Genomic DNA, 144,179 nt, shown 5'->3' with positions numbered 1-144,179 from the left:
ACATTTTCAAAATGACAGGTTGCTGTTGACAGGCTTCAATTGCTGTAATTATCAGGTGGCATTGGTTACTTTGGTTACTTTGTAATTATTTTCAGCCCACAATTATTTGCCGCATGAATGGCCATCACTGGAATTGTACCTTATACCCTTTTTCCATAAAATAAGCGTGTTTATGCAGGTTTTTTAAACACAGGAAAAGAAAAAAAAGTACACACTACATAAATATTCCCATAAATATTTAATTAAATTACGACCAAGATGACGTTTTTATCATATGGATGTGCGTGCTTTTGTAAAGGTTTTTTAAAAAAAAAAACTATTAAAAATAGGCGACAGACTGCTGTTGCCAGTAGACCATGTGGTGTGGTGTGTGTGTGTGTATGTGTGTGTGTGTGTGTGTGTGTGTGTTTCATGTCACAGACAGGGAGAATAGAGGTGGTAAATGGCAGAAAGCAGCATGGAGGCTGGTGAAAATGTTCCTTTAGTTACTTCTTTTGTACATGTCTTACTTATTCAGTGTCTCCCTCCAGTCACTGCAGGCCAAATTTTTAAGTGTTTGAATGCTGTTTGGATGGAAACTGATGGAATTTTGTGGCGGCTGGTCATTGCGTCGCTCCAGCAAAGGAGCTAAAATTATCACATCAGTGCTACTGATCGGAGCTAATCAGGGCGGGAAAAACCTATCATCACTGCCAAATCATTTGACCTTGGAGTGAATGTCGATTGCAACCTTTCCCATTAACCCTCACAAATCAATGGATGGATATCAATGGATCAATATCAGTTTTGTTTTCCTGCTTTCAGATGCCTTTTTAAAAGCATTTTAACCTTTGAAACCCTAAAAAATTTAGTTTGATTTGTTTTGACAACACGGGAAAAGGCAATGAGCAACTTTGCAAGACCTGTCCAGAAAACTGTTTTTTAAAGTTCTTATAATTATATATTTAAAGCCATGTTACAGAAAAAATCCATCATTATGTCCACAACTATTGGATGGATTGCCAATGACATGTGATACACACGTTCATGTTCCCCTCAGGATGACTTGTAGCAGCTGTTGTGATCCTCAATAATTCGGTTCATGACCTGATGCATGGAAAATTAAAGACATTCCTATCAGCCTCAGCTGTACTTTGTGTTCAGGGCTAATTAGAAAATGCTGGCTGGCTTAAAGGACAGCAGCAACTGTCTTCACCAGGCTGACTTTCATTAGAAATTCACTGGACAAAAACCGTTTTCAAGCAGGCTGCATGGTGGTCAGTGTTGTTTTTATTCATTGATTCACTGATTTTGTTGGACAACAGAAATGTCTTTATGTGGACTGGCCTTTAGTCTTGTTTTTCAACTTTGTAAACTTTCTATGGTATATTGATTCAACAGAATGACCAAGGTGATATTTGCCTCACCATAAAGCTCATGTGTTATCAGGCTATTGTACAAGTTGAGAATGGCATACCTTTTCATTGTACAATGTGTTATTGTTTTCCTCTGTCGTTGTCCTGGCCCTCCCATTCTAATGTATTTATTCTATTCCGTCTTTCTGCTCTTTTCACGTGCAGTTTGAACTATTTAAAAAAAAAAAAAAACTGACTGCAGTTATCCATGTGGCAAAAAAATCAATGTTGCCTTTGCACCAACAACACAGTAGGATGAACAATGGCAAAGAGAAATTGAGATGAATTTTACTGACTGACGAGGTGCAAAAGTATTTCTCAAAATTTTAGGCAGTTTGATCACTGGAAAGTCTGGACGTGACACATCTTACAAATGCACTTCAGTTACCACCAATTCTGTGAAGACACTTATCATTTTCCTTGTATTTGTGACTATTTTCACTAATCTTGAATCGTTAATTGGATTGTTTTTATGCGAATTTGTGCAAAAAGTGTGCAATTTTGTGCCCAATGTATGCATATTACCTGATTCGCTATAGGTGCGAAAAGTATGGGAGCATCGAGATACAATTTGCTTTGCACAGTAGGGGGTGCACTGAAAATTACATGTTCTTTTTGTCACATTTGTGCAGGTTCAGCAACCACAAAAGTCACAAAATCCTTTTGTTTATTCACCTCTCAGTGGACAGTTACACAAACAAGCAATGTTGTAGTCAAGACCAGCTGAACCAAAACCAAATCATGACCAAATTCAGTCCAGTACGAGTCCTACACTGCATGTCACACTAAGGATAGAATATGGTTAATCACACAAATATAGTCACTTATAGCTCCAAAAAACAAAGATGGTTTTGGCCAAAATGCCAAATTCAAGACTTTAAAACAAATAGGTGATTTCACTGTGGCTACATCCATTATTTTTACAATATATAGTGGGAATTTAATCTTGCTTCTATGAGCTTTTTTATTTTTAAAACATTCCTTTGCACAAGCAGTTTAGTTATATCTCAAGACTAAAATCTCAAATCTCAAGTGCTACCACACTACAAATGCAGATACAAGGACTTACTGCTAAAGAAAAAGCCTTTCAAATCAGCCACTGATAAGTCTTGCTACTTCAGTGTGACCATGTTTAAGTGTCCTTCAGCTGAGCGTTTCATCACTGTTCCTGATTAGCTGCTGACACAAAAGAAACATGTGAAAGTATGAACATAATGTCCAAAGAGCCCCTTTCCCCCCACCACACAAGTATGTTCAAATTTGCCCCGATGGATGACAGACGGATGGACAGATTTAACAGAATCACTGTCTCACTCTTACAGTATATTCTCAACATAATCTTTTCTTGTCCAGGGTAAGAACTGACATGTTGCAGCGTATTCCATCTGACAACATAAGTGCACTAGCCTTGTCAGTGATGCTTCCCCGGCGGTGCAGATGGTGGAACAGTATAAATTGTGAGAGCTTGTCAGGAATCCTGCCACAAACAGCAGCACGGTTAGTGTGGAGGGATATAAATTTTGATGGTGTGTGCCGACTGTGAGCTGCAAGTGCTTATTACCTTTGGCTAAGAGTGCTCACACCTAACTGTCCGTAAAGCTCGACCGCAGTAATGCACATCCTAAAAAACTATCTCAATTATTAACAATTCATCATGAAACATTTGTCCGATAGATTAAAGGGTGATGTATTTATTATTTAGCTCCATTTAATGGCTGAAAATGAGAGACAGAATTGATTAAGAGAGAAAGGAGGTTGGTATGATACAATGCAATGCTGCTTTTATGTTGCACGCCTCAGTGAGCCACAGGGATGCCCATTCCAATCTCTGTTCTAATGATCAAGTGAAGACGGTGGTTTGGTCTTTTGCTTTCTCCTTTATTATCCCTTGCTGACCGCAAGAAAGCTATCATTGCTTTCATCTCTTCTGGTCCAGATTAGTCGATGGTATCCTCAACTCCGCTCACCGACAGAATTCACTGCACCTCCTGCAATTAGTGCAACATGCAGCCGCTGTACTTTTAACCAGTCGAGAGATCATATCAAGCTCATGTAAGCCTCGCTGTAGTTTCAAGATTGCTTAAGAAAGTACATTTCAGACCTTTTAAATCCTTATGAGCCTGCGTGCAACCTTAGATCTACTAGATGCAGACTCCAGGGTGTGAAGTCCCCTGCAGCTAGTGCATTCTTGCAACTTTGTGTGCCTATGTACTATGCATGTAGAAAATTAACACTTTTAATATCAGATTCTCTTATCAATAACTGCAGCATAATGAGCAATATTTCTCACACCATAGGGACTGTAAGGTGCATTTTACGCAATTTTTATTCTTAATCTTTTGACAGTTTTGGCTGTGTTCATGCATATGGCATACCATTTTGGTAAGATCTTGGAATTTCTAGTTCAGCTCCAACAATGGCTGTAAAATACACAGTGTTAGCAAAATTGATACATTCATATTGTTAAGTGCAATAAATGTACCGTTGAAACCCATTCAAACTGCAAGTTTTGATCCCACACCCGTCAGAGAATAAAAATATGTACTGTATTATTTCTGGTTGTTATTTTGCCTTGGAAACTGTAATTTGTTCCTATTTCCCATGTAATTACATAATGTTTACTCTATTTGGCATCATGGAGAAAATACATGCTATTTCCACAATCACAATCAATGTTGCTGCTAATCATTGATACACCCCGGGCCGAGATCATAAAAGAAGACAATCTACTTTGCATGTAGTATATTGAAAATAAATGTTATTTTGTGTGTTTTTTATCAGAAAACCTAGTGGCATCATGACACAAACCTGGCATTTAAAGGATTAAAATTCTGAAAGTCAATGAACATTTGATATTTATGATTAGGACGGAGTTGGCTTAAAAAAATAAACTCAATGAGAGTAGAAAATTATGTTCAGGTATAATATATTTGTTGCCTGATTTTGAAAAGCGCATTTTGTGTGCAGAGTGATATCAGTGTGTGTGTAATATTAAAGCGGGCCCTATGAGTTAACTATTAATAATTGGATAAAGTGTTTGTTTACTTTTTCCAAATAATGAGAATATACAAAACGTTCTTATCCCAAGTCATCGCATATCGCCGCTTTGTCAGTGGACTTTCACGTCTGAATATTATGCTCTAGGGATCTTTCTGCATCTGCTGTTGATGTTCCCCGATGCTGCAGCCAGCGGGGATATCAACAAAAGCACATTGTTAGTTTTAAAAAAATGCATCATGTTTTGGTTTGTCTGAAGTAATCCAACTGTCCTAAAGCCCCGACGTGCCGAGTTGTTTCGAAAAATGTCACTGGAGTTATAATTTTTGACAAAAGAACCATGGCGAGACTAACTTGGTCGTTCTATAGAAAAACGTCGTCTGTGGGTCACTCTTATTGGTCAGAGATTTTAGTGTTACACGAGTATTGGCAGACGTTGCCTTGAGCTGCTAGTCTCAAGCAGAGATGAGAAGGAGGCTATAGATGGTCTGGCTTCCTTTTGACTCAACATTTGCAGATTTTTTTCTGTTTAGTAGCCTGAGCTGACTCAAGTGACTTGAGGCAAGTTTTCAGACCTCACACAGCTCTCTCTGGAGCCACACAAGGCTTTATACTGCTTTTTGTGGAGTGGTACTCTCAGAGACCTGTTAACAGACTTAAATGTGTAAAGTCGTGGAGGTATCCTATTAGACTCGAAAACATCTCATTTAAGCTCAGGAAAGTCTGTTATCAGTGAAAATGTGACAGCTGATTACCAGAGAGACAGGAAACACAGACGAACAAAGTTTTCGAGACACACTGATAAGCTGAGGTATGAACTCTTTACGCTGAAATATTTACTTCTACTTTTCCGTAAGTGCTGTGGAGCTGTCGAGCATTGACTCGCTCATCTGGAGTCCCACCACGGTCTGGTGTTTTCTCAGGAACAGCGAGCACAGCTTGAAAAGGCAGGAACAGGCTGCTCAGAACCACATTCTGACACCACACCTTGTATCTGCAACACGATCACGTAAAAAAAATAAAATACAAAAATCATTCATCAGAAAAAAAACGCAAACCTCCCATAGTTTACATCACAAGACTGGATGAGGCCCAGCTGTGCATGCACAACTCTCCCAGCAGCCTCACTGAAGCAACTGCCAAATGTTTTATCACAGCTGATTGTAAGAATACGTGTTGGGCATGTCTTTTATCTAACTGGAACAACCCCTCAGCTTGCCAACAGATGAACTCAGTAGAGGGGGCTTGTTTTTGCTGAAAATAAACAGCGATGTTGTGAAGAAATTCCATCAGATTATTTAAAACAACAAATCTACATGATCAAAATTGATCATTTTCAATTAGGGATTTATTTCGCTTTGCACAAGTGTGATGACAGGAAAATACAAGGCCCAGTGTGAGAGCACGGTACTAAATAATACATTTCTATGTAATAATAATGTGGTTTGTTGGTCTCTAGAGCAATGTGGTCTCACAGATGTATGTTAATTGAACCAGCATTACAACACTGCATTACATGACATTAAAATTACATGCCAAAGCCACTAAAACCATGTTAATTAGGATACTGTTATCATGGTGGACAAAGAGAGGAGGTTGGGGTGTTGGATGGGCCAAACAAACACTGGACTTTCACACGGGAAACTGTTATTGGTGTCCCATGTGAAACAATAAGTCACTCTTACTTATTTTAACTTAATGTTCTTAAACCTTACAAGATTTCTCTGTATCTGGTTTCACCTGATAAGTAAAAAATACTCCAGTGGTTACTACTATGATTAGCTGTAAAACGTCACCTAGTGTTTCTTTTTGTAATATAGCGGGCAGTTTTGTATGAATTTTCTCTACATGTGCTGTACCTCACAGGTGATTTTCTGCCCTCATTTTTGTGTGTTTTGCTTTTTTGCTCTTCTAAGTTACCCCATTTACTTCTTTTTGTTTAATTTCAAAGCATTTTTGTTACATTTTTTAATGAAAGGCTATGTGTTAAATACTGTTTGAGCTGTAAAGCTTTTTCCAGGTTTTTGTCAGCCACCAAAACATGAATATTCAGCCTTACGTGCTTAAAGAATTAATTTCAGGAGATTCGTTTAAGCTCAAGATTTTACCATGTTTAAAGATTTACAGGTCTGTAGATGTAAGAAACACAGAGTGAGGAAGGTTAAATCGGGAAAATAATATTATTTTTATGACTTAATGGCATTCTTGGTTACGCAATTACTCCAGCACTTCCTAATCGTATGCTGAGCTGTAATGTTAGGGATTAGCCTTGGCCTATTTTTCCTTCTCACACTACAGTACAGAAGCTCTTCTGCTTCTTCAACCGTCTCCTTTTTCCTTCCTCATCCTGTTTCTTTTTGCCCCTTATTATTGTATCACAACCTTTGAATGATCTTGCAGGAGCCCAACACACATGATAATTTAATCGTGGTGCTGGTGCAGCTTTAATACTAAGCTGTGACGGGGAGCGCTGCACAGCAGTAAAGCTGAAGGTATTTTAGTGTGTGTGTGTGTGTGTGTGTGTGTGTGTGTGTGTGTGTGTGTGTGTGTGTGTGTGTGTAAAAATTTTATACTTAAGTAGTTCTTCTACTACTTTTCTAGGCCTTTATTACGATGATTTTATGTGCATGTGACCCAGTGTCATTTTGCTTTTAAAGCTGGGGTAGGCACTTTTCTGGAAAAGGCAAAAAAAAAAAGAAGGCCAAATTTACGCACTTTGGCAGCTCTCCTGTCTCTGTCCAATGTCCCATTTAACAAACAGACATATGGTCTTGCTTCATACAGTTATGCAGCAATTATAGATGTGTTATTTTAAATATTGTTTTCTGGATTTTTTTTACTGTTTCTTTTTTTTATGTAAATCTAATAATCCCTTCCTAGCTAACTGTTAGGGCATTTTCTTGTCACTTTTTATCTTTTTTTTAAAAAAATATTTTCTTGCCATTTTTCATCATATATTCAAAAAAAATAAAAACAAACAATTTTTTCAGGTTTCAATGCTGCTGTATGCAGCACAGGATAACTGATATTATAATGATATATTCAAAAATATATTTAGCAAAAAATGTATACATATATAGTTATTTTTTTCAATTTTTAGCTCTTTTGTATCATTTTCTTGTTTCTTTTTTATTTTTCTTTCCTTATTTTTCTTTCTGTTTTTCTGATAATATTCAGGTAATTTTCTTGGAACATTTGTACTCATTTTGTGCATGTTTTTGGGCCATGTCTTGTTACATTGCATATGCCTTCAAGCCTTTTCTTTAAAGAAAACGAAAACAACTATAGTAAAATGGTAAAATGGTAAAGGTTATTATGGAAAATTTTGCTAAGATTATGCCAAAATAAAACTGCCTATCCCAGCTTTAACACAGTACATAACTGAAAGATAAGTTTTTGCTGTCACTCAACATAATACCGTCACTGTGTCCACTCTGGTTGGCCTGACCTGTTCCCTCGGGGACTTTTTCCCCGGCTCACTTTAATCTGTGCCGGTATTCTGTGTCTGTTGCCTTGTTATTTGAGCTCTTGTAGCAGCAGAGCACTTGGTGGAATCGCTGCCTATAGCTACAGTAATTGTTTTCGCTATCAGCACCTAACATCCAAAATGAATTAGGGAAACAGCTTTTGTGTCGTCTGCTCCCTCTCTGTTTTATAGACAGCTGGTGTGACAGCAACTTTTTGTCTTTCTGTCTCTCTCCCAGCTTTCAGACAGCAGTATGATGGATATTCCTGTGCTCTGTGCAGTCTTATGATACATTTACCTTGTGAAATGTATTTATTGCATCTGCTGGTATTCATTGCATCATTTCTCTCATTGTAAACTGAAGATCTTTGGGCTTTGGACAAAACAAGACAATATACCTCCTTTACCGCAGAGTCATGCTGAATTATACTCATTTTTAAAGAGCTTTTCATGTAGTTTAGAAATGAATACAAAGAGAAAAGAAATCCTTAACAATAAGCTTGCATCATATTCAAAAAGAAAGAATGGCAGAAAGCCTTCACAGGGTCAAAAGACCTGTGAAGGCTTTCTGCCATGGGCCACTGGGCTGAATTTCAACAGCAGTCTTATGAGGACAATTCATTTTTGAGACATATTCCTTTAATAATACGCTGTCACATCTATTAAAATCATTGTCCGTAGATCTGCCCTTTGAATGATTAAGCAACCCAGAGAAAAAATGTTAAAAAGAAACAAGGAAATGACCTAACATATGCTCATGCACATGCTTTTTTCAGAGCTTTTTAGAAATTATTTTCTAAATTTTGAGTGTGTGATTAGGATTCAAAAATTTAAATACTTGGGTGTCAGAAGACAGTTAAAGAAAAGTGCTGTTGATCAGTTTCAAAGGATTAACCACAACACTGCTTTAATGTGCCCACTGTCTAATAACATACAAATGTAGCATATCTGCAGTTTGCAGACGAGTAAAATAACACTTATACTGGTGTTTGGGTTGGATTAAGTGAGATCAATATTGATCTCAGCTACCAAGCACTGACTGAACTAACCATCATTTATATATATATGTATGTGTGTGTGTGTGTGTATATATATGTATGTTTTACCTCACTGATGATGTCATTGGTTCGACCGGGCTTCCTTTTATGGAACATTGTAGACCTCCCCCCACACCTTCAGAGATCTTGATTCACCATCCAGAGTTTCCCCCTCTGGCAAAGCAGCGGTTTGCATGCAATGAAGGACCTGGAGAAAGCTGTGCTCAACTCGTTTTGTCGCTCTCCTGCCCCCGCACTCACTGTGGGGTGCAGGACCCCCGCTGGATTCTATCTTTGTAGCTGCTCACACCACATTTCACATCACCTTTTGTCTCTGGGAATTCCGAGTTTTCCGCTAATCTCCGGGATTCCATGAACGGAACGATTAATGGATTAATTGAGGAAATGATAAGCAGATTAATGAAATTAATTAGTTAGTTGCAGCCACATTTGTTGTGCTTGTGGACCACCTGCAGACCTGCAGCAGAGCTGAGATGCTGTGGCTTGTTTCTTGCTCATCAGTCAGGTTCGGGATGGTCTGCTCGGACAAACAAAATCGACTGACAGTGTTCTCACCGCCACTATAATTCCAACAGGTTGCTGTGGTCTCTTGGTTCTCATTACTCGCTCCACAACCCACAAATTATGAACAATATTTTCCTCTTTTTATCATTGGTGCCAACAGTTCTTACTGATTGTTTCTATGGAAACATGGCAGTTCAGACTTAACCAGGAGGTAGTGAGTTTACTTTTTTGACTTAAAACCTGGGCTGTCAAACGATTAATTTGTAAAATCACGATTAATTGCAGAATTTCTATATTTATTTGTGATTAGTTGCATTTTTTAAATGCATGGTTTCATTTTAATTACTCAGCATTACAAAACAGTTGTGGACTTTGGTTTTGAAGTCCATATTGACAACTCTTACCAGATTGTCTTCATTAGGAATCAAATTAGAGCAAAACCCTGCATAAAGATGAGCATAAAGTGGAAATATCTGTAAAGGGAACACTCATGGGTGCCCAGATAACCCATTTTCATTTAGATGTCTTGAGGTCAGAAGTCAAGGGACCCCTGTGAAATGACCCTGCGCTTTTTCCATCGCCCAAACTTAGCCTAAATTTAAAGAATTATTTTCCACCATAACTGAGAAGCTTTAACTGTCTGCTGTGTTCTGGTTGGACGCGGAAGGTCGCTTTTGGAGTCACACTCGTACACTGAAAGCACTGACAGAGCGCTGCCATGCGATGAGTTTGCAGTGAGAACGAGTTGTGTTTACATGTTTTTTTCCGTTTTGAGATACGTGAGATTATCAAGTTGGTATTGGACCAGACATGATGTGATTTTGGAAGGACTTTGCCTGCTTTGTTTTTGTTTTGTAGTCTAGAATAAACCTTGTTAAAGTTATTTCTTCTTCATTTTAGTACTTTAACATAATGAAGGTAGAGGATGAGTCAAAAGCAAGATACCTTGCAGACTAAGTGGCAGAGGAACTTGAATATGCAGAAATGGCCGCTATACTCGGAGGTCTGCATCTTAGTATGCCAAATATAATGTAATCACGTACAATGCCAGTATTTTCTTCTGGCGACTGGGCCGAAGAGACAACATGATGCTTCTTTTCCTCTTTTGGGACAAAGGGCAAAATAGAAGAGAGTCCTTAATGTTAACTGCCAGTGCTGGACAGACAATTTGTCGGACTCGGGCGCAAAGTGACCTTGGCATGTCTGGAATGGTGATACAGGAGGGGAGAAGTGACAGTGAATGTAAATCACGTCCTCCTTTAGCTGATTGGAGTGCCTTATGCAGTCTACCAGGACAAAATATGGAGGACTACCTAAGTCCGTGGGTACAAAAAGTGCCACAAATAATGCATCCGCCTACCAAGAACAGGCCTCGAGAGAGACTGACAGGTTTATGCGCTGATTTAAATGGTGTGTGTCCTTCGTAAAGAGAGCGAATGCAGAGTGCACTCTGAGTGACTTGCCATCATAACCAATATGACAAACTGAGGCTGCAGCTGGGAATACCAAATGGTGGAAAAGGACAAGCTTTTATCTCAGACATGCTGCAGGAATGTGAGGAAGTAAACGGCGGCGGCACAAGTGTTTGGATGGGTGTTCTGTCTGTGTGCTTGTACCCATCTCTAAAAACTTCCTCATACATAAAGGCCCCAGGGAAATTAGAGTGATGAGAGGAGCCACGAGGTGGCTTTTTGCAGTGTAAGCTGTGGGAGATGTCGTGTGAATAGTTGCATTCTCCGAGATGAGGGGGCTCTCGTGAATCTGGCTGCATTGAAGCAGTTATTTAGTCTAGTTCTTCACCATGAAATGTAATTCTGGGAGCAGTAATGAGGCAGCTTTTCTTTGCATTCATGATCAATTGTGCAGACAGTAAGCTAGAGACAAGCACCAATATGTGTGATACTGCCGGTCCTCTTTGAGTATCAACCACAGTTTAAATAAGACAGTGCTAAAATGTGGCCCAACTGCAAAAGGCTCTTTAACCATGACCCAGGAGGTCTCTGCAAAATGAAGAATAGTCCACAACAGTGAACTCATATTTATTTCCCCTGAAGCCAGCTCAGTAAAGCTATGAATCACAATCACTATTCAGATCAGAGCTCTCATTGTCTGAATTGTTCTGTCCACAGTCACGACACAAAATAAGTTTCTGGAGTAAATCACATCTTACACAAAGGGTTTGCTCAGATTTATCACCCTGAGGGGAACATTCTCTAACTGCTCAGCGGAGGTTTATTGTCCTCTGTATCATTTCTGTACAGTTACGTCTTTGGTGTTGATGATGTTGCACATCACTTATTTGGATTTAGGTTTGTGAAGTAACGCCATGTTCTCATCCCAAGTCGTCACATATTTCTGCTTTGCAGTGGACTGCCGCGTCTACATAACACGCTCTCCTTCTACATCTGCTCTTTGCCTTTCAGGATGGCGCTACCGTGATGTCAACACAAGCGCAAGGTGGGATTAAGCTGCACGTGGTTAAGTTTCAAGGGAGGTTAAGGGAGGCACATATGAAGATGTACAAGAAAACATCACATTTAAACGGAAAGCGACCACAAGACGTGATGACGCTGCATTTAAATATGTTTGAGGCCCGAGAAAGGAACATTATCCTTATAAAACTGTTTATCAAGTAAATCGAGCACATGACAACCTAACCTTTACAAAACGCACGAGACAATGTATGAGTAACAATCGAATAATGTATAATGTTGCACTGGGGATATTTTCTGCAGAAGTAGTATGTTTACTTTTGAAACCAGACGTTTTTTGTGCTGATAATACCTCTTTACTTCAACTTAAATAGGATGTGGGACTTTTACTTGTAATGGAGTATTTTTACATTGATGTAATCATCTTAGACAAACTGTGCAAATGAACTCAATTGGCAAATCTAATTTGATTCTTTCTCTTTGATGTGTCGTCATGATGTGGCCTTTAGCGTGGGACAGGAGGGTTGTTTTTTCTCTGTTTTCTAAGAACAGGATCAAAGTTTGTTTTTAGCCTCAACCTTCTTTTTTTTTTAAAATTATTTTTAGGGTTTTGTGTGCCCAGTGTTACTAGGAAGGCCAAGCAATGCTAATTTTATCTTTCTGAAAATAAAGATGAAACAGATCAGGTTGTTCAAAGAGCAGCCTCTGTCTCTGATAGCATGAAGGAATAGGGCAAAACCTCGACACACAGATGATCACAACATGCGTCTAATGGGTTATTAGGTTGGCAAAAGGGGACGTCTAACTTTGTGTAATGTAATAATAACAGCTGTGCTCTATAATTACACTGCTCTTTACCTCTCACACTCTTTTATTTAAATACTTTCAGACATCACCCACAAATGAAGGGAGTGACACAAGTGACATCTTTTTAACATGTTTTCAACTTCAGTCTGTAGCAGTTCACTCCAAGTCACTCAAACTTTATTTTTTGGGGATTTTTTTTTAAAAAGTGGGGTTTTTCTTTCTTTTTTTGAGATTTATTGCATGGCTGTTTTTGTGCTCCTATGGTCTCACTAGAACTGAGCAAAGAAGGCTATGAATATACTATGGGCCGATGTGACAGGTAAAGATTATGATACAGCAGTGTTATTTTGACTGGTTCTAAGAGTTTTTGCAGTATGGTCGTTTTTTGCTTATATTTTTCCTGCTGTTTGTCAGTAGTTAGCTTGGAGGTTAAATGCTGCCCACCATAAGTTTGGAGAGTGTGGCCAGGTATGACATATTGCACCTTTAAAGCAAAGTATTTCTGTAGAACATGAAATATTTCTAATTAAATATGCAAAATTTTGTGTTTATGTCTAGAAAAATTATATTCATTGCTTTTTTTAAATGACAGTGAAAACTAAAAAAAAAACAAATTTTATTTGTTATTTCCTTAAAATTGATTATTTGCTCAGCAAATCTGCCTCTTAAGAAATAAAGATGTATAACATTTTTTTGCCTCTGTGCCGGTGATAGCCGTGGCCTGAGGCAAAATGTTTTCGGGTTGTCCGTCCATCCATCAGTGTGACCACAATATCTCAAGAGCGCCTTGAGGGAATTTCTTCAGATTTGGCACAAAATCCCGTGGGACTAAAGGATCAAATGATTAGACTTTTGTGGTCATAGGTCAAAGGTCAGTTTCACTGTGACCTTTTCTGTCTCTTTTTTTGTGAGTGCGATATCTCAAGAACGCCTTAAGGGAACTTTCCACAATTTGCACAAATGTTTACTCAGCAATAAGCTGAACTGATTTTGATGGCCAAAGGTCAAGTTTACTGTGACCTTTTATTTGTCTAATTCTTGTGATTGCGATTTTCACTAACAACTTGAGGGAATTTCTTTAAATTTAATACAGATGTCCACTAAGTTAACAACATTGATGTAAACTGTAAGTGCAGCTTGACTGGTGCAGAGACATACAACCACGTAGCGGTAATTCTAGTTTGTGTTTACATGTTTGTTTGTTTGTGACCACGTCCAGTAGGCTATTAATAATGTGCAACATGCAAAACTGATCTGTCAGTGAATATTTGCACCTGCTATTAGCCAAATTAGCTTTTTGTTTTGCTGTGTTTTGAACACCTATTGGCTACCTTCCAGAAATAAGCATTTGATTCAGTGCAGTTCTTTATTTTCTGTGATGTGTCGCTGTCCATGGTGCTTAAATCTGCCCAAGAGTAGATACAATGAAAGGCTTTTTACTGCTCCTTTTTACTTGTTTATTACATGCAAACATTCGGCATTGTGAATGTCAGAGGGATTTATGTCTCTCGCAACAATTTTCAATAGCATAATAGGTCAACATACCATACCCTGGCACGTGCTGAAACAATGTCCCCACCCACTTCAAAACTGAGAAAAGCACAGATGATAACAAGAGCAGAAATTTCTCATGTAGAACAACCAAAGCAATTATCAAAAAAATAAAATAAAATAAAATAAAAAATGCTGTGTTCATGTGGGACCACATCACTCATAGTAAGAAGCTGCTGGAGAAAGCTGTTGTTCCCGGGAGGAATCATTAAATTTGCACAGTGAAGTCTCAATAAGTGCCTTCATTCTTCTGTCTTTAAAACAGAATCATTGATGTGGTTTCAAGTTATTTAAAAAAACACACTTTTTCTTTCAGTTTTGCATTAAAAAATCATTGCGACAGTTCTAGTATCTGCCTGAATCAGTTAGCGTAACAACATCAAACTGTGTGTGTCATCCTTGGGGAAAAAAAGGCTGTTATCATCCTTCTCTCAGAGAGGTCAAAGGTCAGGGTCTGTTAAATAAGTGGCATCTCCTCAGCTGGTTCTCTCAGAATACAGTGTGAAATAGAGAACTGGATGAGTGAAAATGCTTAAATAAAAATAACAATATTGTTTCATAAACAAAATCCTTAGAACTAAACAGGAAAGCCTTAGCTTTTTAAGAATAAGCTTTTTTTGGCATGCTTTAAATCTGAAACCTGGGAAAATTGGCTTGATTTCTTCCAGAAACAAGGTACAAGTTCTGAGTTACAGGGGGACAAAAAGGAAAGAAATGCTCAAAAAAGGTAAAATAAATAAATATATTTAAAAAAGAAAGAAAATGAAACATAGAATATAGAGAGAAATAGATTTAATATTACCAGGAATCAGAAATAAAATAATAATAATATAGTTTTATGGCCATTTTCTGAAAATCAATAATTAATAATTATTAGGTAATAATTATTACCTTCTATTTCTCTCTCTCTTTCTCTCCCCTTTTTAAATCTAAGGTTCAGGTCTTTTCTTTTCCTTTTATCTTGAAGTTTGCAGAACAAAATCAAGTTTCTCATTGTCTTTTTAGCCATGTTTTCAAAAGAAACCAAACCAACTTGCTCAGGTTGCAAAGGTCTTTAATACACGTGAAATCCATCGTTCTGCAGCACAAGAAAACTGATGTCGTTCTACCTTTCAAAACATTGTCTTTTTACAACAAATTAAAACAAACACAATTCACATTAATAAGAAAGATACACCACATGTTTTTTTCTTATTATGTGGCTTCTATTTGTGTCTCCAACAGAACAAACCTGCTCAGCAGCTTTAATCAGAGCTGTGGGTGGAGGTGAGATAATAACAGGGGCCCCGCGAGGGCCAACACAATCCCTCATGGAGGAGTTGATCCATATGTAGCAGGCAGTAATAGTTTGAGGAGGAGCAATGCCAATAATGAAGCAGAAAAGTATCATAATTTTCCTTTTTGGTTAACTGTGTGCGGGCTAGAAAAATCCCCCAGACCATCAGTGAGGAGGGAGGACACAGGTTTGAGACACCATCCAGAGGATCAGAGCGGTATTACAGGTAGAGCGCAGGAGTTTCTCTTCATTCATTCATCTGTGAGAAGGCTTCCTGAATCACAGCAGTGGTCACCAGATGGTGCTGCACCGGCAGGTTTGATCCATGTGTTGCTCCTGCCGGCAGCAGGATGAAGGAATGAGGAAGTGGAAGGTTCACTCGCATGATGATAATCATTATAACTCTGGTGTCTGGCATGCGGACAAGTGAATGATGGTGGCTATAAATCCGGCACAGGAGGAAAGAGGCTGCTCTATATGCTGTGGAGGAGAGTGATGCTTTGCACTTTAGAAATTAGAGAGGTCCAGAGGGGCAATGTTCCTTGCTTGTTAATGGAAAAGCTGTACCATCACTACAGACAATTCCTGTACGTGGAAGTTCTTGCGTGGCAGCAGATGGATGGACTGTTGCTGGGATTGCAGCTAAAATGGAAAATGTTTATCAGGATATGCATTTATTTTTTCAAGTGTCATAAAAGTTTTTAATGAGGCTTTTACTGTGCTGCTAAGGACATTTTACAAGGTAGTAAGCCAAGAGGAAAAAACGCACCCAAATTATAAAAAATAAAATAATTTAAATGAGTTTAAAAATATTAAAAATAAATAAAAGTTTTTAAAATAATAATAATACTAATAATTAAAATAATCACAGTTAAAAATAATATTTAAATTTAAGGTAATTTCCTTTAATGCCACAATTTAAAATAATATATTAAAATGTCAAGACTCAGACTGTGAATAATACAACCCACAGTAAAAGAATCCTGAATGTTTGTGTCTTAAATTATCAGTGAAAAAAACAGCACACAGGAGCAGGTGTTGTGCTAACGGCCTAGCCCCAAAATGCCGAACAGCATCAGAAAAACACTGATTTGTAAAATGAAACTCTCTTATTGTGTGTTTTTACAGGTTTCAACCACTGGGTGCTTTTGTTTTGGAGGAAAAAAAAGACCTCTGTGGATAAATCTGCTCCCAGTAAAAACCTCCTGAGTATCTGGATCAAAAATAAGGTGAGCGCACAAAAACAGGCAAACAGTGCATCTGCAACATGCCAAACAGCATAGGGGAGACACTGATTTCTAACATGAAAACGTGCTTTTTTCTGTGTTTTTACCATTTTTTATGCCATGGTCCACTTGTTTTGGAGAGGAAGAGATTTCTTTGGATAACTTGGCTCCTGAATTTAACCTCCTGAACAATGAACAATGAACACTAAACGATTTCTAGCCAGGAGAAGTTTCAGATAGTTGTAATCTGAAATCTTCACCAATAGATGGCACTAAATTCCCCTAAATCTTACACTTTGCTTCTTTAAGGATCAAAAGTTTAAGTGCTCATCCTGAAAACAAAACAAACCCAAAAACTTTCCACTGTTGAATTATTAATGTGCTGAGATAAATGCAAAGACTTAATGTTGTTGGTTGTCCAGGTGTAGCTGCATCATATTGTTGGACATTTTAAAGTCACAGCAATGCACCATAAGTTGAGCTCAACCTAGTAAGTTTTCTTATGAAAAAAAAAACAGGCTGCAAAGTGCACTAAGCATGTAAAGTAGCTGAGTAAAAAAGTCCAAAGTATAAAAATGTAGAAATGTAAAGTGCAAAATTTCTCGAACTAAAAAAGGGTCAAGTAAGTTATATATTGAGTGCAATGCTTTACAGAATGCACTGTCTGCTGCTGATCACTTGCCACTTGATTTCATGCACTAGAAGTTGTGGTGTCAAAAGTTCAGGGCTTTGTGGATACTGGAGTAAATAATGTTATGAGATGATGGATGCCAAACAGCAGGGGAGCTCAGGACATTTTCCAGAAGCCCAGAGGTTGGCACTGGGATGGGCGGTGGGCAGGGAAACAGGAGCAGCAGATGGGGTGTCCCATTAGCAGTTGTCCTGTTAGCTCGGGCCAGCTGCCACTCTCTGGGTCTCTCTCTCTGGGCCCGTTTTCTCCCCTGAGTCGACAGAATCAACCCATTTTGACTTTTGTCGTTTTGACGGCTCACTAGCGAACAGGGAACATGAATACATGAAGCTGCTTGTACGAAGCAGACAAGGTAGTCTATGAATCCAGAGAGTCTCCTCTGCCGTCATTAAGAGGTCATCTCACGGTTTATGTTCCATTTGAGTAACTTATACGAGGAAACCAGCTCTGATGCACCCGTAAACCCACGCAGCAGTAATGTCACAGGTCACCTGTACAGCAGGTGAGAAGGTGAAATCATGAGAACTTAGCATAAATTTATTTTTCAGGGTGTTACGTCACTCTTTGAAGGTTTACTTTGCAGAAATAGAGACAGAACATACTGTATATGACTCCTGCAGCCACCGGGAGGATAAAAAAAAGATCACTCCCCACTGACTGTGTGAAGGTGCATCCTTGACATTTATGTCTTATAGCAAATAACAGAAAAATGTCTAAAAGCTCTTGTGTGATGGGATGCACTACCAACAGTGTAAATAACCCAGAACTAAGTTTCAAGCAGAAAAACTGAGCTTTTAAGAAGAGAAAAGCGGAAACAGAAGTGAGCGATCAGCAGAGAGAATAGAAGGAAACTGTGGGATCCTAAAACTTAGAGTACCATGTGCAGAATATTTTACTAATATGACCAGACAAACTGTAAAGGTTGTTGCAAATTATCATTTGACTTGCTAATATCTAATGTTTTTAGTGAGCTACAGGCTTTTTGTTAGCGTTTTAGCGCTTGTTTGCATACATTTGGGATATTATCAGACTATAGTGCGTCGTCTCTATCTCTATAGTGGACTATTGCTTGTAACACCAGCAAAAGTGAGCGTGAAGTGAGCACCTGTACTTGAAGTTCCTCCTCACTATATTTGTGTTTTTCAGCACCATGTGCAAAGTTTTCACAGCTTCCCTTTTGATGCCTTCTGCTTGCAGTCCAACACCTTGTCGCTAAAGTTCCATTCTCACCTGTGCACTACATATATATATATATATATATATATAGTACATACATACATACATATATACATATGTATAATTTTTATTTTATTTTTCAGCTGAGAGCAGCTTCTTGGTTTCCTTTCTACATTGAATAGTTTCATTAAAACTGCAATCCAAAATTGAGCAAATGTAGTCTGCACACTGTCTGCTTTGAGTATGCTTCATTTTGTCACTTTCACTCGTGAACACGCTGCATAATCAAAACCTGCTAAAAATCTGTTAGTACTGTAGAAAAGGAACACAGCAGTAGGCTTGAGCAATTTGTTTCCAATATAATACAAATTAAAGTAAATTAAAAACAAAATTACAGTAGCTCCAGCTGTAAAAATCTAAATAAATAAATGAATATATATATGAATATATATATATATATATATATATATATATATATATATTTATATGTTGTTGTGCTTTTTTGGGAAAATTTATCAATCTGTGAAGAAGCTAAAGCCTTCAGATGAATGTGGTGAAGTAAAAAGTACAATATTTCCACCTGAAATGTAGTGCGGTAAAAAAGGAGTTTGGCATTAAAAGAACAAGTAAAGTACAAGTACATCAAATTTGTAATGAAGTAAATGTACTTAGTTTCATTTCACCACTGAGCAGTAATAGAAGTAGTTCTATATAAAAAACAAAGAAACAATGAAAAATTATGCCATATAAATGCTGTATTATTGTGCATGTGGTCACTGTAAAGACAAAGCCACTTTGTTCCTCTGTTGCTTTAATAGTGACAAAGGGTAAAGGTGGGATATTAGCAGAGGAAAAACCCAGATATAAATGCTGTATTATTGTGCATGTGGTCACTGTAAAGACAAAGCCACTTTGTTCCTCTGTTGCTTTAATAGTGACAAATGGTAATGATGGGATTTCCTCTCCTCAGACAAGCAGGCTCTGTCTATCACTCACTCTGCTCCACCATTTGACAGTGAGGCATGTTTGCATGCTTCTGTCACACCATTTCGTTCACGGATCAAACACACACATGCAGACACACACACTTCCATACACGTGTCCCAATTTTTCCACAACCTTTCTTCTTCACTCATTTTGTTTCTCCTTTTTTCCCTTTTTTTTTTTAATAGCTCTTTGTTCTCTGCCCATGTCTATTTTTATCCCGGCGTTTCACGGGAGGAGTCAGAGAAATGACGAGGCTTGGGAGACTTGCTCATCTCCATGGCAACTATATTGCAAGCCTTCATTGTCTAATGTCTCCTTTTCTTCCGTTTTGGATACCTTTTGTGGCTCTTATCTTATAATCAGATTTGCTCAGGTCTGTATTTTTACGGCTTTTCCTCTCTACATGGAGGTCTTTTTTCCGCGCGTGCATGCTTCCTTCCTCTCCCGGATCCTCAGATCTCCACGCTGTCCCCCCTCAGCAGCCCCCTCCCCCCCTAGAGCGGATTGAGCTGTCTTTTCCTCTCTGAACCAATGGGCGTGCTGTTGTAGAGTAATTCTGTACTAACCCACGCCTCACTCATGAGACACGGTTTGGATGCCATTCATTTTGCCACCACTGTGAGGCCCACTTTCATGAGAGCTAAAATCTCTGTGGGCTTTGTTCGGTTCAAGGGGGTTTCCCCATTTTTTCCCCCCTTTACTGAATCCTGCTGAGAAATGCAAATTCACTGGCATCTTCCCCAGTCAATAACTGCAGCATGGCACCCTCTTTTGAAGCACATGCCGTACTACTGGCCTTGTTTCTGATTTGATTACAAATGGACATTTATCTTTAAGTTCATGATGTGTTTTTGTATATATATCGCAGCATAAAACATCATTGAATAGCAGATCCTTTGATAGTAGATGCATCAGTATTTTTACCATTAGAGCTGTTTTTTCTGAAAAATTTACAAGAACATTTCCTCAAAATTAGCACAAAAAGAATAAGGAAAATACAGCTGTTAAATAAAATAGCAATTAATAAAACAACAATAATAATTTGCAGCATAATTTTCAATATAGAATTATAATAATTGTATATTTAACTGTTTAATATAGTTTTACATAATGAATCATATTGTAATTAATTAATTAATTAGGATTTATCATGATTACTCAATTAATTAATATACTTTTCCTGATATTCTTCCCATAATTTGAATTAATAAATTAATACATTTCTCTCTCCTTTTTTTCTTTTTTGTTGTTGCTGTTTATTTCCTCATCACCTTTTACTCATTTCTTGCTATTTGCAGTTTATTTCTTGTCAAGATTCTTTTTGCCTTTTTTCTCACGTCAGATCAGCTTGCTTAGGTTTCAGATGTTTTACTGTTTGTGAAAGGTGTCTGAGCGCCGCACAAGAAAACAGATGTTGATCCAGATTAAAAAGGGTTAAGCCAAACTCAAACAGATTCATGACGCCGTTTGAAATGTAGTCACTATCTGCCATTCTAAACCCAACAAACCAGCATCCGCATTATTCCATCACGAATTTCCCAGCCATTAGTCATCACTTCATCAAAATACTTCCAACCATTGTGGCTGTCTGTCTGTTTGAGAAACAGGACATGCACTCAGTTCCACATGCGGGATTCCTCCTCGTCACGTGGCCGGGCAGCACAAACATATGCTGTCAGTGAGAGCTTCTGTGTTCAGTGGCATATAGATGCACAAAAACACATAGAGAGGGAAGTACAGTCATAGGAGCTATAATGGTACCAACATGAAAGGGGGTGGGGGCTTCTGAGGAGGCGCTCCAATGAAACACAAGCAGGAGACAGAAATATACCACAGCAGGCTGATGCACAGCCTCATATTTCATACAGCCTGCGCTCCGTTAAAGGATAAAAGAAAATGCTTGCACACGCCCTAACAATGCCAGGTGAGATAATGAAGTTAATTGCGTGTTGCCTTTTGTGCCAGTTCACAAGCACCGACAGATGCCAGTCGCCCCGAGGAACTAAGTGCTCACCCATGGTCCTCCAGACTGCCCCAAAACAAAAAATCCTTTCACCGGTCCGCCCGTTCCCTATGGCAACAGTCGGCCCCCTGTGTGTCACCTGCCAGCAAGGAAGCAGGTGGACCCAGCGGGGCCAGGTGGAGGCTTCACCTGTCACACTTCCAGAGCCGTCCCACGCATGCCAACACAAACACAAACGGAGGCACAAATAGTCCGAGCCTGTGATATTTCATGCAGGTTTCATTATGCAAAACACATGGAACCTGCTGCTCGCACACCAACACATGTAAACACACAGGCATTTATAAATAGGCATATTAACATGTGATTAGAGCGCATACAGAGTGCTATATGTGACACAGACTATAGGTGCTGATTTAAAGGAGCTCTGTTTCCATGAGGATGAGATCTGTTTGGATTTCACAGCTAATTGCATTTGTTAGAATAGTTTAGTTGTATTGCAGTAAAATATGTCCTTATGCTCTAACTTTCATCATAACAGAAGATATTTTTAAACTGTAATGGGTTGACTGAATGCAAGATGATAAAGTATGTTCATAGTGCATGTTACAATGTCGCAGTCAAAGGAATGAATGCAAATTCAACCAGTCATTTGAAATTCTGTGCAATGCTCCGATTTTTTTCCCAGTTACCATATCTTTTCAACAAATTTGACCAATAATCATAGTTTCACCAATCATAGCAGTCCCCTGCATAATGCAACCAAACTCACTTGCTTTTTTTTGGTTGTAAAGATGCAGACATTTGCAATACAAACACCTCATTTAAAAACCACTAATAAAGATTACTGACCGTGCAAGCAATTCCCTGCAACGTTTTGGTGGAACACAATGAATGTCATTGATTGACAAGTATTTTTCTGTCACAAAACACACCCGAAAAATAGCTAAAACATGAACGACATACAAGTCAAATCACTGTGACAAAGGCTGTTGTATCCAGATCTTTAGTATGTGCTGAAAGAATCGGGGTGTGTTAGATTAAATATGTATGGTTAGTTACAATAATGTAGTATGAATCACAAACTCTGTGCAGTTTAATTGTCAGTGGAACAAGGTGCCTTAGAATTTAAAATCAAACTCACACCAATACAGAAACAGCTATTCTGTTCTGTTAATAACATTAGGAAACGTTAGCCATGACATGCTTACAGTTAACCCTGTCACTCTGTGTGCAGGTGGACTCTAACCAACTGTTCCAGTTGCAGAGTTCATGACATCAGCCCATTCTCATTCTGAAGTCTTAAAACACTGATTTTGGCGTAAGATGCCAACGCCAAAACCCACCTTTTGTAGCTGTATGATACTCAGTTTTTAACACCCGGACAAAACCTTTCGTGGTGTTACGATATGCTGTCAGTTGACTGGATGGCCCTGGCATGGCCGTATGTTTCGCAGATGGGCAGCGTCAGTTGATTATGTGGCCAGATGGACCCTGCATGGCCGTATGATACGCCACCAGACGGCGTCAGGTTGAAACACTGCTGGTAACAACATAATTTAAGGAGCACGTGGATCCCTATAGAGCAAGCAGGTGGGGCTGTGGATGTGTTCAACAAGCATCAGGCTTGCACCCAAGACCCCGTGTGTTTGCCTCCTACATAAATGTGTAACCAAACAATGTTTTTTTTTCCCCCAAACCTAACCACCAGGGTCTTTGTGGCCTTATCGTAACCATGTGCTTTTGTTAACGTTCCGGCGTTGGTTGCAGTCAACAGCAGATACAGAAGGATTCGTAGATTGTAATATGTAGACACAAAAGTCCAACAAAAAAGCAGCGATATATGACTACTTTGGATGAAAACGTGTTAATTGCAAGTGAGGCGCTGAATGCAGCGCAACAGTGAAATAATATTTTAACCATTTGAAATAGTAAAAATATATAAAAGTGATCGTGACATGTGGGAGGTGTGGCTGTGATTACTCTGTACTTTCAAGGAATATTAACTTCCAAACCAGAACTAATTCCTCAAGAGTCTACAGTTGATAATCAGACAGAGTGTTGTACAGAAACGGCAGAAGGAGTGATCTCGTGCGGGGTATATAATGGGTTGTGCGAGGGCTGCGTGTGACCCTTGACGTGAAGTGAGTGACAGTCAGGCAATCCACAACAGTATCTAAGGTCACAGCCCCCCACCCTGAAATACAGCGCAATCAATACTGGCAATGAAATGCGGTGTGACGAGTGGTCTATCAATAGCTTGAGGCAGAAGGAGGTAGATTCATAAATCAATCCCGTCTTTCGGATTCGAATTGTACAAGAGCACTTACAATGGCAGGACAAGAGGGCACGTCAGCAGTTTACTGTTTTATCCACACAAAAAAACACATCCTCTAAGGAGAAATTATTGTAAAAGTTTATGAAATTGCTACATTTATTATGCAGCAGGGATCTGTTTTAAACAGATTGTGTAATTTGCACATGCAGTATTTCGGGAATGAAACCAAAATGCTGAACGAAGAAATTTCAGCATCACAGTGCGAGCCTTTTACGCAACTTGACAAACAGATTGATGATTTTGAACAGAGGAATGACAATGATTGAATACGCCATGATATTAAACTACTGGTCCAATGAACAGTACTTGATGTTTTGGCATTGACAACTGAAATCAATTCCAAATGCCATTAAAATTATATGTTTTCTTCTTTTTCATTCCTTGGCCTTGTTCGCTATCCCTGAGCGGTAATGGCATGATAAATGTGCAGCGAGAGAGTCGCACGCCACTTCTGGGCTGACAGTGTGGGACGAATGATGTAGTGGCTCTTAATGCTCTTTACTGGAAAAGAAGCAATGGCTTTACCGGACTACTAGACTAACCAGAGGATGTCAAGGGTTACTGATTGGAATCACATTTATCTCGGGAATCTGGTTCCAAAGTTTCCTCATCATTTTCTCATCGAAAACTCGTTCATTTTGTTCATTCACAGACACAGGACGCCAGGAGACACGAGTGGTGACATGTGTGGACAATGTGATATTACACTTTGTCGCCTGCTCACTGGTTACATCCCATTCCCCTAAAAGGGTGAATATCTGTGCAAGGGCACTGGGGTCTGACCTCTGGTTCCACTGTTACCCTCAGTTGGGAAATCAATGAAGCGCGTGTGCAAAAGGGCTCCCTCAGGACAGTCCACATCTGCACAAATCAGCACTGTTTTGTCACCACCATTTTTTCTCAGCTCTGTCAGATGAGATCAGAAGGCACAAATGTGCCACATTTTACACACCTACACTGGATCTTCACACACAAATAACCATAGGATACCCAAGGGACAGGTATTGCTCGCCATACTTCACACGTCTCAATAAATATTAAAAAAAAAAAAAAAAAGAAAGAAGAAGGCCACAAGTGTTGTTATTATTATATCATGACTAATACGACGCAATACAGAAAGGATGCAGTAAAATATACATTTATTTTATGCACTGGCATTGACTACTTTAACATGCAAATTTATCTTCCACTTTTTTTTACAGAATTTGATATATTCTGATTTTGATATGGGTTAAGTAAGCAGCATATTCTTTTTGGTTGTTCTGAATTAGGACTTTTTTCCAAATGTAGCATTTTTTGATGAAGACATGTGGGATATGAAAATATTCAGGTTTTAGGAGCATTTTTCAGACATGTACATAGTGCGTTTGAAGTATGCATCTCTGACAGAAAGGGTGGCTTTTGGCATTGCGCTCTTATGCTGAAATCACTGCAAAAGTGGCGGTACTAAATAACTTTGGAATGAGAATAGCCCGGACAATCTTAAACCAACTTTGAAACAACTTGACTCTGTTGTTAGTAACCATTAGATAATGGTAGCCATGTGTTTCCGGCTGTTAGCCCTGTCACTGTGTATCTCCCCCTGGACACTATTTTGTAAGGGCGGTGTTTTCTTGGGCTTCGTGATGCCCAGGATGATTGTGATTGGTTTAAAGAAACACAAACAAGCAGAATGGAAATATGGTGATTTGAGACTTTTCTCAAATGCTGTCACAGCGCTGTGGGGATATGTCTGGCCTCTGTTGATCTATTTTGTGCATGTAAACATACTTGATGTTGTCAAATCAAAATGTCTAATGTGGTTGACCAAAAAAAAAATCAAAATCTTTACCCAAAACAACAACGTGCGCTTTGCAGTTTCCTCCAAATCTCTGTTTCTCTATCCTCTCTCATGCTGCACGATCCATTTGCTTTCCAGGCCCTTTAGTCAGCTGCGGTCCTGTCTTTGCTTGATGTTGTACAGTATATGAGTTTCCCCCCTCGGGTCTCTTAGACATGCAGAATACTGAGCTGTGCACATTTAGGTTGACAGATTAGTTTACATTTGGTTTGACACCACAAGAGAAGGCCTCGGCTCGCCTGCAGTAATGACCGCTGCTTTCTGGGTTGGTTTAGTGTGAAAGCACGGCCTGCCAGGAGAAATATGGAGGTCCAAACCCTGACCCAGTAGGACCTGCCCACGAGTTCACAGCCCCCCGTGCCTTTAAAGGACGAGGTGAATCATCTATATGGGAATCCATATATACCAAGTAAAGCAGAAAGAAGCCCTGGGGAAGATTCTGTTTCTAAATTAGTGGCCACTGAAGGCTGCATTACGGAAGAATGCATAATCAGGCTTCAAGTGCGCTTAATTCAACACTGACCATCTCAGAGAAAGAGAGAGAGAGAGAAAACAAGTCAGTCATGAGCTTACTTGTAAGATTGACTGTAATTATACCATAAGCATTGTAAACTTAACCCTTTGAAACCTGAGCAAATTGGCTTTATTTCTCTCAAAGACATAGGAAGGACGCAATTACCAATGAACGAAGAATTGGCCAAAAAAATATCAAGGACTTAATGAAAAATATAAGAAAATAAAATGAAAATTACTTAAAAGTAAGAAAAAAAAGAAAAGAAAAAAGACGGTAAAATAAATTTTAACAAAGTTCTTTAAAATGACCTGGAAGAAGTGATTAAAAATTAATTGTAATTATAATACTTGTAATATTTTTTCCTTTTTCTGCAGACATTTTCTCTAGCTTTTTAAAGATATTTTTCAGAATCTACAGATTTCTTGCAATTTGTCTAACAGATATATTACCATGTTGCTTGTTGCCTTGTTTTCCATGTTTTTGACAGAAATTGCTCCAATTTGCTTAAGATTTAAAGGTTTAAACAAAGAAAAAACGAAAAGTGATGTCACTCCAGGATTCTTAATTATAGAATAAAACAGTGTTTTTCACTTGTCATTTTCTTGAAATATAAGTTAAGACAACACAATTTCATTAATTGTATTCATTTAGATCTAGTTTTGAATAATGTCATCATGATTTTCAGACGATGATGAACAGAAATATCAAACTAATACAGTGTGTTATTCTCATACCTGATTGCTCTGTTCCCATCTATGAGAGGCCACCTATCTGGAAGTGTAGCGCAGCTGCTTTGAGATGGCTCAGGTCCCCTGGCTGAACTCCACCACACAAACAGACACATGCACACAGACATAAAGACACACACAAACAGAAACAGACACACACACCTCCTTTCCCCTAGAGTGAGCTCCGCAGCTGTTCCTGTTGGGAGTCTGCCTGATGTGAATCACTAGGGCCAGAACAAAGTCTACACGACTGTAGGAAAAAAAAAAATAGGTGCCTCGAGGAAGATGAGCATGAATGAAAACAAATGTCAGATATTTAACAAAATATGTTCCAGATATAGAAGAACATACTTGAGCATGTGCACTTCTGTAATAATGTTTTTGGAAATGTCTTACAAATCACCCAAAGAGGTGCCCTTAAGCTCCGCATTTGCCCCCGAGTTGCTCCAGTGGGGATCCCTGGCAGCCAATGAATTTGATTCTGGCTGTGCTTGGGTGCTTCCTGCTGTGTGTGGCTCAGACAATATATCTTTAAATTTATTACAAGAAATATTTTGAAGAAATATTGATTGTAATTGTGTCAGGAAACTCAATAATACAGTACAATGTAGTGCAGACCAAACCAAAAATGTTGCAAATACAATGAATACTATTAATGAAATACATGCTAGCACCCTAGTTTTAAATGTACCCTTGTCTAACTGCAGACTCTGGGAAGTAATATTCTCGCAACTATTTTCCTTATTAAACAGAAAAGTGCAACTGCAACTTAAAAAACAGAGACTGATGGTGCATGCTGTGCACTACATACAATGAGTTTAACAGAAACAGGGGCACCTACATTTATGACCGCATTGAAAAACATGGGTTTCTAAATACCCTGGTATACCATAAAACTGTGATACTGCCCAAGCATACTTATTCACTGTAAAAAGGTGACAAAATGAGATGTACTTGTAACCAGATAATGCATTTTTTTGTGTATTGCTAATGGACACTTCCCTCACAATGCAATGCACAAACGAAATGAAGGTGCTGTTGTGAATGCTGATGAGCTAGCTCCATGTATAGTGACTATAGTGACAGTATAATGACTATGGAATACATACTTTATTGAATTAGTATTTACATGGGACACGCCAATAGTTTTATATGAATTACATTGTTGTATACACTGGCCAGAAAGGCAACACACACATTATGGTATTGATTTATTTATTTATTATTGTCATTACTGTCATCAAATGATGCAGTTTTTAAGGAAAAGAAAGGACATGTTTATAATCCAGCTTCTTCCTCACCAAGTGTATCCATCTATTGATCTCATCACAATCAGTGAGGCCAATGAGGCGTGAACAGTACAGAGGTCTCTGATTGCCTGTGACTAAAATGACATTGACCGCAGGTCATTTCATACTTTTGTTACATATTTTAAAGAACATATAATATTTCAGAGTCCTCATTTTAAAATGAATTTTTTAAAAGACATATGAAGTAAACAATAAACACATATATTTTTGTCACGCGCAGTGCCTTTCTCAGCTTAGTCTAACAAAAAGCTTCTTGCAAAAGTTGGCAATTTCAAAGTAATAACTTAATTCTATTAGTAAGAACATTCGCTGCAAAGTGACAACATCCCATTCATTATCTATGCAGACAAACACAGAGGGAAGACAGCGAGAAATCTATAGAAAAGTGTCAACAGCTGAATTGAAAGTGGCAATATGCCACTACGACTATGCATATGTTGGTGTCAAACATGCGAGCTCTTGGCATAGTTAGCATGGTGTCAAATAGGCAGATAATGCTGGCCTCAGTTGTTTCACTGAAATTTCTATCATTCAATTATGCCAGGACAGATTAAGTGGTGGATCTGGACAATTGTGATTTCATGAGCCAGATGATGTGCTTTAGTGGTTTGGCTCATATATAGTGATCTGAATTGTATGGATGCCATTCAGTCATTACATGCGTAGTGTAAAATAAATGATAAGGAAGGGGCACTGTAGTGAGTATTCAGCCATGCAAGTGGCATCAGTTTCCTCGCTGCTTGCAGGATCTGAGTTGGAGAGGGCACCTTATTGTAAATTCAGCCCTACTGGGACATGAGGGGCCATCACTGAGTCAATAGCTTGTGTGATGGGGAGAAAAAAAATGTGTCCTTGCATGTTTGTTAATTTTCGCTCTGCTGCATGCATTGCCTGTACATGACCAGATGTGTTGGCCAGGTAACAGAGCTCTCCCTGGGAAGATGTGTAAAGCAAGAGAGATGCTTCCAAATAATTCATTTGCAGTACACTGTGGTCCACTGAGCAAGGCCATCCACCGGCTGACTTACAGGCACGGAGCTACGGTGTGTGAAGGAGGCATCTGCTGACAACACTACATCTCATGTCAAAAGATTTAAGTTTCTCTGTGTTTTTGTATTGAATATAAAGACTCACAAATCCAGTCAAAAATGGGTCAAACTCCCCAAACCACCCTAAAATCCTTCAAAACCTCCAAAAATCCTAGAAATGTCCTAAAATCCAAACAATGTAAAATCCCCAAAGCATCTTAAAATCATAGAAAAGTCCTGAAGTCTTTGAAACATTCTAAAACACTAAAAATGGTACTGAAAAACAAGGTCAGCCAACTAAATTTCAATAGTGATTAATTTCATGGTCAATCTGGATGTGAGGTCCACAGGTCGTCATATTTGTTCTGGTCTTTGTCCATGGCTTGAATGAATAATACTCTTGACTCCACTGCACTCCACAAGACATGATGCTGGTTATTGTCTCATTATGCATAAGCCATCTGCAACAGTGGCCCACCACTGTCTCTGCTACTCCCTCAGCCATTAAAAAAATATTATATTAAACAGGATCTGGAACACAATGGCCATCCAGGGCTCGGTGTCCCTCTCCTGTGACCCACCTTTGGTACAGGTCAGCCGGTAACAATGTACAGTAGCAAGTCTGGAGTGCAGCGGCTAAGCTCATTGTTCTGGCTCTGAGTGTGTGGGCACAGTAATTTATCCGTCCAGCTGAGTGGCTGAGGATCTACAAAGGCCCTCCACAGAAGCGTGGGTTTGCCTGCTGCCAGACGGTTGGCCTTGAGGGGCCAAACAGTTAGCCTGCATGGTTTCTGTAGGAGGCTCCAGAGTCTTTGTCTCATCAAAATCTCAGCCAAGGAAGGCTTAACTGCATTCTTGGGAGTACCCGAGGATGGGTTTAACTCGCTTGCAAAAGCCAGGAAAAACTGGAATAATTGTAAATGACAAGGGAAAATGTTGGCTTCCTTGAGCCATCTGTGGAGGTGCCCCATGGAGCAGCCAGCCAGGCCACACGAGAGCACGTGACAGCAGAGATTGTACTACAGACTGAGATGAGACTGATCGCTGCAGCCCTGATAAAACTGCTAAGCCTCTAATGGGACTGAGGCAACACGAACTGTTAGACTCCTTAGATGAAATTTTAGAATCTGATGGACTTTTTATAATGGACATGAAGTTTGCTGGACATTTTGGCAGAAACTTGCAGGTGTGTCAACAGAAGTGGACACGTTTACAGAAAATGGGCATGTTGGCAGATTGGATGTTTGGGTTTAAGCAAAAGTTTGAAGGTGGGCAAGCAGCTGTGTCTGCAGAAATGCTCTGAATCATTACATGTGCTGTACTTCACTGCTCCATAAAAATGCAAAATTAAGGTCTTTGCACAGTGTTTTTTTTTCGTGTGAGATTGTTTTACGTCTAAAAATAGATATGCCTTCATGTTGTACGCCCAACGGAAACACGTTAATAAAAAAAAAAATAAACAACTCCCATTTATATGCTTTTGTTGGCTTATCCTAACCCCATGCTTTTGGTGACGTACAAGCGTTGGTTGCAGCTTCCCGGAAAGTCAACAGCAGACACGAAAGTCCTCTGACAAAGCTGCGATATGTGACAACTTGGGGTGAGAACGTGTCCTCTTTCAAATTAAAAGCCCTCCCTTCAAAATAAATCCGTGTACGTGTCCAGTCCAGCTGTATACTAGGTTTTGGCCTAGCCTTGTTTTTGGATATTATGAATCATCAAGAGGTGTGTGCAGTGTGAGGTGTAAGAAGTGATTTGAGTATTTCAAAAATACAAAATGATTTCTCTCTAAAGTATCTTGTTTCAAATTACATTTGAATGTTTTACCAATTACAATATGCTGAAAGTATCTGAAATACAAGTAACAGAAAAACTGCCCATCTCTGATCAACATTTTACAATGAGCCTACACATACAAACTGCATTTTTATTTTATCGATAATAAGTATAGGTACAGTTAAAGTTAGATTTGCATAGAGAATGATTCATAGAGATAATTCAGCAACTTCTCTGTCATAGTGGTATTCTCATGTTAACATGAGAGGTAAAATAATGCATATGTACTTTATACTGTATGTACTGTACATAAAGTATTTTTTGCTACCAGTCAGAAATCATTAGGTATGATACGATACAGGACATTTCTGAATGATTTAGGTTCAGGTCATGGGACACATCGTGTCATCAGAACATTTAACCTGTATTATTATCTTAATTAAATTTAGTTTACCGTGAAAGCTGAACTCAAAGGCCCAACAAATGAAGAAATAAAGAACATGGAAGAAAATAATTCATTTTTAAGATTCACATACAGTGTGCTGTGAGTGTGCAGTGCTCCGTTCACTGAGTGATTTCTCATTTAGCACCTAATAGTGTAGATATAAATTCACAAAATAATGTTGGCACACGCATATTTAAAAGACGTATCCTTTACATATAATAAATGAACTGACTGCTTCAGTGAAGCAAAAAATACTGCAGAGACAGCACTTTTTTTTTTCTTTCAGATGCCACAGACCAGCTACATAAAAAGAGGCAGATAGCTTTTACACCAACTGAAATATGAGCCATCAATTTCACTGACATTTCATTTCAGTTGAATATTGTCACCATTTTATTTGAATTCTTCAGCTTTATTAATTTGGTTGAAATGCATTTTCGTTGAAAAGTAAATTTATGTTAATTTCAGGAATGCCTCTCATACGTCCAGATTTTCATAAGGAAAGGCTCAAGGTCAGCACACAACCACAGCTGATTCAAAAGTGAATATCAGGCTAAATAATGCCGGCAATAAATAACAGCTCCACATTACTGTAAAGGGGTAATAAGTAAGATTTTACTGCCCCATCGCGCAAAATGACCATAATATATCTGCAGTGGGTTGATAGGATTATTGATCAATACAAGTGAATCAACACAACTCACCAGGTGCTGAGATTTCCTCCCCGTTTTTGGACGTGAAGCTTCTTGTTCGTTAAAATGTCAAGATATTTCCTTCCTCTTGCTTACTTATGTTTTCACCTGCTTCAAGCTGCATGGTGGCGTTTTTAGGAACTGGCATCACAAGACATTTGCAGTGACGGGTCACTTTAACTGGTTAACAAACTGCAGGAAATAGAGTGATAAGTTGCTTATCAACAGCATGTTTGGTGGTTAAAAGGGGCACATAATGCAGCGACAGGTTGATTGAAAACATACACATTGGAAAAAGCTGCGGGAAACACAGCAATGGATTGCTAAAAATCATCCACATTTTGAGTCTAAAAGCCACTGGAAACACAGTGATGACGTTTTTTGTTTGTTTTTTGACAGAAAACCTTAAAGTTCTGCACACTGTCGGCACTGAGTTGATTAAAAAGGCATCATTTTGGTCATGGACCTTCAAATTTTATTGTGTCAAGAATCTTTGTTGATCATTACAAACATAAAGACTTTAGATTGAAAAAAAAATGGAAATAGACTTTTAATATCGTACCTGCACGTCACTGTGAAGCCTGGCATGTAACGCCTAGCTATAAAAAATGATAGTGTCCATCCATGGCTCATTTAGCAAATAAGATAATATCTCTTCACGTACCTGCCTGACAAAGTCACAGAGCCTCCCACTAATTTGCTTTATGACTTACTTCTCTGTGCCTGTGTGATAAGCTATGATAGTCACCTAATCTTGTAACTTCTTGGCAGCTGTGAGCTATCTCATCAATTAAAAACTCCCAGTGGAGGATTGGATCCCGAAAGGAATTACTAAAAAAAAAAATTATCCAATTATGATCTGCTTACAGCTGTGTAATTATACTTGACCACAGTTCGTCCTGCTGCGTGACGAGGGGATTGCTGAAGTCCATCTCTTTTTAATTAACCTGCACGAATGTGGCTCAAAAACGTAACACATTAACATCAGTGTGAGCTCACGTTATGAACTGACTGATCCCTTGTGAGCCCAACGTGTGACAATTCCTGACTAATTATAGCTAATGTTTGTTGATTTCTGAAAATGATTAATATTTGTCGACTGAATGTGAACACTTTATGTGACTGCGGTAATATGTGCTTGTTTGAAGTCATTTTTCACATTTTATTTTGGTTTAATTCTAACCGGAAACAAATGGAAACCAACACAACAGACTTTTAAAGTGGCACAATTATTATAAAAAGTGGTATTGTAGATTTCTGCAAACCAATACATTACATTTGTGGGGACTGACCATTGCTCCCATGGCCCAGAATTCCTTTTAGTCTGAAATATGTCCCATTGGACTTAAAGCCTTTTTTCCAGCAGTCCAATCCTCAAAAACAAACAGCCATTACTCTAAATTCCCCTTTTCTCCAGAACTACACACTTGATACACAACTGAATCACTGGGCCAAGAAAAAACTTTCACATTTCTCATTTCTCATTCTCTATTTGACAACAACGCTGTGAGAATGTGTAGTTAAGTTTATGCATAAAAACCTCTTTGTTATGGTAAAAAAAAAGGTCACGATTTGGCTTAAAACACCCAGGGTTGGTGTTGGATGGTTGGACAGGTTAGAGAAAAAACACCTGAGTTTGATGGCTTAAATGCCACCAGGAGATGCAGCATGTGGGTTTGAAAGGCATGTTTTCTTTAAAAACTAAAGAAGAAGAAAAAAATTGCCAATCATTTTTTTCTTTTTAAAGAAATTTAAAGAAAAAAGGTAAAAATCACAAAAATAAACATTTAAAAACTAAAAAAAAATCCTGTTCAATTTTTTCACGAAAATCAGCAATTAAATAAATCCAAAATACAGCCATTTAAAGTGTTTTTTTGTTTTTTTTTTAAGGTTGCTCCTCTCCTAAAGCCAAAATAAAAAAACAAAAGTTCCTCTCCAGTGCCCAGTAACGGAAATTTATTGGTAAACGTGTGTATGAACCCTGTGCAGTACATGACTGTACGTATAGCTTTTAACCTAAAGCATAAAGAATGTTGTTGTTGCCATATAATGTAGTGAATGTACCTGAAAAATTGGAGCATACAACACACTCTACATCCAGCTTAATGGACAGGACACATGCTGATGGAATGTGGTTCAGTTCCTGGGAGAATTCCCTGCTCTTGTTTCTGATTGGAGGAGGAGGAAAAAACAACCTCAAGTGAATGAGAACCTTTTAGTTAGAAGTGGACAGAGAGCCACGTCGATTTCTGCAAGTCACAAAAAAAACGGCTCATCTGTGTTTTAATGTTTCTGCTTGTCCCTGTTTATTAATCTTTCCTATTTGTTTGTTTACTGAACACTTTGTGCTCGCTGCACCTACAGCTCCTTGCATCACTATGCTAACTCCTCTCTATGGACTTAAAAGCTTTTCAATGCACCTCAAAATATTTATGAATCTAAATACAGTTATTTTGCTTCTGAGTGCTGGCAGTGAATGCTGCGGAAACCAACCTATAGAGTCATTTTTTTGCAGATTCAAGCATAAAAGTCCATTTGGGCAGTGCGAGAGACTATTGACTCGCTATTGGGAGGATGGCTAATGGCACTAAAAGAACATGTTTTTGTGCGGAAATGGATTATCCCACCAGCTCACAGTGTACTGTGCCACCTATTCTGAAAACACAGGCAGGATTGTATAATCTTAAGGGACAAATAATTATTGCATGTGCACAGTGTGTGTGCAGCCATGCGTGGTTTTGTGTATTTGTACATTTTTCTGTATGTGTAAGAGGCATCACGGCCCTCAATCTATTCCTTCTTTTTCAGCTCAACCACGAGGCACATTGCCTTAGGTCTGTTTCATATTGTGAATTAATTATTCTCTGCTGGAATTGTGTTAGAGAGCACACATATGTGTGTGCACGCATGTGTGTGTTTTAGTGCCTGTGCGTGCACTTTGTTATTGCAAAGGAAATGACAGAGCAGAGTATTATTTCCCATCTACCACATCCAGACCTCATATTTTTGAATGCATTAACTCCGTGGCTATTGCAAATGCATCTCCAATGCCAATCACATTCCTCTGAATTTCAAAGATGGAGAGAGAGAGAGAGAGAGAGAGAGAGAGAGAAGGGGAAGGAGGAGGACGGGGGTGAGGGTGCAAGGTGGCCACTGCTCCCTCTTTGTGGCTCGGTCTTTGTTAAAAAAAAAAAAAAATCTTAAATGCAGTTATGTGCACTGGAAAGCCTCTGCTTGCTGAATTTTAAAATACCTTTGGCACCATTGTTTTTTTTCCCTCCTGTGTGTATACAAGCTGCAAGCAGTCACGCAGCTGTTTCCATGGCAATATCTATCTGTGTGAGGAATTCATTAACCCTTTCTCGCAGGAGTTCCGTGTAGAAATCCCACGTAGAATACAGATAGGGAAAGAGGAAGGGATGCTACCGTGCTATTTTTGAGAAAATGCTACTATTTATGAAATGTTTTTCAGCGCATAGTGGTGAATCCGTGTCTGCTCTGGTGTTGACATTCATTGTTTCTGTGTTGTGGAGACAACTGAAGGCTGTTGCATTTGACATTTGGATTTTAGAGAATGCAATTTACATGCAGGGGAATAAGAGAATGACCAAATGAAGCCTCACACGGAGAAATAGTGAGACAGTGTTTGATAAAGGGTAAATCATGCTGAAATCCACCTAGCAGAAAGACAGTGGAATATAAAAGCTACATGGAGGATAAAGTCAGGGAGGAATCTCTGACACTCACAAATGCATGTAGCTACTCACACATGCAAAGACAAACACTTACATTACACTCACTCTCAAGAGGGACAGCGAGGTGATGCTGTTACTGACTAAAGACTCTGCTGGACCACGTCCGCGTCAGAGACGTGCCATTTTGATATTGATAAACCATTGAGAAGATTAACCTCGTGCCAGACCTTTACGAAGACTTAATTAATTATTTTGATTGTATCAATAAAAAGGCCACGGGGGTCTGGTTAAATATGCACCACCCCAAATGTTCCGCAAATGAAATGCACTCAGAGTTGCAGAGGGACATGCGTGAGGTACGGGACAGAATTACAGATTCGTGTTAGTGTTCCTCCTCCATCAATACCTATTTAGCATCAAGTATTGCGCCTCGCCCATGCTAATTTTGGAGCCGGCATGCCGTGTGACTGTTTGAGATGTGCACTCCTCTGGTGTAGAGGACAGATGAGTGTTTCAGGTCGGTTGCAGTGTTGCAGTAAGCTGATGGCTGGACGTTTGTGTAATTATTTTACAGAGAGTGGCCTGATAAATCTAATCTTTGCTTAGTTTGTTTAGTATAATGGGAATAAATCAGTCAAAATTTTTTTGACGATTTTTTACCAAAATTGCAAAGTCAGCAATAATATGATTTTAATTTCATTCAATTCGGGGGCCTGTAATTCATATGAGAGGATATCACATGCCAGTTTTACACACTGGTTACTGAAGAAGCTGCTACCTCTTTCCTTTTTGCTTTTGGCCATAAAAGAAAAAAAAAACATACATAATTGTGAATAATTCTAACCAGTTATGTTCAGTAACGTTTATTTTAAATTGACTCCACAAACACACATAAAACAGCAGATGGGAGAAGTTTCCTGGCAAAAATCCCTTCATGAAAGAAATCTTTTCATATTTACCCAAACCGTGATCTTTTTCCTTAAGCTTCAGGGCTCTCTGGATAAAACCCCTGAAGACAAACTTCTCCCAGCAGTCATAAACAAGCCTTTTTAACAACAAGGTAATTTAACAAAAAACAGAAGTTTAGCTCAATAAGAATTGTCAAGGTTCATAGACAGAATTTAAAACTTTTAATTTTAAACTTTGCACATTTACAGTGCATAGATTAGCCTAGTGGCTAGTGGACTTGTCCTCTATTCATAGCTAAAAATGTTCCTTAAGTACCGTGGGTGTAAATCACTGTACCTCCCAGCAGAACAGCAAACATGTTCTCATCCCAAGTTGCCACTTTGTCAGTAGACTTTATGGATATTATGTCTTTACCGGCAGCATTTCAACCTGATACTGTCCAGTGGCGTATTATATGGCCGCAACAGGTTCCTCCCTACAACGTTATTAACTGACACCACCTGTCAGCATATCATACTGCCACACCAGGTGCCATCTGGCCAACCGGCAGCATATCATGACACAGCAAAATGTTCTGTTGGGCCATGTTAGAAACTGACACCGTCCAGCGGTGTATCATACTGCCGCAAAAGGTGGCTTTTGGCATTGTGTGTGATGCTGAAATTGCTGAAAAAGTGGCAGTATTTGAAGAGTTTGGAATGAGAACGGACTGGAAGAATTTTAGCCTTGAGGCAGCGGATTACTCTGAGATGCCAGCAAAACCATTGTTTCCCTGTGGTACAGCGCGCTTGTTGAGTGCTCCTCTCTTGATGCTGCATGCAGGCATTTGGTAGACACACATAAACGTTGAAATATTTTTAACTCGCTCAAATCGTGGAATCACACCCCTCTTAATGTCACTTTTGGTCACGTGCATGCACTGTGCGCACACACCCCCGCCCCAAGTACTTCCAGTTTTTCCAGATGCGCTTCCGGAGTGTTTTTGGAGCAGTCTTTGGAGCTCAATGCGTCTCAGTGTGATCACCCTGTTGAAACAGAGCAGCTAATTTTAGTATAGGGAGAAGTTAGTGCAGTGAGATGTCCGGCCAGGCAGGTGCATCCTGAGTAATTTATCTCATAGCAGCATTGGTTACATCTGGCATTTGCTTTGTCTATTGACAAAATCCAAAATATTTCCACACTTATAATTGATCCCCGAGTACATAATTTTATCCTCATCGCCTTTTTCTTTACTTATTGTCATCAGCTGCATGCCGCTGTTTAGCGGTGACACAGAATTTCAAAATAAAGGCATATCCTTAAGATGATGATATGGATCGATGTTTATCCACCTTGCATTGATAATATTGGATTGTTGATCACTGAATCAATACACCGATCATAACCTATGGATTGTCACACCCCTTATTATTACTATTGAGACCCCTTGAGGGAAAGCACATAATGCCATCAATATTGATCCTTTTATTTTATTATATTTCCGCTGCCTTTCCTCAAGATCCGCAACTTTGTTGTTTATCAGTCAGGTCATGTTCATTATTTTCCAATTATGCTGGAGCATTGTGAGAATTAAACAACAATTCAGCATGAAACCAAGCACTGAAGGTGAATGTCTTTCATTTTTATCCTCATATTTAGTAATCATTAATGGATGACATTCAGTCTGAGGTTGTAAATCATATACAGGATTTCTATCTGCCATCTTGCAGTGCATACACTGCACCACATAATGATCAATAGGATATTATTCATGTGATGAATCATTCTGGCTCGATTGTTATTTTTCCTGAGGTGGACAAAGCAGAAGCATTAATGTGCATTTTCCTTCTCTCTTGTATGCTATCTATGGTTCAAGTGTAAACAGCGCTCCTCACAAGTATTTGGAACATTGTGGTGCAGTTCAGCCTCAACGAGCAACACGCTGCACTTTGATTGGGCGCTCTACAGTAGCATAGCAACAATTGCCTGGTAGCCTGCTTCGAGGTAGTGCTTCAGAGACGTGTGTTTTCAAAGCCTCCAATCTCATCACTGTGGTCAATGAATGGCGTGATGTACATTGAAGTTGAACCTTCATTTTCTCAAAGCTTGTCAGGTGCACTGTTACGCGGGGGGGGGGGGGGGTCGGGCAGGGCTGCCTTGCCCTGCCCGTGGAGGGCTGCCTTGACCTGCCAGTGAGATCACAGTGTTAAGAGACCGTGGTGAACAGTGGATAATCATGAGCTACATACATACACTACCACATACACAGATTAAAGCTGATTCACCTGCTGCCAAACTCCCTATTTATAAAACCCGGCACAATGCTCGCATAGATTTTTAGTTTGATTTTAAATTCAGTTAAGTGAGTCAGGACGTCAACTCAACTCCCAATTTGAGTGGGGTTTAGCTTGTATGTGTGGTTGGGGAAATTGACAGAACTGAAAACACCTGTGGATATCAGAACACAGTTTGCAGATTACATTAGAGCTCTTAATCTCAATTCCAGTTGATCCCAAAAAAAGCCCAGCAGGTTGAGCCGGGGTTACGGCAAAAAAATGCACTTATTGGACAGGTCGGGTAGGGCTCTGACTGTGGAAAAAATATTTAGATCTTTTTAAAAATAAATAAAAAATATAAAAAAGTAAGCACTCTCCCATTAATCCTTAAAAAACAAAGCACATTGCCTTGATTTTGTTCAAAAACGTGGAAGGAAGGCAATGAACAATTTAAAAAGAAATGACCCAAATATTAACAAGAAATTAGTAAAAGTACAGAAAGCTTAAAATTAGCACAAAAAAAGAAAAATTAAACAAAACAAGGAAATAACCTTAAATATGCCCCAAACATTATGATGATTATTTGGCATTATTTTAATATATGTAACTATGATAATTATAAATAAAATTTTTCCCAAGAGTTGTTTTTTTTCCCTAGCTTTTTAAAAGTAATTTTCTAAATTTCTCACAATTTGACAAACATTTCTTACCAAGTCGCTCATTATCTTTTTTTCCCCCACATTTCTGATAGAAATAAAACCATTGTGTTCAGGTTAAACCAGATCAAGAAAAGTGCTGTCGATCCCGGTTTCAAGGGGTTAATTTTATTTAATTCTTATTTATTTTAAATACAAATTAAATATATATTATCAACATATGTTATAGATATATTTTGATTGATTGATATTATCTCCCGTTTCTGGGGCAAACTGAGCCATCAATGACAACATGATCTGCCACACCCACGCAGGTTGGGAAATGCTGTTATCCTCAAAATGAGCTGTTTTGAACTCAGTTTTATTTATTTTCCCTTAAATTTTTGTAGATACTTAATGAGGCACTTAACTTTAATATGATATGTGCATTCTTATTTTCTCAAGCTATGTTTCCGGAGGCTTTAAAGTAGAAATAAGTGAGGCACCCCAGTCAAAAAAGCCTGGACACGCCACTGTCCATCAGTTCGGTCAAGTCTTGGTAGCACAACACAGTAAAGACAGGTCATCAAGTTCAGACTTGACTCAGGCCAGTATCTCAGTCTCCAGGGAGGTCTCGTGCTCTGCTCCTCCATACCAAGGTGAGACAGCGCAGATAGCGACTTGATTCGACCAGTAGTGGCGCGGCCTCTCACAGTGAGGTTTACCAAACATGATCTTGAGCTGTCATCTCACCTCACGGCTGCTTTAAATCAAACTTAATGTCACAAGAAGCCTTGATTGTGTTCTCTAATCAAAGGGAGTGAACTCCCACAACACATTAACTCTCATTATGTCAGCCCCTGTGATAAAACACATATATTCACTCATGTCGCACGTTGACGGTGATGTTGCGTGAAGAACGGACAAAAACATGTTGGAACATCTCTAAACACATCTGTTAAATTTATCATCTGTTACTTAGAGTCGATTGGGGTGTTTGACAGATATGAACAGCAAGAGGAACAGGGAGTGACTGGAAGGCACCATGCATTAACCATGTGATACTATTTATATCATAGGAGCAAGGGTGACCCAGTAACTCACATGTGTTATGCAACATATGAATGGAGCAAAAACAAGCATGGTAGATGCACATCTCAGGGGCTTGGATCTCCTTGTCATAGATGCCAATTTAAAGTTAATTGCGATAATCAGGAAATAATGTGAATGTGAGCGCTATTGTGAGCAAGACTGAAAATAAGGACTGAGCATGCCCAGAGGTTGAGGGGAACCATCTAGCATGGCGCCACAGGTCATATGTCATTCTACCTTCAAAACATTACTGTCTTTGTACAAATAATTAAAACAAACACAATTCACATTAAAAAGAAAGATTCACCACATGGTGAATCTCACGTTGTTCAGGTTTAAAAGGGTTAATATTTGCTGTGGATCCTCCCCTTAACTCAGAAAAGATACAACATCTCCTCCCATAACCCAAGTCGAACCTCCTTTTTAAGGTTAATGTGTTAACAAACATTTATACATTACCAAAATCCCACATAAGTAGATCTTTTACCACAGGCCAAAATTATGGTAAACATACCAAAGTATGACGTGTTAAATGGTATATTTTTCAACTAGAATCTTTTTTTCCCATGTTTTTGTGTCTGAGTGACTAATAGTAACTAACTCTGAAAGCTTGAAGGCAAATCTGTTCACTCCTGTGATGCGAAGTCCGAGCCGTGAAATCCAGTCTGTGTCTCGCAGATCAAGTAATGTTAATTGCTCACCCTTGGGTGCCAGGTCATGGTCAGTCATGCTGTTCTGCCTTCATGTAAAACTATGTAATTGCAGTGCCATTTCTTTTCACACTGTAACAAATGACTGGAAAAATACAGCCAAATTCTATCAGTAATGTGCAGTCAATAGTAATAATAATAATAATAATAATAAATAATAATAATAAAAAGTAAATCAAAAACTAAAACATTGTAAATCTTGTTGCTATTAATTTAGGGGACATATTAATTTAAAGTAATTTACATAGTGACAAAGGATGGGGGATTTTATTATATTGTTGAATTAGTTTGACAGCAGAAATCTTAACAGTAATGTAAAGGTTTTGGGGTTTTTTTTTCAAAATACAGTGAAATTTAGTAAATCTGTATGCTTTTTGGAGCAAATATTACACTGTAAACCTCATATTCTACATTACGCTGTAATAACTTTAAGGGCAATATAAATTTAAAGTAATTTACATATTGACAAAGGATGGGGGAAAATCAATACAGCATAATGTTGTGATATTTCTGTGTGACAATATCATATCGTTACACAGACGCCAAGACTCAGTTTTTAAAAAAAAATTATTTAAACTATTACTATTATAAATACAAATTAAACTTTTGGTAGCCTACTAAAATATTATAATAAATTTACTTTTTCAGTATAGATACATTTTACTCCCATAAAAATTACCAAAGTGAAATAATTAGATAATACAGATGTTTTCCCTCTGGGACATAATGTGCAGTCTAAAATAAGGTAATAAATCACAATATACTGCAATACTCAGCAAATCCAAACATGTTTATAATTGCGATAATATTGTATTGTGACTTAAGTATCGTCATAATATTGCATTGTGGGTCCTCTAGTATTGACATTGTTTCTCAAATACAGTAAAACACTGTAAATGTTTTTGTTTTTGGAGCCAGTATTACACTATCAATGTCATATTCTACTGAAATACTGTAAGAAATGTAGCACTAGGGTAATAATGACAGAATTTTTGGTATTGACACTATACAATAATGTTTGATACAAGCAACTACAGCTGTCAGTAGTGTAAGTTTAAAGGAAAAATGTCTTACAGTGTGTCCACATAATGTCAGTCTCATGATCGGGGCATTGAAAACAGTCCAGCTAGAATGCAAAAAAGTGCTTGTTCTACTTTTTTTTGTTTCATTACTGTCGAAATCAGAAACCATCATCAGAAAAACGTGATTGCAAACATTCCTCCTTTGCAGAATCATTTCCTTTTTTGTTAACTGCTGTGACATCACCTATGGGAGGGACAAACTTTTTTTTTTCTTTTCTTCCTCTCATTTCTGGGTGTGTAGAAGAGCAGAAAATATCCCAAAGCAACAAATACCTGTTGAGTATTAACATGCTTAAAAAAAAAGAAAGTGGCTATAGAGTGACTATTTATCACAGTGGCCCTGACAGTGATGGTGATGATGATGAAGACAATGATGATGAAGCAAACGCAGAGTGTGATATCCCTGACACGCCACATTTCTTTTATTGTAAATGGCGTTTTTTTTCTTTTCTCCCCTCCGACTCCTTATCATAACAGAAATGGCTCCACGGTACATCAGTTGCTGTCTGCTTTTGTCCCACTGACACCACAGCGGTGACAGCATTGGGTCTGCTCCTTTAAATGAGCCTTTGCGCATAGCCTTCATCACCACAACTGCATCAGTGCTGGCTGGGGTTGCTTAGCAACTGGACAGCACAGAGATCCCTGAAGAAAACCTCCTCCTCTGTTTTAAACACAGGCTCGTGCGATTCTTGAATTGTGATGTTTGCATTTTTTTCCAGTGTGTTGTTTTGTTTTGTTAATGTTTAAAATACAAAACTTCTGGTTTGTAATTGAAATAAATAAATAAATAATTGTAAAAGGTTGCGCGTGTTCGTGTGCGCGCGCGGCATCGCGCGTGCCTATCTCTGTGTGTGTGTTTTCCAAATTGTGGCAAAGTGGAAGAAATGCATGAAAACGCACCGGCACACACTCCCAGCATCCTAATGGGTTTCAGAGAGAATAGACAGCGCATGAACAGGCTGTCGCTAAGGAATTCACCTTAGGTGTCCCCCCCCTTTCTCCCCCACAGTAGGACATCATTTTAATTTAAGGGGGGAAAAAATCGACAGGAGACAAGATCCCCTCATCATGTCTCTCCGGACTGTTGCATGTCTGTCATTTGTTCAGTGTTTGGAGGAGAAGACGCGCGGAGCGCATTAAACGCCATTTAACGTTGGACATCGGAGGCAAGTGCGCTTTTCAAAGCTTCTTTGATATGATATCCGACGTTGTGATACATGCATTGGCGTATAAGGGGCCATCCATATTTCTCGGCATCTAATTTTTTTTTTTTTCACCAGAGGAGTGATATAGCCTGCTCTGACGTCTGCATCAGATATTACCCAGTGCTTTTTCAATGTGCATTTTCCCCTCAGTGACTTTGCGCTGATCTACATCATCATCAGCAGCAGCAACGGGGGGGCAAAAAAAGGGGAATGAAGATTTCATTTTTCTTTTTTTTAAACCTCCCCTTCTTCAGCCGGCGACCAGCGTTTCAAACAAATATCTTTTAACAACATCACGTTGTGGAATAGTCTGGGCTGCCGGAGCATCGCTGCTGGAACCATGCCTCTTCTGCAGATTTGGACTGGGAAATTTCATCCGCCGATTTGATCATCAAGGCTGCTGCTCAGTCATTCATGCCAGTGTTTGTTTTTTTAAGGGGAAGAGGACTTGTCATCACTTTTAAAAGTATTGTGTATGCTGTTTTTTGAGCAAGATGTCTGATCTTCTGGTGTTGGTCGAGGGGCTCTGTGACCTGCACGGATTTCCATAGCTGGGGAAAAAACAGCGGGGGCCAATTACCAGAATTTTGTTTTTCTACAAAAATCAAGATTTTAATGAAGACATCGCATGCGTAGATGTAGGCTAGTTTATTCGACATTTTTTAAAAGGCAATTATTTTTAATTGCCTGCTTTTACTTTGTGCGTTTTACTGGAGGACCACTGGACTGGTTGGATTATAGAAACTATATCTAAGGATTTGTGGAGATGTTGGGTCGTCAAGAAGATAAATTATGTGGAATTTTCTCTGCTCTGGCGGCTTTGTCCTTCTTCTGCTTTGTTCAAAGGTAAGAAAACGTCGCTTGGGGAGAGAAACCAACAAAAAAATCCACCTTCACACCAATAGACGTGATTACCAGTCAATAAAAGGCTGAGATGTGGCAAATCGCATTAACGGGGTACCCAGGCCTACTTATTAGGGGCATTGCTGCCGATATATGCTCTATTAGACGGTGCTGTGGCGCGCGCGAGCGTAAAAACATGCGCGTGCATGGTATCAAGCCTATTGTGAAACCTACTCCCGATATCAAAATGGGGATATGTGTGCAAAGGGCGACTCTCAGTATGCCTAAAATGACAGCACAAGCTGATGATTAGCTGATAAGATCAATCAGGAGGATCGATTGATTACTCCAGGGTAAGCAGCCAGATGTATGAGTCTACACTGCTGTGGCCACTCTGTCTGGAAGCCTACTTATATCACTCATCCCTATAAAGTAATATTTTTATTCATATAATCATTTTAATTGCACATTTTATTGAAAAATCCATCAAAATTGAGGAAAAAATTCCAGTAGGTCATCATCTGCATTTAAGATTTAAATAAATTAGCTCCTATCTAATCCCTGAAACATTGTGAATTACTGCACAAGCCTTCAAGATCACCATCCCAGCCCCAATCTCCAGATCAATCCCTTTATTGTTTTGTTGTTAAAGGCACTGATAGGCTGCAGATCCCTCGTGGCCTACTCCTTTTCCTTGGCTGCAGTAACCCACAGCCTCAGTTCTCAGAACTGGGTCGCACTTTCCTGACATCCTGATTCCACTATAATAACCCAGAATAACAGATGAAAGGGGCGTAATCTCGTATGTGTTTCAGGTGATATTTCCGCCTTGTGATGATGATGCTCTCGGGTGTCAAACCCACAAGTCCCGTGTAAGCGGCCAGCTTGATGAACAGCTGCACTACCTATGAGCTAATTGAACAGCGCTTCCCTGACTGAGCCGAGGGCTAGTGCTCCTATCAGGGGAGCAATTTTAACCCACTTCCTCCCCTCGTTTCCCCCCCTCACCCACCCCTTACGCTCATTCCATCCACACCCTCCTCCTCCTCCTCCAGGAAGCTCAGCTGGAGAGCCGGGCTCAGTCAGGTGATGCAGGTCATGGCACCAATGTTATAAGTGTCAGTCAGACTAGTGCGGACTATACGTTCCTCTTGGGGATAGTCTGTCTCCGAGCTCAGACCGGCCGAGCCTGTGCCTCTGACAGCACGATGGGAGGGTGTGTGGAGATTATTTAAACACATGCATGAATAAGACTGGGCTTCTACCTCATACATGAGCCAAAAAAACAGTGATTGTGACTTTTAGATCACTTTTTCTGAAAGGATTGACATCAATAAAATGCTTGGGAGGTGTATCACCCTCACAAACCTTTAACTGATTTGATGGAAACATGTAGGTGGGGTTACACGGGGAAAAATGCACACACAAGGCTGATTTTTGAACCTTCGCCTTGACAACACAAGAGTCAGCATAATTTTAATATGTTTGTCTGACAACTGACAGCAACATACAAAAAATATCCTCTGCGCAGTGTGAAAACTATAACTGAAATTAAGAAAGAAATATGACAAATGAATGCTTCCTTTAGAGCAGTGGATCCCAGATGGTCCAGCCACAGGGTCCAGATTTCTCCTAAATCACTAGTTTAAGGTCCACACTTTAGATAAATTACCACACATTCAGTTTTATTTCACAAAATGTAAACAGCACGTTGGATTAGAGGACAAAGAAATAAAACTGATTGCAAGAATTAACCAAAACAGCACCTCAAAATAGAAGCTCTGTGCTGGAAAGTCACTGTACTTCGAAATAATCTCTGTTTTTTCACAAATATGGCAAATTCACCTGTGGTCCATTTAGAATGGGCCCCTGACCCACCTTTGGACTGCAACCTAACAGTTGGGAAGCATTTCTTGAAAACGCTCAGCTTGCTCTGTGGGGGCCACTTTTCAAAATGATCAGAGTTTGGGGCCCAGTTAAAGAACAAACATTTATTGTATTTATCAGTATATATAATAATCAAATTACCTGTTTTGAACCGTTTTATGTTTGCCAGGGATTCGTTGTTCATTAAATGCCTGGATAAGTCATGGAATTTTACAATCACATGTTCCAGGGCTGAAGAAGTCAAGGAATTAGTAAAGAATCATTGAAAGTTTTGGAAAAGTCATGGAATTTTGTTGTGTGTAGTTAAATTGTTTGCAGTGATGGTCAATGAATCATCCCAAAAAGATGCAGAACAACCACAAAGAATTCAAAACAACTCCAAATAGATGCAAAATGACCCCCAAGAGACACAAAAAAGCAACCTTACAAAGAGACGCAAGAAACAACCACCGAGAGTCATGCAAAACAACCTCTAAAATGACGCAAAAAGCACCCCAAAGAGATGCAAATACACTCAAAAAGCTTTTGAGTCGATGCATTTCCTCTCTCCCTTTATGTTTGAACAGAGTTTGAATCTGATATCTTTGAAAAATATAAGTAGGACAAGAAGAAAACATTTTTATTATGGGTCCTGGAAAAGTCATGGAAATGTTTTGAAATTTTGTCCATGAAAATGTGTGGAAACCCTGGTTTTATGTCTAAACTCATTGTTGGCAAGTTGTAAATGAAACTGAAGCAATGCAGAACAGGTCAGGTGTATGCAGGAGCGCTTCAAGGATTTGAAGATATACAGACCTCTGTCGTTTTTTTAAAATTTTGTGTATGTACACAGAAAACAACTTTAAATATCAGATGTTGGCAATTTGTACATATCGTTTTAATCCAATTTTTCCCATCCACCCACTATCTGCGTCCCTTCCCACCTGTACTCATACTTCCCTCCAAAATCCCATCCAGTCAAACTGCCCCCGAAACCCCACCCAGCCACCAGAGAGTGGAGTACGTGCAAACATTTACATGCACAACAGTTCTCATCCCAAGTCGTCACATATTGTTGCTTTGTCTGTGGACTTTCATGTCTACATATTACACTCCAGGTGTCCTCCTGCATCTGCTGTTGATGTTCCTAGATACAGCCAGTGCCAGGATGTCAAAAAAAGCACGTGGTTTGGTTGAGAAAAAACATCATGATCTGGCTCTACATTCATAAAGAAAGCAAAGAATCTGCTCCTAGGTGAAAGTTCAGGGTTTGTTGGACCCATCCACCTCCCCTCCCATCGGCCCTAACAGGACCGTCACGCTCCTTATATTATGTCCTTACCAGCAGCGTTTATACATGATGCCATCCAGTAAGTGTATCATACAGCCATGTTACCAAGTGATGCCGTCAGTCCATGTATCACGATGCCGTGCCAGGTGCCATCCAGCTGATTGGCAGCATATCTTAACAACTCAGAAGGTTCTTTCCAGCTACATTAGAAATTCCACCTTCTGGCAGTATATCATACCGTTACAAAAAGTGGCGTTTGGCGTCAGTATCTCACGCTGAAATCACTCACAAAGCAGCGGTATTTGACAACTTCGGAATGAGAACAGGTTGACATACAAGCAATAACTTCAAATAAAGACATGAAATTAAATGAACAAATGACGAAAAAATGCACAACTTGTTATGTTTTCATGCACTCTGGCATCTTATTGACATTCATAGTATTAGAAAATGATCAGCGGACCATCCAGCACACAAATGTGGGCCAGATTTGGCCTGTTGGCCTTAAGTTGAGCATGACTGCTTTAGAAGAACATATGATGTATACATGTGTTAAATGCTGTTTCACCATGTAAGGGCTTCCCTTTCAAACATTCATGTCATTAACCCACTTGAAACCTGAGAAAATTGCCTTGTTTTGTTTTTGGGTTTTTTTCCAAGTGAAAATAAGGCAAAGAGCAACAAAGGAAGAAATGACCTGAAAATTAGCAAAAAAAAAATAGTAAAAAGTAAAAGAAATTACTGGAAAATTTGTGAAAAATTAAAATGCCCTGGGAAAAGTGCATAACAATATATGCAACTATGATAATTATAAATATAGTTTTCCTTGTTTTGCTTGTGATAGGCGTCTGAAAGCGTCACAAGAGAAGTGTTGTCGCTCCATGTTTCAAAGGGTTAATGTCCGTGCAGTAATCATTTATTGTGCCATATGTGTGTTCTGTAGAGAAACAAAATGTATCTGTTTTTGCTGCTTTTTTTTCCCCTCTCCACTACTTAAAATGGCTCTAAACACTCGTGCTTTCTGCCCGCAGCTCCTCCACTGGAAGCTCTGGAATGTCTGTGGCCAAGACCACCGTGGACAAGTTGCTGAAGGGATATGACATCCGTTTAAGGCCTGATTTTGGAGGTACGTGTTGAATCCATTTTGGGCTCTGTTATCAGGGGTATTTACAAGCCGAGGTGCGTGCACCGTGAGCCATTCCTGCTGAAATCTGTCGAAGAGTCGGCCCTTGGCAAAATATAGGGGGGACAGCTTTGATGTGACTGCTACCATGTCATTACTATGCATCTATTCACATATCGAAGATGGCTGCTCCTCGAGAAGTAGGGCACACGCGGAGAAGAGCAGTCAAACACTATGCTTTTTAAAAGCAGGGATAGTGGATGTATTGATTTTTTTTGTTCTGATTGGAGATGTTTTATGGCCTTGTTGTGTTACATGGCGGCTTTTCTGCGGCATTTGATTTGCAGATCAGGGAAAACACTTTTGGCCCATTAACTTTTATTGGAAATTGTGCATCTTTTATATCCGCTCTTTAGAATAATGGTTATTTTGATAATTGCAGAAAATAGAAGGCGTGGGGGACAAGTCATTAGTGTGTGTCATTTGGGTTGATTGTTTGACTGAAACTATTTAACCACAATAGATGTTGAGCAGTATGAAAATAGTTGGAATTTTGAGCAGCATACTAGCTTTTTAATGATTTTGTTAATGGTAGGGCTATTTTAAAGGGATAGTTCAGAATTTTGAAGTAGGGTTTTATGGGGATCTTAACCATAGACTGTATATTTCATACAGTAGATGTCAGTTGGTATACTCCCAGGTTGGAGAAGCAAGCTATTTGAGTCTTTGAAACTTGAGCAAAATGGTTTGATTTCCTTAAAAAAACATGGGGAAAAAGGTCAATGACCAACTTGGCTAGAAATGTCCCACAAATTGCAAGAAATTACTAAAAGGAGACAAAAAAGTACCTAAAAATTTGCTTTAAAAAAATAGCTTTAAAAAAAATTAAAAATATGTTCTATTGTCGGCTTTTACTAATTTCTTGCAATTTGCGGGACATTTTTTTTTCCAAGCTGGTCGTTGCCCTTTTCCATTTTTTTAAAACAAAGTAAACCAATTTGCTTGAGTTTCAAAGATTTAAATGCTTGAGAAAGATGTCCGAACACAACACTGATGAAGAAAACTGATGTCAGTCCACATTTCAAAGGGTTAATGAATGGTAGGCAGAGACAATGTGGCACCTATAAAATATCTGAATATGCTGTACAGCCAGGTTATGTCTACAAAAGCTCAACTACATTAAGAGAAATCATTTAATGATTACATGATACATGATGATGTTTATCGCCTTAAGAACTTTACATATTTAATTCACTGTGGCAGTTTGGCTTTTGTCTGTTTACTAAATAACGTGTTTAGAGTATTCACTATGTGTCTAATGTAGGAATATATAGATGTACAACTTGTAGACTGAATTTGGCTGATTATTTTTATCATATTTAACAGATGCAGTCTAATATATGAGTATTAGGTGTATACTATTCAGCAGTATCTTGTTAAAATAGGCCGCAGGCAGCAGCTTGTCAGTCATGCGACGACATCACACTTGATGAGAATGAGAGCAAGCAGTGAAAAACATATAGCAGGTGCGCCTCCTCATATAACCTTCCTCTGGTTGGGTGCTCTGCCAAAAACAGATGCTCTGATGAAGGCTTATGTGCCAAAATGCGTTAGCCTGATGTTAGCCATTGTAAAAAATATGTTATAGTTGAGGTTACGTCTCCGTTCTGTCTTTTGGAGTGCTGCCATTCCAGAGTTGTTTTCAGAGATTCAGAGGAAGGAAATGAGAGCAAGCAGCAAAGAAATGTCTCATTCACACCAGTTTCAGACATTTGAATGAACCAGAAGTTGTTATGAGCATTTTGTTTAAGAATTTTCAATTTGCAGTCTGTTTCAGTCAAGGAATTATCAGCTTTATTAACACCCTACTGCCCCACACCAAAGGCATTTCAAGTGGTGTCTTTGTGATAGCTGGCAGCAATTTTAACCAATCTGAATGACTTTAAAGACTATTGTCTTCTTCTCTAGCAACTCAAGTCAATGCAGACAAACCAGCTAAGGAGCCGATTACATTGCAACAGTTGTTGCATGAAACGTTAAACTTTTTTTTGTGGTTTGGCCTTTTGTTAACACGACAACAGCATTTTAGGGGCCTGAAAACACAAACTTTTAAAACCGGTTTTTGAAAACGCCACCCTTTCTGTCGCCATATAAAGTGACAATACGCAGATCCTGTGAAAACAGTGACGTCATGGCTGCACTTTGTACGTGCACATTACATTTCAAACAAAAAGCCATGTGAGAGTGGAGGGACAACAATAACAACAGTAGCAGACTACCCAGCCGTATTTGTACTGCTAACTCTATTGAGTTTATTAACGCTGTCAGTTCTCGTCGCGTGCGTTCGCCATCATATTCTTGTTTGTCTATACTCAAATTTTGTGCCATATTTTTGTTGACCCAATTTTAACTAAACTAATAAGTACATTTTACATCAAACTAATTGACTGACATCAGTCATGCAACAGCACCATTTTGTATCACATTTTATATGAAACATAAGCAAGAATGTGAGGACATGAAAGAGAAATACTTCGTTTTTGGCAGATTTCAACATTTTTTGAGCTACCTTGACTTAAGATGATGTCAATATACATCTGTTTCGCTATTGGTTGCTTAAATTATAAATTTGTTTGTTATAGCCCACTTTTGTCTAGCAGGCTGTGAATGCACTGGAGTGGGCAGAGCAAGTTTTACAGAGTGAGTATCCCAGGCAGAGAGTAGCTGTGCTTTACCCTCAGGCCAGGGAGCTGTAGTCCATCATGTCTTGATATTTCCAACATCAGTCAGCTACTTCTGTCGTGACACAACTGCTGACGACCTTCAGCTCTTGAGATTCAACAAAGAGGGCTTTAATTTGGCACAATGCTGGGCACTAACTGAGGCTCCTAACAGCCTGGCCAACACCCGCATTTGAAATAAAAACTAAAAGGTGTACATCAGTGGGAAAAAGACAATGGTTTGAATGGTGCCATATGATTTTATTGATGTGTTGTGGCCTTGCCAAGAGTATATCCAGATGAGAAGTCCACTCTGCAATCACGCTATTCAGACCCTCTTCTCCCAACTGATCTGCGAGCAAAACAGGAATTCACTCAGACCCCAACAGTAGGTACTCTGGCATTCAGGATCTTGCAGGGAAGTGAATTGTTTGTTTGTTTTTTCGCAATAATAGGCATTTTTATTATCTAATTTGTAGAAAAACTAGGCTTTGTTTTCCTGACTAATGCATCAGTTGCATATTGTATATGTATGTCCTCTCTTTCATGATCTGCTTGTTTGGATTATAGCCTTCGGATGTAACTCCCTAACAAACTGCCCATGGTCATGGAGATGAATCATAGACCACAACACCCATGTAACCTGAATGATGCATTACGTAGATTTAGATTCAGCAAGGCAACCAGAGCATTGCAGAATAAGAAAGCTAAGCTAAGAAAGTATTTTTTTGAGGATAGCACCAGTGTTTTTTTTGTTTATTTGTTTTGTTTTCCCATATTTGTAATATGAGAGTATAAATTTTGAACTGATTCATACTATTACTACCTAAAATGAAAGTATGTTTGTCATGATGCAGATTTCTTTTACAGATTTGCTCACAAATTAAGCAATATTTTCGATATTTTCAAGAATATTTTGAAGCAGCTTGTGAGAGTTCTGCAAATCTGGCATTACCTTGTAGAAATGACCGTTAAATAGAGCTCTTTTCTACTATGTGTTTCTTTTGTGCGAGATTTGGCTCTGATTTACTGCATACTGAAGCCCTCCAGAGTTTCAAAGTTAAGTCATTTCAGTGAGTAAGATCAGATTAATGCCTATGTTGCAAGGTAGTTGTGCCAGATGTTTGAGCACTGTGCATTTTGCCTTGTGTTTGATGACGTGACCTAAGACTGCTCTGTAGGGTTAATGATAATAGCATACAGTATTGTGCCTTCTGTTGGGAGAGTTTTCCTTCCCTGACTTTCAAGAAAGCACTCAAAATTTCTCAGGGACCCAGAGATGGCTGGAAACCTAATATCATCGTCATGGTCAGATTGGCCATGACTGGCAAAGAGAGATCTGACTGAATTGACAAGAAAAATCAATTACAGCACTATATCCAAAGCTACTGGGTAGTGTTTAAGAAGGAGCTGGGCACCCTCAAGGAATTTAAAGTTGGGAAGCACATCAGTCAAGAGACCACCTCAGCTTGTACTTCATGCCATGAAGGCAAAAGCATAGGAAGAGTTGGAGCATTTGCACAGATGATGGATCATCAGGCCAGTGCTTGTTTTGAAGAGGGTGGCACCCATCAAATCATTCCTGAAATTAAAAAAATGATATGAGCCGAATATTGAAAGGCACAAAGATTTGTTTGTGTACAACTCCCAAGTACAGACATGGGCCAACCATGTGCCGTACAGAACCTGCAGGTTTTCCAGCTGACCAAAGAATCTTCTTAGTACTCTTCACAAGTAGAAGGTACAAAGTCATTGGTAAAATCACCTGCTGAGGTTATAAGACTGTTTGCCCTCCACAGCACATGGTTGGCCACCCTTGGACGAGTGTTATTGGCATCTATCCCAACCATTTCCCGGTACAAGTTTAGACAATGGATAGAGGAGGACGTTATGTCGGCACCAACAGTGTCTCGACAATGCTTTTGGGGGACCAGAATGGTTGTACCTAACATACATAAAGATCATTTGGGTGCCTCTTTGTTGAAAGGCCATGCTCAGCTGTATGTTTGGTGGCCTAAAATAGACAAGGAGGTTGAGACTAAGCCAATCAAGAATGGTTCCACCAACTCCTAACATGCTCAAGGAAGTCCATCCAAAAAGCAGATGTTCCTCATCTGTCCCTGGAATCGTGGATGCTCACTCAGAGTATATTGACGGCCCCATTGCGATAGGGTGTTTGCAGTCCATGGCCTGCTCAATTTTTTGAGTTCTAGAAAAATAGCATTCATTACAGCTTGTTTTTAACCTGCACCTTATGGTTTAGAAGAGCAAGCGAGCACACAATATAGGAAGGCTTTTAAATATCACCAGGAAAGGTTTGGCTTGTATTCTGCACCAGCTCACCTTGACATATACAAACCCTCTGCAATGCATGGCACGGTCTGTCTGACACATGGCCTTAACACATACAGTACAGTACATGTTGGCCTGGCAGGATATTATGCTGTATGATGAAGTGGTTTTCATGAAAGTGATGACCCATAAAATGTATCTGAATAAATTTATTAAATAGAGTAATGAAATACATGACCTAGCTAAATCAGTTTCATAAGAGGCCCATATAATTATCAACCAGTCTCTCAGTAACTTTACAGATATGGTATTACCTTGTAGTAGATGATTATTTGAATAAATTCTACGACAATAATAAAAGTTTTAGATTGTAAAGAAAAGCATGCTGCTTTGGCGTGTGATTTAACCTCAGGACAGTTCAAGTGCGTCTTTGTGTATTTATTTTACCTACTGTACCACTGACTTCTCTGCTCTTTACTGCAATGTGCATGAAAAGACTCCTGGCTTGTTCAATCCAGTGAATCTACGCAATCAGCCTTGTTGTCAGATTTTTTTTTTAATACCACCTATGGCCATGACAAAGATGCCAATCAATGGACAGTTTGTTTGATTGTTTTTTACTTACTTATGTGTAACGTGGTTCCCACTGATCCTTAAAAAGTCTTAAAATATATTGAATTAATTGAGCTAAAAATAAGGTCTTTCAAAAGTCTTCAAAATGCTTTGGAAAGTAAGATTTTATGAATTTTTTTTTTCTTATGTGCATTGTAAAATCTCAAAATAATTGGTTATTTAAAAAAAGAGGAAAAATAAAAAATGAGAAAAAACAAGTCATGTCATTGCTTTTACTTTAAATATTTGGGGAAAAAAATCCCCTAACTTTAAGTAATTGATGTCCTTTTATGTTTTTTGTTTTTTTCTCCCATTCGGATTATTGTAATATTGATCTTAAACTTAAATTAAGTTGCTTTGAAAAAGTCTTAAAAGTCTTACATCCCACTTGCCTTAACCTGTGTGAACACTGTGGGCTACAGGGTGTGTGGTCACTTTTAAGTCTTTATCTGCTCCTGCATGCGATCTTGTAATAGATTATTTCTTTGTATGCGCACTCCTGTTATCAGGGGGTCACGGACAGTGCGGGGTGGGGTGTGTACCGTCGGTCAAGAAAAAAAGGGCGGGGTGTTGTGACATTGCTTCTGTCGCCATGTATTGATTTGCACATGGGAACTGGAATCATGTAGAGTAATGGATCACCCATGTGCAGACTTGCTCGAGATTCTATAGAGAGATAAATTCACAGTATCAAGCTCAATATTGAAGAAAAATCCAAAAATCCAAATGCGTCAACCAGTCAGTCAGCTGGGAGAGATAACAGGACCCAGCTCAGCTCTCACCTTGGTCACACATTCGTCCTTCTGGAGGACATATTTCATATCAAGCTGTCATCATCACGGGAATGGGTTTTATGAGCCCAGCTCCCATCATTAACAAAGCATGAAGGGTGACATATCACAAATGCTGTGAACATGCCATTCTCGCTGCTGAGCTTTTAATCGAGGAGAGCATGACATTGCTGGACTACAAAGAAACAAACTTGTTAAAATTCCCATTCATCAGCCCTTAGCACTACAGTATTTTATGGATACAACCACACAGACTCAAATGTGCTGTTGTGGGACCTTTTTTTCTGGACAAGAAGATAGCTGGAACAAGGCATGGCAAAATATGTGTTCAAATGCAAGTGATGATTATGAAGAGCATAGTGAACTTGAAAGCCTCCCCCACCCCACCCCCACTAAATATAGTTGACAAATGTCCAGCGGCTGTTCTGAGGCAAGCACTTTTGAAATGGTGACTTTGGGATGAGCTTGTAGTCATAGAGACAATATATTCTTATATGATCAACCCTGTGTAGGCTGCGCTGTATAATACAACTCTGTTTCCTTTATTATATCTGTGTGATACTATATTGCATTTAAAATAATGTTGTGGTAACAATAGGTGGATTTCTATTACAGCATTGTGCAAAATGTCAACAGTATTTTGGAAATGTTTATAAAACACGATTGTGAGATGACTATGATTCCTTTGAGTCATGTTCTGTAACTTCTCCTCTGGTGATAACTTTCCAAGAAGCATGGTGATGGATGTTCAAAACATTAGCAGGTTTATTTCTATTGCAGCCACCACACTAGCTGTCATTATTTCCAATCCAAGGCAACGTAGGAATCTTATGCAAGCAATAATGAAAAAGGCAAGCCCCTTATATGTGGGTGCGGCTACATATGAGGCATTTCTAGGAGGTCATAGTCCACAATTTCATAGAGGAAGTCTTTTGAAAAGTTATAGCACTTGCTACACCATGGCCAAGGGAGCCAGTTTCTACCTACAAGTGCAGAGCGTCATGTGACCTATAAAAGCAGGAAAAAAAGTGTTTCAATTGCAGTTTTGCAAATTACAGCTTTTTCAAATCACCTGACTCTGATTACTGTAAAGTTGAAGCTTCGACTGCGTAGACTAGGAAGATGCAGTGCGCTAATAATTCCATTTTCACTTAAGGCTTAAGTGCAGTAGATGATGACAGCATCAAATACAGTTATGAATCGACTGTATAGTGGTCATGATTGCTCCAGAAGTTGTATTTGTATTGCATGTAATGCACTGGGCTGTTTCATACTATTCAGCTTATTTGCAGTGGTTGTTGATTATGTCAGCATTTACATTGTCTTCTTCTGCCTCCGATACTGAACATGGAAAATAATTTAGATTATCAGCACAAATACAGTGCTCTGATGCTTTCCTAAGCTACTCTCCTTCCTTACTTTGTCCTTGTCTGGTGTAATAAACAGCAATACTGGCTTAGTGTGTATTTAAATGGTATTCTGTCAGTTGTGCAGCAGAGAGAAAATGAATTTCACTGAGCATACTGTAGATGTGCATAAACAGGATGACAAAGAAACTGGAGAGCCTGTAAATGTCTAACAGAAGGTGCTGTACTGGGGTAATTTATGAAGTGTTGTCAATTGTTGTAGACAGCCCTGCAGATTTTAGAAATCCACGTGACTGCTCAAAATTGCAAGCAGTAATCTGTGCTGTGATTATTTTGGATGACTTCAAATAAGGGCTTCAGAGGTGCATGTGGAGATGCAAAATGTGTCTGTACAGGATGTATTAATGAAAGTTCACTTGTGTTCAAAAAGGACAGAAAGGAAGGCGTCCTGTCCTCAGACTGTAGTATCACAGCAATGTATAGCTCCGCTGAGAATAATACAGAAAACAGGTGACTGTGAGAGTCCTCGGGGGGTCTCTGGGGTACTGAGAGCATTTTCAGTTTCACAGCAGTTATCAGATCCATGAAATAAAATTATTTTTGTTAAGAGGAGACTCATATAAACATTTAAAGGGGTAGTTCAACCAAAAATGAAAATTCAGTCGTCATCAATGATAATTTGCATAATAATAATGACAACTCTTGATAGTTTATCCGTCACACCCACCCCCAACAGCCATAGTGTTAATTCCTCTAATGCAGTGAACATTGAAAGTCATGTTGCTTCTATAGCTGCTCATAAAGCCATGCTTCTCCACTGCAGACAACTGTCTGTCAGGGCTCCATTACAACATACATTTATCACAATGTACTCTAAAGGAATTTGACACCAGCCTTTAATGGTTCCAACTGAAGAAGCATTAGCGTATATTTTGCAGTTTAACGATCTCGAACATTAAAAGGCATCAATAGGTGCCAGGAGCGCAGGGACGTGAGAGCCTGACTCGATCTGTGAGGCAGCTTGTGGCCATAAACGTGAGCACCTGATCCCCGGCTATAAGCAGCATTCATTTTACCACTCTGATGCAGCCCGGTGCCGGTTCATCCTGTCATCAAAGTACGGTCACCTGTCCCTGCCTGCCGTACGCAGCCTCGGTTTTACTGATCTCATTTCCCATTGACCCAAATGAGCCTCAGCTGCAGCTTGATCTTGTTTGTAATGGAAAAGCAGTAAATGTAGCCATGAAACTGCAGATCAGTTGCAGTGAGACTGGTGAGTAGAATAGACACTTAATTGACCGAATATGAAAGAAGAGCCCGGATATATGAGTAAAAGCAGGAGCTGTAGCACTTTATATTCAGGTTCTAATGTACTTTACTGTATGTTCTGTTAGTGTTATTGATGTTAAACTTTGTGTCCTGCAAGAGTACAGCAGGGATACTCAGTTTGCTTTGCTTGGGGGCCACTGCAAAATGACAGGAGGCCAGGGGCCCGTAGCAGCAGCCCCATACATTTTTCTAGGATGTTTCTAGTATATTAGGACATTCCTAGGATTTTAGGACATTTCTGGGATTTTAAGACTTTTCAAAGATTTTGGGACATTATTTTGGATTTTAGGAAGTTTCTAGGAATTTAGGACATTTCTAGGATTTTGGGACTTTTCTCAGATTTTAGGTCATTTTCAGGATTTCAGGACATTTTATGGATTTTGGGACGTTTCTAGGATTTTATGACAAATCTAGGATTTTTATGATGTTCCTGGGTTTTCAGGACGTTTCTAGGAATTCAGGACATTTGTAGGATTGTAGGACTTGTTCTCCTTTCAGCATTTCCCCTTCTTTTAGGGGACGCTACGGCAAATCAACCTCCTCCTTTATAGAATTCTAGGACATTTCTAGGATTTCATTGCATTACTAGGATTTGAGTCCTTTATATGATTTGAGGACATTTATAGGATTTTAGGACATCTGTTAGATTTTAGGGCATTAATAGGATTTCAGGACAGTAGGGGCTAGGACAGCTAGGACCTGTGCTCTGTCAGGGAGTGCAGGGGATCCTCCACTGACACTTTTTTTTTATAAACAAGCTCTATTTAATGCTGTTTTGTGCACTCTGGCACCTTATGGATACTAAAAGTACAAAAACAATTTACAGTGTGAATCACTTTATTTTTGGTGTGAATTAGAAAATGGTTGGGGGGCCACGTGTCACCCTATTGGGAGCCAGATTTAGCCCGTGGGCCATAAATTGAGTATCACTTCCGTATGTAATTTAATGTCATTGATCTTAGGCTTTGATTCCTGTGAGATTAGACTAAATGCTCTTTACATACTGTATGCATGCAGAAATACTTCCCACACAATAGTTTTCCCCTCTGAGATCGTGACTGATTGATGTGTGCAGGACATCAGCTGCAACCTGCATTCTGCCGGCTGCAGCCAGGAAGTGATATACAGCTGCAGTTCTTTCAAGAGTGGACACTTTTGCAATACTGAGGACAATCTCTTAGTCTGTGTGCAGCCACATGTCAAATGGTGGGCCGCTTTGCATACGGCCTGATAGCACAGGCCGTCGTAACTCAGTCTCAAAGTAATGCCTATTCAGCGAAAAAACAGGAGTGTGTTGTCAGTATCCCAGGATGGATGTTGGGGCATGAACAAGTGGTATCTATCCTGATGAAGAGAGAACACACAGTGATTTATTTCAGAGGAAACACGGGAAAAATGCTCAAGCTGGGCGCTTTTCCCTCTTCCCTTCACTTAGATTTTCTATTTGAATTAAATGAGGTGTGTATGTAGGCAGGCAGAGGGGGGCAAGGGTGCTGAGAGATAGCATGCAGGAGAAAGGACATACTTCATCTTCCCATTCAAAGTGTTGTTTTCAGCAACTTTGAAATGAAGGAGAAAAATGCTGATAGAATTGCACCAGAATGTATCGCAGTGGACTGCAAAGTACAAAAACCTTAGGTCAGGCATTGGTGAGGCATCCTGCATGCTGGGCTTTTTTTTTCTCCTTTTCCACTCTTCTCCTAAGGTCCCCAGTGACTCACTTTTTGAACCTGCAGAGATTGATGGGAGGTGTGCCCTTGTGGCCAAGGGCAAGATGCAGCTATCCAATTGTTTCACATAGATAAACAAGGAAAGAAATGTCATTTACAGCATCTGGAGATAGAGGCTGCCGTCCTCACTACCAGGAAGCACGCTTAAAAGCCCATCTCATTATTAAACTCCAACAGCCGGCTGTGTAAAACGGGTTTCCACATAAAAATGATGTGTGCATCATGCAGAGCTGGAGGAAACAACAGGATGGGAGAGTGTCGATGTTGAAGTCAACAATATGAGAGAAACATTAATAATATAAAAGCTAGACTTTATGGTCTGCAAGCTGTACTAATATGCTTACGGTCAGAGATCTTCATAATAATTGGCCTTTGTAGCTGCATCCTGTTTGATGTTTGGCCAACTATGTCTACTACTGAGCCATTATCTAAACAGTTCCTGCAGGATTTTGAGGGCTTTGTGGGGATCTTGCATCCCAAAATGCCTGATTTCACTGCAACTTTTCTGAAAAATTGTAATGCATGTTGCAATGCTTTAGGCACACAAATCGCGAGAGCAAGTGAAAATAGTAAAAAAATAGTTAGGATTCACCAAATGATTCAAATAATATCATTTGTTTCGCTGGCTCTTGGGACTGTTGCTTGAACTATAGGTTGTACTTCCACATTTTTGTATTGCCCACCAATGCAGACACAAGGAGTATAGAGCTGGATCAGGAGACAGACCCACCCATAGCTGTCTGTCTCAAACTCCAACCAAAATTCAATTAAAACATTACAACTAGGCAGTGCTGATTGAATAGAAATCAAGCTTATGTAACGCACTGCCTATTTCTTGCTTAAAATATTTTCAGAAACATATTTTAATGCCCTATTTAGCTGTAAAAGCGAGAATTTGTGAACAGGAAGTGGGTGCCATACTGCTTTCTACACAGTGAAAATGGAGATCAACAGTAAAACTTGGCAGCGGTTGGTTATCAAATATAAACCAAGATTCTGTTACTAAGATGTATATTTCTTGCCACATTTTCAGAACCATGTTTTGACTCAGCCTTTATCTTTAAAATGAGATCTAGATGGCAAAATTTGAGTCAAACGGACAAGGATGCATTATGTCACCTATCAGCAGGTGCATTTATTAGTACGATGCATTCTAGTTGTAGGTTTTCTACCTTTTCAGCAAAAGCAAATGTCACAGTCCTTTTTCTCTGTTTTCTCTAGTCATGTAGTTTTATGTTAGGATCGTAAAATACTTCTTTAAATTACGTAACAACTGACTTATTTTAACCCAAGCCATGATCTTATTCTCTAACCCTTTTACTTTTGTTACCTACACCTTTTTTTTTTAACATTGAAAACCTACTTGTTAAACAATTGGAATTAGATATTCAAATAAGTGCATGTGTCTGTCGCTGGTTCTCCCTAAAGGTTTTTTTTTATATTATTTTAGGAGACACTGGCAACTGACTTATTCTCTCATTTTGGTGTGAGGATGTGTTGTTAACAACCCAGACACCATTTTGCAACGACATGTTCATTTTCCCATAACTCCTCTGCAGCAACAGCTGTGTTACAATCAAGCATGTTAACTTCGAACAAGGCCGAAGCTCACAACATTGAGCTTTGTCATCGTAAGAAGTAAAGAACTCAAGTAGCTGGCTGTTTGTTGGCACTGTTTTTTAAGTGCATGCTTTCAAAAGATGATCCATTATTCAAGATTTTTTTTTTGTCGGGTAGGTACATCGACGTCGCGGGTACACTGTGTCTGCTCTTATTGAGTCATCAATTTCAATCAAAGTCTGCTATGCAAACATTTGAAAATTACTTAAACATGTTAATGTGTCATATAGACGTATGTTTTTCTGCTGATGTGGATCATAATCAGATAATCTCCAAATAGTCAGATATTCTGTCTTTTACATAACTGCTGTGTATGTTAGACATATATTTATTTCTGAAGTCAAATGCCTACTGGATTATCATCATTTACTACCTGCAAAGTGCTCATTTAGTTTATAATTTATGCTGTCGGCTCTCCATTAAAAGCATCTGGAATAGATCCGTCCATTTTGCCCGTAAGGTCGCATGCCTCTACAGTTCAAGTAATAGACATACGTATTAACTGACTGATGAACTAAACTCCTCCTTTAGTAGCACAACGCACCTTTGTCTTTTCGTCTCCTTATTTCTTCCTTTGAGTCTTTGAACACACACCAGCACACACTGTCACCTTTCCTTTAGATTCCACTTTCTTCATTGGGTGTAGTTTATTTTGTTGTCCTGACTTTACATTTATGTGGTTTTGTTTTTGATACACTATTTTTTCCGTTTTTGAGTCTGTCATTTACAGTCTGTTATCCAGCTCTGTTGACGTTTGTTTGTCACGTTGTTGTTTTTTCCTTTGTTTTGTTTGAGGAGAGATGTTTTTTTCCCTCTGAGTTTCTTTTTTTTTATTTCACCTGCACAATGTGACTTTCTCTGTTCCTTTGGTCTATCATCATTTCATGTGCAAATAAATGAACTCTAAACTCTAGGTGGCAGTGCAGGAGAGGCAAAAGGTATTAATAAGTCAGATTTATTCAGACAAAAAATATCATTCAATACATGGGGCACATGATTTTTCTTAGTTGAAGCTTTTTCATAACTCATATATTCTACTGCATCTCTCTTACATCCTGCACTGGTCAACAGACAGTTGCACATTCAGTTTGTTGTTTTCAGCTGTTTCATTTTAGCCGTTTCTCAGATGAGTCGCCAGAAGAAAATCTTGGCTTTAAACATTTCTGCAAATGTAACATTTGCACGTATCATATCAACATTTCTACAATGACGTAGGGATCTTCTTAAGTCATGAATGCTTCCTTGGTAGGATAGGTGCTTCAAAGAAAGACTAGGCAAGACTCCTTCCGAGCATTTGGTGAACAGTCTTTAGAACATGCTATCAAAAGCCCAGGTGTGCATTATGCCGCCCCCACCTCCGTCCATCCATCCATTTTCATCCGCTTATCTGGGACCTGGTCAAGGGGACAGCAGACTGAGCAAAATGCCAACACATTCTCATCCCAACTCATTGCATGGTGCTGCTTTGTCAGTGACAGCCCGTTCCAGTTGGACCCAGAAGGTGGCTGTTGTCGTCACACTCGTACGCTGCAAGCACTGACGGAGCGGACATATTTGATGATTTCGGAGTGAGAACGGGTTGAAAATACTCCAGAATTCCCTCTCCCTGACGACAATTACCAACTCTTCCAGGGGAACCCGAAGCAGATAGGACATGCAATACCTCCAGCATGTTCTGGGTCTGTCCCGGGACCTCCTACCAGTTGGACGTGCCCAGAACACCTCTAATGGGAGGCAGCCATTCTGCTCAGATGCCCGAACCACTTCAGTGGCCCCTTTTGAGCTCCTCAACTTATCTCTAAGGCTGAGCCAAGCCACCCTATGGAGAAAACTCATTTTGGCCACTTGTAACCGTGATCAGTTCTTTCGTCACTACTCAAAGCTCATGACCAGAGGTGGTCGTTGGGATGTAGATGGACCAGTAAATCGAACGCTTTGCCTTTTGGCTCAACTCCCTTTCCACCACAACACTCCGACACAGCTCCCACATCACCTCAGATACCATGCCAAGCCACCTGTCCATCTCACAAGACATTTTACCCTTACTCGTGAACAGGACCTTGAGTACTTTAACTCTTTGAATCTCCGCCTTCATTTATGGCAAATTATGCACAAAGAATTGTGGGTGCTTCATTCACACTGAGGATACATACATGCATCCTTGAAAATTCTCTGAAGAAAGGACCTCGGTAGAATTTGAAGCGTCCTTGACATTGGAACAGTCCTTCGGCAGGATTCGATGACGTAGCATACTTGAAATTTAGCAGTTTAAGAAGCCTGCCAAGCTACAGACCACTATTCGAGTACAACAGACAAAACTGGCTGTTTTATGATGCATTTTGCAGTTCATAGGGTATATTTTATATTAAACCAACTCTGAGAGTCCAGTTTTATTATGCCTACTGTCTTGTCATTGGAGAGATGACAGGAAATAAGGGGAAGTATATAGGGGATGACATGAAAAGGTCCCTGGCCAGATGTGAGCCAAGGACGCTGTGGTTTATCGTCATTTCCTTAACCCCCTAAGCTTCCAGGGCAGCACAATATTTCATACTTTGCCAGCTTGAAAAAAAGAAAAAGAATCCAGGGTAAAAAACAAAACAAAAACATATTTTGTCAATGAACAACATGATCCCTTATTTGCTTGCATGTACACCAGACTTAGTGTAATGGTCACAAATTAATATATTAATGAAGAATTAATTTGTGAATCCAGCTCTCTTGAGACACATTAGCCATGATCGTTGAGGAGGATCTACACATAATTACCACAGGTTAATGTAATTATGCAGGCAGCTTCGGCAGGACTTACCGTTACATGGCATGCCACTGAAGTAACCGGGATTTACTGCATATGTAGGGTTACTCCTGAGATTAACTTTGACTGAGTCGGAGGCAGTTGTCTCTAACTAAAAGTCCTTTTCCTCTTGGTTATACTTTATTATTATTATTATGAAAGGACATGGGAAAGATGGCATTGATCAAAACTGTCAATGTGTGACTTGCTGAATAAATTAGGTCTTTAAGTAAATAAATTATAAGTTGGATCATAAAGGACTATTAAATAAATAATGCACTTATTTGGCCAATAAGTTTCCTAATGGCTTCAGGATAAATCCTGCAGCGAGCAGACATTGTCCTCAAGTACCCACTCTGTACATGAACATGCTGCCTTTTCTTAACTATGAGATTAAACTTCAAGTCTTCGTTTCATTTCTTTTTGAATTTTTGTTTAAAACAGAATCGTGACTCATACCATCTTGCACATACCGTCCTCTGTTTGTGCAGTGCTTGGCCATCAAATCCAGCTCTGCACATCTGTCTGCAGCATGAAGCATCATTTTGTGTTATTGTACTGTTATGTCCAATTTATTTTTCTCTGTTGTAATCATTTTTTTAACATATGCTTATTACCTTTATGCAGTTACGCACTGAAACATACAGCACGCTGTACAAACATCTGAACTTTCCCCCAGAGGAAACATGGCAGTTTCAAAACAGCAAAAAATAATTTTAATAATAAAAAGAGGAAGTTAAACATAAATTTGATGTGCAAAGGACCATAAATAAATAATAATTACAGTAAATAAAATGAATAACATGAAAAAGCATATAAATACAGCATCTATCAGGGTACATTTCCCATTTTTCACAGTGAATTGACATTTCCAGTGTTACCTCCCTCCTCTAATGCCTCTTTAATATCACTGTTTTTGAGAAATACCCAAAATTTCCTCCAAATTTTATTACGCCTTAATCATTTTACTGTCTTCAGAAAAGTGATGAACCTTAACTTATGAGAGAATTGGCATACATTTTTGACATGCTTTCATTCCCATGAGATGGACTCATTGTTTAACATCCAAATGTGCACATTTATTTCATACTTTAAAGCAATGTTTTATTTACCTGACTAATCTAAAATTAAACCATATCCTGTAATTCACCCTTCGTCCCTTCGGAGTACTTTAATAATGCGCCTCATGGGATTGTAATATATGAATTTGGAAATGCAGCCACTAATGTGTGCAGTGTTTCATAATTCACTGACAAAATCTGTGTATGTAAGTAGGAAGCATTGTTCATATGCAGCTTCTTCCGGTGGAATCTAAGTAGGTTTCATATATCAGGTTGGAGGTTTGTGACAGGATAGGACGATAAGATGAGGCCACCTTTACTTATCCCCTGTCTCTCTGGCTTCCTGTGATGTACTGCCTCTGCTCTCCTGTTTTACCTCATCATTTACTTTTCCCTTCTCCTCCTTCTTTTTTCACTTGTCGTGCACGAGCTGCTTTAATGCTTTCCCTTTTATTCGCCAGCTATCACCAATCTTACCTTGCTATTTCTCTAGTTGCTGTAACTGCACTGTATATTCAGACAGAAATTTTACAGGTGGATTATCGGCCATTAGATAATGGCAGTGTTGGGAGGGTTACTCTCAAAACATATCCCACTACAGATAACTGAATATATGCCCTTAAATGTAATTTGTAATGTATTCCATCAAATTACTCAAAGTAAGTTGCATATTCTAAATATTTTGTATTACTTTTGAAATACTTCAAAATTGTATTGTTGAGCTCATTTGTCAGGATCTTATATTTTCACGCCTGTTACTTGTATTTGGTTACTCTCCAACCCAAGATAATGGCAGTGCAAGCTGTAGAGATGCCATGCAACTTTTATTTGATGAGAAAAGTCCAGTTGAGATTGAGATCTCATTTTCAGGACACTACATGTAAAAAAATAAATAAATAAAATTTAAAAAAGGTTCCTGAAAATCCCCTAACCCACAGTCTCGATTAGAAATAGTCAATGGTCAAGTAATAATGAAAGTAAATAAATATTATAATAAAAAAAATGTTGTGGAAGGAGCAAAGTGTCTGTAAGAAACTAGAGTTTATGCGCGGAGTGTGAATAACCTATTTTATTTTTAATATTAATAGAAATGATTAAAAAAGAATTGATGGATATGGGACAGTCATAGAGGGAATGCAGGTTAAATGACTGAAGTTAAAGATATATGACACAACTAATTAGGCATTGAGAAAAATGTTGAGCAGAACTGCAAAATAAATTGCAGTGTCAAGTCCGTAGGTCTCCTGGTGGCCTGTTTGGGCAATAAAACTGAACAGCGTGGCTTAGATCAAATCACACTGGGGACGTTACTGCTTTTATGCTGAAATATCGAGTACAACATTTCCAACATCTTTTTACTGCAGAGGTAATTATTAAACAATGAAAGTTTTTCCCCTTTTCTTCATAGACTGAGGAGTGTCTGTCTTCCTTTTTTATACTGACCACCTTCAAAGAAGTCATATTTCCTCACCACCTTTGTGTAATCCTCTCATCAGTCATACAAAAACCTAAATGTGGTGTAATGCTGCACTGCACACAATTAAAGGTTAATTCAACACACATTTGAAATAAAACACACCTTATTTAGATTAGTAATAAAACAGTCTAAACTATGCAACTTCTCAGTTTTTGTACTCTACAAAAGACACATCATACAACATATTAATGAAGTTAAAAGCACAAATCGTCTAGCCTGATTTGTATGGTTTTATCATACACTGTATGAAAGAATGGACATAGCCACCATGACGTCATCTATTGGTTTTTGGACTCAGTTTTGAAGCCTTGACTTTGGCATTTTGGCCAGCACCATTTTGGATTTTTAGATCCAGCAGAAACCATATTTGGAACTGAGATAACCATAACATTAAACTGCTAGTTTTGTTAACCATAGCTGCAAATGCACCATGTTAACTGTGAATGTAATTTTTGCACACACAAAAACTTAAAAACATTCAAACAGAATTACCAGGAAAATTGATCATCGAATTCCTAATTTTTTTTATTTATTTTTTTTATCATTTTTCAGCCGCGGAGGTTGCTGCTTGGGTTGTTCATCTTTTTTCTGAATGTTTTCTGTGCTTGAAAGACTTACTCTGTGTTGGAGTGGGCAACGTTGATTTTGTGAGGAAAAAAAAGGTTCCTAAATGTGTACATAAGAAATACACAAACTATGTTGCATATTTCAAAGAAATGACAGTGGAGAGCTTTTCCAGTGTTTCACTTGCCACAGAAAACAAGCATGTTATTGTGAAATGGTTACCGGGGAGCCCTGAACAGCAGGGACAACTACAAGGCTTTTAAATGTTTCTGAATATGTATTAGGACCACATGGAGGCTCAGTGGTCAGCCCTGTCGCCTCACAGCAAGAAGGTCGTGGGTTCCAATCTGTTCAAGACTGTGATCTTTCTGTGTGAAGTTCACATGCTCGCTCCATGTCTGAGTGCGTCTCCTCCGGCTGCTCCAGTTTCCTCCCACAGTCCAACAGAGATGCAGCTTAGGTCAACTGGAAACTCCAAATTGCCTGTAGGTGTGAATGTGTTTGTCAGTCTATATGCATGTTAGCTCTGTGATAGACTGGTGACCTGTCCAGTGTGTATTCTAGTGTCTGGTGCATGCTGGGATACAGGCCCTTGCAACCTAATAGAGTAACATGGAGAAAATGGAATTTAAAATGATCAGTTTACAGTATAAGAGCTTTGTGTTGATTTCTGACTTGTGGATTAAAACTCAAGTGCTCTCATTTTGTGAACGTTTTGGGATATTTAAGGTCTTGAGGATGCAGTATGAATAAATTCAGGCAGTACAGGCACATACAGGGGTTCCCTGTGGTGACCTATATAGCTTCATTCATAAAGACTATCTGCATTCACAACCTTGTGGACGAACGTGTCTAAACTGTAGAACTACCTCCCTCTCAATGAATGCAATACACCAGTCTTGACACATATCTGCTACCGCCTGACGATGATAGTATTTCAGGCTGATCATGTGTAGTCAGCAGACGGGGCAATACTTCCTCTTCCATTTCTGCTCATTTCTACAAACAGAATTCCACATATAAATGCACATAAATGATAAAAACAGCTAATGTAAAGGTAACTTGTTGTGGAGATTGCTTTTCAGCAGATGCATGTCACCTCTTCAGCGCATTCTCATTCTGAAGTCATCAAATGCCGCTTTGTCAGTGATTTTGATTTTGTCAGACGCCGATGCCGAAAGCCACGTTTCGTGGTGGTATGATACGCCGCCAGGTAGCGTCAGTTTATAACGCAGTCAGACGGAACACTGTGTAATGATAAATGGCCAGATGGTACCATGTGTGGCAGTATAATACATGGATATGAGGTACAAGGTAGATTTATTAGTCATTTTGAAGAGCCACTGGCTGCTCCATGTGCCACCATTGTCATAACCATAACAGTTGATAACACAGCCAGGTGGAACCTATTGCAGCTATATGATACGCCACTGGACAACGTCGAGTCCAGCAAACCCTGGACTTACATCTGGGAGCCTGTTGTTCACTTCCTGTATAATTGTAGAGAAAAAACATGATGTTTTTTCTAAACCTAACCACGTGCTTTTGTGGCATTTGCCGTGTGTTTTTTTTTTTTTGTGGGATACTTTTATAATAACATACCTTTTAATGTTTAGGTTTGAGAAAAGGTATCAAGTATTTTCAAAACAAAATGATAAAGTCACGAGCTGTTGAAGTAAAATTAGTGACTGGAGTCTGACTTGAGTCCAAGTCATGTGACCACAGTCCACACCCTGCTTTTTTACATTCACACAGAGCTGGAAAAGAATATTTTAGGCGTCTACATTTTATGACAAATTCCTCACAACTAGGCGTGGTAGTGTTTTCCTGAGTGATCATGTTTGCTTACCAATGTAAAGGGTGGGCATAAAAGCTGAGAACTGGTACAATAATGGGTTTGATAGACCAAACACTGTTGAATAACAGTTAAAGGCACCATTTTTACCTTTTTGATCTTGTGTATTTGGTCACAGTCGATGCTTGTCAAAGATTTGGTTTTGTAAACCTTTTTTTCATCCTCTGCAATTGTGTTGGTCGCATGATGGAAATAATTGATGAGGCTGCCGTATTAAATGCAGGAAGGGAAGAATTCGGTGCGACATAACATGTTGTTCTGTTTTTTAATTTCTTGAGAAAAAGGGCTCCATGAGGGCAGCGGCCATTGAAAACAAAAGCAAACACAGACTCGACTGGATAAATCATCATGCTTCTCTTGCAACACTGGAGGGAAAATGCTGCCCAGTTGCTATGGAACCCTCTGTTGCTAGGCAATGGGTTGATTATCAGAGTTTTTTTATATAAGAGGCAGAGCGGTGTTTTCTTTGCCGTCCACCAAATTTGCTTTCAGAACTGACAGGTTTTACAACTGACAGGATCTGTGGAATAACATGACAACACTATCCACCATTCGAATGCAGTTAATCCAGTTGGAAATATTCATACTCTGGACTGGTATTTGTGGCATACTGAATATTCAAATATTTAAATGAAATGTAAACATCATGAAAGGTTTCGCTAGGAAACACTGATGCTGGGGGGAAAAGCTTCTTTTTTCTATGCATACCATATAAAACTATACATTTGAGTGTGTAGCTTCCTTAAGGAGCCTCTTAAATCAGATTTCATCACGTACTGATCCTGTATGGGCTGCAACGAGATGCCCTCTCATCTGCTGAAAACTCATTTTTCTTGGCACAAGTACAGAATCAACCCAAATCTGCCAAAAGATTTAACTCGGCCCCTAATCTCCGCACCTGTTTGCTGGTAATTTATGCTGCTCCATTTATTAAAATGTCCAATTTATTAGCTGTGGAGATAGTGAGGTATCTCATAATGATGCCCTCTTGTGGTCGACTTCAGATATCTGACTGATTAAGTCCTTTATTAGTGGAATAAAATCAACTTTTTTTAAATAGTTGTTTTTTTTCTGTAAGTGTGTCCCTTTCTTTTTTTTTGCAGTCATAAGATTAAAGAGTGTGCTGAAAATTGCTGGATGTCTTAAGTGGACATTTTTAATGTTTGTAGTCCAAGAAAATGCTAATATACAGGGATCCCATGGTCATAAATATCTTGAAAAGTCACAGAATTTTACAATCTCATGTTCCAGCGTGGATTTTGCTCCTAAAACTGGATATTTTAAGCCATAACCGAGTGGTTTCTGTCTCTAAACCCAACAATAGTGCTGTTAAAACACAAGTTTTGACATATTTATTGAATGATAATGTACAAATGTAACATTTCCGTGGTTTGCAGGAACGTACATTTTTTCTGGCGATGAAGTTGAACGATAAATGTACATTAGGAGGTCCGGCTGACATCGATGAGCCATAATGGAAACATTTAGTGATTTTTGCTTATTTGTCAAGCACCCAGCTCTGGTTACTCTCCGATGGGCTAAGGGGAAACACATTAAGTAAAACTACATGCTATTACAGACTTCTTTACAGTTAAAGGTAAAGCCAGCAGACTGACGATTTAAATGTGATTTTATGCGCAACCAAGAAAGATATAAGATTTCTAAACCAGACAGGTCCAGTCTATTAGAAAAACAAATTTAACCAGTTGCGTGTCCTGCTCCCAAAGGGACACCTCTGTGCTGTCCTCAGATGAAGTTTGGATGTGTCTTTTAATCTTACGACCACTCCCTGACACTGAACTTATATTGTTTTGATATGAGCTGCCATTACCAAGGAAAACATTAAATAGGGCAGCCTCACCGCCCACTACATCAGTTTAGCTTGTCTGCCTGGAGGCTAGATAAGACTGTCAGACTGGAAGCTGAATGTGGCGGCACATTGTTGGGAGTTGAGAGGACAGCATACATACATAATAGGCAAAGGAGAGGACAGCTTGGCTAAATAAAAAAAGCAACTTGTCAACAAGGAGTGAAAACATGTTAAGCGCAGCGATGACTGGCTGCTTTTTGAACCGTCTAGGGAATCTACTCAACACAGCAGCTATTGACAAAGTTCCCAAATCCTTAAAACGTGATCCACGTCAATCGTGATGCAGAAATGTAGATGTTGTGAGGATGATGTGCTAGTTATAACCGTCACTGTGGGGATCATCAGGCAGGTAGCACCACTCAGTAAGCACATCATATAAATGTTCCAGCATTTACTTTCAAAATGCAGTTATGTTGGCATTATTAAGGAGGCATTTCCCATTAAAGATAAGAAGAATTAGGCCCATGACAGCCCAGAACGCTACGCAGTACTTATTTTTTTGCTTACAAATATGAACAGGATCCATTTTAACTGTCTCAAGCCTGATTACTTTTGTGAACAGTGCATGCCGTTTTATTATGCAATAAAAATACAATTTACCTTTGTTATATTGTTTAATTTATCACCTATAGTTCTGGCTTGTAGCACACAATCATCTTGTAATTCCCTGAAAATGTAGTTATGCCTTAGAATGTAATAAAACTTGCAGTAAACCCTTTGAAATCTCTACATTCAATAACAAAATAAGAATTACAAAAGAAAGAAGAAATTACACAAAAAATTGCAGTTACAAAAATGTAAAAATTACCTTAAAGTATTTTTAATTTTTAATTTTAATTTTAATTATGTAGTAACTTGACAATAGCTAACAATAGCTTTTTATAGATAATGACATGAAATGAGAATGAACCAACAAAACAAATAAAATAAGACAAATACGTGTTAAAATAGTTGAACCAAACTAAGTTCAGAGGGGCTGCTAACTCAAAAACCGTAAATGGTCCTATCTGGAGCTATTGTTTGGTTTGTCCTTCCTAGGCCACTGTAGAAACATAGCAGTACAACATGGTGATCTCCATAGATGAGGACCCACTCCCTATATATATATATGTATATATATATATATATATATATATATATATATATATATATATATATATAAACTGCTCATTCTAAGGTAACAAAAACACGACAATTCTTATTTTCAGCTGATTATACACTAAAGAAAATATACCTATTATATTATATTTCAATTTTGCCAATATACCATCCTAAATCCTACACACTGGGCGTTAAAATGTCCTCCAAGTAAAAACAACAGCCTGTTTGATAAAAGTGGGAGTGTAAACCAGAAACCAGATGACTTTTGTTAAAATACTAACAAGCTTAGCTGAGAACAGATGGCATGACAAGAGGCCTAATTCACCACTCTGGCAAGAAATTTGGAAAATATCCCTCTTTTAAGAAAGCTATATGGCAGCCTCTCAATTATTTAGCACTTTGTGATCGATACCTCATTGGCACGAAAACAACAGTGTGGTGGCTGATTTCTTCATGTTTACTGTCAATACATCTGTTGTTTCCTTGTTTCTCACCTTCGTAGATATTGAGTGTCCTTCTTGTTGCGTACAGAGTTAATTCTCACATTTTATTTCATAATAATCTCCTCTGTTGCCATAGAGAAAAGCTGGAGGATAAATTGCAAACCTTGACTTGATGCCCACCTCCAGAAGCCCCAGTGCTGGAGTAAACTCTGCCATTTGGAAGAGGGTTGGAATATTTTAATATGCCCCGAGCAAATTTTAAATGAAATCTAGAAAGTCTTTGTCATACAAAGCTTAATGCATTAGAACAATCCAAAAATACCATATGGAGAGTCCCGTGTTTGCTCATGGGCTGAAAGAAATTTCCTTTTTGATACCTGTCCGACACAGAAATTGGATAGTGAATGAAATGGGCTGTTAGATGCCACAGTAATACTCTGTATTAGTAATAATATTGCAACTTTATTGTCGTGTATATTTAATAGTTTAATCAAATGATATTACAACTTTATTCACATGAATTTGCACTTTTTTTTTCTAGTTATATTAAGACTTTTTCTCAAAATTGCAACTTTATACTTGTAAAAGGCCACGTTTAAAAGAGAACAACCCTATTTAATAGTCTTTACATTGCATTTTTTTTTAAAAATCCACCTTCATATGATAATATTGTTAAAACAATTTTCATGGACACGTATCCACAAAAACACCCAAAAACGTTGTAGTAATGACACACCATAGAAGACCGGACGGTACTCATGCATTCTGTGACCAAAAGCCCAAACCACAACAAAAGTTTAACTTCTTACGCATGAACCATTGCTGTGTAAACGGCCCTTTAAACTTTTTTAAGCTGTTCAGAGTTCGCGGTGCTATCCATGGTGCTGAAACAACAGCTAAGTGGAAAAGCTATTTGTCTTTGTCGAAGGTGGGCGGTTTGTGTGTGAACGAAAAGTTCTACCACGGACATTTCCACCATGTTTTATTGTGGACATTTATAGTTTGTTAAATGACAAGAGTTTTTTTTTTTTTTTACGTTGCATTTGCCTAAACTTTAAATGCCCTTTGTTTAGTGCACAAAGTGCTTCATTCTGCATGATGTATTCACTCTAAAAATGGCCTAATTATATTTAAGTGAATATCTCCTGTGTAAGAGATACAACTAGGAGATATACTCGCACATATTGCCGGCAATCTTACGGCTCTGTAACATTCTTGAGTGCATGCTGGTAGAACATGTAATTAATACTGTGCCAGACTTCAACTGCTCAAAATCCCTACAAATTTGTTTTTGTTTTTTTTTGTAAAATATCAGTAAATCAGTTTTCTCCTCCGAGTGCCGTCGTCCACAGTTCTGCAGGAGGTTCAGTAACTGGATGTTAGGTTCAGTGCATATTGTTTCTTTATCTATTTTTTAATGCACTCAGATGTATATAACCAGGCCATCTTTGGACAACTTTTGAAAGCTGTTTGTATGGTGATATTGGCTGATATCAATGTAAGATCAGGAGCATTTCAACGCTTAGTGGATTCTTGGGAAAGCAGTGGAAACTGTTCACACAATGATGTGGTAATTGTTCGGAAACAATATGGTTTGCTCTGGGACAGCATGTTCTTTTTCACTTCCTCCTTCATTTTACATAACATCCAGAAAATAAATAGTCTAAAAGGTGATTGCAGTCAGATCTTTGTTCATATTGTGGAAGAATTTCTGTGGAGAGAAAAAAAAATCATGTATTTTCTAGACAATGTTTGAAATGTTGGTCGATGGAGGAATGCTTATTTAAAGAATTAAAGAGGTTTTTTTTCTGAGGGAGTGTTGTTGCTCTCCCAACTTGTGAAGTGCAAGTGCAGGTTGCGGTTTTATTTTGAGAAAGCTGTGGTGACAAAGTGAGTGCCTCTGTTTCACTAAAGCAGGGTCACATATGCAGAGAGAGAGAGAGAGAGAGAGCGAGATTTGGTGCTTTCTGTTTTCATCTCGCGAATGAATGTACTTTGACATCTCTCGGGAAAACTGTTACTGGTTGCCTTCACAAAGTGCGATGGAAAATGGCCCTACTTTTTCCCTTCTTTTTTTTTGAAAGAGTTGGGTCAGGGAATATGACAAAGCTTCAGGGCATTTAGCGTAGTGGGAGGAGTGGAGGGGAGGAAATAGGATTGTAGAATGTAAAAGAGAGGATAGATGGGCCTTTTACGGTCAAGTGGTTTGCTGGTTAATATTATATATCATAATTAACCGATATCTGCAGGAGGGCCCAACAGGAAGAAACAATCTTTAAGTCTGTAGGTGAATAATTTTAACAGACAGTGGTTTCATGCCATCATAGTTGTGATCTAGATGCTGCTATCAGTATCGCTAAACCTTTTGAAATATGAGCAAATTGGCTTGATTTTTTTTCAATGAAACACGGAAAAAGGCAACGAGCAACAAAAAAAGACCCAAAATTGGCAAGAAATTTGAAAAAAGTACAAGAAAATTACCTGAAAATTAGTAAATAGGTAAATGAATAAGTATATGAACAAATTAATAAAATAAACAGAGAAATAAATAATGAAAAAATTTAAATGACAAGGAAATGACATGAAAAAGGTGCTTAAAATTCCATTAATTGTGTAAGACACAATAAGTAAAAATAAGCAACGACAGAAGACATTACCCAAATATTAGCAAGAAAATAAAAGTTAAAAGAAAATCAATTGAAAATTTGAAACAAAAGAAAATGGCCCGTGGATTTTGTATTTTGTAACATAATTTTAGATATATGATTATTGTATATATAGTTTTACCCTCGCTATTTTCTTTTTTTTCCCTAGAAATTCTTCCATCAGTTTTTTAGAATATCAGTGACTCAGTGACTTTTTCCCATGTTCAAAGGTTTAAATATTGTGAGAGGCGTCTGAAAGCAGCAGGAAAATGATGTCCAAGTTTCGAAGGGTTAAATCAAACAGACGCAGTTTTACATTCAAAGTTCTGTATGTCTTGCGACTCTGTGATGTCATAGATGGGTACAGTCACGACTGTCTCCCCTCAGGCTTCGGTGGAGTATTTCCTGACCCTAATACCTCAGATTTGGAGGATAGTACAGGATAGTACATTTTCTGCCGTTTCCAGCAGAGCTCAGAAACAAAGACCCAATTCATCCGTCATATTTTTCTAATCTAGATGTTTATCAAAGCTTTAACTAAATGGTCCGGTTGAGATGATTAATAACAAATTGTGTAATCCATTTCATTCATTTAGTAAATTTTTTTGTCTGCACACACAATTCCATGAAGCTGCATTGGTTGGTTCTGACGTTTCTTTCAATAGTGAACTTCAGAACAAGCGAACCAACTTGTTATTGACCGAGGCCGCCGGTGAACGCCAATAACTTGTTGACTTGTTAACGTAAACATAAATTGCCCACCACAGCTGCCACATGGTTTTCCAAGCAATTAGAAATGTTTTAGACATGTGGCGCTCAGCACATGCATTCCAATCCAATTACATTTGCAAGCTGCACCGCAATAGCTTCAGGTGGATTTATGCATTGAAGCGCCTTAAAGGTACAGTTCAACCTACAAACAAAAATGTGTATGTGTGTATTTCCTCTCATCTGTAGTGCTGTTTATCAGTCTGGAGTGTTTAGGCAGGAGTTGCTGAGTGTTGGAAATGTTGGCCACAGAGATGTCTATAGGGGTTTGCATTTATCAGATTTTGTTTTCGGTCATCGGCTACAATTATGAAAACAAGATAATTGAGATAAAACAATGATTGTGCCACATTCGCTTCCCTACTAATGCTCTAGTTTTGTCATGTGTTATAAATCAAGTGCACCACTTTTCTTTACAGTGATGCAGTCAGTATGCTTGGGCAGTATCATGGTATTAAGGTATACAAGGGTATACAGAAATCCTAAAGGCATGTTTTTTCAATACTTCCATAAATACAGGCGCTTCTTTTTCTATTGACCCTTCTTGAATGTAGTGCACAGCACGCACCTCCAGAGCTCAGTCTGAGTTCTCTACTTGTGGAACAGGCAGCTGAGCTGAAAGACACAGAGACACGTAGTGGTGGAGGGAGAAGTTATAGGACAGTAAACAGCCGGTGGCCAGCAACGGCAGAGTGAGACTTATTTTTTTACAGCTAACTTGGTTAATTCAGGTTTTTTTTAGATCAAAGCATATCATTACACTGAGGGAAGTGTGCATGTACTGCTAGCTAGCCTAGCACCACTGAGGTAGCTAACGTAACAGTTAAGCTGAGGAGGACGCCATAAATGTTTATATTTCATGCTGTCACGAGCACGAGCCTCTCATCCATGAGTAAAGGCATGTTTTCTTCTTTACTGTGATACGGTTAGTGAATGTACCTCAGTAGAAAGAAAAAAGTTCCTGCATGCTTACAACAAGGTCTGTGGATTATCTTGAGTAGCCTGGTCATGATTTCTGGAGAGACAAATTGTCATTGAGTTTTCAAAACATATTTTTTTTGGCAATTTGAGCACCACAAGCCATCTAGTCCCATTATATTGAAGAGAAGTCATACATATCTACGGTCAATATCTCCAATACTTAGAAACTTACACCAAAACAATCAAGACTGATAAATAGTGCTACAGGTAAGAGGAAACATATGTATTTTTTATTTTGAGGTGAATTGTCCCTTTAAGTAGGTTTAGTCAGGGATGTGCATTCATAGGATTTTCACCTCCTAGGTATTGAGCGACACGTCATCACTCGTGAATGATTCATTTGGAATAGTTCTGGTGCAGACACAGACTCAACAGTCCCTGCGGTCCAAAGTTGGATCAGGTTCTGGCAGTGTGCCCTGCAGGAGGGCGTCTGAGCCGCCCAGGCATGCAAACAAAAGAGTGTTAAACCACCTGTTTAAGTCTTATTCAGTGTTGTTCTTGGCTTTGCCATCGCTTCAGGTCAGCAAGAGTTTTGTCTGACTTTGCGTGGGGTGCTTCTGCTTTCATGCAAGTCTAGTTTGTGTTTGTTTTGACTGTGGGGATGAACTGAAATGTTCTGATGCAACATGCAATGAAATATTGAATAATCTAAGTGTGCTTTGTGGAGTTTCTCTATTAAAAAAATCACAAATAATTTTAGTTTGTTTTATTAGAGCAAATTGCCATTAAACTGCTACTGAAATCCTTCATTTTAGATGATGGATATCCCATGAATTTAAAAAAAAGGTATTGATGTAATCTGGAATCAGTATCAGTGTAAATGTACGGATGTTATGCGATAAAACAACATTTCCACATCCAAAAACAAATGAACAAGACGATCTAAGGTCCCAGGGTGACGGGAGGAGAGGACTACTAACATGCCGACTGTCTGGCTATTTAGTGGCTTTTCGGACCCTCTCAGCTGCGTTGTTTTGAAAAAATGCAACAGAAGAAACATTTAGCTACTTATTTAGATCATCAGTGAACAAGGAGGAAATATACTGTCCAGGGCGGCCGGGAACGCAGTATCTACGTTTCTTGTAAACAGTCTCTGGAACATTAGCATCATGCTACAATAACACCTGCATGAATTGAGAAGTAGAGTTGCAGAGGGCTGGAGTCTTTTCAAGAGTTTTTTTCTTCCTTTTATCTGTTCTTTACTTCATACCTTTTTTCATTAAGCAGCAAAATAAAGAAAACCAACAGCGGCCACTGAGAAGCTGTTACTGCAGGCAGTGGATTTTGCGAGTGAACTGATGTGTTGACACTGATTCTCAGTGTTTCATCATTAAGAAGTGTTTCTCGCTCCATGCATTCTCGGTCCTAACGTTGTCCTAAACAGCTAAACATGCTCCCCTCCTCCGTCCCTCGCTCCTCCAGCCTCGCATTGCTTCAGTGAGAATGATCAGGCCGCAAAATATGAAGTGCTGACACAGGGAACAGAAACAGCAGAAACATTTCAGTGATTGGTTTATGAGGCGGTGCTGAATCAGTATATTCAGATAATGTTTCATGGTATTCTAGTGGAAATGGCATTAGCATAAGGATCATAAACAACACAGAGAACAGCTGTACTACAATATGTGCTTTTTGCATGTATCATCACATTCAAGCGTCTCTTCTACTCCCCGATGTGGCATCACATTACTGTTTATGTATATTTGTTTTCTTTTTCATAGAATGTTAAAATAACAGGTGTAGGTAGTGTGATGTAACATGCTTGTTTGTGGACTCTCTTCTTTTGAAGCCTTGAGTTCAGCATTTTGGCCATCGCAATGTTGACTGGAGCTGTGGAGGAGCGAGAGTTGGATCTGCAACAGGTTCTCATCCCAACTCGTCACATGGTGCCACTGTGTCAGTGGACTTCTGAGTTTGCCGTTTTAGGTATCCTTCTGTGTCAGCTGTTTATGCTTTGATGATTAGGATTAGGCAATAACGTCATAAATGGTTAAGTTTTGGCAAAAGAGGCACATTGTAAGGTGTAAGAAAAAAAATCAACTCTGGACTTGCACATTAAAAGTCAGCTGTGCGTGGGACCCATTCACCACCCCTCCCTCACACTCTATGCACGAACTTGTGCTCTTTATATTACGTCGTCACCAGCAGCGTTATTATCTGACGCTGTCCACCAGTGTTGCATGCGCACACAACCAGTTCTCTTCAGCCGTGTTGTAAATTGACACCGCCCGTGCACGTTGCATGTAAATGTGCCCGGGGGTGTCCGACCATCTGCCGGCGTTATCATAATAATGACAGTTGTTCTGTCCAGGCGCATTCTCATCGAACGCCGTCCAGCCGCTGGATGCGGAGGCTGGCTTCGGGCATCACGCTTGTATGCCGAAAGCACTGACAGAGTGGACATATTTAATGAGTTCAGCATGAAAACAGGCTTGGATCTGGCTAAGAGGCTGAGGACACTATTTACAGTTACGTAACTTTAAGTCTAATAAAATGTAAACAGTGCAGTTATATAAAATATTCACCCCTTATACAGTTGTCATGAAAATTAGTAGCTTGAGGCACCAAAACAGTTTTTTGTACCAAGCTGTAAACATGCTGACTGGCTTCTGGAGTCAGCCTCAAGTGGCCCTTCAAAGAACTGCAGTTTTTGGCATTTCCTTGTTGGCTTCGTTTCTCCTGGAGGCTGCCACTTGATTTCCTCCTTTTCCTTCCTTGTAGACCCCTTTTCTCTCTCTCTCTGCCAGTCTTTTTGTCTATGTCCTTTTCTCTGACTCACTGTGCAAACGAAGAACATAAAAGACGACCCTAATGACAGGAAACTGTTTTCATGCCATCATGATCAGAAGCGGTCAGAAGTTAGCTGTCTGCTCTTTGCTGTGTTTGTCCTTGCACGTCTGTTTAGATCACTTGTTTTCACATTTCCTCTTTCTTTAAACTGTGCAAGGTCTCACTCCCCACACAATCCTATCTGCACAGAGTGACAACAACAACTGAAGTGTCATCAAGAGTCATCAGTATGCTTTTTATATATATATATATATTCCATGTTTTAAGTTAAAACATCATATGGTATTGACAGTTATGGGTCATGTGACTCACAGAGGACGGGTTGATTTATTTTGATGCTCTTTTGATGGATGTGCTGCACAAAATAGACTTTTTGCAAAGAGTGCATAGTGTCTGTTTGACCAGAACAGATCTTCCCTTTCTTCTAATCCTCTCAAAATACAACACTTTGAAATGCAAAAAGACAGAAAAAAAAGATCTTGACAGTTACTGTAGACAGCCTGTGTCACAGTGTTGTTTATGGGTTGCGGACTTGCAGAGTTCAGATGCCATAAATATTTTTGACAATGTATAAAAATTGCAAATATAACCCTAATCTGTCCAAATAGCCTTCACAACCCTGAAATAAAGCACAAAAGTGCACAAAAAGGCCACTCAACTTTACTTTTTTATGGGTTACAGCTAAAAATACACTCCAATCAAAGCTGTCAGTCTGCACTTTACCCTCACTAACTATAGTGTTTGTTACTGTAATAACAGCACAGAAACACAAACTGTGTGTCTGGCTTCTCTTACGTGCATGAAACTCATTGTACTTATTGTAGTACTACTGTTCTCTGTACTCTTGTATAAAATAAAAGAGGAGTTCAATATTTTGTTTGAACATAAATAATTTAGTTTGGTACCCAATTAGCAAAAGAAACTCTTGCGTTGATGGATAAAACTTCATCAAGTATATTTTTACATGAATACATTGTTTTAAGTCTTTAAATTATTTAAATAATTATCAAATAACTGTACAGAAAGCGTTATCACATACACTTGACTTAACACTTTTGGACTTATCACGCGATACCTTAATGGTACTGTTTACTGTTACACAGTCCTATGTATTTTTGAAATGCTATTTGTTTCTGGAGCTTTGGAGCTTTCTTGTTTCTTGTTTGTTTTCTGCTTCTTCTTTTTTTGTTTTCAGTTAATTGTCATAATTTTTCAAATAATTTTTCAAAACTTTCTGTTTTGTTTGACATTTGACATTTTTTGTTAAGTTCATTGTTGCCTTCTTCCCATGATTTTAAAAGATATCAAGGCAATTTGCACTGGTTTTAAAGGGTTAAATATGTCCGAAAATGTCCCTAAAATGTTGTACGTAGGCATATTTCTGTGATCAAACATAATCACACAGTATGAAGTCACTTTCCCTTGGCCACAGTGACTGTGGGTACATGAATGGATAGTCCTTGTAAACCTTAGGTTGTGTAAATATTAAAGTGGGCTAAGTGTTATCTGTACATGTAAGGGAGATGATGTGCATAGCTGTTTACATGTCTACAGCATGTACTGTAATCATGTAAATGAGGCACAGTCTGCTCTTCCTGTTCCCTTACATGCGTTGCTAAGCTTAGAAATTAGGATGGATGAGTGCGCTTTCCCAGCGATGTTTCATAAGCATAAGATGAGAGTAACTGATCTTTACTTTCTGTTCTACGTACAGTCTCCGAGCAGCAAAAAGATTTAAATTTTTCATCAGTGTCGTGCAACATATGCAACTAATGCATAATGCAAAAAATCTTCTATCTGATGTTGCACTTTTAACTTGGAATATTGAAATCCGATGTGTGGGGTGAAACCTCTTCTGAGTTGTAAAAGTTTACCACTATGATTGTGAAGAATCTGATGTGACTTGAGTGTGCAGCTAAAGTTATCATACAGAGTTGAGAAAGTCTTGAAAGGAAAAAAAAAATAATAATAATATAACAAAATAAAATAAATTGTTATCCTTGAGTACTTTTTCACTGACTTTGGTTTTTCCTTGTTCCCTCAGGTCCTCCAGTCATCGTAGGAATGAGCATCAACATAGCGAGCATCGACTCCATCTCAGAAGTAAACATGGTAAGTGACAAATACCTTTGACTTTATTTATGCCAAAATGTATCCAGTTCATCCTCAGTTTCCACACACCTCCATGCAAACAACCAGCCAGAGAGAGTTATCAGTGTATCATCAAATACATGATCCCTATCTGGCTTCCCACCCACAAACGATGCCAGTTGTAATTGTTGGACAGATTGACCAAACCAGATCAGGGATACCACTACAGAAAGTCTGTGGTTCTGGGAAATGATTTAACACATCCTTCCACTACGGAAGGACTGTGCCAGGGCAAATCTAGGTTAAATTTTTTTAAATTATTCATAAATAAAATAAATAAATAGATAATAATAATAATTACTAAACAGCAACTAGCAATAACAATAACAATAGAATAATAAATAAATAAATAAATATTATTCAAATTCATAATAAAAACAACTGTGAAGCCGGAGGTTGGGGGATAATATATCAAGAAAAAAACATAGAATTTCTGTCTTCCTTCCTGAGTGCTCAAGCACCATCTTTATAATATTAACATGAAAAGGTCTATTTAGCTATTCTGCTAAACTTTATGTGCATTCAGGTGCTTTATGCATCCTAAAAACTCAAAATAATAAGTCAGCTGAGTCTAGAAAATATTAAGCCAAACTTGACCTACATGGGACACAAACCCCAGTTTTCTGGGGGAAAGTCCTTTGACTGACACATTTGTCAACCGCTATACTATTCTTAATACATAACCTGACTTTTTGGCAAGAAGTTGGGGTTTTTTGTTTTGTTTGGGGGGGGGTTTGCCACAGATTTAAGGCTACAGTCTGACTGTTTGGTTGTTTGTTTATTTGACCTATGACACCATGCTTACATGTGAAACATTAAAATGGAGTAGGTGGGTTTTTTTTGTCGATGTTTTCTCGATTATTGATAATTGAGTTGAAGTGTAATTCTTCCACTAACAGACAGCACACTGTTTGGTTCTGGCACAGACTTGAGAGCAGTTATGAATGCAGGCTGAGTTGTGAAGACGGCCATGTGGCCGGCGTCTAAGTGACATCATTCTGTCTTCTCACGCTCTCTTTATTTCATTCAGCGTGACTCCTGATGGTGAGGCAGCTTTTCCGTTGTTTTGTTGTTTTCTTTCACCCTCGCGGCCTTTCTTTTGTTTGTTTATTTGGCTCACTTGCCTGTGACAACACATAGTGTGCGTGTGGAATTTAACAAAAGACGAGACGGAAACTTTAATGGATTTGAGAAAAAGCACACAAAATGGGGAAAATATGTAACTTATGATAATGCTGAATATCACAATACTATGTCTCACGAAAAATAAACATTAGAGTGTACTCACTTCTTCCAATCAGCTGTCTTTCTGCTTGTTGAATTAAAAAAAGAAATTATTTCCAGTATTTATATAAAAAGATTAGTTAAATTCTACAGTGCAGTTTTACTACTGATACTCTTTTTCAAAAGAAAATCTTAAAATTGTGCAATATTGCTGCTTGCTTTTTTTATGGACAGTCACATGTCCAATTAAAGTTTGTTGTCCGTGTTTTCTGTTAAACCAATTTGGTTGCTTTGCTAAGGTTGCTTTTTTCCTCAAGTCTGCATTCGAAATTGCTTATTTTTAATGACAGGTGTAATTGAAAAGGCAGTGGTGGAATAAGTATACAGTTCCTTTATTGAAGTAAAAGTACTAATACTGAACAATGAAAATAATCTGTTACAAGTCCTGCTTTAAAAATGTCACTTAAGTAGAAGTAAGTCAGTATAGTCAGGAAGATGTCCTTAAAGTATTAAACATAATGCAGAATTATACAAAAAGAAATTAGAGAAAGTCTTAAATGTTATCAAAATATTTATTTTTATTTTCAGTTTTTTTTCAGTTGGCTAATTGATTAATTAACAAATTAATTCAGCTGCACTTGTATAAACTGTTTGATAATTTAATTTATAACCAAACATCATATTTATAAACCCTTCTTATGTTTTTTACGGAAAAAAAACTTAATTTGTAAAGTAACCAAAGCTCTCAGATAAATATAGAGGAGTAAAAAGTGCAATATTTCCCTGTGAAAAGTAGTAAAAGTATAAAGTTGCATGAAAATGAAATACTAGAGTTAAGTGTAAGTACCTCAGATTTGTTCCTAAGTACAGAATTTGAGTAAATGTACTTTTTTTTATTCCACCACCGTGAGAGGGTTGATTCTTTTTTCAGTAGTATGGCTGAGTGCTCGTATAGACTTATGTGTTTATTCTCTTAATAATAAAGGTTACTTTTCAATACTTTGCATCATTAATTACAAACAGGATGTAAGGGACACCAGCTGTGTTAACATGACGTGTGCCGTTTCAACAGTTAAAAATGATCGGGGATAAATGGCACACAATATTTAAAGTCACTCGACTGTGTAGGTTGAAAATAGAGCCAGTGTGTATCTATCATACATCTGACTGTAGACTACATTACTCCGACCAGAGAGGTAATGATGCATTAGCAGGCAGACATTATATCTCCGCTCAAGCACTTTCCCAGTTTGATACAGCACCGAAAAGCAGTACTAGCACGGCTGTATTTATTGGTTTGCTGCTTATGTTCTGTTTTACAAATGCTGAGCAGTTAAGTATTTCTGATTGTGTGAAACAGTGAAGCATGATTTGAGAGCATAAATATGAAGTGGCCTAATGGCAGATTTGTTTTTTAATTGATGTAGCTTTATCAAAAGTTTCTAACAAAAGTTTCTACATTTTGTTCAGCAAGATGATCTTCACAGTTGAACGCCACTTTTTGGATTTTTGAGGTCTAAATGCAATTACCACAAATAAAAAGCAAATATTAGGCTGTTACCAAACTACACTGTGGTCGCATGATTTATCATCGCCACCACAATGAGGCTATAAAGCCGTGTTTGGTGCGGCTCGCTGTGATGACGTTCTGTATTCTCATTTAGCCACTTGTTAGCGACCACCTTTTTAAGACACATTCAAGCTTCAAAGTTCACAGCGGGGTGTTTACAGACATATTTTATGTCGTAGAACAAAATGTGAAAATCTCCTAGGCTTGTGTTAAGTGCAGATCTTATTACAGGCTTCTAACCAAATGCACGTTGAAAAAAAAATTGACTTCAAGATGAGGGAGCTGAAGGTGCTAAAAAGTCTTTGGATTTCTGGGTTTTAGGACTCATTACTGTGGTTGTCTTTTGCAGCAGAGGTCACTCCAACAATAAAAAAAAATAAACAGAAAAGACTTTTTTGATAAGTTGTTCCTAATGACCATGTGTGCAACAGATTTTTTATCTGTGACTTGAAATACGTTTTTCTTCCTCCGCAGGACTACACCATCACAATGTATTTCCAGCAGAGCTGGCGAGATAAGCGTTTGGCCTACGGAGAGCTGAAGCTTAACCTTACTCTGGACAACCGTGTAGCAGACCAGCTGTGGCTCCCTGACACCTACTTCCTTAATGACAAGAAGTCCTTTCTTCATGGTGTGACGGTGAAGAACCGGATGATCCGACTGCACCCAGACGGCACTGTCCTATACGGGCTGAGGTAAGAACGCTGGAGACTGTCTCTAGGTACATCAGAATTTTAAAATAACCTGAACCTGAACTTCTGGTAAAAGTTGCATTTTTCAAAAATACCACGGAAAAAAAAAGAATGATATGACAACAATTTCTGAAATTAATTGAGTATTGAGTGAGAGCACTTTAGCTGGCAGCAGCAAAACAGGCTGCAAAACCAGGTTTATTCTCTCCCTTTTCATACTGGAAGTTACCAGAGATGTAAGGTGGTGCGCTATAGAAGGGCTGGATTGTTTTTCTTTTTTTGTTGTTTGTTTTTTTGGAAAGATTTAATAATGTAATTTAATAATTTAAAAAATATGTATATACAGGAAAAATATATATTCGTGCTGGGACAGGCTTTACCCCTCCATGACCTTTAACAGCAGCAGCGCGTACAGAAAATGGACAGATGGCACAGCATTTAGAAATCTAGAGCATGATGAAAACACTTCATTAAATGTTAGACCGGAAAAAACAGCAGCACTTAATTGACAGATGAGAAGCATTTTAAGACTTTTAATTAGATAACTGCAGCCTTTATCATTTCTCTCTGTCATGTGACAGTAATACAGCGAGTGAACATTTTGATAAACTCACATGTGGCACCAGAAAAACAAGATCACCGCCGCTAGTATTTGGTCCTGTGGCAGAATCATGACAGATTTATTTTTGGCGAGAAAAACAGACTTTAAAGCTTTATTTATAAGTAAGCAGTCTACAAAGTTCTGAGTGTGACTCAGGACAAACAATAACAATGTTTGGGAAGGAGAAGGGTACATTAAATCCAAGATTCATTGTTCCAGAAAGGCTAAAAAAAGGTTCAAAATACTCGCCACCTAAATGTCCCAGATCACTGTGACAAACCAGACAATTCAGTCAACAGTAAATGTGCACACAGGGACCCATCCTAAACCCCTTGGGGACGGCTAAAAGTACGAAAGCTTCCAGAGGTTTGCTCGAGCTCAGAACGGATTGCTGCTTTTCTTAACACAAGTCATTAAAATAAAGCAGTTTGACGGAAGCGAAGACGCCGGGAACGTGTTTTGTTCCATGAATAAAAGAAAATGGCAGTGACAAGGTGTAGATCATATGAAGTAATGAATTATTAATGCAATAATCAGTATTCAGAAACTCTGAATTACTGAATTGGTGCTGACACAAAAGGAGATTTGATGGAAAAAGTTTTTTTTTTCTTTTTCCTTTTATGACTCTTCACAAGGTATCAGCTTTGTAAAAAATGCAATCTCACTGCTGCTGAAGACCACGTAGCAAATGCCTGCCGACTAGATGAATCTTTTAAGGTTTATTCTTTACCCTCTGTGACAATTGCACGTGAGCCTGGAAACGTCAGCTCAGTCACTGGAAGAAAATGTTGCCATTGTACGCTTTTGCAAACCGCAGTTATGTTATATTTGTTTGTTTCATACTTTTCTGACATCGTTTGTGAGCTGTCTCAGTCATCAGGAAGTGGAGGAAATGAGAAATGGAGTGACACCTGGGCGACACACCTGCCAAGCTATAAACTACTGTTCAAGACTCACACAGCAAAAACAGCTGTTTTTTACTTGGTTGTTGGTTGGCTGTTTTTACAGCAGCTTTTTAGCTCTAGAACATGGGTGTTTTTTCACGACTCATGGCTGTTATTCCAGCAACTTTTATGGGTGTTTCTATATTCTATACAACTCATCTCCGTTTTTTCTAGCTGTTTTGTAGTTTGCAAATGTGGACTTTTTTGAGACTCTTGGCTGTTTTTCCAGTGGCTTTTTAGCTCATGAACATGGGTGTTCGTCAGCGACCCATCCCTTTTTTTCCAGCAAAATTTTTCCTCCAAAAGGTATATTTCTTTTGTGGCCTATGGCTGTTTTTCTAGCAGCTTCATAGCTCCAGAATCTGGGTGTTTATTCACAACGTATGACATTCATTCCAGTGGTGTCTTTTTGCGTCCCACTTTTTTTTCAGCTGCTTTTTAGCTCCTACACGTAAAGATTGTTTTAGAGTCTCTGCAGTTATTCCAGTGGCTTTTAAGCTCCTGAACATGGGTGTTTTTTAGCGACCTATGACTGTAATTACAGCAGCTTTTTTGCCCTCGCCTGTTTATCTTGTGGCTTTTTAGCTCCTGAATGTGAGTGGGTTTATAGCAACCCATTGCTGATATTCCAGTGGTCTTTTTATCTTCTTAACATGGCTGTTAAACTGCCACCCATTGCTGCTTTTACAGCTGCTTTTTAGGTCCCAAATGTGGAGTTTTTTTTTTTTTTTTTTGAGACTCAGGTTGTTTTTCCAGCAGCTTTTAAGCTTGTGATCATGGTAGCTTTTGCAGAGACTCGTGGCTGTTTTTCCAGCAGCTTTTTGGCTACCAAACATGTTTTTTTCAGCAACGCATAACTGCTATTCCTGCAACTTTATTGCCCCCAAACGTGGGAGGTTTTTTTTAGACCTGTCACTGTTTTTTCCCCTGTCTTTTGTGAAGTTTTTCTAGAGACTTGTCTGTTTTTCTAGCAGCTCTTTAACTCACAAATATGGGTGGGTTTTTTTGCAACCCGTCACTTTTTTTCCAGGAGCTTTTGAGTGTCTGAATGCGGGTGTTTTTTAGTGTCCTATGGCTGTTACTCCAGCAGCTTTTATGCCCCCAAACATGGGGATCTTCTTGTTTTTTAAGTTGCTTTTTAGCTCTGAATCATGGAGTTGTTATTATTATTATTATTATTTAAATTTTTTTATAGAGAGAGACCAATGTTTTTTCAGTGGCTATTTAGCAACTGATGTTCCAGTGGCTTTTTTGTCCTCAAAAGGTGAATGTTCTTTTACGACCCATCACTGTTTTCCAGCTGTTTTTTAATTCCCAAACGTGGAGTTTTTTTGGAGACTCAGCTGTTTTTTGAAGTAAGGTATCTTTGGTTTGCAGAAATTTACAATGCCAACATTTTTTTTCTTCTGGCAGATGGGTTGGGCAATGTACAGGTGCAATTCTGGAGCAGCATGGTGCCACCTGAAGGGTCTGGAGCAGCATAAATCATTTGTTAGAAAAAAATACGTCAGCAGGTCCCATTGCGGCGTGCTTCAATATAAGCCAATCAAATCACCTTCTGTCTTCTCCCTTCTCCTGCTGTTTAATGGCTACAGAGATTGACTGCACTGAAACAGACGGACCTCATACGTCCTACAAGCAGTCGTAGATAATCAATGAGTAAGAGTGACCCATTTGTGTAAATGCTAATTTGGCATTAATCAATTAATCTAACATATCTTTGATTGTTTTAAAAGTGCACTAGATGGAAGAACTTAACATACGTGTGCCTCCACCAAATAAAAGCAGGTGGAAACAGGATCAATTTCATGCCGTTTGGTGCCAAAATGACACTGCGCCACCTGATCTGAATAAACATTCCCAGCTGCTCTGCTCGGCGCACGTACCTTAGCACATCCAGGTTCCTTTGGAGCCACTAAAGTACCAAGCAGGCACAAGCATAGTAGCATGGACCTGTGCCAGAAGAAAATAGCATTACACCTGCATTTGCACCTCTGCTGGCTTTGTGCCTGCATTAAACAGAAAGTGAAGACTGTTGCTGGGGACAGTAGCATCCTCTAACATCTCATCTTCAAGCATACTGCACAGGGGTTTACTGTTACCGTCACCCACTGCAGTAATGGTAAAAAGCAGATGGCATCAAGCCCTTGAATGTGTCCTCCAGACCTTTTTTTTTTTTAATCCATGTACAGTAATTAGAAGCAGTGCATAATCTACATGCCATGGTGATTTAAGGACCTTTACGAGCTTCCTGTAAGCATGCAATTAAATCACTTTGTGAAAATGTTTGACTTTGCCCAAGGGTTGTGTGGACATTTCTTCCGAGAACAATAGATGTAACTTCAACAATAGATGTTCTCATTTCAAGTCATTTGAATGCCTCTCAAGTCTGACCACTTTGGGTTTTTGTTGTCTTAAATGTATTTTCTTGTAAAGAACGCCTGTTTGAATCCATGCCCCTCCTTGCTACTCTTAAGTAGAATGCAAACTGTGGACAATCACATTACACACACTACTGCACCCAGGACTGCGCTCTCACCTATCCACTCACTGTGAAATGTGCTGATACTGCTGTTTGTCTTTTATTTTGAAAGCATTATTTACCTCCATTCCTTGTGATTTTAATCCCTGCTCTGCTCATTTGTGTTGATCACCTCCCTCTATTTATTGTATTTATTTCAAGTACACAACTGTGTCCACTTTGTTTTACCAGTGATCTCATGTTAAGCATTGAAAGGTGCATTTTCTGTACTTTCAATTAAATATAACAGATTACATTCATTTTTTTAGATTGCACCAGGACATACATATATTTATATTCAAATATGGATAAATGATGGTGAGCCTGTAGGTCCAAAATTCATATAAAATCTTCCCCAGTCTTGTCCTTTTGCTTTTGAAATCCTTGCTTAAATTGTTGTATATTTGAGATATACTGTAGCAAGACTTTAACTGTGTGCTTTATTTTTATGTGAAGAGGAGGGAGGAGGCCGGGTCTGAGGACTGCTGAGTGGTGCAGGAGAGCATTTTTGGTGTTGCAAACAAACAAAGTCATTCGAAACATCAATAAAAGAAGTCGGTGTCAGTAGAAAGTGTCCAGCCCTGTGTGCATGATAGAGCAGCTTTTTTTTCTAAACTTGCCAGTGAGTTGAGAGGCTGAATCATCGTTAGCCGACTGACGATCCTGTTTGATAGTGCACTGGGTCCTCAGAGCACTGAGGGCTTCGTTGAGCGATCGCCAGATGGTGATTTCTCTCTTCCCATTCCTGTGAATCTGCTCTCTCGTGTTCGTCTGTTTATGAAACCACGGTGTAGTACTATGATCTTCTTTGGTAAGCAAGCCGCCTCACAGAGAGGGATGCAGGAGTAGACTGTGTAGGTGTCAAAACTATTGCTCATATATTTAAAAGCCTCCCTGTCTGTAGTGCTGAGCCTCTGGGATCCACCTCCAGACTGCTTTTAGTCGTCACGTACTGCTGGCACAAAATGTGGTCTGAAAAGCCAAGAATGGCCTGTAGAAACAAGTGGAATACACCTTTTATTGTGAATTGAAAGTTTTTACGGCCTCGAATGCTACAACCACAAGTAAGATCTTAGTTTGTTTTGCATTTGCAGTTACATTTTAGTTGTTACATTTGCAACATTGGACCTCATGCATCAGTATTATCTTAAATCTCTCTTATATTTTATGCTAGGGAAGATATAAGAGAAGTCAACTCCAGATGCACCAAACAGTCTTAACCATCCAGCACAACAACAACAATTCCAGCACTGGTCAGCAGGAGTACACACAGTAGCTGACATCATTGAATACATCATTTAATTTGATAATGATACATTTTTTTTTAAAGTTTCTCAAATGTTAAACTTTTTTTTCCTTGTGTTGGACAACAATTTGTGGCTTGTGAAAACAAGCTGATCAGTCATAAAATAGTTCTCCAACGTAAGATAATAATAAAAATAGACAAACTGGTGACTCCCAAAAATCAGTGGTTAGTAACTAAATAAGAATTAAATTGTGGATACAAACAAAATTAAGAGTAAATTTGTTCGTATATGGTTTCTTGCATGAGGCTAAATGGTTCTCAAACTCTATAATTTTTTGGTCTGTGCAGTCATCTCACACTTTTTTGTGAAAAAAAAAAAACACAATACGACTAATCTTGCATATCATGTTGAAATCTACAAAGTAAACAGACTGCTGAGTGTGGGACTGCAGTGCCTGCTCAGGTCTGAGGCTGCTGCTGCTGACCGTCTCTGGTGGGACTGTAAGTTGCTGACCTACATCTGCTGACATTTCCAAATCCCAGGCCCTCGCTGTGAGCCGTCCCAACTTGTGCCTACTCAATGATGATTCTCTCCTGACTTGTTAACTGTCACATATAAAGTCAATTTTATTCGTTTTTTTTTCACTCCGCCGAGGGGTAAAGAATTCATTTCTGTCCATTACTCGGAGCTGCTGCTGCTGCTGCTGCCAGGGTTTCACTGCCTCGCTGTGCTACCAGGGGTATTGTCTTTTAAGAACAATAACTCTGTCTTGACAGGATATGTCTTCCTGTTTATGATCATGGAGGACACAAGGCCTCGCTGCCGCTTTGGGTTTCGAGCAGCACATTTTAGTTTCACCATATTTTAGAGTTTTTTTCATTTTCATACAGTAAGACGTAACTTTTGATTTTTTTTTTCCATTATCTTTTCTTTTCTTTTCTTTCATTTATTCATTTATTTGGTGATGTATTAAAGAGTGCAGCTATGCACAATCATTTGCCTGACTTGCAAGTACACTGCTACTTGTAGCTACATGTTAATGTTCCAAAAACATGTCATCTTGGTTGACAATGTTGTTAATATTTCTCCAGTTTTGGATCACATTCCTGCTAGATTATATCCTCTCATGATAAAAAGTGTTAATTGGTGTTTTTAATAGGAGAAAGTGCCACTTTATGCAGTCATTCCCCAGCTAAAAGTACAGTTCATTATGTAGCTGCATGCGAACGTCAGGGAAGGATTGCATGACTTCCCTGATGTTAGCATCCGGTTGTGTTTAGAAGCTTTTATTGGTGAATTTTAAAGGGTGAAAGTGCCGCTATATGCAATAATTTCCAGGCTGCAAGTGCACTGCATGTAGTTACATGCTAACATTGGGTAATAATCTTGGTTGTTAGTGTTGTTAGTGTTGTGAATTTTCCTCATTTTCGGATCATATTCGTGCTGGAATATGTCTAGTGGTAAAAATTTTGGTTAAGGAGGTTTTTTTTTTGGTGATTTTTAAGAGTGCTATGCCCTGTCACATGCATTACCCGGCTGACATTACGGTGCAAAGACACTGAGAGCGCGGATATGGGAAACCGAACTGTTGAGCAGACTGGGTATTTCCAGGAGGAGGCCTAAAAAACATAAGCTTTAAAATGGAGCTTTTTAGACAGAGGGTAAATTCAGGTGTCCCTTCAAAGTTTTATCAGGAAAATTAAGGGATTTTTGATCCTTAACCCTTTGAAACCTGGAGCGATATCACTTTTCTTTAATTGGTATTTAAACCTTTGAATTCTGTGTGAATTTTGGTGTGATTTCTTTCAAAAGCATGAGGGCAAAAAGATCATGAGTAACTTATTCAGAAATGGTTCACAAATTGCAAGAAATAAGTAGATTTAGAAAATAGCTAATACAAAATTAAATAAATTTTTAAAAAGTCTCGGAAAAACTATATTTGTAATCATCATAATTACATATTTAAATTATGTTACAGAATTATTATAACACTTTTAGCACTTTTTAAGTTCATTTCCTGTTCTTTTTTTTTTTTTTTTTACTATATTATGTAATTTTCCTGTTCTTTTTGGGGGGTTAAAACATGTATACATGTTGAAGCAGAAACCTTATAAACCTGAAAATGGGTTTCCTTTATAGGCCTTTAAAACAAATTTTTTTCAAGCAGCTTCTTCCTGAACAAATGGATCGATTGATAGCTGAACACTTTTGGTTATTTTACTTAAGAGATTTCATTTTTCCTTTGTTCCCTGTGTATGGTAGCTCATAATTTATTTGTATTAAAATGATGTCCACCGCTCTGAGGAGATACATTATGGAAAAGCCTCCTCTTTTAACTTTATTCACATAAAATCATGATAGCCAAGTGACCTTTCCTATCTCTGTAATTAGGCATGATGTTATCTCCTCGCAGTGTGTGTCAGTAGTATCCGTGCTGTACACTCGGAGCACTGTGAGGCAGCGGGGAGGTGCAGCAGCGCAGTCGGGAGGAACAGAATGCAGTTTGAGCAGCCTAATGCTTGTGCAGCAGAATGACGCTCAGTGTCATTGTGAATAATAAATATATACCTGTCACACATTTTGTTTATGTATTATTTTCTTTACCCTTCTGCTGCCTCCTGCTAGCACCGACCCAGAGGCCTCACATGCGTTAATCTGCCCCAATCAGCTTTAGCAGAACATATTTTGTTTTCCAATTACCTGCCGACAGCACTCTGTTCACCCCACCATGACCAATTTACAAACTCTGTGTTCAAGCAGTATATTTACAATGCAAACAGCTTATTATCTGCTATATTACTAATTCCAGGTACTGTACATGGTTGTGTACATTTTCTTTCTGCATCAGTGTAAAACCACCCAAATGTGCTTTAAAGGATAAAACTTCACATTACTCGCATCATGTCTGAAGCCACCAGCACGTTCACACAAGGACGCGCTGGTGGCGTCTGACACCAAGATGATGAGCTGAAAATTAATTTTTTCTATTTCATTTACGCAGGAGGGCAGTAAGCGAATGAAAGCTAGCATGATGAACACATAGCGGCCGGTATGAGAAGCAGAAATGTAATTACTAAAATGTGCTGCACCGGTAAATATCTCAGTTAAATGCCAAAGCCCCCTACATGTGTAATTTGTAGCCAAAGCTGTTTTTTCCGGGGCTGCTGGATTTATTGATATTAATAAACTGCAATGCATACATATTTTCCAGAGCTACCTGGCAGAAATGCATACCTTGGAAGGAGCAATAAATAATGTGCATTGACAAAATTGCAGATGCCGGGCAGTTAGTGATCCATATAAAAGGACATCCCTCTGCAGACTACTCGCAGAAACATAAAGAATAAATCATATTTAAGAGTCACTGGAAAAGGCGGGAAAAATACAGTGGAAAATTCTCTGCAAATCAAACTATCCCTTTTAATATACAGCAAGAGAGCAATGGTTTTCCCCACGTGCACCGGCAGAGTGAACATGTTCACGGTTACATACATTAAAACCACGAAGATATTGGCAAAATATTTTCCCAATGGAATAAGTTTCAAAGCTAGCTGTGAATTATTGAACTGCTAGGGCACTTTTAACAAACAGCCACAAAATAATTACTCTGAAAGTGCAACTTGAGTAATTGGTGGAAATTCTGGTGGTTCATCATATTGTGCAACATTAATCTGACACACTCCATGACCCCCGTTTTAACCTTTTACCTCCATTTGTAGGAAATCATTGTGTACAGCTGCTTGTGTTTCCACGTCTTTATAATGTGTTCTGTTTCTGTGTGTCTTTCTCTTAGAATAACCACCACTGCTGCTTGCATGATGGACTTGAGGAGGTACCCTCTTGACGAACAGAACTGCACCCTGGAAATTGAAAGCTGTGAGTATTACAATCCACAAAGACCTTTACACCCAGTACACACCGCATGCAGGAGCAGTGCGTGACAGCAACTTTGCCAAATTGCTGCGTCTTGCACGCTTGCGGTGTTCACACTGGCAGCATTGTTGCTGCAACACTTCTGCTATTATTTCACAGAATATTTATTTTGGTTTGAATACACAAGGAACTCTACTGGAAAGCTGCGAAATTATATTAAACCTAAAAAATAAGAGTAATTATGGGGCCTTCCTCCCTTTTTTTTTGGTAAACATTTTTGTGTGAGATAATTGAACAGAGTCACGAGTGAAATATCTGTGCCATTTATCAGATTTTTGACCTCTGCAGCTGATGAGTGCTCAGAGAAATAGTGAAGAAATCACAGTGCTTGTTGATGTGCATTGATTACTGCTCCCTCAGTGTGACAGATGGACAGGGCCACCACTGGATCTGTGGAGCGGTGACGGCCAAATGATGACATTAATATCAGGGACCTTACTTTAACCTCAGTGTCGCTCTTTAACCCCTAAATTCAATTAGTCACGCAGTGTCTGAATAAACACCCCCCAGCATCCAAAATTATCACTGTGAAAAATAATTTGCACACGAGACACGTAAGAGACACACATGTAAGAACAAGGACATAATAATTAGGTATTGGTTAAGTGTCAATTAGCAGCAGATTAATGAGGAATGATTTATTTAGGATGTGGTCAGTATGTAAATATCCAGATGTTTGGTTCAATGAGACAGTATCGAAGTGTTTGTTCTGAAATCCAGTAATTTATCATTATCTACCATTGTCCTTACAGGAATAGTTTTGAGACATTTTTGGAAATAAGCTTATTTGGTTTCTTGTAGAGAACTAGGGGAGAGCAACAAGAAATACATTTAACTCTTTAAAACTAGGAGATACATAATTTTTTAGACACCTGTGATGAGTGTTAAAACCTTTCAACATTGAGCAAATTGGTGCAATTTGTTTGTTTGTTTTTCAAAAACATGGGGAAAAAGAGCAATTAGCAGTTTGGTGGGAAATGTTCCATGAAGTGCAAGAAATGAGTAAATTTAGAAAATTATTTTTTTTAAAAGTTTAAAAAATAAAAGCTCGAGAAAAAATATATTTATAATTATCATATTTACATATTTAAGATTATGTGACAAAATTATTATGATTTTTTAAACATTTTTCCCAGCTCATTATCCTTTTTTCAAATGGTTAAATTTTTGTCCGAAAGACAGCTTGGCATTTTTTTTTCTTTTATATTTTGTTATTATCAATTTTCAGGTAATTTTCCTGCACATTTTAGTCATTCCTTGCAAATTTTGAGGTCATTTCTTCCTTTATTGCTCATTGCCCTTTACCCTTGTTTTTAAAAGATATTAAGCAAATTTGCTTATTATTTAAAGGATGAACACCTTCATGACAAGAAAGCAATGGATACCTTTGGTCCGTCACTTCCATGTGATAAGTGTCGTCACTCTTGCTTTAAAAGATTTGCTCGTCTGCCAAGCTCTCTACATTTGCCACGTTCTGCTTCACCTGTCAAACCTGATGTTTCTTCACACCTTTTTGGGCCAGAAATTTGGCCATGGCCTCTCCACCCCTGATTTTTGGCATTTTCTTTGCTCATTAGTCTGCAGTTTGCTTCACATTAGCAGCACATCTCACCGTCCCCGCTGAACGCACCATTTGGGGATGGGGTATCAGATAGGGATGGGGTATCAGATGACAAGGTGCGTTTATTTTTTAGAATGTATTAATCATGTTTATACGTATAATGTACAACAAGCTTGCACTGGAGTTATGATCCAGCTCTTTTTCCAGGTTAAGCAGTCCTCTTTATCACCTGTAAACTGGTCTTTACACCATTAACCACCCTTGAATATCTTGATTTGATGAAAATGATGTGGAAAATGGGATTGTACAGCTTAACTATTTAAAGGAGTGCAGTCATTTGCACCTGTGAAATTATCAAGTATTTGTACATATATGGGAGGAAATGCATCCTTTACATGATATCATTTAATTGACGTTCCATGTATTTTTTTTCTGTTTCAAATTCTTTAATTTAGATAAGTCAATATCCAGGAGAAAAATGTGCCTGTGGTGTAATTAAAAATTGTATTTGCTCGATCATTTTCATCGACCACTCCATCAATCTTTTGTTCAATACGGCAGATATTTGCGGTTCTCGTTGTTCAAGATAAAAGTGCAGAGTGTTTACCCGCAGGGACATCAATAGGCAATGAAATATGGATATGCAACAAATTAAAAAGTTGCAAGAATATCTGCTGTTTGTGCTCGTGGAAAGCTGAGCATTATAGTGGGAGTCATGCACGTTAACCATCAGTTTGATTGATTAGGCAGGCAGTTGTTTCAATTTCATGGACAATGTCACATTTCCTTACCCTATAACCTCAGAGGGAGATTTAATGGTAATGAATCCTGGTCCCTTAGTGAGTTTAATGCCATCCAGGTCTGGACGTGGGGTAGTAGAATGTGAAATGTAGTAACACTTCCCGGACTGAGAAATTGCTCCGCAGTGAATGCATTCTGGCCTATTGACATAAATCTACTGCTGTGGTCACTTTCAATTGCGCTGCCAGTTAAGAATGTGTGGGAGCGCCATAGCAAGTGACACATGTTAATAAATATTCATGCAGCAGGTAATGCATGCAGTGATATAGCTCCATAGGAGTCTGGACAGTGGATTGCAGGGCGAGGGGACAAAAAGATTAAAGTCTTAGGTAGAAATGTTATTCACTTTAGTTTTAGTGCGGTCTTTGGTGCTGCGTGGTCTCTACTGGAGAAAACATTTCCTTAAAACCCTTTTACTTTCACCATTTGACTCCAATGCATCTTTAAGATATATCTGATTAAGCTGTGATGAAATAAATTTCACCTAAAATTACCTAAAAATGTGTGAAAATTAGTATAAAAAGAACAAGAGAATTGCCTGACAATTAGTGAAAACCAAAAAACAAACAAAATATAAAAAAAACAATAATTAGGAAACAACCTGAAAAAATAATGATCCAGTATTATTATTATTATTATTATTATTATTATTATTATTGTTGTTGTTGTTGTAATGTAGTAGCAGTAGTAATGTAATTTTTCCCCATCTTATTTCATTTTTCACTAGACCTTTTTTCCCCTATCTCTTGAAAAGTATAAAAATAAATGTTTGATTTGTCAAAGTGACACAACACTCATTATCCATATTTTTGGAAACATGGTCATCTTTAACGGTTGTTTCTTCACCACACTAACACTCCATGTGTTTTATTTTGCCCTTTCTCCTTTCCTCCTAAATTTGCCCTGACCTTGATGCAGATGGATATACCACAGATGACATCAAATTCTTCTGGCAAGGAGGGGACAGCGCTGTGACGGGCGTTGACAAGTTAGAGTTACCTCAGTTCTCCATCGTAGACATCCGCTTGGTGTCCAGAGAGGTCAGGTTTACTACAGGTAAGACTGCTTCTAATTAGGCTGAATGTTTCCACTGCATACACAAAATGAAGCTCCACAAACACCTCTGGATCTGTGTCGCAACTGTGAGTTCACTGAGTGGGGGCATCGGTAAATACATCAGTCACTGCGGGGAATGTGATTATATTTGGGTTGTGCTGGTAGACAATTTCCTTTTCGGTGCAGCCGATTATAGGTGGTCATGTCCACATCTTTATAAAATGTGCACTGACTTGCAAAAAAAAAAAGGGCAACTAAAGTACAAACATTGACTCATGATAAGTACAGCATTTGTTCTCTGAGATATTTCAGCTTCAGTTTTCCTATTAACATCAGAACTTCAATTAAATGCAATTAATTAAGTTTGTGGTGCTTTCCAGAGCATTTCTGTTTTGTGCAACTTGAAATATGCAGATTCTTTTTTTCAACTACTTCTACACAACAAAGAGCTTTAGGCCATGTTAAGATAAGAACGTCCCCACTAAAAATGGAAAATTCTTTCCTTTGTGTTTTAAAAAAAATCTTCTCCTCTCACCCATCGATTAGATTTGATCGTCTCTGAACAGATCAACAAATCAATTATCCACTGAGTCACAAACAGCTGCTGAGAAAAAAAAGAATTCATTGAGAGCTCCACCTGCGCTGCATTCACAGACCAGCAAAAATCACCGAATTTAGAGAGGGGACACAGAATCACACAAAGACAGACAATCAAGAAAATAAAAGTTTGTTCTGTCATCGTTATGACTCAAGTTTGGCTGTTTCAACGTCAGGAAGGGTTGGTAAAAACAGCAAGGATCAGCGACTCGAATGCTGCAGGGAAATTACTGCAGGCAGTGTGTATTTTCGGACAAATAAGACAGACATCAATGGGCATTTGATTTGGGGATCTTGCGCTGTCAGAAAAATTGGGCCTTCAGTCCATTGGGACATTTTTCAGACTAATGGGGCCTCAAAATTTTGGGGCCATTGGAACAATGGCATTGAAGAGAAATGGCAACTTCTTTACTTGATACTTTTTAGTTTGTTCATAAGATAGCAGTGGACTTTGACTGCCTCAGAGTTTCAGCTGTTTGGTCGAATTTTGATTGCTCAGTGATGAAATGCTGCCCCCTATGAGTTTAAAGCATGGGGGCAGGTACTACACATTGCACCTGTAATGAAACTCGTGAACATTTGTAGCCACCATTAATCCAGGATGGACTTGGGTGATCTAAGGCATTTGTCTGCAGCTTGATGAAGTATGTATGCTAAGGTATTGATTCATTAAAAGATTTACAGGAACCTGGAGATGATGAGGTCATTCGTCATTGTGTGTTCCCCCAATAGCAAATAGCCTTTTAGATTAAAATCATCACGTTTATCTGAGGCATTTTTTCTTTGGTGACAGATTGGAAATAAAACTGTAGATAGAACACATCGGATGGAATTTAACTATATTTAGAGAAATCTGTTTTGTTTCCAACCTCATAAATATCTAGTTATAGCTGAAGCAGATAGAGCCTGCCGAGATGTATATATAGCTGTTTGCATCAGCATTGTATTGTTGTGGTTGTTTAAATTAAAGTGCAGTCAAAAGACCAATTAATGTCTTGGCACAAGCAGCTGATATTTTTTCTACAGAATGTACAATGAATTGAGTTACTGCCATGCAGCCACACATATATAAATATATATTTTCCTTCCTCTTTTTAGTGTAAAGGCATGCGTTGCAATTATGCACCTCTAAAATGCCCTTTTGGTAATGTTTAGAGGACAGAGAAAGTGTTAAAGGAAAGCAGAGCAGCTCTCTGTGACAATTCTCAGAGGGATGCTGGAGCTGCCTGCTGAGATAGGGGGTTGCAGAAAAATCTGCCGTGTTTGCGACTTTCTGCCATGTTTAATTGGAATCGAACTTGTCCCTGGAAAGGAATCCATCGCTTTGGGGAAATTAAGTGCTCCATCTGAACAAATGGAGAAATGACTACCCTGCGCGTTGTCAAAGTGCAGACTTTGGAACTCTTAAGTTGTGCCAACGTTTCCCCCCTTTACTCTCCTTTTTTTTCACTGATTTGTTTTCACTCTGCCCCTGCTCTTTTTCCAAACTATCACTCCATCTTTTCTCCATGCAGGTTCATATCCAAGGCTTTCGCTGAGTTTCAGGATTAAGAGGAACATTGGATATTTCATCCTGCAGACATATATGCCCTCCATCTTGATCACCATCCTCTCCTGGGTCTCCTTCTGGATCAACTATGATGCCTCTGCAGCTCGGGTGGCCCTGGGTAAGAAGCAGCCACCGCTGCATTATTAAGCTCCCAACTGTCCCTGTTAAAGTCCGGTGATTATCACTGGCACGAATAGCATGTGGTTGTCACATGTTTATTGTTGTGTGTACATTGTCTACATTTACAGGCACGCAAAACTATCAGCTAAGGCCAAGCAGTGGTGTGAACACTGATGGGGAAATTCACAAAATGCAGCCTCTAAATGTGCACTCATTATTCTAGGCTTGGGCGGTATCACATTTTTAGGGTAAACCAGAGTATTTAGAAATCCTGAAGGCATGTTTTTCTAATATCGTTATAAATACAAGGACTTCTCTTTTTTTATTAAACTCATTGTATGTGGTGCACAGCACGCACCACCAGAGCTCAGTCTCCGGTCTCTTGTGGTGGAACAGGCAACTGAGCTGAAAGACACAGCAACATCTAGTGGTGGAGGGAGAAGTCAAAGGACTGTAAACAGCTGGCAGCCAGCAGAATGAGACTGAGGAATGACAGCATGTTTTTACATCTAACTTGGTGAATTAAGGATTTATTTTGACCACAACAGAGCTGGTAATTCTTGGAACAGTGGACTTACTGACTTTTATTTTGTTTCTGTCGAGTTTAAATTAAGTACGTTTTCTGATGAGTTGACAATATAATTTCTCCTCAGTCCTTCACAACTGAGAGAAAGTTTAACTCAAAAGGTGTACAGGTACTTACTGGTGTGAGAATATTATTTCTCTAAACATTTTGTGGGTTTCTATTTTGTATTTATTTGCCTGAAAACTTGAAAGGAAGTATTGCACTTGCCCCCAATGTCTCCAGTCACCATCAGCGTGAATCTTATGAAATATTACATACCGCCTAAGCCTTAATCCTACAATGTTGAATTAATCAGCATACCTATGGTGATGTCAGCCATTGGTTTGTGGACACTCCCTTTAAAAGTTTCAAGTCTGAAATTTCGGTCGTCATCATCTGGGGTTTTTGGAGCCAGAAGTGACAATATGTTCTTAATTATGTGTAACTTGAAGGCTTAAGATGTAATAGGGTGAATTAAATAAAATTACAATGGTCATGAATGGGGAAATTATACAGAGACTAAAACTTTTTTGGGGCATTTTAATATGGGGGTCTATGAGGATTGCCTCGTTTCCTGAGCCAGCCTTTAGTGGCCACTAGAGGAACTGCAGTTTTTGGCACTTATGTATCAGCTTCATTTGTTGTCCAGGGAAGTTGCTGCTAGGCACAAATAAGACAAAAAGAAACTGTTTCATTCTCAAAAGACAAACTCAAAGGGTGAAATGTACCTGACTGCGCTGCCAAGCAGATTGCTTCTCTTTTCTCCTGTGCTATTTGCATGTATTTAAATTACATATTATGCATACACTTGGCATAATATGTTGCTTTCTCTGCTTATGATAGTGGTGTTTGAGAATGAGACGCAAACAGCACTATCAGTGTTTGTTGACTTACATATCGCTTTTTTTGTACTTATTAATTGTCTTGCTTCTTGTTATCTTATCTTATCTTATCTTATCTTATCCTATCTTAATAGCCACACATGGGTAAAGTGAAATTATTGGCATCTTCAGAGGACTGTTTGTAACTTTAGTGCACTGACAGACATATATCATCTCATATGGGTTTTTTTCTGTATCATGTTTAAATTATTTGCCTAAAGTTTTAAGGAATACCTATGCAACTTGTCAATCAGAACTTGTAGCTCGCAGTCTAAAAAATGTCTTTTTTTCTCTCTGTCATTGTTTACTACTTGGCTCAAAGGCAACATTTATAATTTGTCGCATGGATAATTACGATAAGAGGTAAAAAGAAAAGCAAATTGCAGTCAGCTGCAAAACTCTGGGCGAGTTTGTGCTATATTATCACTAATGCAATATTTTTGTGAGTCATACTTTGAGAGGGGGAATAAAGATGTTATGCACAATTTGTGAATTCAACCCTGAGACTCGACACACTGGTGTCCATGTTGTCCAAATATGATGTCCTGATGTCCAAATATGGAGTGATGAGTAGTATTCCAATTTGAGAGCACCAGTTCCATACTATGAGTAATCCTGAGAGAGATGTTTGCTCATGATTTAATAAATGTGTCCCAATTACCTACGCAGAATGTCAACAAGACTCGTGATCACAACTTTTGTGATGTTCAACACTTATTATATTTACAGGATCATATTAACAGGATGAGGAGTATTTAGTTTACAGGCCTTTGACCCAATGAAACAGTCATTTAACACAATGTGTGTTAACTTGACAGACAATAACATGGGATTAACCATTTTCCTGTTTCTGAATGTTATGTTGACATATATGTGGTCTCTCTGATTTCTGTTATTATTATATTCTACTCCACTACATTTAAGATTTACTGTGATAATCTTATTGTGCAATTGTGATATTGTGGATGAAACAGTACACAAAATAGCTAGGGTAATTAGCTTCATCTTACCAGCTACAGAATTAGCTTATGCAATGGTAATAAAAACAAATAATGTGATGTATTATAATATTACACTGATATGGGCCATTCTATAGATTAATGACTATTTAAATTTTAAATTGTATGTACATTTTTCTGATAGTAGTTTTGTACCTTTACTTCCAAATTGAGATTGCAGGACTTCATGTTTGATCTTGTATTTTTTAAGTGCAGTATTTTTACTTTTACTCAAGCAAATACAGTTCAGATGTGTTATGTCAGTATATATATAAATAGATAGATTGTGTCTAAATGTGAATGTGTAAATCTTTAAAGGGGACCTATTATGCTCATTTTCAGGTTAATACTTGAATCTTGGATTTCTACCAGAACATGTTTACATAATTATATTAAGATATTTAGAAAAAATAAAAGAAAAACAGCTAGGGAAAATTATTGTAACTACTACTATACTTATAATTACCATAAAAACATATTTTAAATAATGTTACATAAGATTATTATAATTTTAAGCACTTTTTCCTTTCGTTGTTTTTTTTTTTTTTACTTTTTTTATTCTGGTATTTGCTAAATTTTCAGTTCTTGACCTTTTTAAGAATAATTACAATTTCTTGTTAATTTTTGGGTCATTTTCTTTTTCATTGCTATTACTTTTCCATACAATACCCCATTATTTAAAATTTCTGGCTACAATTAATTTCAACATCTGACATTGTAACACTCTTTATGTTACAGAAAATATGTAAAAGCATGATAGGTCCCCTTTAAAGTGAAAAATAATTTCCACATCTGACCATGAATTCTTTGTTTTTTTGCTGTACTCAGGTGTGACAACGGTGCTTACCATGACAACAATTAACACCCACCTTAGGGAGACTCTCCCAAAGATTCCGTATGTGAAAGCCATCGACGTCTACCTCATGGGCTGTTTTGTGTTTGTGTTCCTGGCCCTGCTCGAATATGCCTTTGTAAATTACGTGTTCTTTGGCCGGGGCCCTGCGCAACAGAAGAAAATCAATGAGCGGCTGAACAAAGCCAACAACGAGCGCACAAGATACGAAGAGAAGCGCCTGAGGGAACAGGTTTGCATCCTCATCTGCTGCCTCTCTGTTTTTTAACTCTCTGTGTCAGTCAGAGTTCAAGCACATAACAGTTATGTTCTGCACACAAGATTTTCTAGTGATTTTATCCACATACTGTATGCAGTATTCCCTGAAGTAATCTTTCCAGAAGCATACAGATGCCACCACAGCCCAATATGTATTCACCAACCATCATCCATTGCTTCTACCTCGAGCACTGACTGCTTTTTATCGAGCATAGCCCTTTTCATTGAGATAGTGATTCATCTAGCTCAACAGTGGTGTAAACATTCTCATTTCTTATTTAGGTTGTTGTCTATGTTTATGCTGTAGGCTTCATTCATTCTGCTGTGTTTTAAGATCCAATTAAATTGGACAAAATGTCAAAACGCCCAATGAGAAGGCATTTGTAATTTAATTTGGCAATGCTGAAATGGTCAGACTGAATGAAGCTGCCGCCCCCTGTTTTTTGTGTGTAAGGTACTAAATGCTATGCTTACTTTAGACTTGTTTAATGTTAACTCTATGTCTTATGCATTGTGTACATTTTTGAGAGAGAAAAAAAATGTGCTTATTTGCCAGATTTTTATAGCCGTTTTAATGTTCTCTTCATTTTTCTTTCACATTGCAAGGACTCCATTTCCGTGCCGTTTCAAACCAACACCTTCAGGTCATTTACACAGCGAAGAAATCTGTATCTCGAGGAACAAAGAAAAGTTGGGGTACATGTATTTAGAAATCATATCAGCTGTAGGCCAGCCCTCACAGTAAAGTCAGATGATGTGAAAAGTAATGTGTGTAAAGAAACTCTTTAACTAATTTCTGTGGCATGCAAGAAATGACGTTCCATATCATCCCTGCATTTTGACAGCTTCGGGGAAAGGGAGGGGGGTTAATATAAGTTTCATTATTGCGGGAATTTGGGGCTACTGCTCGACACTTCAGCCCTCGCTGACTCTCGGTGTCTTCCCCCTCTCGACGCAGGTGGATGCTTATGGAAACATCCTCCTCACCACGCTGGAGATGAACAACGAGGTGATGCCTTCTGACGTGGGTAGCAGCGTCAGTGACTCTCGGAATTCAGTCATGTCCTTCGACAGCTCCGGGGTCCAATTCAGGAAGCCCATGGCGCCCCGAGATGGTTTCAGCCACCACTCGCTGGACCGGAGCGCCATGCGGAGCCGGGCCAACTGTCGGCTACGACGACGCTCCTCCAAGCTCAAGTTGAAAATCCCAAACCTGTCAGATGTTAGCACCATTGACAAGTGGTCCCGGGTCATTTTCCCTATCACCTTTGGATTTTTCAACCTAATCTACTGGTTGTACTATGTGAATTGATGTGCATCCCACTAGGAATCATGGGCCATATTTTGAGAGCACATTAAATTGGCTTTGATACAGTTCCAAAATATGTATACACATATACAAGTTGAACATATGTATATGCATATTTCTATATATTATATTTATATATACACGTGTGAAACCTGAAGGACCTTTCTGCTGTACAAAGTATTAATAGGATGACTTGAATGTTTAAGAATAATTGTGAGAGAAGAATTTCAAGGCTTTGCGTTTCTTTTTCCTCCCGAAAGAAAGAAACAAACAAACAAATACGAGATCCCACCTGCCTGGGGTTTTTGGAACTAAAGACTGCATGATATTTTTGCTAAAAAAAAAAAAAAGAGAGAGAGAAAGTGAAAGCTCTTGAGAGAGAAAAGATGTCTCAGAGTCCCATTGACTTTTTATTGATACTTATTGTAATCAAAAATCCTCTACTGCAGCTCATGAAATCAGTGGTGGCTCGTCTGTTCAGGCATCAGCTGAGTGAGATCCTTGACACCCCGCCTTTCCTCCACCAACCCCCCACCACCCTCACCCACCCTGCCCATGGATAACATGCACGGAAATCTCCGGTTCTACTATGTACAGCAACCTTGTTTGGATTATGTGTTGTTCCTTGGGTTTTTTGAAGTGATATCGTTCTCTTTATCAGACATCAGCTCTGGCCTAATGGGCTCCGTTGGAGGGCTGCGTGGATGGTATGATTGACCGCCGCATTCCCGCCCAGAGTCAAACTTGTGTTCCTTTCTCTTCTCATGTTATTTTTAGAAACACGTCCTTTGGGGGAGGGATGGTGGTGGTGGGGGGGTCTTTTTTCATTATGGTTGAAAACAAGTGCTGATTATTGTAGATATGATTTTGTCTTGAAAAATACTGTGATTTCAGAGGGTGTCGGAACATGTTCTAGAGCTAGGGCATTATGAGATAAAAAAGAGTCAGAGGTATGCATTACTCATTTTGATTGTGTGGGAAGAAAAAAAAACATATTCTATACATTTTATCATTCAGTATTCTCATGAAAGTATACTTGTACTGTTGATTTCCTCCTATTGATTGATTCTCATGCTCTTTAGATGCAGAGTTCATTGACGTCATATCCTGCTTTGTGTTTGCTAAAAAAAAAGGGGGGGAAACGAGAGGCTTTTGTGATTGACAGCGACGATGTAACGACATGTATATTCAAAAAAAGTCAACATATCAGCCTGCAGTTTCACCAGTTGTCATTGAGTATATAGTTTTTGTTGTTTGTTTAGCATTTGTGTTGGAGTTGCAGTTTGTGAGGGCATTGGATTGGGATAGTGAAAGAGCAGCCCGGGTGAAAGACGTGAGGAGAAAGGATTTAACATTTCACGCTCAAACTCAATCACACAAAACGCTCCAAATCCCCGAGGATCAGAAACATCAGCCTAATCAGGAATGATGCAGAGATTCTTGGGGAGAAAATGTGTGATAAATAGCCATGAATTGAGATAATGACCACAAGGCCTGTAATCCATATGCATTATTGTTTTGTATTGCTCTCAAACACACACACGCACACACACACACACACACACACACACACATACTGTATTTCCAGTGTTCAGGTTCATTTGCAAAGAGGAAAAAAGCAGGACCTTGTTTTTTGGGCAGGAAATTTGATTGAATTATAGTGATGTTTGAAACGTGAATCAAATGTTTAAAACAATGGACTCTTTTTACTGACTCGGTTATGTCAAGGTCTCCACTAACTTGGTTTGTGACTCCCCCATCTGCTACCAGCTCGTCCGAACTCAAGTTCCATGCCAGTCATTTTAAGATACGTCCTTACCATGTTTATTTTCTTAAGTCTAACCTGCGTAACTTTATATCAATTATTTAACTGTGCATTAAGGATGTGATGTCATTCGTAATTTGTATGATATCATATGAACTGTTAAATGTGCATTTTGGGAGGAAATCATCTGAACTGTTGCATGAGAATAACTTGAAGTACCGGCCTACCCTAAAAGCAGTTTTCCAGCATACAATCATTGAAAATGGAGCAGCTGTAAACGGATGGGTGCGTCTAGAAGAACTGCACAATTTAAAAAATTAATCCACATTCAAGTTGGATGAGAGCTTAACTGGAAGTTACACATGCTGCGTGTTTTGCGCCCTTAATTCCATTGCTGTCAATGTAGACGCACAGATGGCACACTTAAAAGTGAGAGCAACGCTATCACCGTGCACAAGCATTCCCAACGCCTTTTTTTCTCATTTTTCCTTTCTTCAGTAAACATCGGTATATGGTGAACACGAAGGAGAAGTTGATTATTTTAGTGCAGGGCGACCCCAGAGCTTTACATCTGTCCCACGGACAATTTAATGCACACTTACAAAACAACACCTTGAAAAAGATAAGCTCCGTACTCTCAGGTTCAACCTCTGAGAGTTGGCTCAGAGTGGGTGCGAGAGTAGCACCCATCGCCCGACCTCGAATTTTCCAGGCGAGAAAACATGGCATGTGTCCCAGCCTGTCCCGGACAGCTAAAGTCTCTGGTATGGATGCTCTACGGACGCTGCGGCCAGTGGGGGATTCAACAAGCTCTGGGTAACTGACTCATACAAACTGGAGTTGGTAAAAAGAGTCAAACCTCCCATCTCTACTGGATAATCACGTTTATAGGTCATGGAATCCAAATCAGCCGCTAAATTCAAGTCAATTCAGAGTATTAGATAACTGAGGCCGATGGGAAGTGGACATTGTAGGACAGTGATACTCAACTTACAGCTCGTCTGCCAAATCTAATCCCCGGCCCCTCAACCATTTTCACAGTTAAAACAAAGTGATTCACACTGGGAATTGTTTTTGTACTTTTAGAATACCTAAGGTGCCAGAGTGCATAAAATAGCATCAAAAGTTTGCTTGTTTTTTTTTTTAAGTGCCATTGGAAGATGCCCTGTACCCCTCGACAAGGTCCTAGCTAAACACCTAATGTCCTAAAATCCTAGAAATATTTTGAAATCTTTGAAAATACCTAAAATCTTTGAAAATACCTAAAATCTTAGAAATGTCCTAAAATCTTAGAAACATCCTAAAATCCTACAAATGTCTTGAAATCCTTAAAATCCTAGAAATAGATTAGATTCCCAGAAATTACCTTAAATCTTAGAAATGTCCTTAATTCCTAGAAATGTCCTGAAATCATAGAAATGTCCTAAAATTATAGAAGCATTCTAAAATCCTAGAAATGTCCTAAAATCCGAGAAACATATATGGGGCTACAGCCCTTGGCCTCCTGTAATTTTGCAAAAGTGTCCCCCAAGAAAATCAAGTTGAGTATCCCTGTTGCAGGGGAACAAAATGCATTTTTTAAAAATCTCCTATGCCTGTTTAACTTCAGCTGAAGTGCAGATCTCCCTTTTTTCCACTGGGAGCAACAGCAAAACCAACACAGCCAAATCTACCATTGGGTCCTATAGCGAAACAAAACAAAAATAAAGTGATTGGCTGATTGGAATACACAGAATGGTCCCTGACAAATATACAGCTATACAAAAAGAAGGAAATTTTCATGTATAGCACACAAACACATGGGGGCAAGAGGAAAATGAAGAGGTAGCAGAGTAATCAATTTATCATCAGAAGTATCTACTCCCCTGTGGAGCGCAGGATGTAGTATGCATAAAATCCCCAAAAAGGAATATTGATCAGAAACCAATTTGTCTCCATAAGTCAGAGTGACGTTTGTACAGTGATGTGGCCCAAGCTGTGATCCCAGTTTAGTGTTTCTTTTTAAATTTCAAGCAACGTTGTCATTTGTATTGTAGAAGCAAAAGGAAAAAAGAACGAAAAAAAGATCCCCTTTAAATATCCAGTAATCCATGAAAATATATACAGGAAGTGTCTAAGGTGGTGACAGGAAGACGTACTGAGCTGAGTGTTATGTTTCTGTCTGCAGCTGAACAATCTGTTGTTTGTCTCTCAGTCAACTGTGAGGTCCAAATGATTACACGACCAAAACATAGTGATGAGTTTTAAATGTGAAGATAGTAAATTTGTTGTTATTTATGAGAAAGTTGACGATGAGTCAACGAGTGCCACAATGAGCTAAATTAGCAGTTTCTATTGTGTTATATTAAATACATATTCAGTATTATATGTAGGTGAAGGTGATGAAATGTTGGCATATGTGCACAAACTCAGAGTTCTTCAAAAGTTGCCAAATGGAAATGAATTATGATTGAAATGCAATGAACTTGAATACAGTAGCATCAATTCCTTGAACATGGGTGTGTTATGCTAGTAGCGGCTAATGTAGCCTCAAGGCGCCGGCCTCAAGCAGAGAAGGCTGTTTTCTTTTTCACACTTAAAATGTACCTACGAAAAGTAATGCACTATAATTTGTATATCGTGAGCCAGGAGGCTGTGATCATGTGACATAACCGCTGTAGGCTGTCCTCCCTCGTAAGGCGGGAGCAAAAGAGGAAGTCAGGTGATGTAGTTTAAAGAGCAGTAAGGTATAAGGAGGTGATGAGGGCGGATAGATGGGTCAAACAAACACAGGACTTTTTCCCAGAAAACCCAGTCGTCTGAAAGAAATGTGCATTGTGCGTGTCTGTAAACCATCCATTATTATTAGCAGATATGTTGAAACTTTTAAGCAATGGTGTGGTAAACATGTAGTTTTGTTTAGGCATAAAAACCACTTGGTTATGGTAAGGAAAAGATCATGTTTTGGCTTAAGATAAAACGTTCAAGCAGCATAATCTCTGCTGGAAATGCAGCAATCTCTCTGTAAGAAAACAATCACTTTTCGTGCCACTCACTACATTTACATGTTAGAAAGATTTTAATGATTGTGTTAGTCCGACTAAAACTGGACTTTTAGAATATATGTAAACATGTTAGTCCATCTGAAATCGTACCATGTTGAATTTCTTGAAGTCGGACTAACACTCCTACATATTGTGGTTGGGGGTCGATTAACTATTTCATGTAGACGCCTCAATTGGACCTGAACTGACCTAGAAGTTCTGCACATACGCCAAAGTCCCTGCATCAGGCTTTGATTGAAAGTCAAACAGCATGAATTTGTTGAAGAAAGTAAGAAAAGAAAAGAAGAGGAAGAAGGGAAGAAAACAAAACAAGTCTAATATCAATATGGTGAGTGACAGGGAAAGAACTACGCAATTTTCACTGTTCAACATGCAACCCATTTGCCACTTACTAACTCTTTTAGTATGTAACATAATAGGTCAACCAGAGGAAGGTCCAGCAAGCTAAAAGAGGGCATATTTTCACCTACAGTGAAGGAGTTCGACATACTTTCGTCAATAAATCGATTCTCCCGGGTGCTTGTATACTGGGTCAAGGACAGTAGTCCAACTAAGTGGTTGAGATATAACTGTAGTTCCACTCAACTGTTCATGTAAATGTACTGAATGTCCCAGCAGGAAATGCAGCAACAGACCCCTAAAAAACACGCATGTTTGAAGGCTAAAAAGCTCCTGAAAAACAGCAAAGACTTGCTAACAAAACAAGTGGATTTGTTATTTGTTGGTCTGGTCTGCAGTTGTCGGCAGCTCTGTAGGCATCTCGCGATCCAGCATCTTCTCCTCCTTTTGATGAGGAATAAGAAGTTTTTAAGTTGACTTTGATATGAGAATCAACTTATATACTACGTCACTTTAGAAACGTTGATATGATATGTATGAAACATGCAAATGTATCGGATTCATGGTTTACAGAAATGTATAATGCCAACATTTTCTTGTGGCGACTGTGCTGACCTAGGACCCAATCCAAGAGTTTTTTTTTTAAGTTGCATATGTAGGTAACACCACACATTGTCACATTATGTACTTGAAGTAGCGCCCAACTATTATTGTTTTCCTATATCTGAGATAGCAAAAGAACCAACTATAGACTTATGTCATCTTCAAATTTGTTGACCCAATTAACAGCGACTCAAGTTACATCACCTATGAGCTTATATCAGACTTCACATAGCTCCCCTCTGGAGTAAAAAAAATATCTTTATAATACTACTTTTGACATATGCAGAACTCCCCCAAGACCAGTAAACACACTTTGGTTTGTAAAAATCACTGAGTTCCCCTTTAACTACTGACATCCCTGAGATATGCATGCTGCAATTCTAACTTTAAAAAAAAAAAATCTTATTGAAGATGCTGCAAAGAACTCATCACTACTAGATATGATTCATTTTTTGAAAATTGGTTTTTGCAATAAGATAAAGAGCATATCTTGATTGTGTTACCACAGTATATATATTACTCCATGGTTGGTAGATGGGGATATAATGTTGGATAAAAACATCTGAGTCAGGGGTATTCAGGCACTTTTAAGGTGATGATTAGCAATGTGCACATTCACACTCATGTTTCAGGTAACCTTGTCCTTAAGAGGGAAAATAAAGGAAGGTGGCAATAGTTAGTGAATGCAAGGTCATTCAAATAATACCCTTTACAATGTTATTTTTTATTTCTTATGTGTTTGCATTGTTTTATCCTACTCTGCACACTAACAGCTCGTCAAACTGTTTAAAGGCAATATGGCGGCTCTTCACTGAGTCAGAGTGTGAGGACAGAGGATTCTATTTATTCCAGTGCAAGACGAGCACATATTGGTTTTAAAAAATATGGGATTTGCGTGTTATTCTACCTTAAAAAATGACACATGTATGACCAGAAAGAATCCAATCAACTCTGTGGTTTCAATTTGCACTTATATATATTTTGTAACACAAACTAACACAAGAATTAAATTCCCATTCAGGTCCCAGAAATGAATACAGACATGCCGATTCAGGTATAAACTTTTTTTTTTTCTTTGAGATAGTTGACGCATATCTTTAACGAACTCCAAACAACATACAGGAGCAACATTAGCAGCCCTTGCATGCTCGCAAAATATACTCACCACTCATTTCACTCTGAACATGTATTACCTGCTGGACATGAAATCAGCACATTCATCCCAAAAGCTGTGAGGATCTTCAGTTCTATGCTTTTCCTTTAGGATATTTGCTTATACGAGAGAGGAGATAGATTTCTTTTGACACATATGTTCAAGGAGCAGAGGAGGAGAAAAAAAAGTGTTGAACTGATTTCAATGTGAATTTTCTTGCCTCTAGTGTATATGTGTAATTACATGTGAATTGTACTGTAAATATGATATCTTTCACTTAATAGTTCTTAATGCATGAACAAAAACATGGCAGTTCGTAATACCAGCTAGCCTCACTGCTAATGGCATGGACAGCTTCTCTAGCATTGGCATACTTCTGCAAACGAAACCTGAAAAAAAGGGAAAAAAAGGAAACACAAGAAATACATGGTGTGGACAAAATAATGGAGAAATCAATGCAAAGTCCTCTCACAGTGAAGGAGTTTCTGGTGGCTCTGAGCTTGTATTGGTTCACCTGCTCCCTCAAGAACAAGGCTTGAAGAGTCCTGGAAATTACAGTTGCCTTGATTCACTGTCAGCAAATGGGATGGTGCCATCTTGAATGAAATTCTCTAAGTTGGGCTTTCCCATTTACCGAATTTAGGATTTGCGGCAGATTTCAGCACTGTATGCCTGCAGCATTTACCTCAGCCATCAGCGAATCACTGAATCGTCCAGATATCTGTTTTTTAAAAAAATAATAATAATAAGGGCATGATCGGCTAGCTGGCTTATAGAGGCTAGAGGAGCAGGATAGCCTTAAGAAGGCGAGTGGGATGTTCTTTCCTGTTCCTCAATAAGACAGTCACGTGTGCCCTTGAGCAAGGCACTTAGCCAATCGCCCGAGTGCAGCTGCTCACTTGCTAAAAATAGAAGTCTGTGCGGGACGTTAATATGTTTAGCTATTTGAGGGTTTTGACACGAGGTTGTCCCCTGGATTATGCAAATAATAAAAAAAAAAACAGCTCCACAAATGTCCCTCGGTTATGTTGAAGTTAAAGGTTCAGTGTGTAGGATTTAGGGGTATAAATATATATATATCCAAAAAGTCATGTTTCCATTAGGCTTATTTTATATGAGTAATTTCAATTCGCACAATTTGAGGGTTAATAAAAACCCGCCTATATTTTTTATGTCGTCTACAGTAGTTGGCAGCCCCTCCGCAACAAGAGTGTGGAAAAGCACATTTTTTGGTAAAATGAAATTACTTTTTTAGTGTTTCTACCAGTTTAAGACACCAATGTCCATTTGTTTCATAGACGAAGAGGCCTCTCCAGATGATTTGGCTCCCAGTTAAAATCTTTGAAACGTTTGGATTTTAAGTTACCAGAAGTAAAAGATTCATAATGTCAGACTGTTTTTTTTGTGTGTGTTTTTACCGGTTTAAATCACCGGGTCCAATTTTTTGGAGAGAAAGAGACCTTTGCAGATAATTTGACTCCTGGTAAAAATCTCCTGAACAATGAACAGAAAGGATTCTAACCACGAGGAGTTTCAGCTGGTTGCAATATGCAGTCCTCACCACTAGATGCCACTAAATCCCCCTAAATCTTACACAGTGCTCCTTTAAACCCACTGTTGTAGTGTGATTATACTTTATTTTCAGTGTTATCATTACCAGCTGGGATCTAATATGGTAACAGTTCTAAATCATATCATTTTTTGTTGACTCCAGTATTCATGTCAGGGCGTTTCATCTGGGATTACACCAACTCCCGATAAAAGATTTGAATGATAGGCCTAACCTGTAAAAACAAAACTGGCGTGTGAGTTCTGTACAGCACGGAGGCAGACCTCCGATTAACCACAAACACGCGAGAAAATTTCATCCACCAAACACCAGAACTTGGCTGACAGACTCCTCACTGTTGGAAGAACGTTTGCTGGTGCATTCATTATTTTGTATGTACCGTGTAGGTTTTGTTTTGCATGACCTGAGTTTTGGAAGGTTTATTTTCATATATTTTTACTCCACGCCATCCGAATTCATCTCCACAGCCAGGAAAAGAAAGATCCAGTGTTTACATGCTCAAATTGCACTTGTTTTACAGCCAGCTCTATAAATCTTGTGAAACAAACTGTTGGTAAAACTGGAGGAAAAATGTAAACGTAGAACGTACATGGTGTGATTTGCGCAAATCACAAATATGTACTTCTATACGATGTATTTACTGTAAATCACGCAATTTGGAATAGATGCACCAAGTGCATGCTGTAGTTTTATCAGGTTCAGCATAAGCATTAACATCAATCGCCCTTCAACTACAAAGGATGTAAAGGATGCTCACTAGTAGCATCTGAACGTAAGCCATGTGATTGCACACTGAGTGGGCGTTCCCTGTATTTTTTCTTTAATAAGTTGCCTCTGGTTTTGGTCTGTTGTTGATTACTGTATGATGATGCTTGCAAGAAGCTGTGCTGATTCCCAGTTACACATCAGTATACCTCCCTCTTTGAAACTGCATACCAGGGAGACTATCTCATGTTTAACCAGTAAGCAAGAAAGATTTTTCCACTTTATAAAAAAAAAGAATTGGCAACGAAAAAGAAAGAAACCCACAAGACCAACAGGCCATTTATTTTTCAGTATGAATTAGTAAATGATTTGATTCATTTCTGTGTTCATTTCTGATTTATTGTATTTGTTGCATTTGTTATGGATTGTTATTCTTACTGTTGTTGTTGTTTTATCATAAGAAGGAAATGTAATTCATCTGATATACTGGCACTGGAAGAAAAATGCATTTGGTTTTTGTACTGTAACTGTTTTGTTCACATTGGGCGCTTATTTGATTCAGTTGTTTAATAAGGTGTTTGATTTCATTTGGAGTATCAGTACTCATGGAATCAACATTTGTGTAGTATGAAGTTGTATTTTTTTTGTCAGTGCAAATTAATGTTATAGTGTCAATCAGCTTTTTTAGGTGTTTGAACAAAATGTGTTTTTTACAAATACAAGGTGTTCAAGTATGTGGTATAAAAAGGGTTATCATTCAAACAACAGACTTTTTACAAATAAAGGCTTATACAGTAAAGAAAGCTAATGTCTTTTCATTTGCCCTTTGAGGACTAATATACAACATTGTTTTATTTGACTTTTTATTAATTTATTTTCCGATATTAGTCCGCAAAAGGTAAATAGCATATGATGTTGCAAAATAAAGAGGATAAAATCAGGTATTCACCACTGCTATTCCAGGTTGTTGTCAGAGCTCTCACCTCTTAGTTGGTGTCTTGCTTTTGATAAGGACTGTTGGACATAAAGACAGTCCAAAAACAAAATTCAAAAAAACAACAAAAAAAACTCCACAAAAAAATGAAGGGTATCTTCTTTTAATTTGATTACAAAACATTGCGCGTTTATGAGAATATACCTCCTTTCATACCGTATTTCCTGAATAAAGACGCAAAGTGACTCCTGCTGGCGAGTGCAATATTTGCCCCTTATTCAATCCAGGAACCACTAAATAGTGTATCTTTTTTACATTGCTGGCAAATACAACTTAAAAATTCCACACTGTATTACCGGTTGAATAAAGTAGCATCAAGGTCTGTCAACCCTGTCACTTGAAAAAATGTTGGCATTGTATGTTCTTCCAAACTACAGATACATTTTATTTGCACGTTATTGTTTCAGCATGGCTATGGTTAACATTTGATTAGGTTTAGCCACAAAAATCAGATGGTTAGGGTTAGGAAAAGATTGTGTTTTGGCCTGAAGAACCAGATTTTCGGGAGCAGAATCCCAGCAGGAAAAGCAGCAGCATCTTGGTAAAAAAAACTTTTGGCATTGGTGCCACTACCCCTACAGAAGGCTCGCTACAAAACACCCACATTTGGAGCCTAAAAAGCAACTGGAAATACACTGACAGGTTGCTACAAAACATTCACATCTGGAGCCTAAATAGCCTCTGGAGGAACACTAATGGGTTGCTACTAACATCCACTTTGGAACCTAAAATGCAACTCGAAATTACTGACAAGTTTTCACAAAACACCCATGTTTGGAGCCTTAAAAAACACCAAAAGGTCACTACAAAAACTAATTTTTGGAGACAAAAACATTCCTGGAAAAACACTGAAAAGTTGCTACAAAACACTCATATTTGGAGCCTAAAAAACTGGTGGAAATCTGCTGTAAAAACACTAACAGGTCACTACAAAACACCTGCATTTGGAGCCTTAAAATGCAGCTGGAAAAACTTTAAAGGGTTGCTACAAAACACCCAAGACTGGGGACTAAAAAGCCACAGGAAAAACACCAACAGGCTGCAAAAATATCACCCACTTTGGGGCGCAAAAATCAGCTGAAATAACACAGAGGTCTCTACAAAACACCCACATTTGGAGCCAAAAATGCCACTGGAAAAACACTCACAGGTCGCTACAACACACCTATGTTTGGAGTCCAATAAGCCATTGGAAAAACACAGATGTGTCACTACAAACACTTGTGTTTGGAGCCCATAAAGCTCCTGAGAAGACAACAACATGATACTTATGAAACGTACAAATGTAATATATTTCTGGTTTGCAGAAGCATGCTATACAAACAGTTTCTCCTGGTGACTGTGCTGAGCCTGTGGGGTGCGGTGTGTGTCCTGCACCTACAAAGGTCGAGATAATTAATTTGCTTTGTTAGAAGGACAGATGCAGTTGACACTCATTGCTGAGACTTTTCGTCTTCCAATGGAGGACGTGACGCTATAAATGGTTACACATTTGGATTTTTGTTTTTTCTGGATGCACTCTGGGTTTGAACCCTCGCAAATGTTTATGTGCTGAAGGTGAAGAGAACAGCCTCTAAATGTGTCTGCACCTGGAGCTCAGAGCACAGTAATGATCCAGTAAGACATTTGAAATATTAGGGTCCACATATGCCTCTAAGCATTAGGACACAATGTATTGCTGTCCAAACCAGCTCATTGATTTTATTGATTCATAGCCGAGGTGGTTTGGGGGCCTTACGGTACAACCTCTGCCCCTCCTTTTGAGTCCTGTGTGAAGCAACAACCTGATGAAAAGCACAATCTGTTGTTTAAAAAAAATGTAAACAAAGTAGTTGCCCCCATCACCAAAATTAAATAAATCTGCAAAGTTTCCAGAAGAAAATGCATTGTACAAATCTACCATAGATACGTAACACTTGTGTTTCATGCACATAAGTTCTGATGACATGTTTATGTGCTTACTTTGTCAGTAGGGGTGGAGGGGATGGTGATGGGCATGACAGCTGCCAATATCCAGACTACTGTTCAGAACCAATGAACAACAAAACTGCCATCACCAGTGTTTCAACTCATGATTGTGCCACCAGAACTGCTGCTAGGTAGACTTTGGTAGCATTTTTAGCTGTATTGCACAACCAAAATTGGATGTTTTTTAGAAACATGTATGGCATTTCCAGCTGTTATTGTAGCACTAAAAGCTGATGTTTTTAGTGAGACATTAGCTTCATTTCCAGCCTTGATTTTACCACCAAAAGTGAGTGTTTTTTAGCAAGACCTCAGTGGCATTTCCAGCAGTGACTGTGCAGTCTAAACCAGATGATTTTCACCTTAACATAGGAAGCATTTCCAGCAGCAATTGCGCAACCAAAATCAGACATTGTTTAGCGAAACATCAGAGGAATTTCTAGCCATGATTGTACAACCAAAACCAGGTGTTTTCTTACAAGATATCAGCAGCATTTCCACCCATTATTGTGCCACCAATAGCAGGTGTTTTTTTAGAGAGACATTAGCCACATTTCCAGCTATGATTGTGTCACCAAAACTGTGTATTTTATGCCAAAACGTGATCTATTTCTCACCGTAACCAAATGACTTTTGTTCCTAAACATAACGCAACAAGCATTGTTGAAACCCTAAGAAATACATTATATAATGTAACATAATTGGGGGCTGCAGAAAGTTACACTGCCAACATAATTTTTAAAATTTCAGTTAGAATCTGATATTTCTTTCAAACAAACTGACAGGACTTTTAAAATATAGACAGGTTACGAAGATATTAATGCCCTCTGATGCTGTTTTAGTTAGTAATGTTTGTAGACGCATCTAGAAAACAGGCCTTTAACAGCTGACAAGTACAAAAATGTCATGTTTCATAGACTCTACCATAAATGGATGGCAGGGGCCTTGCTGTGTGGAGTTAACATGTTCACCCCATGTGTGGATTTCCTCTGGGTTTTGTGGTTTCCTCCCTCAGTCCAAAGACATGTAGGTTAGGTCCACTGGAGACTGTAAGTGTGAGTGCTAGTGTGAATGTGTCTCTCTACATGTGTGTTAGGTATGTGATAGACTGATAACATGTCTATGCTTCTCGCACAATGCATGCTGGGATGGATTTCGGCCCCTGGTGAACATAAACAAGATGAGTAGTTACAGAAAATGGATGGATGATTGAACTCTACAATCAAACTCTTCAGTTTTATGTGAATATCAGTGTATTTGTAATTTATATGGTTAGAAAAACACTGATCTGGCTTTGAATTGTTAACCAAATTCAACACATACCAGAATGTGTTGTTAATTGTGCATTGATGGCTTTAAACAGTCATCAGTTCCAGGCATCATTAATGATTTTTGAGCAGTGACATCCCCAGACACTAATACATCAATATGTTCTGGACTAGTACCAGGGGCCTCATCCTGTGAATGGAGCACAATGCATACAAATGACACAAACGCAGCTCATTTTGCAGTATGGTGATGTATGGTGAGAGGGTGATGCATTATTTACCACTATAATTACAATACAAAGTTAGTTTTGTAATAACCACTTATGTGAAAATGTTACATCACTATCGCGTCTGAAGCGTGAGATTATTATTCTGTTGTCCTTGAATATCTGTCTCACGTCAAGTATTTTAAATTAGAATTGATTCAATATAATTACTTTAAATAATAATAATAGATTAAACAACACTAAACTACAGCCATGCTGAGTGGGGCACATCATGCCTTCACCATAGTAAAAAAAAAAAAAAAAAAAAAACACCCTAGTTTTGGCCCTTTTTGAGGGTGCACTGCTATAACACATATTCCAAATAAGTCGGCATAGAATTTGAAGGTCAGAGTGAATGCGTTTTCACTGGCCTCCATGTTGCTTTCAACCTTTTACTAACCTAACTTTTTTTTTTTCCTCAAGTTTAGGAAACCTGCATAGAGTGCCCAGGAATGACATTTATCTGTTGGCCAACATGGAAGTTAGTATCATCCTGGTTCCCTCATCAAAAAGCCTATCGGATTTTTCCATTGGGTTTTTGATTCCTGTAGGAAATAAGCTCTGTGGCAAACATTTATGATACTTACATGATCAGCAAGATAATCTTCACAAATGAACACCACTTTCAGGATATTTGAAGCCTTAACGCAATCACGAGAAGTGAAAAAGCTAATGTTAGGCTACGAACTACACCACGGTCGCGTGATTAAACGCCACCTCAACAAGGCTGCAAAGCCATGTTTGACACGGCAAAGTATGATGACCTTCTGTAGTCTCATGTAGCCACTTGTTAGCAAGCGCCTTTTTTAAGACACATAAAAGCTTTAAAGTTTGCAAGTGGGGTATTTACTGATGTCATAGTATAAAACGTGAAAGTCTCTAAAGCTTGTATTAACCACAGACCTTATTTCAGGCCTCTTACTAAAAACCCATCCAAAAAAACCTTGACTTTGATTTGTGGGAATCAGAGGTGCTAAAAAGTCAACAATTTTCCAGGTTTAGGGCTCATTACTTGGGCTCTCCATACACACTAATTTTAGAAGAAAAAGAGTTTGATTTTACTCAACCTGCCAAATAACTTTGTTGTTAGAGTTGCCTATACAATTTCTTTTTATTTTGTACTAAGTCAGATTTGAATGACAAATCTAAAAGTGCTTTAGGAAATCTTTTAAGGTATTCAAAAAGGGGTTTCAGCAAGCCGTTGATGTTGAGCCTGTTCACACACACAATAATTGACTTTTCAGACATTAAACTGCCCACATTTGTTCATGTTGTGAAAATACAAAGAAAGGGAGGGGAAAAAAAGGGACAAAGTTTTGGTGAAGCGGGATAACAGCTGTTGGCAAAACCTCAAAACATGCAAAACAGTGACCTAGTAACCATTTAGATAATAGCTACAGCTCGACTCGCTCTTGTTTTTCCTCAGTTCCGCTTTTTTCTGCTCCATATCAGTTCTTTTTTGAGACATGGCTGTTTTACTATAAATAATGCATATGGGCAAGAAAAGGCATGCAGCAGCACAGTTCGTGAGAAGAGTGTATCATTCTCTAAATTTCCTGTGTATACCACACAGTATGTGGCAATGTACTTAACATATAAGATTTTTGTTTTTGTTTTATTTTCAGAAACAAAGCCTTTTAAAATTAGATTCTTTGACACTGAAAACAAAAATAATACATGATATTGTTGACTGGTTTTATTTCAATAACTGTAAGATACAGTATTCCCTTATACACCTACATGTAATACACACGTCAAGTCTTTCTCACTTCCTTTACAAGCATTGTCTGTGCTAATTCGAGGAGAGGGCTGTTATTTAAAAATCTCCGTTGCCTAACAGTCGATCAGTAGCTACAGCTACTCTTCTGCTTAAGCTTTAGAGAGCCCAGTTAATACCAGAATTTACACATATTAACAAGACTGATGTGAGGGCAGAGGTCAAATATGGATTCCAAGGAAAGTATAATGAGTAATAGATAACCAGGGGACCTTAATACAGAATCAATGCCACTAATAGGTGACCGGGTCATAAAAAGTTGTGGTGAAGCTGCTTGTTTGGAATATGAGTTTACTTCGACAACTTAATCAATAGAGGATGGAGCTGTAGTTGAATCTTTTGGATTGTATCTGTTTATATCTGATCACTTAATGCTTGAATGTATTACTGAAGGTGCAATGTGTAAGACATAGCCAGAATTTAAAATCCGAACAGAAAATGAACTACAACAGGATGTGAAGAATTCACAGTTTTGATGTTATGTCAAAGACGTATTGCATTGCCGATAGTGTTTCTTTGGAGTTTTGTATTTTGCATACTCTTGCCTCTCTGTTAGTTGGCTTGGAGGTAAAATGTTGTCTTCCATTAGTTTGAAGCATGTGGACATGTATTATCAGCTTGTGCTCATTCTGAAGTTGTCATATACCGCCGCTTTGTCAGTAATTTCGGCGTAAGATACAATGCCAAAAACCACCTTTCGTGGCAGTATGATACTCAGCCATGCATTGTCAGTTTGTTAAGCGGACAAACAGAACCTTCTGCAGTGTTGTAATATGCCACCAGCTGGTCCGAAGGCACCTGGTGTGGCTGAATTATATGCGGACGGTTGGTGTCAGTTGATAATGCAGCTTGATGGAACCTGTCGTGGCTATATGATATGCCGCCGCACAGCGTCAGATTGTAATGCTGCGTGCAATTACGTACTTTAAGGAACACACAGTGCCTAAAGGATGGGTGGAAATGTAGAGCCCAACTATGATGTTTTTTCCTAAACCTAATCATGTGCTTTTGTTGACATCCCAGCTTTGGTAGTATCATCCCAGAATGTCAGCAGAAGGGTATGTGCAAAAGTCCACTGACAAAGTGGCAATATGTGACGACTTGTTGGTGTCACACATTTGAAACAGATATAAGCAGAGGGTGTATTTACTGTAAGTGTTTTATAGGTTTTTCTTATGCCAAAGTGTCGGAACATTGGGTTAAATTTACACAGAGTTTATTCAAAAATCTATTTGATTCATTGCTACATTTAAACTTAGATTATCTAAGCGCTCTTTTGTTGTTGTTGTGTCTGATGTATTTCATCATGCTTAGTCTCCTCCAGTACTCGTGACCTGTGTAATGATCCTCTCCTGGCGTGTCCTCCTTCAGATACAAGGCAGATTTAATGCACAGGTTTGTTTCACCTAATTGATTTCTTTTAATTTACTCTCAGTCGCCTCCACCGGGCACTTTGACAGTTGATTACGCTGCTAAGTGAGTTCACCTTGAGAGAGGAGCTAAGGTATATAAATAATATGTCCAACATGAACAGATGAACAGAGATCAACCTTTGTTAAATCAGGATCAGATTATACCTTTTATGGGTCGTTACAAAAGACTGTGGAAAAAAACAACGAAACAGGACCATGTGCAAATACTACTGCTTTATTCTAACACTTAGGGTTAGTGTGAATTAAAGATAACATGTAGAGTCTTGCTGGTTTGCTGAATTTTCCGGTGTTTTCCTCTTTCTGCATCGGAGTGCTTGGCTCCGTTGAGAGGATGGATACAGTCAGTGAAGTAGCTCGGCAAAATGCGCCCTCCATTTCTGTGTTCTATTGTCAGCACTCCATATAAAAACATAAAATATTGAAAGGGTGCATTAACATGGGTCAGGAATTGATGGCTGTTCCTGTGTGAGGAAAAAAAATGAACGTGGTCGAAAAGCAGTGGATGCTTTGGCTTTGTGGCTTAGTTCGCTTGTGCTTTCTGCCACGTATGTGTTTTTAATAAACTGTCTTTACTGATTCTAACCAATGCATTAAGGTTGAACTACAGTGTTTATGGAACATTTGGAGTACTTAGAAACAGTTTTTTAAAAAGGTCAATGATGCTAAGCTATTGGTGTACAGAAAATTATTACACTGTGTGTTTCTGCAATGCACGTTACAATGTTACATTACATGTCTCCTATGTATCAAATTAATGTTCCCAAGGTGACTTAGTATATGACGTGACTTTGTCACCTGGCAGTCGAGTAGACAGTGGATGCTATGACTGGAAGGCGATATCTGCCAAGCTGCAGAGACCACTGTTTGAGACCAACAAACAACAATACTGGTTGTTTTTTGAGTCATTGCTGTATTTTCAGTAAAATTTAAAGCACCTATAATGGATGTTTTTCCAGCGCAGATATAGCCACTACAAGAGGCTGTTTTTTTTAAGAAGACATCTCTGCCGTTCCACCCGGGAATGTGCCACTAAATGCAGTTGTTTATATCGAATCATTGCTACATTTCCTGCCAGAATAGGGCTTCCAAAAGTTGTTGTTTTTTTGCCAAGACATAAAGTTTCAATGTATCTGCTGCAAAAATAATGTACAAATTTAATTTATCAGTGGTTTGCAGAAATTTAGAATGCCAACATTTATTCTTTTAATTGGGTTTATGATTACTGTGGTTGTGCAAGACATTACAGTATTTCAAGTAAGCCTATGTCACTGTAGATTTTAAAATACAGTGGTGCTACTAATTCAGACAGTTTTCAAGGTATTTACTGTAACTGATTTTCTTCTTGGATTGCCCAGTTAGAAAACATCAACTGAATCATCACTTATTCAGTCAATAACGAGTAAAATCTGTTGGTGTTTTACCACAAACAAGAATCACAAAACATCTTTGTCGTGATAAAGATGTCAAGCATGCTCCTCCTGTAGTGCAGCGTGTCCAACTATTTCCCTTTTACAGGATGTTCATCTGTGTTGCCATGGAGTTCTTGTTTGGGGGTTGAAAAGAGAGTGAAGAGCTGAGGAAGAGTGGAAACATTATGTGTCTAATAAAATATTAAGACACATCTCTTTTATGCAATGTGACCACGGCTGAACCACTAAATCCAAACCCCCCCAGGGGCATCATGTAGAAAATCTGAGGGTAAAGCGAAAAGGATGGTGGTGGTGCAGCAGTTAAAGGTGAGATAATAGCTGCATATATGTTCCAGCAGAAATGCAACCGAGAGGGTACACATGCCATCATCTCAGAGTCAATTTTCACATTTAATTGATACTGTGTGGCTTTGTTTGAGCTCGACGTTGCCCTCCAACATTTGCATTATCTCATGAATATCAATCAAGATCTAATTTTAAGACTCTGAAATCTCCTTCTAGTATTTTATGCTTGACATAGAGCACGCCAATTACCAGGAAAAATGTTGTCATTTTACATTTCTGCAAACCACAGATATGTTACATTTGCACATTCTTTTGTTGCAAATACGTTGAAACTTCAGCAAAGCTGTGGGTAACTGGTTGTTAGGTTTAGGCACACAACCACAAGAGAAGATCTTGTTTTGACAACCATTTTTGGGCAAAATCCCTGCTGGAAAAGCAGCAGTGTCTCAGTAAAAAGACAGCCGATTTTTGTTGCACTATCCCCACTGGAAAAAGAGCAATGGGCCACTAAAACAGGCTGTTGTTGTCCACTGTATATCTACAAAAAGTAATGCTCCAGAATTTGCATATAACATAAAAAAATCAAGCCATTAATTCAGACATTAGTCACATAATTGGGAAAGTTGCAATCACGTAACAAGGAATAAAGAAGGAAGTCATATAAAGAGTGAGAGTCTTATAAGGAAGTTGATTAACAGGACTTCCCTCCAGGAAACCAGTGTTCATGTCCCATGAGAAAAAAAGTGATTTTTGAGTTATTTTAATGTGTGTCATGTCATGTTAAGAATGTATATTTACAAACGACACCTAACCATGTTCCTTTTCTAAACCTAACCTTCGTTTCTTTACTTTACTGAACCTCACCTACACTAACATAACGTAACCTTCTCATCCCAACTGGTCCTTAGGTGTCCTTTTGTGTCAGCTGTTTACACTCAAAGTCAGCACATTCACTGTATCTCTATAGAGATGTTGTTACATAATGAAATATGCAAATGTAAAGTATCTGTGGTTTGCAGAAATGTACAATGCCAACATTTTTTCAGGCGACTGCTTGGCTGCGTAGTAGAAGCACCGTGGGTGACTGTAAAACATTAGTTCGCCGCAGGGAAAACACAACCTTTCTCTAGCCCAGTGAAATCCTCCAGTAAAATTTCGACAAGATCACAAGTCAAACACATAACATTATACTTTTCTGGCAAATTTTAACAGCCTGCTTCTCAATTTATTTTGGCATTTTCCCTGGATTGAAGTCAGTCACTGAAGGACAGAATTTAGATGATCAAAAATGCCATTAGACAGAGTGGATATGGGAACATAATGTGTCTTGTGGAAGGATAATGTTTCTTTACGCCAATAAGGGTCAACTATGTGTTTGCTCCTTTTTTACTGTTGGCACTTTATGAAAGTTATAGCTTAAATGCAACTCTGACAGGCTGTCAATTAGACTGTTTGCTGATGTAAACTTCCTCCCTCCCTCTGCTCTCTTCAGTAGACACATTTGCGACAGGTCACCTTCTCCGATAACAGTCTGTCTTTGTGAAAGCAGTGTTTGCCTTCATTTGATGCCAATGTGAGATGATGTTTCAGTGTAACTGCATTTAGTGCCAAGAAAAGAAAAAAATAAGAAATGCAAAGGAGACCTTTTCTTCTGTGCGCGTCTGTGCTGACGTTTCACACAGCTGTTTGTGGATTTGGTTCTTGTACTTGTAAGTGGTTTGGTTTGTTGGTACATGAAGGGACAGTGAGAAAAATCATGCTAAATTTCCAGCCTGCATATTTTTTCCTCAAGAGAGCAGAAAAGCAGAGTGAGGAGGAGTGAGGCCAGCATGTGGCGCTCTTGGCTGCATTGCTGTCATCTGTCTCGAGCTCCCTGCACCCTTAAACACACACACAGAAACACATGCACGCGCGCACACACACACACATGCGCGGAAACACACGTGCACACAGTCAACATCTTACAGCCTGGCCTGTCATCTACTGGCCAACTTCTGAACTGCATCTTTGCTTTCTTCAATGCAACAGCAGCTCCAGTATCTCCATAGTACCAGAATAACCCTAACCCAGCTATACATGCATATGCATATATATATATATATATGCACCACCCTATATAAATGTCTTTTAATTGTTTTTACAGTACTTATTGTCTTTTTTATTGCATGTATGACACACATGTTTTCTTCTTTATTTTTAAGCACTTTCACAATTTTAATTGTTGCAAACAGGTTTATATAGATATATATGTATTACTTTTAGGGAATTTATTTTTTTATTATTGTTTTTTTAATTTATTTACTTATTTATTTATTTGTTTGTATGTTTATTTATCAAGGTTTTTGAATCTATTTAATCAGAAATTGTCATACTTTCCTTTTTTAAAATGACATGACCCCCGGTGGAGAGACCAGTGATTGCTGGGAACAATTTGATTAATACTGTAGCTTATGCCACCCTGTCTAGGCCTGCGGTCTTACCTACCCCCTCTTTGTTTCGTACCTTTTATCACCAATTTTACATATTTATTTATTTTTAATTTTACATTTTGACTTTTTTTCACATTTCTTTTAAGAAGAGATTTTTTACACCCATGGTCTCCTTGTGCCAATGCCTTTCATAGCAGTCTTTAGAGTACTGCACCCAACCCAACTATATTGCTTCCAAATACACTATGAAGAAATATATTACAATTATCAAATGATTATTTGATTATATGTGGTTGTCGTAATGCCAAATCTGTCTGCAGACAGGTCTGTAAAAAGGGAAAACACCACACTTCATATGTGTACTCACTCTGTCTGAGCCAACCCTCTGATTCACACCTCCTCGCCTTGCAGTCTGCTGACAGGGAGACGCTGGCTGTAGTGGGAGGATGAATAAGTGTGTGTGGAGGTATTTCACTGATATGGGAAAAACATTATGAGCAATTTGGCAAGAAACGTCCTACAAAAGCTTAGTAAAATGTGACAAAAACTGCCCCCCAAATTAGCTGGCATGTACTATTAGACAGGTCTATTAAGGTCTATTAAAAATGTGCAGAAAACTCTATTTGTAATATCATTTAAAATTACGTTACAGAAAAAAAGAGGAAATATATATCTGCTTTTTTAGTACTTTCTTTGGGTCATTATCATTTTCTTGTCTTTTACTTTACTTTTTTCCTTTATTTTCCTGTAATTTTCTTGTAACCTTTTACTAATTACTTGCTTATTTTTGGGCCATTTCTTATGAAATTGCTTGTCATATTGTTTTTGAAAGAAATTCTGCCAAATTTCTTGATATTCCACAGGGTAAAATACAGTGAAGTTTAAAAAAAAAAAAAAAGGAAGTTACCTCCATGTCGTACGCTTTCATTTGTGGCACCTACGGCACTTAATGGTAATTGGAGTATGTTTGTTGGCAGACTGCCTGCATTGTAATATACAGTCCCATTTAGGGCACTAGTTATCTGGATTTTGTGATCTTGAAAAGTTTGTATCTGGCTCAGGGTGATGTAATCCAATATGGCTTTGGGGTACAAAAGTGACTGGCTGATCCTGAGTAACAAAAGATGAGATTTCTAAATCTGGATCATCACTATGATTGATTGTGGTTGTTAGGGCCACCACTTTGGTAAACACCAAACTATCTCAACAACTAACTGATCGATTCCTGTGACATTTTGTGCTGATATTCTTTGACTTTTTCCTGTTTCATTTTGAAAGTCACTTTCTGTCATCTTTCATTTACTTCCTGTTGTATCTTTCCTCACCTGTTTTTCTATCACACCTGTTTTTCATTGAGTAATTCGTCTCTTGGACATTTAGTCTGTGTGTTTTCCCTTTTTTAGTAGTCAGGTCGTGTGTGTTTGCAGCTTGTAGTCCATGTGCCATACTGATTGTTCTTGTTTTAGTTTTTGTGGTTTCCCTTTGTTCTTGGATTGGTCTCAGCCTGGTCCCTCAGGTTTTTTTGAACTTAGGCAATAATGCTCCCTTTTTTTCTCCTTCAACTTAGGGTGCTCTTTTTGAAGTGAAGCATAACAAAATGTTTAGGATTTTGGAGATCCCCTTACGTTTACTGTTATGCCACCATGAGGTTTTTGGCTTAAGATCTAAACAATTGACGGTTGGATTACCATTAAATTTGGAACACATGGTGCCAAGAAGATGAATTTTAATTTATTTGGGTGATTCCCTCACTTTTCCACCAGAGTCACCAGCAAGTCGTTTTATGCTTTAAATGTCCAAATTCCTGAAAAACATTCCCATCAGTTGATACTGAAACAGATATATATCAATGCTGTCCCAAAACCAGAAGATTAAACTGCCCTGAAATGAAAAAAAGGGAACCATATAACAGCAGAGAATTTATTTTATTTATGCATTCTCTATCTTATGAACAGCTCAGCATTTTCAAAATGTAACCACGGGTTTGCATTATTTATTATTTTCGTCATATTTTTTGGGCTTTCCCGCTTGACTTTATGGAGCAATGTGCAGTTTTTATTCACCCTCTCTTATCGCCTATTTACTCACGCTGGTAACTTGATTCCCCTCCTGGATCCTGATCAGTTGCTCAAGAGCTGCTGATTTCATTGAGGAGACTGCCCTTACTTGTTTCGCCGTACAGTTCTGCCCAAACACACAGGTGCCAACATGTGTTGTTTTGAGTCTTAAGACACTGAGATCATCTCACTTCCCATCCCATCATGTTAGCATTTTCTGGATAATAAGCTCCACATGCCTCCATCCACTTCCCACATTATCCACCTCCATCCGCCCCGCTCCCTCGCCCTTCCAGTCAAGCCTGACCAACATTTTTCACATTGTAAATTACTTGTGTCAGCTTCTGGTAATTATAGACAATTAATAATATGTGATTAACCGTCTCTCTCCATCAGCTTTGTGCTCTGTGAGCGAAACGACAAAGGTGAAACTGCCTGTATTAGGTACGCAGCGCCAGGGAGTGAACTCCCCAATGATAAGCAGCATGTTGCAATGCTTTGGCTTACACTTCCTTGGGGCGAGCGATAAAGGCCAGGTGGGGATTGAATTACATTAATTCCTTTGCCAGAGGCCCTGACCCAGACTGACTTACAAGACAAGGAGGACAGAGTGATGAGCTGTAGCGAAACTACTGCCAAAGTACTGAAAAATGAATTAACCATCAGTGTCACAACACACTGTGGCCCTAACCTGTTGTTTAAAGTCAACAACCTCGAACACACACACACACACACACACACACACACACACACACACATCGGTTTCACTGACTGTAACTTGATCTGCTCTCATTTAAAATCTAGCTAGAAAAAAAGTACACTGAGCTAGACTCAATCTAAGTCAGTCTGTTCTCATTCATCAAATACCGCCGCTTTGTCAGTAGGCAGGTTTCCATTAACCCTCAAACTGCTCAAATTAATACTGCGCATATAAAATGCACCTAATAGAAAAGGAAAATATCACAAAAAAGTTTTTATGCTAACATGAGGTGACCAGAAGCAATTCGAAACAGCCGTATTTTGTAAAACTGCAATGGGCAATGGAAGCACCTTTTATAGGTCACATGATGCTACGTCTATGAGCCTGTCAGTAGGAACTGGCTCCCTCATGATGCAGCAGCAGCTACAAGAGCTGTTATTGCATCACATAACTTCAAAAGTTGAGCAGATCATCCAGGAGTTTTAAATCCACATAACTTTTTATGAATTATTTCTTTTTACTTATTCTTTGCAATTTCCTTGTGTTGTTTCTTCTTTAATTTGTCATTGCCCTGTTCATGTGTTTTTTGTTTCTTTGAAATCAAGCAAATTTTCTCAGGTTTCAGTGGACTAAGGGAATCAAGAGATGCAAAACATCCACAAAGTCTGTGTGTTTTGAGGTGGTGGGTCCTTTTGCATGTATGTCCAGGGCCCTATTGTCTTATAATCTGCCCATAGATATACTTCAATTAAGTGAACTTCAGATTACCTTTTTTTAACTTAAAAATTCATGTCATATTATTTAGATATATTTATGAACGGGTGTGTTTTTTCCCTAGCTTTCATCTGCTCCCATCCCAAATTATTAACGGCCACATCAACATTTTTTGAAAAACAACACAGTAGGCTACACACACCCAGTCTGGCAAACATGGAAATGCAAACATCGTGTTATCAACAGTATCGGCCGGTCCATTAGCCAGCATATTGTAACCTTGCCTGTGACACTGTAATGGTTTTTTTTTTTTTTAAACTTCTCTTCCGGTTTTGCTTGCAAGAGTTGGTGGTGAAAAGCGCAGACGGCTGAGCTCTTAACAAGATCTGTGATTGAAACTCTGAAGATGAACTCCGCATCACTGCGCTTCATGGTGCTTATAAGCATACTAGGTAAATAACTTTGTGATTCTTCATCTGTAATTCTTTGTTTTGGGGAGTATTTTTATGTGTGGGATTGCAGTGTTTTTAGTAATGTTTAATTTTGTGTTTTGTTGTTTTGCAGGATGTGTTGAATTGATCACAGTCAAGACTCCAAAGAAATATGTCAATGTTACACTGGGAGGAACCATCCTGCTCCCATGTACGTTCGTGACCACTGCGGAGAACACCGACGGGCTCACCATCCTGTGGAACTTTGAGTCATCATCCTCCAGTACGCCACAGCAGGTAGACACACACTGCTGCTCAGATCAGAGCTTTGCGCCAAAAAGAGGCAAAATGTGCAATATTTTCAGTGTCGGTATATTTCCATCTATTGAGCACAAAAGCAACCTTTTCCCCATCTATGTTTGGTTTCAGTCCAGTTGCTTGCAGTGTTTGTTTAATGACTCTACGAAGCTTTTAAGTGACACGGTGAAGACATCAGTCATTTTTTGGTTTCTTTAAAGTTTGCTAACGCAGGACAAAATCTTCTTTACTCAAAACGTGGCTTTTTGTCCTTTTAATCGGTTGTTGTATCAGATTAACGCTGGGTTTAATCTAATGAAAGAACTTGACACTTTGAAAGATATTCAAAGTTTCAGTTGCTTTTAAATCAAGCTTCAGCATTCCCCAAAAACATCTTGAGCGCCTTTTTTAGTGCGTCAAATATCCATAAAATATATATATATAATATTGACCGACTGCCAAGAGACACACCTCACTGACACCACAAAGCTTGTGATTGAGAAATAAGATGAAAGCAGATTTTATTATATGAGAATGATTGCAAGAGCATGGCTATTATTCTGAGTTGAAGATTAATCTAACAGGAAAAAACAGGAAGGATTATGTTGAAAAAGCTGCTGTGTCCAAATCTTTTTTTCATTTTTTGGGAGGCAAGCATATTTTTTTATGCTTTGCAATGGGAGAGTGCTGGGTGTGAATTCTATGCGTTTTTGAATTTTTTTCTGCTTTTTTTGTCTGAGTCTAAAAATGTTTGGATAAAAATGCTGCGCTCATCCATGTCACTTTAGCTTTTCAGTCACCGTGGACGCGGAAGTAGTAATTACAGTGTTTGACCACTATAAATACTTGCTTCAAAGCCTGGTGCACATCACTGGGGGCCTGATGACGACCCGGTCCGTATGTAGATACAGTATAAACGGCTCATTTTTACATAACAAAAACACAACAAATCATATTATCTGGTGATTATCTACCCATGAAAACATGCTTATTATGTTTCATTACCAGCCCCTAAATCCTACACACTGAACCTTTAATTAAACCAGTTTTACAACAATGAGGTTTTACAGAAATGCATTATACAGAAATATTTGTGTCTGTATCGTGTCACGTCATCTGACTTGTTTCCATCTGCTTTCAGGTGTATTACTATCAGTCAGGAAAGGACATCACTACAGATTCTTTTACAGGCAGGCTGGAGACTCCGTCTTCTCCCGCCACCACCAAAAACGCCTCGATAATAATAAGAAACATGCAGCGAGCAGATGCTGGCGTCTACACTTGTCAAGTTCACAACTTTCCAGATGTGGACGGACAGTCGGAGGTCAATATCATTGTGGATGTTCTTGGTAAGTTTTGTTAATTCCAGACGTTATTTTTTTGTAATAAATGTTTCATCCTCTTGAAAGAAAATTTAATTAGTGAGGACCTTTAAATATCCCAAATGCAAACTTTAAAAAACAGTATGAATTTGTTTACTTTTAAAGGGACAGGTCTATGATGCCAGAGCTGTGACAGTAAATGTTGGCATTAAAAATATGATTTGTCACTGAAAACAAAAGACTGAACTAAAATAGGAAACACTGAAACATTTGTATTTTAAAAAGTTGTCGTACGGATGGTTGAATGTGAGTTGCCGAGTGTTGGAGACATCAGCCGTAGAGATGTCTCACCAATATGGACACTAGATGATTCAAAGCACCAAAAACATTTTCAAAAATGCTTGCTTTTTTGTGCAGTTATACAATCAGCGGTTGCAGTTCAGTAAAAAGAAATTAGTTCGGACATGAAACAAAGTTTGTTGATTATGTTGAGTAAACAGATCATGATTTCTGGAAAGAGACATTGCTGTTGAATTTTTTTTAATATATATTTTTTATGTATAATAATACTTAATATGTCCAACACTCTACAACTCACATTAAAACAATCTAGATGGAAAAATAGCATTACAGGTGAGAGGAAAATAAATATTTTTGATTTAAGGTTGACTGCCCCTTTAAGAGTCAAGTAGATATAAATGTAGCCGACTAAATTAGTATTTGAGTAAGAGCGAGATAACCACACAGCCTTGAGACAAATGATACTGCTGGGCCACACCCCTTAACAGTATCAGCTGAATATTTGCATGTTGTTCACACCTGGATCTGGGTGTAGTCCATAAAGTGACTACGTGCTGGTGCGGTTTGAAAACTGTTACTAAGACAGAGAAAAGGGGAACAGAATCTGTATTTCCCCATGATGGCCGCAGACATCATTGTTTAATAATCTTGTGTATATATTTACCTCATCTACCTAATATCAACTGTGAATTTCAGTTTTAATTTACTCAAGTGGAGATGAAACTAAATTTTAGTGAATCTGCACATTTGTAAATGGTTGTGGGCCTTTATTTTTGCTTTAAGTGAAGCAAGGTCCACACATATACAGGATTTTTTCTTTTTAAAAGATTATTTTGGAGGGCTTTTTTCTTTCTCTCAATTATATCTCAGTTATATTTTCTTTAAAAATTTATTTTTATATTTATTTATTAATTATTATATTTTAAATTATTATTATTATTATTATTCTTATTATTATTATTATTATTATTATTATTATTATTATTATTATTATTATTATCATTATCATTATTATACATAATATTCATTTATTGGTATGTTTTAAATTATTATTATTATTATTTTGACTTAAAATCTGTTTGTTTTTTGTTTGTTTTTTTCTCAAAAAAAAGTTTTTTGTTTTTCTGACACAATCGCAGTACTTTTATCACTTATTATGGTGTATTGACTTACAGGACCTTTTTGCTAAGGTTGTACATATTTTAGGGATATGAAATAGCAAAATGTATCTTTTATCAGCGCTGTAACATTAACAAATCTATTAAAACAGCGGCCCTGAATCGTGTGATTAGGGAATTACATTCAGTTTGAATCCTCTCATTCAGCGAGTTACCAGGGACAACCTCGCAGGCCTCAGTATCCTCGGTAGTTTCCATGGTTACTGCAGCACTCTCCTCATTGTCAGTGTTGGAAAATTAGAGTAGGACTGTGACTGCATCCTTGTACTGCATTCAGAATATACATCAGCATCTGCTGCATGCCAAACACACGCCTTCGTAACCTTTAAGAAAATGTTTGCAGGACGACACGCTGAATGCGATGCATGCTTAAGCGCTGTATGAATATGTATGGCTCCTCTCATGCTGATTATTGTGGGATTAAAGATTTTCATTATCGCTTGCTGTTACATATGGTAATATTTTAAAGAGCGAGGAGTCTATAATTAATTACAAATGTAAGCTTTTCCATTATTGTGAAAATAGCTGTTAAAATGTGGAGATTCAGTCTGAACTCAGGAGCAGAGAGTTGTAAGGCCACACCCAACGCACTTCCTGCCTCGTGATGACTAACCGACGGACACGCGACGCCCTGTTTGATTAACAGCAAGTGAAGGAAAGAGTAAAGTGTCTTTGTTACCAGGCACACAGATTTATACATGTCATCCTGTCTCTACCTCGATGTGACTGCTATGACCTATTTTAGTATATATAGAAGTATATAGTGCAGCTACTATCTGTCTTTACAGCTTTGTAGATATGGGTTCATCCAGGCGTGGTGCAAAGTACATAATGTCAAAAAGGAGAGATGTGATACATACAATGCACTGAGTATATTTTATTTAATTATACTTCTTACCTGGAGTTCTTTTAAATGATGTACTTGTGTTACATATATAGTAAGGAAAGGGTGTGAGAACTTCTTTCACCACAGTCTTAAAGAGACAGTTCACCCCAAAATCAAAACGGCACATTTTTGCTCTAACCTGCGGTGCTATTTATCAATATAAACTGTTTTGGTTGGTTGGTTTTAGTTGCAGACTTCTCTCTAGTATTATGTATCTAGATGGTTCTTGGCTTGTGGTGCTTAAAGCGTTTTGTTTTGGGGTTTTTAACTATTTTATTTTGTTGGGTTTTTTTTTCAAAATTTCAGATAGTTTTATTGTAACTTTTTACTGTATTTTTTTGGTAATTTGGGGTGACTTCTAACTAACAATAATTATATATTTAAAATTATTTATATTTCCATTTTCAGCACTTACATACTTATCTTCCTTTTTTTCTTTTTCAAACCATTTTTTAGTTCTTTTTACACATTTTCAGGTAGTTATTTTGTAACTTTTTACCTAATTTCTTGCTAACTTTTGGTAATTTCTTGTTAATTGTCTAATTTGTTTCCTGTCATGTTAACACAGAAATGAAGCTTTTGCTCAGGTTTCAAGGGACTCAGACACAAGTGTGACGTAAACTCTGTTACCAAACCTCTCAGGATCTATTTACTCTGCTCTTGTTGAAACAGTATGAAGAATTTCTGCTGATTGAACATGTGCTTCATGATAAAGTAGATTTACTAAATTTAAAGTAACAAAATAAACCCATGCATCCTCCTTGTGCTCTGTCAGAGAGGCCCTCTGTTCCTTACTGCTCCGTGCACGGTGATGTGGAATTTGGTCACCTGGTCACTCTGACCTGCCAGCGAGCACGGGAGCCCAAAGCCAACCTACACCTGGACCAGACTGGACCAGACTAGCACGTGGAGTCGTGCACGGGGAAGAGGTCAGTAGTGCATGTTTGTGTTGTACTGTTGTGCAAAATCAGCCACTTTAAACATGCGTGTGCACTCGTTTTCCTCAGCAACCCCAGGTGGAATACTGGAAATCCAAAACATGACCCAGTTTCAGTTTGGGGAGTACCGCTGCAACGCTACGAATGTGGTGGGATATTCAACTTGCACTGTTGAGCTGAGTCCTGGTATGTTTGTAATTTTGTTGTTTGAGAATATGAACAAAAAACACACATTGACAAAAATACTTTAAAAGACTTCCTTCCTTCATGTTTGTGTGAACAGAAGTGAGTGACGGAGTGATTGCTGGTGCTGTGATCGGCGCGCTGCTTGGGTGCGTGCTGATCCTCCTGGTGGTTTGGTTCATCGCCCACACTGTGAAAAAACACAAATATAAATCAGTCAAAGTGTCAGAGGCCAACGAGATGAAGTGAGATTTTTATTTTTATTTTTATAACCCTTTAACAGCACTTTTCTTGTACTGCTTTCTGATGCCTTTAACAAGTATTTAAAAAGTAAGGGAAAATTTCGAGGGAAAAAAAGAAAAAATATATGATATAATAAATAATATATATAAATATATTAATAATATATTATAATAATAATATATAAAATATTTGTAATGATAATAATAGTTACATATTTAGAATTATGCTAAATGATCATCATAATTCTTTTTAACATATTTCAGGTAATTTCCTTGTTTTTGCCTTTTTCTCCCTTTTGTGCTAATTTTTAGGTAATTTTCTCGTACTTTCTACTACTTTTACAGATCATATTCAAGATTTTATAATAAGGTTTTATATGTTTGGGGGTATGTTTTGACCTTTTTAGGCTATGGAGTCAGATCTTTGTAGATTTATTTTTGAAATATATTTTAAATTGAATATTAAAATTAAATTTTTGAAAACATATTTTAAAAGCTTGAATAATAATTTTTAGTGCTTCTTTGAGGTCATTTCCTTGTTCCTTTTTGTTTTTAACTCCCTTTTTATGCTATTTTTCTGGTAATTTTCTTGTACTTTTTACAGATTTCTTGCTATTTTTCAGGGGTCTTTTCTTCTTAAATTACTACTTCCCTTCTTCTTGAAAGAAATCAAGGCAATTTGCTTAGTTTTCAAAGCGTTAATGCTGTAGCATTTCATTATGTCATTCCCAGTTCAAGTGTGTAACATCAACTCTCTTTTTGTCCACTAAAAGGAGCCCTCTTCAGGTGCAGGAGGCCTCAGAGAGCGTTCCTGTGGCAACCACGGCCGACAACCTCCATGCTGAGGGAGATGAGGCACAAGCCTAAAAAAGGCCGTCCGAAAACAACTGGAGCAACGTCACTCCTCTGAACAACAGGATGTTTGGTCTTTATCATATACGTCATTCTCAGATTTAATCACTATGGCCAAGCTCACGTTCACATTTGAAGTTGCATTTTGATACATGTTTTCTGAATCAAGAATTTTATTATGCTGATATCATCAGTTTAGTCTTTTACAGCTTTTTTGTGTCATTTTTTAAACATAAAATACGATTGAATATTTGCAGTACTTCTTTTTTTTTTTAATCTAACATTCAATCTATGTTGAACCCTGCATTGGACATACAAACTACATTAAACCTTTCAGTTTAGAAAAAATAATCCTTTCTTTTTTTCAGTTAATGGATATAACACACTATAAACGGGCTCCCAGTTGATCATGGTTAATACAAACTGTTAAACAGCTGTAGATAACGTTCAGATCCTGGTTAAATAAAATATTGTGTTTTTAGAGTCACTGAGTCATAAAGTTCTTCCATTAACATTAACGTCCTCTTTAAACAGCTGTAGATAAATTATGGCAATTTGCACTCTAAAGTTGTGTTATTTCCCCATTAATAAAAGCAAATATTATACAGGTCCTTCTCTAGCACAATTAAATTCTATATATTTCATGCAAATTAAGCTGGCTACCGCCTGCCAATGCCAAGATAGCATCCAAAAATTCACAATTATTTGGAAACTGCAAAGCAATACAGACCTTTAACCCTTTCAAACCTAGATCCACATCATTTTAATTGCATTCAGATGCCTTTTAATTTAAACATGGCAAAATACACAATGAGCAACCTGGCAAGAAATTAGTAAAATTAGTAAAAAAAAAAAAAAAAAAAAAAAAGAAAAAGACCTTAAAATTACCTTACAATAAACTAAGGGTAATTAGTAGATTTAAAAAATAAATAAATAAATAAAAAAGGGAAAAATGTCCAGAAAACTGTATTTAGAATTCTTGTAATTATACATTTTACTTTTATGCTAGAGAAAGCACTTTCTTATGGTATTTTTTTCTTGTTTGTTTTTGTTTTTTACTTCCCTTTTTTGCTTTACATCTTTATGGAGCTGCCTGCTCCACTTTGATTCTAATTAACTTTGCACTGGTTACACTTTAACTAAAGAAAAGCTTTTGCCAACCTTATTTGCACATATAACTCACCCAGTGTAAAGCTGTTTTAACACCAAAGTCATATTATAACACAGCAGAAAAACTTCAGAAGACAAAGTTTCACTGTTTTTATTAATTTTTACAAAGGAAGAATAAAAAAAGCATCCTGATTGGAAACATTACAAAGCATGACTTGTTCACATTGGTAGTAGTGCCAGTACAGAACCAGTGAGTGCCCCTCCCTTTACGTTACTCTAAGTCTAACTCACGTTACGCAGCACAAAGGGAGAGAGAGACTGCACCATAACAGCACTGAAAACACCTAGTAAATTTGCAGCTCACAGCAAGTTAATACGATAGAGATAGGCTTTTGTTTGACATCTAGTGTTGGTAAAATGTGCATATGCGATCTGTCATTAGTAACATTAGCTTGTTTACTATGTTACATGAATGCCGCTGTAACACTAATCGCCCCCTGAGTACTGTTCAAACTGTAAAACTTTATATGGAAAAAAATCTGCAAAAATTTGTCTTGAACAACCGAATCTGATTCGACTTGCATAACTCTGAATCACTTACAGCCTTAGTTTCCAGTGTGAAAAGTTTTTACCAATACAACCGTCCCCATTTTTTGTCATTCTGTTGGGGTACCTAGCACACAGATACTAAAAGGCTCTTCATATAAACACTTTTTTGTTGTTTTTTGTAGGATGACAACATAAAAACTCTGTTTAGTGGACCATCAACAAGATGCAGCATTTCTCCCTCTTTTTTTTCTTGTGATATATTAAGGCATTACTTCATTACATGTTGTGCAACTCTGCGTTGTAGAATAACAATAACTGAATCTAAAGGCTAATTGATTCGGCACAGTAGTGAAGGCCCCTCATGTCCAAGATCAGGCCTGTAGTCCAAAGCAGCGTGCAGTGCTGAGGATGTCGTCTCTGGTCAGATAGCATCCACAGAGCTGCCTCAGGCCGGTGAAAGACTCCCTCCCGTGCATCACACGCCAGTTGTCTATGAAAATAACCTAAAGAATAGAGAGGATAAAGTCGTTAGATCAAACTAAACTACACTTACATATATATCATTTAATTATACTAAAACTGTAAATTACGTTTTGGCAATTGGAGAAGAATGTATATATTTTTGTTTTCTGGCTTGTCTGAGTGTATCCTTGTTAAGAGGTGTAACTTTCTTACTTTCCCTGGAGTCAGTTTCACCCACAGCTCGTTCTCTGGCCGCCTTAGCTCTGTTGTCAACTCTCGATGTGCAGCATACCATCTCTGAACCATGTCATGAGGTAATGTGTTTATCACTGATCTGTCATAGTTGTTGTATCTGGTGAAGAAAAGGTACAACAATCTTCAATTATACAACAATTTAAAACATTTTATCAAACCTTTAAAACTACAGAATATTCTAACTACCAAGGAACAATTTCAAATTGCCAGAAAAATGTTGGCACTGTACATTTCTGCAAACCACAGATACATTACATTTTCAAGTTGTGTAGCAATGTGATGCGATGTGATATAATACGATACAATACTATGCAACAGAATACAATGTGACACGATGCGATGTGACACTATGTGATACAATACAATTCAATGCGATAAAATGTGATACGATACGATACATTCTGATGCTATGCGATATGATGCGATGCAATGCAATGTTATGCAATTCAATGCGATGCAATGCAATACGATAGCAATGATATGCAATGTGATGCAATATGATGCAATATGTTGCGATAAGGTGCGGTACGATACAATACGATACGATACGATACGATACGATACTATACTATACTATACGATGCGAAACGAAACGATACGATACGATGCGATGCGATGCGATACGATATGTGATTACACTTGGTTATGGTGCTTTAAATGTCTGGTTTGGGGGCACAATTCCCATTGAAAAGAGAGTAATGTCTGTGAAAAAAAGCTTTTCTAACTACTTACGCTGAAAGAAGAGTGACGGATTCTTACAAACAAAAGTTGCTGGAAACACAGCTATGATTTGCAAAATCACGACCCAGTTTGTCGTTTGTTGGTCTTTAACAGTGGTCTGCAGCTTGGCAGGTGTATATAGCTCAAAGGTACATTTTTTCACCTCTACATTAAAATCCTAAAATTTTATTGCCAAATAATTCACTACTGCACAAACATGAGTATAAGATGAAATCACTAACATACCGGATGAGGTACATTTCATTGTTCCAAGGATAGACGTTGAGCAGAGGTCCGATGCCTGTCATGTGGTTTTGGTGTTCGCCAGTGTTTTCAATGTACTCGTGCCTGATGGGCACGCGGGCAAGCAGCTCAAAGTTTTCAGGAGACTGCTGGCGCAATTTTTCAGCAGCATAGAATCCGTCCACAAGTAGTGTCCTTCCCCCCGTCCCCTCATGCTTGAGGCAGTGAAAAACCTGGATTCTGCAACAGCAGTCAGCAGCATCGAGTTAGAAAGTGCGATAGAAAATGCATATTTTTATTAGGTTTTATATGATGTATCAAAATTAACACTGCTCAGTGCGATGAAAACTGTTGACATTGAGATCGCTTATAGGGGACAAAAATGACTTTATTTTTAAATACATACAGAAATAAATAAAGAAAGAAATATATATCTAAATACAGGGATAAATAAATAAACAGGGAAATAAATAGAGGAATAAAAGATAAATATAGAAAAAAATGTATACAGGAATACAGGAATAAATTAATATGGAAATAAATAAATATTGGCATGAATAATTACAGGATTTTTCTTTTTTTTTAGGTAAAGCTTAATTTTTTTTAATGTTACTTTTTCAGTGCTTCAAAAACAATTCCTTTCACTTCCTTAGTGTTCAGGCTGTATCAGTTGATCTCTGCTGCACCTACCCACATGGCTCCTGAAAGTAGGAGGTGTCAGTGTGACGGTCCAGGGCCAGCTGGCTGTAAGCAGAGTCTCCTCTGGAAAAATCTGAGGTAAAACACCACATTCTTCCATATGTAGTCTCCCTTATGGACCAGTAACACCAAACACAAATGGATTAGGAACAAGTGGAAAAATGCTTTGCGCTTAATATTTCTATTAAAAGCAAATCAATAATACAGAATAGTAATTTCACGTAAGATTAATCAAAAAGAACCACTAATACCTGATGAGACTGACCCTCTGGGTAACTTCCTCTGTAGCTTCAACTGTTACCGGGACATTGTCTACAAAAGCAATCCCATACAGGATGTAGTTCTGGAGAAACTTCTTTACTTCATCATCAGAGCTCATAAATGTGTCATATTTGACAGACGGTACGTTAGCTTTCTTATAGATGTCTGAATTCCACAGTACGCGCGGCTGGATGACGCTCTGCTTCTTTCCTTCAAAGCTGTTCTCTGCGAGCCAGCTAAAGCTGTACTTTGACACATGACCTCCGGGCCCTGCGGCACAGAAAAAAACACTGTCATTAGGTACGATTAATGGAAATTGTAAATATATGCACAACCTGATTTTGACTAATTTTTATTATTTTTTCATGAATGGTTAGACCATATATGGGAAGATCACAGTGTGTGCATTATATATTATTGGCAAAAAAGCTTATTTTTGTAAATTTATTGTTCAAAAATAGAAAAGCACAAAAATGACAAGCAAGGTTAACGAACAAGGTGGACAAAGTGGACCAACACTCTTGTACTTAAGTATAGTAGCATTTCTTTAGCCCTGAAATTCACTAACCCAGTCATTGTAATTAAAACATGATCTAAATTTGATTGATATTCATGCATTTTTTTAAATGTTCGTCAAATGTGAAACTTATTTTTCTTTGTGCTGGGCAGCAGTTTGTGGCCTGTGAAAATGAGATGTTTTTTCCTTTATCTTGGTACGATTAATCTGAACTACTAGTCAAATTTTCTCTTACCTAAGAGAAGAGCAAAAACCAAAAAATCAGTGTGTACAAACAAAATGAGAATAAATCCTGGATACAAGCAAAAAAAGATGAAATCTATTCATTTATAGTTTCTTGCGTGAGGCCCAGTGTGCTTTAACAAAAACACAAATGGGAGAAACTCATAATAACTATTCTGTACTGCAGTACACCGGGTTGTAAAGGATTACAGGACAGCTCATAAAAACTTCTTTTATGTGTACTGTAAGCATAAAGCACATGATCTGTGTGCAACACGAGTATCCAGGAGTTCCCTTGTAACATTAAAAATGAGTATTTAGCAAACCAAGTCTGTGAGGGCTAATGTTCATGGATAGGATGTGCACACGCTCACTCAGCTGACCTTGAATATGCACCACCACACTGTGTATATGCCAGCATGCCCACAGCAGTGCATGCATCATCAGCTGTCTTGGGGCTGACAGGTCCCCATTTGTCAGTTTATGTAAGATTCAGCGCCCCTCTTGTGCATAAATTTAAAAAAAACAGAGTAACAGCCCGGCAGCTCACAGGGAGGCATCAGTCAGTCTTTAGGACAACCCTGAGTAGCATGAGCCAGACTGACGCCCACAGCCAGGAAGCACGGGCATCTCCAAGCTGCCAGACTATTAAAAGCTTACAGTGATGGTATCTCCCTGTCCATGTTGTGCTTCCCATTTAAAGAACTGAATATTAAAGGAGTATAATTATTAGGATGTGCAGAGATTAAAGCCATGGGGTCACAAGACAGAGGAAAATGGGAGTGTGTGTACATGAAGCCAGCAGTTCTTACAGGCGAGGGGCAAAGTAGAACCTGTTTCTTTTTCCTCTGCTTGCTGCTGCAGGACTGTTTTTTTCTCTTAGTCCAAAAACTAAATTACTCATATTGTGCTGGAGTGTGTACAGTATAAGGCAGTGATACTCAACTTACAGCCTGCAGGCCGAATCTGGCCTCCAGCAGAGTGCCCGATGACCCCCAACCATTTTCTGAGTCACGATATATTGAAAGTGATTCAACTGGGAATTATTTTTGTGCTGTTAGTATATATACGGTGCCAGAGTGCATTTAAAAAAGCATCAAAATAGAGCTTGTTTATCAAAAAAGTGCCAGTGGAGGATCCCCACACCCCCGACATGGGTCCTAGCTAAGCCCCCAATGTCCTAAAATACTAGAATTGTCCTCAAAATCCTTGAAATGTCCTAAAATCCTTGAAATGTCCTAAAATCCATGAAACATGTATGGGGCTGCTGCTACCGCTTTATTTTTGTATCTATGTCCCAACTGCACGTGCTGAGATTTTTTTTAATATTGACGCTTTGTGGTCTCGTCTCTGAGATGGGAACAAAGGTAGTAATAACCCCAAACCAAACTCCATGTTTTCGAAAGAAATTGCTCCAACTCGCTCAGGGTTCAAGGGTTTAAATACTTGTGAGCGGCTTCTGAGCATAGGACGATAAAAGTGGTTTCGACCAAGTTTTAAAAGGGTTAACAGACACAACAGCACAGGCGCAATTTGAGTTTAAAACCACGAATTTATCATTATTTTTTTCATTGTGTCAAGCTACCTTTGGTAACTCTAACATGTCCATGTGCATGAGAAGCAAACCCATTCGTGGTCTAATCTTTTTTATATGACAGCATCTGTAAGAGCCAAATATTCTCTAAGCCAGTTCATAAAAGATGTTGCAATTCACTGATAGAGGTTGATATCTATATCACGGTGACATAGTGATTATTTTATGTATGCATATCTTGTGGTAAACAATGGAAGCAGTCCAGAAGCGTCCTTCATGACCTGACCATACCCTAACAGATTAACAAAGAGAATATTTGCACAACAAAACACAGTCGCCACAAAGGGAAAAGTCCGCTCCTTCTCCACATGTGAAGAGAGCTCCACATGTTGCCTGATATCAAACAGAAGTGTCAACTCAGTGCAGATTCAAAGGTCTGAACCAGGACACTCGATGATAAAGTGCTCTGAAGTTTATGTGTGACTACTTATTGCTATAGGCAGCCCCTCATTGGTTTTCTAAAAGTAAATGATTGAATCAAACTTTAGTTTTCATGTGGCAAATACCTCATTTAATCATTCTTAGTTTTAAATCAAACGTCTTCTCATGTCCCAGTAAAACACTGTCAGAGATGCAATAGAACTTCACAATGTAACACACATTTTGTTACAGAAAAAAAAGATTTTTTTTGAGGCCATTTTTAAAATTTATTTATTCTTCTTGCCTTTTGTGTTGATTTTCTTGTAACTAATACTCTTGTACTATTTTGTGCTATTTTTCAGGCCTTTTTTATTGTTAAGTTTGTTGTCACCCAATTCTGTTGTCTTGCTACTGGAAAAGCTGTTGTTATTTCCTATGTGAAAATTCAATAAACAGTGTTAAAAAAAAAAAAGAAAGAAAATTGCTACCAAGTTGCCTGCACTGGACACGCAGTGGTGCATAATGACTTTATTAAAGTGTCATTACAATGCAATTAATAGGGATGGTCTATTATGAGGTGCAGACAACTTGACTTTAAGACACTTTAAGCATGCTTTGTCTAACCACATTTTCTCTGTAGTGTAACTTTATCTAGACTGACTTACACGTGAGGACCAGATAACCATCTTGCACAGCTGTTTTTTCAGGACGGATGGTGAGGTCTATGCTCCCGGTGTCCACGTTTCTTTGGTTGGTTTTGGAGTTGAATGAAGACGCAGAGCGGCAGTGATCCCGCAGCCACACGTAGTTAAAATGCATCCGCGTGCCTCCATAGTCGAGCGCTGTTGATGTCATATGCATGGGATTAAATGTGTGTTTTTCCTGAATGCGTTAAAATGCAGTTAAACT

The 144,179-nt window shown here is 38.4% G+C and overlaps 3 protein-coding genes across 3 annotated transcripts in view; 2 read left to right on the top strand and 1 right to left on the bottom strand.

Moving 5' to 3' along the window:
• The first annotated feature begins 44,551 nt into the window (after positions 1 to 44,551).
• On the top strand, positions 44,552 to 105,172 carry gabrb4 (gamma-aminobutyric acid type A receptor subunit beta4). Its single transcript, XM_042499096.1, has 10 exons — positions 44,552 to 44,631; positions 48,817 to 48,911; positions 81,766 to 81,833; positions 85,141 to 85,361; positions 94,465 to 94,547; positions 97,885 to 98,022; positions 100,134 to 100,286; positions 103,561 to 103,817; positions 104,450 to 104,539; positions 104,802 to 105,172. Exons 1-10 carry the CDS (start codon positions 44,552 to 44,554, stop codon positions 105,153 to 105,155), a joined length of 1,539 nt encoding a protein of 512 aa, XP_042355030.1. The 3' UTR covers positions 105,156 to 105,172.
• Positions 105,173 to 130,055: 24,883 nt separating this feature from the next.
• LOC121952182 (V-set and immunoglobulin domain-containing protein 1-like) lies at positions 130,056 to 136,293 on the top strand. The gene is given in 8 exon segments (XM_042498707.1): positions 130,056 to 130,101; positions 130,214 to 130,377; positions 131,519 to 131,726; positions 134,839 to 134,908; positions 134,910 to 134,992; positions 135,071 to 135,187; positions 135,285 to 135,429; positions 136,200 to 136,293. Coding segments are annotated over 8 exon segments (927 nt in total).
• Positions 136,294 to 137,541: 1,248 nt separating this feature from the next.
• Positions 137,542 to 144,179, bottom strand: part of tmlhe (trimethyllysine hydroxylase, epsilon) — a 6,949-nt gene continuing 311 nt past the window's right edge. Inside the window, exons 2-7 of the mRNA XM_042499694.1 lie at positions 143,936 to 144,112; positions 140,568 to 140,847; positions 140,308 to 140,427; positions 139,621 to 139,857; positions 138,613 to 138,751; positions 137,542 to 138,440 (exon numbers count right to left, since the gene is read on the bottom strand). Coding sequence (XP_042355628.1) covers positions 138,309 to 138,440; positions 138,613 to 138,751; positions 139,621 to 139,857; positions 140,308 to 140,427; positions 140,568 to 140,847; positions 143,936 to 144,112 — 1,085 coding nt within the window. The 3' untranslated portion in view covers positions 137,542 to 138,308. The remainder of the gene's footprint in view (positions 138,441 to 138,612; positions 138,752 to 139,620; positions 139,858 to 140,307; positions 140,428 to 140,567; positions 140,848 to 143,935; positions 144,113 to 144,179) is intronic.

This window comes from Plectropomus leopardus, chromosome 13 (assembly GCF_008729295.1).
Source record: "Plectropomus leopardus isolate mb chromosome 13, YSFRI_Pleo_2.0, whole genome shotgun sequence".
Taxonomy (NCBI): domain Eukaryota; kingdom Metazoa; phylum Chordata; class Actinopteri; order Perciformes; family Serranidae; genus Plectropomus; species Plectropomus leopardus.
Note: the sequence above shows the minus strand (reverse complement) of the source record. Positions and strands in the feature narration are given on the sequence as shown.

Excerpts from the sequence above, each read along its gene's own strand:
- gabrb4 (XM_042499096.1), top strand. The coding sequence starts at position 44,552 with ATGTTGGGTCGTCAAGAAGATAAATTATGTGGAATTTTCTCTGCTCTG. Across the intron at positions 48,912-81,765 it reads TTTAAGGCCTGATTTTGGAG|GTCCTCCAGTCATCGTAGGA; the intron begins GTACGTGTTGAA and ends TTGTTCCCTCAG. Across the intron at positions 98,023-100,133 it reads AGAGGTCAGGTTTACTACAG|GTTCATATCCAAGGCTTTCG; the intron begins GTAAGACTGCTT and ends TTCTCCATGCAG.